At 38.8% G+C, this 144,179-nt stretch overlaps 5 protein-coding genes across 15 annotated transcripts in view; 3 read left to right on the top strand and 2 right to left on the bottom strand.

The window, feature by feature from the left end:
- The window catches only part of LOC121868897 (multidrug resistance-associated protein 5-like), a 115,268-nt gene extending 86,371 nt beyond the window's left edge, over positions 1–28,897 (top strand). For 3 of the 5 annotated variants that reach the window (XM_042369908.1, XM_042369909.1, XM_042369904.1), the window contains 26 exons: positions 196–381; positions 1,478–1,625; positions 2,216–2,371; positions 2,918–3,021; positions 3,498–3,645; positions 3,938–4,063; positions 6,529–6,659; positions 7,161–7,335; positions 7,772–8,007; positions 8,390–8,613; positions 10,764–10,941; positions 12,666–12,843; positions 14,253–14,279; positions 15,831–15,943; positions 16,369–16,473; positions 16,708–16,892; positions 17,232–17,359; positions 17,828–17,950; positions 18,268–18,427; positions 18,922–19,108; positions 19,656–19,745; positions 19,891–20,080; positions 21,899–22,058; positions 22,446–22,638; positions 23,289–23,453; positions 23,905–25,345. In XM_042369908.1, coding sequence (XP_042225842.1) covers positions 196–381; positions 1,478–1,625; positions 2,216–2,371; positions 2,918–3,021; positions 3,498–3,645; positions 3,938–4,063; positions 6,529–6,659; positions 7,161–7,335; positions 7,772–8,007; positions 8,390–8,613; positions 10,764–10,941; positions 12,666–12,843; positions 14,253–14,279; positions 15,831–15,943; positions 16,369–16,473; positions 16,708–16,892; positions 17,232–17,359; positions 17,828–17,950; positions 18,268–18,427; positions 18,922–19,108; positions 19,656–19,745; positions 19,891–20,080; positions 21,899–22,058; positions 22,446–22,638; positions 23,289–23,453; positions 23,905–24,018 — 3,930 coding nt within the window. In that variant the 3' untranslated portion in view covers positions 24,019–25,345. Of the gene's footprint in view, positions 1–195; positions 382–1,477; positions 1,626–2,215; positions 2,372–2,917; positions 3,022–3,497; positions 3,646–3,937; positions 4,064–6,528; positions 6,660–7,160; positions 7,336–7,771; positions 8,008–8,389; positions 8,614–10,763; positions 10,942–12,665; positions 12,844–14,252; positions 14,280–15,830; positions 15,944–16,368; positions 16,474–16,707; positions 16,893–17,231; positions 17,360–17,827; positions 17,951–18,267; positions 18,428–18,921; positions 19,109–19,655; positions 19,746–19,890; positions 20,081–21,898; positions 22,059–22,445; positions 22,639–23,288; positions 23,454–23,904; positions 25,346–27,095; positions 27,250–27,298; positions 27,523–27,846 lie in introns of those variants that run through there. The other 2 variants (XR_006089475.1, XM_042369905.1) reach the window with 2 other exon arrangements.
- A 15,111-nt stretch (positions 28,898–44,008) lies between these two features.
- On the bottom strand, positions 44,009–54,988 carry LOC121868896 (protein artichoke-like). The gene is made up of 8 exons (XM_042369903.1): positions 54,366–54,988; positions 53,215–53,340; positions 51,271–51,414; positions 50,427–50,621; positions 47,398–49,112; positions 46,648–46,843; positions 45,329–45,534; positions 44,009–44,853 (listed from the first exon to the last, which is right to left on the bottom strand). Exons 1-8 carry the CDS (start codon positions 54,798–54,800, stop codon positions 44,691–44,693), a joined length of 3,180 nt encoding a protein of 1,059 aa, XP_042225837.1. The 5' UTR covers positions 54,801–54,988; the 3' UTR covers positions 44,009–44,690.
- A 5,698-nt stretch (positions 54,989–60,686) lies between these two features.
- Positions 60,687–109,452, top strand: LOC121868894 (modifier of mdg4-like). 5 transcript variants are annotated; one of them, XM_042369895.1, is made up of 10 exons: positions 60,687–60,801; positions 62,501–62,771; positions 63,443–63,614; positions 65,196–65,357; positions 66,701–66,879; positions 101,006–101,179; positions 101,705–102,033; positions 103,758–103,916; positions 105,116–105,241; positions 108,749–109,452. In XM_042369895.1, the coding sequence occupies exons 2-10, from the start codon at positions 62,510–62,512 to the stop codon at positions 108,881–108,883; spliced, it is 1,698 nt and encodes a 565-aa protein (XP_042225829.1). In that variant the 5' UTR covers positions 60,687–60,801; positions 62,501–62,509; the 3' UTR covers positions 108,884–109,452. The 5 variants fall into 5 exon arrangements, with proteins under 5 accessions (XP_042225829.1, XP_042225832.1, XP_042225828.1 ...); XM_042369898.1 differs by having other exon boundaries at positions 60,723–60,826; XM_042369894.1 differs by lacking the exon at positions 60,687–60,801 and adding an exon at positions 60,971–61,055.
- LOC121868895 lies at positions 70,255–96,358 on the bottom strand. 3 transcript variants are annotated; one of them, XM_042369902.1, is made up of 3 exons: positions 95,689–96,358; positions 83,978–84,096; positions 70,255–73,314 (listed from the first exon to the last, which is right to left on the bottom strand). In XM_042369902.1, exon 3 carries the CDS (start codon positions 73,298–73,300, stop codon positions 72,257–72,259), a length of 1,044 nt encoding a protein of 347 aa, XP_042225836.1. In that variant the 5' UTR covers positions 73,301–73,314; positions 83,978–84,096; positions 95,689–96,358; the 3' UTR covers positions 70,255–72,256. The 3 variants fall into 3 exon arrangements, with proteins under 3 accessions (XP_042225836.1, XP_042225835.1, XP_042225834.1); XM_042369901.1 differs by lacking the exons at positions 83,978–84,096; positions 95,689–96,358 and adding exons at positions 78,087–78,449; positions 79,762–79,964; XM_042369900.1 differs by lacking the exons at positions 83,978–84,096; positions 95,689–96,358 and adding an exon at positions 78,087–79,964.
- A 4,407-nt stretch (positions 109,453–113,859) lies between the features above and the next one.
- Positions 113,860–130,283, top strand: LOC121868885 (protein wntless-like). Its single transcript, XM_042369882.1, has 12 exons — positions 113,860–113,927; positions 114,806–115,032; positions 115,871–116,034; positions 116,693–116,786; positions 117,013–117,317; positions 117,606–117,783; positions 120,240–120,367; positions 122,042–122,254; positions 123,858–123,983; positions 125,064–125,220; positions 125,511–125,617; positions 126,358–130,283. The coding sequence occupies exons 1-11, from the start codon at positions 113,860–113,862 to the stop codon at positions 125,597–125,599; spliced, it is 1,749 nt and encodes a 582-aa protein (XP_042225816.1). The 3' UTR covers positions 125,600–125,617; positions 126,358–130,283.
- Positions 130,284–144,179: the final 13,896 nt, after the last annotated feature.

Here is a 144,179-nt window from a genome sequence, read left to right as displayed (position 1 = left end):
CCTATTTATTGTATTTTTTTCTTCAACATTTACCTTTTTATTTTTTTGCGTGAAGCCGTAAGAAGTACTGTAATTCATATACGAGTACTGTACTGTACTGTACTTATTAAGATATTGTCATCTTTGTACTCTCTCTCTCTCTCTCTCGTTGTTCTTGATTTTAAATTTAATAAAATTACTGTTTCTTCTTATCAGCTTGAAGATGGGGCAGAAATTAATTCAGAGCGTCTTGAGCGATTATGGGAGGATGAGATCGGGATGGCAGAAAAGACCAAAAGAAAACCAGAGTTATGGCGAACTGTGTGGAGGTTCATGAAGACCCGAGTCATTGTCAGCATGGTCATTTCCATCATACAGAATGTTCTCCAGTTTCTAGGACCAGTAAGGCTTTTGTTTTATACCCATTAATGGTTTGTGGTTATATAAATCAACAGTCTCGCATATGTCTACAGTAATATCTCCGTTAGCTGGAATCCCTCAAACCCGGAACTCTCTGATAACCGGAATTGAAATTTTCTCGGAAAATCTTTCCCAAAGATGGATTTTTCCAGAAAATTCCGGCTTTGGGAACAATTTTCCGAGGGGCACATTTTCCGGAAAATTCTGAGAAAATTTTTCGGGTATCCGGAAATTTCCTAAAATGCTGAGAATGGGAGAGGTTTTTTCTGGGTTTAAGAGATGAAAATCAAGCTCCTTTTCCGGAAATTCCGAGAAAAAATTTCCGGTACCTGGAAGATTCCGGGGATGGGGATATTTTTCCGGGTTTGAGAGATTATGTAATGGGCAATTTCTGGAACTTCTGAGAACATTTTTCCGTTACCCGGAAAATTCCAGAAAATTCTAGGGATAAGGAATTTTTTCTGGCTTTGAGAGAGTTGTCTTATTACCCGGAAATCTCTCATTCCCGGAAGTGCTCTGCACCAATTGTTCTGGCTAACAGAAATATCACTATTTGGTATCTATTTGGAATATTTGGTGATGTTTAAATACAATATTTTACTGAGAGTTTTGCATCTGTACAGAACTGAGTAAATTGTTAATTATTGACGACTTTAACGCCGCTGATTTTTCAAAGAAAACAAATTTAAAAATGCCGTTATTTCACTGTGTTTTATCACTATAAAACATTGTCATAGTTATAGCAAATGTGCTAAAAAGTGTTTATTTAAAAGTTCAACCTAACCTAACCTAACCAAGCTGGCAAATATTGACAACTGTACCACAAACATCAAAACAAATAATACGTCAGTGGTATAGTCATCAAATGACCTAACCTAACCTCCTAACTGGAGGGGTGGGGGACCCTTTGGCATATATAAGTCATTTGCGAAGGAAGCGTCATAGAAGAAAAGTTTCTTATAATTGTCAAAAATATTGATTTCAACCAAAAAATTCTCATAATTCAATACCAGGTGACTTATACAATAAGACCTAAAACTGTCTTAACTGTTAATCTAATGCATGTTTTATTTTACAGTCGATAATGCTGAAGGTCGTGTTAGATTACATAAACGAGCCCATGGTGGATAATATGTATGCCTCGTTAATTGTCCTTGCTATTGGTGTCATCAACATTTGTAGAGGCTCAACGTTCAATGCCATGTTTGTCGTAGGAACACACACAGGTGGGTGCAGAGCCAGAAAACTACAGTATATTCTTACTCATAATTGTGTTTTTCCAAAGTTATAATTATCTACTGTTTGTATTTGTACTTTTATAACTATTTTTATAACTACAGTAATATACTTGAAGGGGAATGTATGAATTTTGTACCTAATGTATTTGACTTTTTTCTCAGGTCATGCTCATGAATATTAACTTTTTCACCATTGAGACGCCACATTTTAATATTTTATTTGACTAACACTAGACGATTTTATTCAGCTTAGAGGGGACCCTGTAAACAAGGAATTAAAGAGATAGTGATATATACAGAACTGTACTGTACTTAAACTACCTGCCTGAACTTAATAGATCCTCAAAAAGAATTGTAAATTACTAAGTATACAGTATAGACGGAACTGTTTGCTATGCCAATACAGTGTTAAAATTTTGATATGTATTTTGCCTTCCCTCTTTTGATTTTATTACCTAGTGCAGTCCTGTATTCCATCATTTTCGTCATCATCATCCTCATCACTATCATCATCATCACCATGTAACGACTAAGCTTGAGTGAGAATTTGGTCCTTGACGGTGAACTTTGCTTTCCAGCGACCAGAGTAACAGGCGCTGTACAAGCTATGATGTACAAGAAAGTTCTCAAATTAAAAACAGGAGGTGAACGACTCTCAGCGCAGATCATCAACTTCAGCAACAATGATATGGAGAGACTTTTTGAAGCCTGTATCTCTTGTGCTTTCATCACCGGTACATAATTTATTTTTAGTACAATTTGACAGATACCAGTAAATATTGATGTGTCTATTACTCATATCTACCTGATTCACTTATTGTGTGTTACATTTGCCAGCTAAGTAATTGACGTTATTGTATAGTCATTTATTCTCAAAAGATAAGATTCATAATGATTTAACAGGAATCATTTTGTGTTTGCATCATTAGTAGTTATAATTTCACAAGCTAAAGAGTACCAGGTATATTTATGGCTTTTGTCAATAGTGGTTCATTCTTTGAACTTCCATTTCATAATTTGTACACTACTTGTTCCATGGTACTTGTATACAGTATCACGTTTGACAGTAAATAGCCTTTAATATCTGTAGCTTTATGAATCAACAGTTATTTTTATCAAATTATTTTAATCTATTTTAATATTTTCAGAAGATTAGACTGCATGAAACTTTACTTTTATCAGTGTTATTTAAGGTTTATTCCAAATGAACTGGCCATGAATGCGTTGTAAACTGATTACTGTACATAATTGTTTTTTTTTAATTTCTGTTGTCATTTCAGCCATGCCTGTGATGTTCACCATGAGTGTCATCTACTGTGTGTACATCCTGGGTCCTTGGTCACTCTTAGGCCAGGGATGCTACATCCTCTTCTACCCAATTATGGTAAGTCAAGGTAAAGGTAAATGTTTTACTTTTATCCTCTTCATAAAAGTGATTAAAGTAACTGAAATACCAGGTATGTCAACAAAAATGTAATGCGCTAGTAGATATTTTGGGGATTTTATTGGGCAAGGCATGTGCAGTATGGACAAAAAGAATTCAGAATGGAGGGAGGTACAATATATGGGAGAGTAAAGGGTGTAGGTGCAGACATGGCATCGTCACATTGGAATGGTGGTGGAAAGTTTCCTAAAACAGTCAACTTTTTACAGCATTTGTGGTTGTTTAAGTGTTTTGAGTTATTTACAGTACATTGTTTGTATAAGGTGTGCCGACCTCATAATTACAAACTAAAAAATCAATATTGCACTGTATTGAGAAATCTACTGCAGAAACTTATTGCTTGTACGCACAGGTAAAGATCTGTTGTAGATTGATTTCATATTACACTAAAGTATTGAAGTAATTCTTGTCGACAGGGAGGCATCGCCAAAGCACAGAGTAGCGTCCGAGTGGAGACAGTGAAAGTTACTGACAAGCGGGTAACCCTCATGAGTGAAGTCCTCAATAGTATGCGACTCATTAAGATGTACTCCTGGGAAGATTCCTTCGCCCAAAAAATAGCAGGTTTGTTCCTTTTCCCTCAGTTTATGCTGGTATTCCTTGCTCTTGTAGACTTTGTTGATACTATTTTTGTCAAGTCACATTAGTTTACACATCTTCACTGAGTTGTCTCTGTTGTGTAGCAAAAAATAACATTACTTTACTGTACCTTTATTTTTTTCTTAATTTTCCCTTTACTCTCCTCAATTACCAGAATTATTTATTAACGAAAATTACTGGTATTCATTTCCCAGACGTATGAATTTACCAGCATTCTTTTACCAGCATTTGATTTACAGTACTTTATTTTCCTCAGCGATCAGAAAGGAGGAGCTTAAGAAACATCGTATTGGGGCGCTGCTTCAGGCTGTCAGTTCTACAGTGATCCCCAGCATCAGTATCCTAGCTGCCATTGTCACCTTCTTGGGATATACTCTCTCGGGTAAAGAACGAAAAACACACTTTAACCCCTTGTTTACGGGGTCCCCTTTGAACTGAATAAAATAACCTGGTATTAATCAAGGAGAATAAAGTATTAAAAGTGTCATCCCCATAGTGAAGGAGTTTGTGGAGATAATCAACTACAGTGGGGTATGCCATAACGAATCTAATTGGTTCTAGAACCTTGTTCGTTATAGCATTCGTTCGTTATAGGATTAATCTGTTCCAGGCCCCCAAATACAACCACTTAACACTGAAAAATATAATATAAAATTGTAAAAAAGTGCATAAATATGCATCTAAACCCCTGAAATAAGGAATATCATTAATACTTGTAATAAAAAAAACATTAATTAGTAAAAAAAAAAAAAAAAATTCGTTGTAGGAGTTTCGTTCGTAATAGCATTCTCAATTTTATAGGTAAAACCATTTGTTATAGGAATATTCGTAGTACAATCCATTCGTTATAGCATACCCCACTGTAACTCCCTTGTGTATGGTGTGTTTGAAGAATAGATGTGGGTTGTGTACAGATGACTTACATATGTTACCAAGAACAATTATGACAACTTAGTGTGTTATGCACTAAATTGATATGAAGTATTGTAATCTGTGTAGAGACTAAGGATCTACATTGTATTAGTTAGTGCGATGAAGAGATGTGTGTGTAGGGTGTTGTTATGTCTTGAGTTAACTGTATCTTGCACTAGATTTCCCAGCCATTTCCTCTCTTTCTTGAAGTTTCTTTTTTCATACTCTACATTAGAAAGTTTATTGATATTTAAAGTTCCATGAAGAAAGCGATCATATTTTTTTTTTTTTTTTTTTTTAAGGGCATTAGCCCACCCGGGCAGGGGTCATTTTTAATGACCCACATCAAAGCCTGGGGGGACGAAAATATAATAAAATAAAATAATAATAATAATAATAATAATAATAATAATAATAATAATGATGATGATGACGATACAGTGGTCCCTCGGTTAACGAGCGCCTCGGTTAACGAGATTTCGGTTAACGATTTACCTTCCATAAGATTCTTAACTTCGGTTAACGAGCAATCCCTCGATTAACGAGTTTTTTACAAGCCGACTTCAACATGTTTTCGCTTGCATTTGGCGGTCCACCAGCTGTAGTATTAGTCCGCCAATACAGTAATCGGTTTTAGGGCTTAAATTCCTTACTATTTTAGTAAATGTCAGGAAGTTTATACTATTCAATAATTTTAAAAGTTTAATATTAACTTTTTTAGCCATTTTAACAATTATTGAACATAATTGAAGGTAAATAAACTAGTTTCTGGCGTGGCATCCAGCCTGTTAACACACCAGACAGGCGTTAGTCTCTCTCTGTTTTCAGTGGAGGTAACATCTTGCTTGAGACTCTCTTCAACTAAAAGCTTTTTTTCTGTGTTTCCAAGCAAATTATTGGTCATTTTGAAATATATTTTACATATTGACAATATATAATGCAGTGCAGTGTTGATTTAAAGAAAATAATCTTGAAATACACCAAGAGAACTAAAATTTTATGGGTGAAATGGTGCCATGGGGTGACTTCTCTTCCACCCCAATGCCTTCTCTTCTTCCTTCTCCTCCACCCCCATTCTAATTCCCATCATCATCATCATCCAGGAGCCTTCTACATATACACCTCAAAGTAAGTGTACTTTTCTACCTTTTTTGTTGAATTTAGGCAATTTTCGGTGAGCTGGAACCAATTACCCAAAAACCCATTGAAACAATGGTTTCGGTTAACGAGTTTTTCGGTTAATGAGCAACCTGCTGGAACGGATTGTGCTCGTTAACCGAGGGACCACTGTAATGGTAATAATAATAATAATAATGATAATAATAAAAATATATTTAATAAATAGCAATTATTATAAAAGAAAATACTGTAATAATAATAATAATCATAATAATAATAATAATAATAATAATAATATATTAATAATAATAATAATAATAATAATAATAATAATAATGATAATGATATATTAATAAAATAATACCCCCTGTAATAATAAAGAGCCATGAATAAATACAAAAACAAGAAATTAAAATATCAATAGTGAGAAATGATATATGTATGTTGTGTTGTTAACAGTAAGAGTGACAATTGAGAACCTGCAATTGTGTGTAAATGAGGCAGAAAGTCAGATCAGCAACCTGGGACTTGGTCACAATTTTTGTGATGCCATATGGCAGCAGGGTCTACCGTTAGACAACACATTATGCTTCTAATATCTTCCTAGATGGTAGTACCTCCCTGTTTGATAGCTGCCTACTACCTTCTAGTACAGTACAGGGTATGTAGTTTTATAGTGAGCATAAAATAATCACAAACTTCAATAAAAAGATACAGTTCCGAATACAACTGAATTCTATTACTTGTTTAAAAAATAGAAACTACTTGTGACACATTATATTGAACTATTTTTTATTGTTTACATTACATTGACAGGTAACACACTGAAGTCTGCCGAGGCTTTCACCATATTTTCAGTCTTCAATGCCATGCAGTTCACGGTCGGCGTTCTTCCATTCACTGTGCGTTCAGTTGCAGAAGCTAAAATATCTCTGGATAGGATTCAGGTATGTGTTTGTTATTGACTTCTGCTGGTTCAAGAGACTTTAGATTTGTACCAATTAGTTCTTCTGATTTGTGCCCATTAGTTCTTTGATTTGTGCCTATTAGTTCTTTGACTTGTACCCATTAGTTCTTTGGGTTCCAACTTAGACTTGACTATCAACTTTTTTCTTCAACAAATACAAAGCACACACAGTATACATAATCAAATACTATAGGGTATTATATTATCTTTAAATAAAGGACATATAGTTATAACTTGTATTTCTGAAATTTTGAGTTCCAGTATTGGTGACATTCTCTCATAATGATGTAAGCTTCTACAGGTTGTAATAAACTACAGTACACATTATGTATAGGAAGAGGACTTTGCAGGTCAATGTCTACCAAGCCAATTGGGGCTGATGAGAATAAGAGTGTAATAATAATGTAGAATGGACAGTCCTTGTTTATAGCTAATAAAAACATTCAATTAAGATGAATAAAAATAATATGATTATCCACAGAAACTACTGGAGCTGCCGGAACATCAGAAGCGTGCAGGAGGTTTACTCAACAATAATTTGGCGCTGCAGATGAAAAATGCTACTTTTTCTTGGGAAATTTACAATATTGATTTCAAAGGACAAGGAAAATCTGGCGGAAGTCCATCTAAAGATATGAAGGAAAAAAAGAAGCCCGGTAAGGTTAACATATACAGTAACTACAGTATCATAAATGAATGAATAATCACAACTTAAATTTGCTTTGAAGTAAAGATATAGACCCTTAAATCAGAGACCCTTGTGGGATCAAGACTGAACCAGTTATTAGGATTTTCAGTTTTCTAGGTCCTGAGCCACCCATCTGTTACTCTTGGCTTATCAGTAGACTACTCAAGTTTTTCTTACACACACACACACACACACACACACACACACACACACACAATTACACATGCACGTGCGAATAACTAATTGTTTGTTTGAACTATCCATCAATATTAAGGGTTTAAGCTTGGGTTAGACTTATGGGTAGAAATATCAAGTCTTTTTATGTGAGCTCTACTTTAGAATAGGATTTCCGGGATTAATCTTTGATGTTTGGTGGCTTATAAATACAGTTTATTGTATTTCAGATGTGAAGAAGAATGGTGCAGTCAATGGAACAGGACTTCATACTAATGGCCTTGTCACCAGCGGCCATGTTAATGGTACTACAAACAGCCCAGCAAAGGAACGCAACACAGATCTGGTAAAGAGTGTGGAAACCCTCTTCAACATCAACCTCTCTGTTGAACGTGGCAAGCTTATTGGTGTCTGTGGCAGCATAGGTTCTGGGAAGAGTTCTCTTATATCTGCAATCTGTGGTGATGTAAGGTCTTTGTTTATTTACATATCTATTGCTTCATATCTTGACCTGCAATATAACAGTCTTAGAATAATGATTTTTATCAGTTAAAGTATACAGTATTTCTTTGTAGACTTCATTTAGTATGTTTTGTATTACTATCAGTTACTGAATTGTCATAATTATTACAGTAGTACTTAGAATAAATTTTATGCAGCCAATATAAAGTTGACAGAATGACACTTAACTTCCGCTTAAAATTGACTGTACTACAGTATTAAAATGAATAATATTGATACTGTACCCAATAGAAAATAAACTTAGGATGCAAAATAATGCAACGGAATATCAAGTCAGAAGCAAGAGTTTGTTTGATAATTAATAACATTTGATATTTATTAAACAGATGAAAACACAAGGTGGGAGTGTGCAAGTGAATGGACAGCTGGCCTTGGTGACCCAGCAGGCCTGGATCTACAACGACACTTTCCTTGAGAATATCCTGGTGGGCCAGATGTTTGATCCAGAGAAATACAAGAAGACCCTCTATGTTTGCTCTCTAGAATCTGATATAGAACTCCTGGCTAATGGAGAAATGACCGAGATTGGAGAGAGGGGCATTAATCTCAGGTGAGTTTGAAATAATATTAAATTTCTCCTTTAATCTGCAGTGTCTTTCATATCTACTATGGGACAATTTAAAGAAAAAACTATACACCCCCCTGTATCTTGTAAAGCATAAGTGATAGGCATTTATTATTATTATTATTATTATTATTATTATTATTAATATTATTATTATTATTATTATTATTATTATTATTATTATTACAGGTTGTACCTCTCTAGTCCGGCATTCTGTGGTCCGGAAACTCCCGTGGTCCGGAACGATTTTAGTTTGTCCAATAGGTAGATAGGCAGCTTTTTTCTTTTTTTTTTACTTATCTGAATTATTATTATTATTACAGGAGTATTAAATTTTTGCCCCTCAGGCCCCAATGTGGGTCAGTGACCTATGCCCGGGTGGGCTAATCCCCTTAAAAAAAAAAAAGCCGCGGGAAATTAAGGTTTGTTTACATCCGGCAGTTCGGCTGCTCTCTCTCTCTCTCTCTGCTTGTCTATACAGAGTACAACATTTAACCCTTCAATATATATGAGCAGTAAATAAGTGTTGCTTTCATATTCTTATGTAGAGTAATGACGATATATTTTCACATGTGCGCACTTACATACGAGCAGTCTCACTTTTTTTTTTACCATTAATGGTTAGCTACTTATATTGTTCCATTTATTAACATTAAATAACATTACAGGTACTTCAAGCAACCATATTCATTTTTTACATTAATTTTACTACAGCTAAACTCAGGGTCTTATTTTCTTCAGTTTTATATGTAGAACCAATCAGTCACTGGTTTCGTAAGCTTTAACATAAACAATGCCGGCAGCCGTCTCGTCTCCTCTAATATTCCACGTATTATTAATAAATTGTATTGTTAATTTTGCACACACGTACATTGATTCAATAAAAACAAATTCAGAAACATTAATTAAAATATATATGAACAGTAAATAAGTGTTGCTTTCATATTCTTATGTAAAGTAATGACGATATGTTTTCACGTGTGCGCATGCGCACTTACATATGCGATCTCTCTTTTTCTTTACCATTATCGTTAGCTACTTCTATTGTTCCATTTATTAACATTAAATAACATTACTTAAAACAACCATATTAATTTTACTACAGCTACAACCAAGGTCTTATTTTCTTCAGTTTTATATGTAGAACCAGTCAGTCACTGGTTTTGTAATCAACGAAAACAATGCTGTGTCATTTCCTTGTGTGTTTTAATATTCTACGTATTATTAATGAATTCTATTGCTCATTTTGCACACATAAACATTAATTCAATAAAAAAGACATTCAGTAATAAACAACAATGAATCTTTTGTACATAAGAAAAATGACGCTGTTTACACGATTATGCACGTCGTCTGCACGTTGGCGGGCCGTTCAAACCCGTCGAAATTCAAGTTTCCGCCGTCAAAATTTTTATTTATTTATTTTTTTGTGTGTTCCAAAAAAATACGTTAAGAATTAAAAACTCGCGAAATTTGAGAAGCTACTATACGACATTTAACCCTTCAATATGTCTTCAAAGAGACCATGACGCAGAGAAAGTGGTGCTAGTGCTTCCAGGCATAAGCACAAGTCACTATCTATCCAGGAAAAGGGTGAATTTCCATGGTCCGGCACCGGTCAGGTCCCGAGGTTGCCGGACTAGAGAGGTACAACCTGTATTACTGTTATTATTATTATTATTATTATTATTATTATTATTATTATTATTATTATTATTATTATTATTATTATTATTATTATTATTATTATTACTGTTATTATTATTATTATTATTATTTTCATTAGTATTATTATTATTATTATTATTATTATTATTATTATTATTATTATTATTATTATTATTATTATTATTATTATTATTATTATTATTATTTTCATTATTATTATTATTATTATTATTATTTTCATTATTTTCATTATTATTATTATTATTATTATTATTATTATTATTATTATTATTATTATTATTATTATTATTATTATTATTATTATTATTATTATTATTATTATTATTATTATTATTATTATTATTATAGGGACTACCATTAAAAATTTAATACTGTATTTGCTTCTGCTCTGCCTTATTGTTTCTTACTCTTTATTCAGAATTATATGGCATTTTCAATTGTTACAGCGGCGGCCAGAAACAGAGAGTTAATTTGGGCCGTGCAGTTTACAGTGACCGGGACATTTACTTGATGGATGATCCACTCAGTGCTGTGGACACAAAAGTTGCAAAGCACATCTTCAACTACTGCATAAAAGAAGCACTTGCTGATAAGACAATTATCTTTGTTACTCACGCTCCTCATGTAAGTACAGTACAGTAGTACCCCGCTTAACGCAGTCAATTGAACCCACAGGGTACCGTGTTAAGTGAAAACCTCGTTAGTGAACAACAGAACATTTGGGATTAATTCCAATAGAGACTGGCCCGACCCCCAAACTCCACTTTTTGACGACACACAACTATGTTGTAGTAAAAACATTATCTTAACTTTATGATGGTATGCACACACAATTAATAATTAAGAGAAATATCAATAATATTAGGTTTTTTAACACTTACATTAGTAGAAAAGATGGCTGGGCACACGGGGATGGGGGGTTGGTTCCGAGGCAGAGGGCAGATTATTGGCCCTCACCTGTATCACTTGTTTCAATTGTATCACTATCCACCACAGAGGCTTGCAGGGCCTCTTTGTCAAACCCCTCAAAGTCCATATAAGTCCATATCCTCACTATGATTATCACTATCACTGACTTGGGCCGGCTGTGGTGGGTGGCGGGTGAAGAACTCGGTAATGTTTTGATGACTGGGCGACCTTGTGCGCATCGTGCCCACGCCGCTTCCCGCGTATATGGGTAGATGAACCGCGTTAAGTGAAAGTTCGGTTCTGGCGAGGCACCGCGTATATGCGAAATCGCGTTAAGTGAAACCGCGTTAAGCGGGGTAGTACTGTATTCATGCTTGTTTGTTTGTTCATGAAATGTTTGTTCACATTTCTCAGTTTTGATGTTTAGTGTTCCAGCACAGTAATTAGCATTAATTAATAAGACTTGAAATAATTTAATATATATAGAATATTTAAGACATCAATTACGTTGTGCCCATAAGTTTTAAATCGCCATTATATCCCTTTCTCAGTGATATATGGTCTAAACACGTCAGTTTTTAGTTTCCAGAGAAAAGGCATTTTATCTATTACCCATCAGTTTGTGAGATCAAAAATATAGATTTTGTTCAAATTTATACAAAGGAGTTCTTTTACTTTTACATTTTGGTTAAGGATGTAATGTTTATGATTAATAGCTTATTAAAATGTTAGAAAAAGGGCTACAAGTACTTTAAACTTATTAAACCAAGATAATAGCATTAAAAAGTGTTTTATTTTTCTATTTTAACTAATGGTTTTTGCCAGCCCTGCAAGTGATATGATTTTATTACCTATTACTTATGGGAACTTTAATACAATACTGTATTTCCTCTTGAGTCTGTGAATGTACTGTATATTAATATCTCCGTTAACCGACGTCCCTCAAACCCGGAACTCTCCTGTAACCGGAATTTAAATTTTCTCGGAAAATCGTTCCTAAAGCTGGAATTTTCTGGAAAATTCCAGCTTTAGGAACGATTTTCTGAGGGGCACATTTTCCGGAAAATGCCTAGAAAATTTTCCCTATACCCAAAAAAATTCTGGGGATGGGGGAGTTTTTTTTCCGGGTTTGAGAGATGAAAATCAGGCGCATTTTCTGGAAATTTCGAGAAAAATTTTCCGTTACCCGGAAAATTCTGGGGCTGGAAGATATTTTTCTGGGTTTGAGAGATGATGTAATGGGCAATTTCTGGAACTTCCGAAAACATTTTCCTTTACCCGGAAAATTCCGAGGATGAAGGATATTTTTCCGGGTTCGAGAGAGTCGTCTCGTTATCCGGAAATCTCTCATTCTCGGAAGTGCTCAGCACCAATTTTTCCGGGTAATGGAGATTTTACTGTATCTTGTGCTCTTAAATATATTAAATTCTCTTTTTCAGTTCTTAGAGAAGTGTGATGAGATTATCCTTATGCAAGAAGGAAAGATTGCAGAACGTGGAACTCATGCTGAACTCATAGCTCGGAAGGGGGAATACTTTGATATGATTGGCTTTGACTCTACTCCTGATAGAGACAAAGCTGAGGAGAAGTTGGAAGCGAATGAAGAACAAGAATCTGGTGAGTGTGAAATTCGGTGAAAATTTTTCAGTATTACTTTTTCTTTTAACCTTTTCACCACTGATCGGCTCGTTAGCCACTTGGGCGGCCGGTCATGTCTCTGATACACACTGTTGACAAGTACCGGGCATGCACTGGCTCATGAATATATCAGAACCTGCTCCAGTGTTGGTCATGTCTGGCCTTGAAAGAGCTCTTACTTGGTGCATATATAATTTTATTTATATTTTTTCCATTTTATAATAATTTTCACTCATAATAAATCCTTCGATGGTATTTGAGGGAAAAGTAATTGAGTGAATGGGTAGATGGTAGTGTGGGATATTGTGGTTTTGTGTGATTAGAATTAAAGATGGGGGGGAGCTATGAATATGTGATGATGACTAGCAGGTGAGTGCCCAGCCTGCCACAGAAAATGGTCATTCAAGCATCCTCTGCTGTGATATCAATATACATTTTCTAATTAGTTTATCTGTTGAGAGGAATAAACTGACAGGAAACTCATAGTGTAAGGAACTGATCCCCAACCTTTTGTAAGCTCCAGGTAACATTTATCATTGTAAATGTAGCAGAGATCCCAAAACTTTTTCTTGATTATTGAAAAAATATGAATAATCATCCTAACTACAGTATTATAAATGTAAACAAATAATTTATACAAAAGCATCTATTGAACTGACAGAGTATGGTAGTATCATAAGGGATAACTAATCAATTCTATTGAAAGGCACAGACCATAACACAACATTTATAGGAACCGGGAAAAATTGATCTCCAGAGCCAGAGTAAGTCTACCCCAAGCAGCCTTGAAGCCCGAAGCTGTTTTCTCCTCACTGGACGAATTAGTTATGGAACAACAACCCCCCCAAAACATATATACAGGGGGTACGTATATATCTCGATAAAACCACACATGAAAAGGAAAACACTGGAGCACCTTAGCATCATTACGATCACTAATTACCCCGCAGGTTGGGGACCACTGGTATAAGGCTTTTAACGTACACTTACATCTCAGAGGCTTAAGTTTAACCCTTTGGTGTTAAATAGCTGTACTGTACAGAGTTTTTTCAACTGATGTATATATGCTTAAAGCTGATCATGTGGCATAGGGCTCCTAGATAGTGTACAAATTCTGTACTGTATAAGATGAAGTATAAGATGAAATAGGTTATACACATAAAAACTTTGACAGACTTGACGTACTAATACAGTAGTTACGAGTCCCATTGCTTGGTTCTGCTGATTTTAACATTAAATATTGTACAGTAATTTGTGTTTTGATGTATGTTAACTAATGTGCCTTAGCTTCTGAAACTCCACGAGTTTTGCATGATGAAAAATATCCTCATGCTCACCTCTAATAACGAGTGTTATAAACTAACTTTTTTAAATTTACTTTTTTTTAGATAAGAAAGCTGATAATGCCAAGAAAAGTAAGTGAAATGACATGGCTGATTGCTTTTAAGGTTGAGGAGCTTGAACTAACAGTATTAACAACACCTTTATCACTGAACACTTGTAGATAAAACAATAGATGCCAGAGAACTGTAATAGCTTATAGCTGCAATTAATGCCTTAGTTCGGCTGAAGGTGTTGCAATAAACAGAGTAAATATTTCACTTTTTATTTAGATGACCACTTCTTAAGAACTTGCTGCTATGCCTAACACTTTAGATAAAATTAATACAAATATGTCCACTAACATAATCTTCATGCATTTTTGAACAAGACTGCTTACTAACCTAGCAACTTCTCTCATTAGTCAGTGTTATCTGGACTTACAGGGGATCCCTGGGTTATGAATGGGTTCTGTTCATGAGGACGTTCTTAAGTTGGATTTGTATGTAAGTAGGAACACATGCTATATGCATACGGTACTTACAAAACCTAGTTTAAATTCTCACTATATTATAGCCTAAGTCCTTATATTCTTCTAAGATCACTTAATTTGAGACAAAAGAAAAAATAGAATGACAAAATACAGTAAATGAAAATAAAAGATAAGTCATCAGGTAAATAGAATACTATAAATTTCAAGTTTAACCCCATTTTTATTGGCGGGCGTTCGTAAGTCGGGGACCCCCTGTACTTTTAAATAAATTTAACTTCAGTGAAGGATACCTTAAAAAAAACAGTATCAAATACATTCAACCAATTTTGTACTGTATGTTGAACTTGGCACTAGCACACTGGAAAACTTGTTTGATTCTCGGCACCAAATCATAAGAAATCCAGTTAGCTTAGTGACTTTTGACGGTTCAAGATGTAACCACAAGTTCCTTATTTCATAGCTTATGTAATGTTGTTGACAAGATGAATTCAGACAGGGAGGGTGTGTAAGCAGTCCCTGCCTCATAATAAAACTAAGAAAATTAATTTGCCGTGTGGAAAGAAAATTGCAGACTTTTATCTGCCACCTCTATGCAACACTGCCAAATCTACCATTCCATACACCACCTCCCTCCCTCCTTGCCAATTATTTTTGTACACAAATATAAAAGTGAAAGAAATAAACAAGATAGAATGGTAATTTATTTTAATTTGTTTTTCAGTAAAAACTTTGATTGTTACTGCTTTATAGAGATCATTATATGAAAGAGGGATATTTAGTAAGTAAGCATGAGTTGAGAGAAGACTCAAACAAGGAGAAAGAATTAAAAGCCCTTTGCCTTCTATATTGAATGAGAAAAAAGGGAAGGTACATATTGCCTGAATGAAAAGTTACTGAATATTTGTTTAATTTCGTCTGTAACTCCACTACCTTAATTACTGGATCCATTTTTACAGGTTATTTCAGAAGTTAACTACAGTTCACATCAAACACATTTTATAGATATGTTCAATACGATTTCTTTCCACCACTTATCAGTTTACTAGTCATTTAGGCAGGTAGTCTGTCCAGTGTTTGGCTTTGTAAAGACTAATTAATTTGAATGTTTTATCATAATTAGGAAATGTAACTATTATCATCTCTTGCATCTCAGAAAAAAAAGACAATGACAACAAAGAGAACACAGTGGGAAATGGCAAACTGATCACAGAGGAGACCAGAGGAACGGGGACTGTCAGTAACAAAGTTTACCTGACTTTTATCAAGGTGAGAATATTTTTGTTTTGTATATAACTCGTCTGCTTTTGGCTCATATCATTATTGTAGAATAAGAAGTGGTGTCACACAGTATCTGTCCCTCTTCACCCACTTGTGTACGGAGATCTTCATGTGCTGAATAAACTCGTCTGGTGTTAGTCAAATAATATTTTAAAAGTGTCATCCTGTAGTGAAGAGGTTAAGGATCTATTCCTTACTAATTCATGCACTCAGATATTTTCTTGTTCCCCATTCCTTCCAAAAAAGTTAGAGAATTCATCAATCTTCTTCTATTTAGCTCTGACAAAATATCTAGCCACTAATGGTATCTGCTGTTGTCATTATCAGATGTCACCAGTAGTTCATGTAAAGTGTCAGATATTGAGTGCTGTATAGAGTGTACAGTGTTTCTTAATATGGTGTTTCTCCAACAGGTCAGTGGAGGATGGTGCATAACAAATATAATCATCTTTGCCATCATTGTCTTTACTTTAACGAGAATGTTCAATGCAGTCTGGCTACAATATTGGCTTGATCAGGTAAAGTTACCTGAGTAAGTTATGTCTAAATATTTATACTGTATATAGAGCAGTACTATAACAGGAACATGCAGAATGAGATGTGTTCATTTCCATAGAAAATATGTAAAAAAAATATATATATAGGAGAAAGATTAGTTAAAGATTGACAATATTTTTTAGTCTATTAAGTATTGTTGTAATGCAGTGAGAAGTGTTGAAGTACAGTTTATTAATCTTGATTTTCATCTGCAGGGTGACGGCCTGGAAGAAGAACGAAGGATGAACTTAACAGAATACAACATCACTTTATCAGATGAAGAGTTAAAGGGTGACATAACACAAAATCCAATGTTGTGGATGTACCAGTTAGTGTATGCCCTCAGTTTTGTGCTGCTCCTCATCACTGGTCTTATCAAAGGCATCGGAGTGACCTTCAGGTATGGAAAATGTTTCATGAAATTATATGGAAATTAATAACTACAGTGTTAAGTAAAATAGGAGTAAAGGGATTACATTCAGCACAGATTTATTTACTCTGCCTGAGTAAAACATATCTTAAAATATCCATCCCTTATTGTGTTCCCTGTAAGTGATGCACCCAATATTAAGTAAGCCACACCAGTAGATATGGTATCAAAACTAAATTGTAATATGTTTCAATTAATATCAACTTGAACTTCCTTCGATTAAACTAATAGTCTTGGGACATAGATGATTATATTATCCTACTAATGTTATTGTTTATGGAAAATCATAATTTTCTCTGTTTCTTTCAGAGTCTTGGCTGGTGCTTCAAAACTGCATCATGCCATGTTTACCAGCATCCTCCGGTCACCGATGAGTTTCTTTGACACAACCCCAACTGGACGGATACTGAACAGATTCTCCAGAGATCTTGATGAGCGTAAGTGTCCAGGAATATTTATATTCATATTCTTTGTTTTATCTTGACATAAAGTTATTAAGATAAAATGGAGAAACCTACAAAAAAGTTGAAAAAGTTGCAGTACAGAATTATGTATGAAGAGACTTGAACTCACAAACTACATGATGAATCCAACCAATAGGTTATCATTTTGTTATACCCCCTGTACTGAGTACGTGTAGTCTATTTTTTTTTCCTTCTCTCCCTGTAGGATTTTCTTTTTGAGTGAATCATTCTTTATCTACATGAATGTCTTGTGTGTTCCTTGACCTCAGAAATTCTTGTAAGTCCCCTCGATTATCAAACACTTGTACAACTCACACAGCACACTATGGATACCGGAAATTTAATCATGGAGCATATCTATCATGTGTGTTTTGTGATAAAAAATTTGAAATGTATTTATTTACCAAACTTGAAGTTGCTCCAACTTTTCCACGCCGACAGTTGATGTGCGTGTGCCATTCTTCCTGGAGTTCTTGTTGCAAGGTATTCTCTTTGTGGTGGGGCAGATTATCCTGGTGTGCTTCATCTACATTTGGTTTGTCATACCACTTCTGTTAGTTGCAGGTAAGTAAGGTGTTTCTCTCATTAGAATCATTATCCACAACCCATTAATATAACCTTCAGACACTGCTACACTTCTTCACACTATTGCACTATTAAGTACCATTTGGGCCTTTCCAACCATCATGCAGGTACTTTTAATTCTCCCTTAATACTATCGTTATGGACTTAAGATCATGTGCTCGGATTCTGGTATAATCCTTATAAAACATCATACAGTACAGTATATGAATTACTGTACCTCTTTGAATCATTCATCATTTTCTGTGATGCCATCTTTACTTGATTTTCCTAATTGTGAACATTTTGTTTTTGTACAGTTTTGTTCTTCATAGTTGACGTTTTCCTAAACGCTGGTATTCGTGAGATGAAACGTTTGGATAACACCTTGAAGTCACCCGTCACTCAGCACATAGGTTCATCTGTGTCTGGTCTTAATGTCATCCGGACCTTTGATAAGGAGAAGTTATTTATCAAAAGGTGAGTTAACCCCAATGTTGCAGCTTTCATTATGTACAAAGACATTTATAGCTGTTGGAGATTTACTGTCTGCATGTTGAGTCTCGGGGAAAAAAATAAAATCAAGACCATAGAAGTAGGCAGATAATCTTTGATAACCTCAGGGAGTACTGACCTGCCTTGACAGTTAAGAGAGTACAGTACAGTACATTACTTGGAAGTCCTACATGCAGTATATTGCCTAGTTCATTCTCTGTAAAAATGCCATTTAAAGAGATTAGATGATTCCATTGAATATTTATTAGTGAAATTAGTTTCTGGTTTTGCTGTTTTCATGGTGTATTTTTTATTTATTTTTTTTTTAAGGAATGAGTGCTTGCAGAAATTATAAGCTTATAATTAATTTTTTGGTAATTAGTGGAAAATTTAGGCTTTGTTAATAATGAATTGTACTTCGAATAAAGCACTAGAGTTACTGGACTTGAATATAATCTTTCTTTGCTTTACCTCTATAGGATGTACAACTATCTGGACAAGCACTCAGCCGCGCTGCTGATATTTCGCCTCTCAAATCGTTGGTTCACTTACCGAATGGATTTTATGGCCGTCTGTGTCACTCTTGCCGTCACCATCATCTGCGTCTTCACCAAAGGCCACGTCAGTACTGCTCTTGCAGGTCTCGCTTTGGCAACTGTTAACGGTGTAAGTAGAATATTTGTGCATTGTTTCACCCTAACATGGTTCAGGTATTGACCCTCACATCCAGGACCCTTAGGACCAAGATTGGACTTGTTTTGAGAACTTTCTGGGACCTACGCTCGAAGTCATCCACGTTACCCAAATGTCTATTAGGAATTAGCTTTGATTTAAAGATTGTCACTAATTTTAGCTCATTGGGTTACAAGCTAAGGTCAATTCTACATATCTGAATCACTATGTTCCTTGCATTATTTGGTCCTACTGGCATCTCTGGTTGTATTCCCTCATTCTCTGTCACATTTTTGGCATAAATTTGAGGATGGCCTCGGCTGGATCATTCTCTATGGGTTTTTGTCTGTCAGAGTTTGTTGCTGTAGGTGGTGTTTAATGTAAAAGAATGTACAGGTACAGTATATAGTTGTATTATCCATATAAAAACCCGAGAATTTAATTTCATAAAAGAGTAGTTCAGTTTCTAAACATAATTGACATTTGAATCTTTCTTTATGATAGAAATGTTTTATATTTTATTACAAATCATGTTTTTCAGGTGTGTGTGTTTGTTCCCTTCCTCATGAGGATGAAGTCCGAGTTTCAGTCTCGCATCACTTCAGTTGAGCGGATCATAGAATATGCCTATGTGAGTATCTCTATCGTCTGTTATGTGGAGGTTTTATATCTAACAAACCTTGATATAATGGACTACACACCCCATATAATCCATTAAATAGAGGTTTCACTGTACAAGTTTAATTTATACTTTTTATTTTTATTTTTTTTTTAAGGAGCTGCCCAGTGAAGCCCCTCAGGAAATCCCATCAACTGAGCCATCTCCTAGCTGGCCAGCCAAAGGTGTTATTGAAGTTAAAGACGTAAAGCTTCGTTACAGACCAGAACTGCCTCTGGTGCTTCACGGTATTAGTGCTTCGATCAAGGACGGGGAGAAGATTGGTATTATTGGACGAACTGGAGCAGGTTAGTGTCATTGTTATTCCTGTCTCCTTCACTGTCTATATTAGGTGGATAATGTACATAAGATTTCAATTATAAATTACTCATCAAATTCTTGGGTAAGTCCAGTATGAGTTTTTATTATGTGAAATATATAACAAATTCTGTGTTGTACGAGCCATATACGTACAGGTATCCGTCGCTTAGCGATCATATACTTAATGATATTTTGATTTAGTGATTTAAAATTTTTAACATCCTTTATTGTTTAACTGTTTTAACTTTCGGTTTAGCAATCTTCGATTTGCTGGGAAAAATTTGGTGAGGGAAGTCGGAAAAACTGGGGAATGTATGCTCAAAGTGCGCATCATTACAATACTGTACAATAAAATTATAAAATGTGAAGAGCATAGGTGGGAGGTGAAGGTATGTATAGAGGCAGTGACTGGCCAGCCGAACTCCCCCCCCCACCCCCCAGTGTGATGTCATGGCATACAGACAGCTAGGTGAGGAATAAATAAAAATAAATACATAGTAATAATAAATCAATAAAATAAAAAAAATAAAAAATATTCTACTACAGTCAACCCTCGCTTTATGCGGTCCCACATTCCGCGTTTCCACGTTTACGCGGTACCCTGCCAAAACAGGAATGCTCACATTCCGCGGTGCGTGTACCCCTTTACGCGGAGAGCGGCTGGCGAGCCGCACCATTTTTGGATCCAAACCTCCCGCCATCCGCCATGTTGTGTAAGCGGCGCGAGCATGGTGCGCACAAGGTCGCCCAATCATCAAAACATTACCGAGTTCTTCACCCGCCACCCACCACAGCCGGCCCAAGTCAGTGATAGTGATAATTATAGTGAGGATATGGACTTAGAGGGGTTTGACAAAGAGGCCCTGCAAGCCTCTGTGGTGGATAGTGATACAATTGATACAAGTGATACAGGTGAGGGCCAATAATCTGCCCTCTGCCTCGAACCAACCGCCCATCCCCGTGTGCCCAGCCATCTTTTCTACTAATGTAAGTGTTAAAAACCTAATATTATTGATATTTCTCTTAATTATTAATTGTGTGTGCATACCATCATAAAGTTAAGATAATATTTTTACTACAACATAGTTGTGTGTCGTCAAAAAGTGGAGTTTGGGGGTCGGTCCGGTCTCTATTTCAATTAATCCCATATGTTATGTTGTTCACTTTACGCGTTTCTCACTTTCCGCGGTACCCTGTGGGTTGAATTAACTGCGTAAAGTGAGGGTTGACTGTACATTGGCATTTGGCAATCATTTCACATGAGACAGAGAACAGCTGAGAGATCCCCACGCTGTTCCTCGTTCCCCCTCCTCCACTCTGTTGGCTAACTGCTGACCACATAAGAACTTTTTTTTCCTTTATTTTTTTGACCTTTATTTTGTTTGCACAGTCTGTATGAACAATTGTGTGTACATGTAAAAGAAAATTAGGAAAATTGCGTATATCTAACCAAAATTATGAGTTGAACATTAACATAGTTCACAACTCGGCCTCACCCGCACTGAGTGCTACTTGGTGGTGAGTCATTTCACTTAGCTATCTGTTTTTCAAGGACGCATCCCGATCACTAAACGACGGACAACTGTATTCGGAATCAACATGCTCAGGAGTATGTATACTGTACTCAGACATTGAAAAAAATCTAAATTTGGGCTAAAATGGCCAAAACAGTAAGCCTAATGGCTTAAGAATGCAGTACTTGAACAGTATAGTGTTTTCTAAGATTAAGGTATCGTTAACTGGCTATGTTCTGTACTGAATCACTCTCATCCACTATATCATTTGAGATGTTTTCTTTTACATAGGCAAGTCTTCCCTCATCTCTACACTACTACGCATGGCTGAGTTGGATTCTGGTAGCATCATTATTGACGGTGTTGACATCAGCACCATTGGTCTACATACGTTACGAAGCAGAATTTCCGTCATCCCTCAGGACCCAGTTCTCTTCCAGGGTTCAGTCAGGTGTGCTTTTGGAATTTTTATTTGCTGTATTATTCAAAATCTTGATCTTTAAGTAATAAATTCAAATTTTTTCTTCTATTATATGACTGCAGAGTGTGTGTGTGTTAGCCAACCAAGTAGCGGTACAAAATCAAGTTCTGTGTGGCAGACTTTGCTTTATTCAGAACAGTATTTTAGTTGTCACTCCTGGGTCAACTTAGCCTTAATTTATATTTATTTTTCCCTTGCATTTGTTTCCACTTACCATACAATTACCGGTAATATTAAAAAATAGTGCAGTTATAGACAGTAGAATGATACCTGATAATAGAGCAGTTATAGATTTTAAATGACGCCTAATAATGTGGTATAAGTTGTAGAAGGAAGTCTTTTGGGCATATTTTTCAGATACAATTTGGATCCCTTTGAAGAACAGTCAGATGATGACGTCTGGCAAGCACTGGAGCGTTCACATCTAAAAGGGGTTGTTCAGCGGCAGGAGCACGGCCTCATGTCCAAGGTAGAAGCTGCAGGGGAAAATTTCTCAGTGGGAGAACGACAACTCATTTGTCTCACAAGAGCATTGCTAAGGAATAGTAAGGTAAGGAAGTGAACCCCAAAAATTCTAAAATAATGGAAGCACTATACTGTATGGACATGAAATTAGGAAAAATTAAACCAGGAAAAATTTTAGATTCCTTAAGCTGGTTTGATTCAGTACAGTAGATTTATCCTGTTAACTTCCACTTCAAGATGCTCGTTACTTTAGAATATGTGCACTTAACTGCATACAGTGTTTAAAAGATCATTACAGTTACCTATTTCTTTATAAGATACAAATATATTGAAATAACAGAACATCCATCATCAATTCAGTATAAATAGAACTTTACTGATATGAAAATTCTGTGATGTCCTCACTGAGTAGCTTCATTAAGACAAGTCCTTTGCCTAGAAGGTCAGAAGTGCTTATTGGTGTCCTGCCTTAAAGCTTAAAGCCCAGCCAAGTATATGTAAGTGCTATTGTTTCCTTTCTAAATATATATGGTTTATGAACACTTTCACAACAGTGGTTGCAGTTTTGAGTCACATAACATACTCACTAATGAAAGCAGTGGAAGTACTTGGTATTGCGTGTCTTCAACCACTCTGCCATGACCTTGAAGAATTTATTTATTATTTAGAGACTGTTTTAGGATGAAGTACAGCTGTATTTAGCATTCTGTCTAATTATGTCAATATCATTTACAGATTCTTATATTAGATGAAGCAACAGCATCTGTTGATGTAGAAACAGATCACTTAATCCAAGCCACCATTAAAGAGGCTTTTGCCACTAGTACAGTTCTCACCATTGCTCACAGACTCAACACAGTGGCCAACTATGATAGAATAATGGTGCTTGATGCAGGGAAGGTAAGACACATTCCTCATTGTTATGCTGTGTGTGTGCGTGTGTGCGTGCGTGCGTGCGTGCGTGCGTGAAAAGAGACATTGATTTTCATCTGCCCTTTCCTCCTAAAGAATGTTTGTCTGTTGCTCTACACACACACACTCATATTTACATCCATACTTCTGTCCCACACAAGTTTGTCAGCAAGGTTAAGTGGAAAAACTATTCAGAATAGAGTACTGTAGTGAAGTTTTGTAGATTTATAAATTGTACAGTCATGTTTATTTGGTCTCCACAACCAAAAAACTTAGATGAAAGACATTTTTCCAATTTATTATTTTTGTTTACAAGTTATACTGCTAAATCACTCATCTTGTTATGGCTAGGGATGGTATGCTCCTTGATACCTGTAGTATATTGTACTGTTCGTGTATATTATGTATGCAGTGTAGTAACTTTGGGAATACATTTCAGGTGCGGGAGTTTGACACACCAGAGATGCTGATGACTACTGAGGGGTCAGTGTTCCAGGAGATGATGCAGGCCATGAATGTATACACAGTGGCACAGATGAATGCACTTACCTAGTACTTCTTTCCCCCAGTAAGGTACACTAAGTGATTTTAGTAGTTGGACATCTTACTGTGGTATCCAGTACAGCTCCAGCTCCAAATTTGTGAGCTGTATGGAAATTTTTTTTTATTTTTTTGTAAATATTTTGCTTTGTTTAGTAAGATTTTCTTCATTAACTGTTGAATTAATGATATAGTACATGTGACAAAATAGTACTTTATTCATAAGCAATATGGAAAAAATGAGTGATTATGTTGAGATGTAAGGAAGGAAAAATACACTGACAGTTTGGAAACTGAAGAAAGGAAGTTTGTGTTCTCATAGATGGCATTTTGTTCAGTTTTGCATCAGTAAACTTGTAGATAATATATTGTTTAATTGGGCACCAAAATTATATTTCTTCGATGTTCAATCATCTATCTGTATAGTTAGTTACTTTAGTATAAAAGATGTAATGTTATGGGGCCACTTGACCCATATTGATGGTTACAACTACAGTACCTACCTAAAGTGTTGCAACACTGTATATGTTAGTTCTTACTCTTTGGACAGGAGACTGATCTGAGAGTTTACCCAAATAATTTAGTCACATTAACATTTCAAGAAATGGCCATCTAATTAATAGTTATTTGTGGAGGAGTTTTGAATGTTGGTTACTGTACACCGGACACAGTTACAAGTAGTCATATATTTTTGTGTAAGTACAGTACGTGTATTATCATGTTTATGAGATCCTTATTTTTATTGGGATATTGTGATAGCATGCAATGCATCTTAATGTATACCTGTAAGTGTTTCTTTTGAAAATGTTCTGATGCAATGTTACTCACTGCAAATACTTAGTACGTGCCAAGCTTATCTGACTAATATGAGATAAAATAACAGAACAGTTTCTGGACATTGATATTGTTATGTATTTGGAAATGAATTTAAATGAAATTAAAGTTGAATAGTAACTTTTAAGATCCTTAAAATAAGAAATATGATTTTATAATCTTGAATTTCAAGGAGTTCTTTAATTTCATTCACCAAACTTAACTACAGTACGTAGTTAATATAAGAAAATGGAATTTACATTTAGAAATGTCTTTTGAAAACATATACTGTAATACATAATTTCCAAGTCTGGCAGAATTTATTTTGTAATTTATTTTTCTCAAATGTGAATCCTGAAATTTGAATATGCACTTACTGAGTATGCATTATTAATACAGTATTTGATGTTCATTCGTGTCCTGTTTACTTATACGACTTTGAGGTGTTGATCAGTGCCAGTCTATGGTGGGATGAGCTTTACTCTGATTATATATCTAAAAAGTAACAGAAACTTGGATAAACTTACTTTCTTAGAGGTTTGTGATCTTCTTCATAACCCAATTATACTGTGTTCTAGATGTTGAAATGAATGTAACATGTGAGAGAATTCTCACTTCTCTAATACCAAAGTTATATTTTGATGTAATTATGTCATTTACTTATTTATGGTAAGAGTAAATGTTCATTGAGGAATGAGACTTGTAAAGATGTTTCATGAGAGTAAATACTGATTGTGTCAGTGGTTGAACCTGTGTAAGAATGCCTGAAATATTTTTATGGCATGAATAATATATTTGGTTGGAGTAGGAATGAGTGAATGTCCAGTACTGTTAGATCATGGAAATACAATGGGAACACTTGCACTCATTGTACCATCTGTGTAAGTCTTGTCAGTGGAGTTAGAATACTATTTACCCTGAATAAGTTGACAATACTGACAAGAGGAAAGTAATAGGAATGAATAAAAAAAAGCAAAACTCTCCTATATATTACGAGCTGTAGAGGAAAAAAATCGTATATGAATAGTATGTATGGTATAAACACACACACACAAACACACACACACACACAACCACACACAACAGCCACCACAACTATAGGTGGCCAGAGTTGGGGGAGGGAAACTGATGGTCAATGTAGGATCTCCCTATATAGTACTGTACTGTACTGTACTGTACTGGGAAAAAAGTTGGAGGTAGAATGAAAAGAAGAAGAGTTGGAAGTGGTCTGGCCAAGAGTGCATAATAAACAACAAATATTTTTATCCTCATCCTAAGCAGCTACACTAGCCTAGCATTAGTACAGGAGAAAACCCAGAGTAACTTAGGACCTCTGCTACATTCTGAAGAGTCACACTGGACAAACCCCTGACACCCTTTTCACATCTGGTGAGAGTCAGTTGTACTACTGCTGCACCACTGACACTCAATTGTCCACAGTTGAAAGGGTTAGCCAGGATTACCCGAAGGTATGGTGTCCCAGTTGCCATCAGGTAAATTTAGATCAAGTTTTACAGTTGGATTCCCTCATCACCAATCCACTGGAAATTATAACATAAAACTTGAAAATATGAAGCCATTAGGAAGGAAACAGAAGAGAGTTTGTTCAGATACTATTAACACCTAAAGTATTTGACAAGTAATATAATCTTGATGATGTGGCAGTGGAAGGTTTCTTATAGGAGAGGGGGAGATGGTCTGGTGAGAGAAGAGTAGAGTATACTACAAGACATACAGTATAGGTGTAATGGAGTGGTATATCAAGGGCACACCAAAGGAATGACCTAAGACCTTGTGCAATAGAAGTAGACAATATTAATAAGCAGAAGAGGGAATGAGAAATGCATTTCATTACCTTTATTGTAATATGCAAAAATGAATTAATGAGAAAATATCTTTATTATCAATGTGAAAATCTATGATTCATTTCTACATTAAACTTCAGACGAGGATATGAGGGGATTTACTTCTGTTTAATTTGATAGATTTTTTTATTTTTTTTGCATGTAGTCTACTTCATATTAATAATAACGTAAGGCAACACTGGTAAATTCTGACCTGTGTATGGTCATGATATTTATACTTTGATCATCGAGAACTAGACCCAGCTTGGGGGGGTATTGCATGAAAATGATGATTGATGCTGATGTTTGTATATTAGCTTAAATATCAATATATTTTTGGTTAGATAAGTAATGCAATATATTGTATAGAAATATATATATTTTGTGGTCAGTGGATATGGATATTCAGATTCTCATTCCTTGTTTCTCACAGTGCCTTTCTGTACCAGGGAGTACGAGGAACACTATAGGACTGTACCATGGAGCATGAGGTACATTATAGGACTGTACCATGGAGCATGAGGTACACTATAGGGCTGTACCAGGGAGCATGAGGAACACTATAGGACTGTACCATGGAGCATGAGGTACACTAGGATATGAGGTACACTATAGGACTGTACCAGGGAGTATGAGGAACACTATAGGACTGTACCAGGGAGTATGAGGAACACTGTAGGACTGTACCATGGAGCATGAGGTACACTATAGGACTGTACCATGGAGCATGAGGCACACTATAGGGCTGTACCAGGGAACATGAGGAACACTATAGGACTGTACCATGGAGCATGAGGTACACTATAGGACTGTACCATGGAGCATGAGGTACACTATAGGACTGTACCAGGGAGTATGAGGTACACTATAGGACTGTACCAGGGAGTATGAGGAACACTATAGGACTGTACCATGGAGCATGAGGGACTGTACCATGGAGCATGAGGAGGTACACTATAGGACTGTACCATGGAGCATGAGGTACACTATAGGACTGTACCATGGAGCATGAGGTACACTATAGACTGTACTATGAGGGCTGTACCAGGGAGCATGAGGAACACTATAGGACTGTACCATGGAGCATGAGGTATAGGACTGTACCAAGGAGCATGAGGTACACTATAGGACTGTACCCATGAGGAGGACATAGGAGGAGGACACTATAGGACTGTACCTATGAGGTACACTATAGGACTGTACCAGGGAGTATGAGGTACACTATAGGACTGTACCAGGGAGTATGAGGAACACTATAGGACTGTACCATGGAACATGAGGTACACTATAGGACTGTACCATGGAGCATGAGGCACACTACAGGGCTGTACCAGGGAGCATGAGGTACACTATAGGACTGTACCAGGGAGCATGAGGTACACTATAGGACTGCACCAGGGAACATGAGGTACACTATAGGACTGTACCATGGAGCATGAGGTACACTATAGGACTGTACCAGGGAACATGAGGTACACTATAGGACTGTACCATGGAGCATGAGGTACACTATAGGACTGGACCAAGGAGCATGAGGTACACTATTGGGCTGTACCAGGGAGCATGAGGTACATAATCGGACTGTACCATGGAGCATGAGGTACACTATAGGACTGTACCAGGGAGCATGAGGTACACTATAGGGCTGTACCATGGAGCATGAGGTACACTATAGGGCTGCACCATGAAGCTGGAGGTACATAATAGGACTGTACCATGGAGCATGAGGTACACTATTACTTTTACTTTTATCCTCTTCGCCACTGATCGGCTTGGGCGATCGGTCACGTCTCTTTTCCTTTATATTCTTCACCAAAAGGTCGGCTCGCTAGCCGCCCGGGCGATCGGTCACGTCTCTGTCACGCACTGTTGGCAAATACTGGGCATGCACCGGCTCCTGAATGTACCTGAACCCGCTCCAGTGTTGGTCAAGTCTTCTCATGAAAGAGTTCACTATAGGACTGTACCAAGGAGCATGATGTACACTATAGGACTGTACCATGGAGCATGAGGTACACTTTAGGACTGTACCAGGGAGCATGAGGTACACAAGTATAGGTGACTCGACTGTCAGGCTACAAATATTGTGAACGTCTTTCTATTGAGGTATGAATATTTCCAAATACAGTGATATCCCCGCTAGCTGGAACAATTGGTGCAGAGCACTTCCGGGAATGAGAGATTTCCTGGTAACGAGACGACTCTCTCAAAGATGGAAAAATATCCTTCATCCCCGGAATTTTCTGGATAACGGGAATTTTTCTCAGAATTTCCAGAAAATGTGCCTGCTTTTCATCTCTCAAACCCGGAAAAAACTCCCCCATCCCTGGAATTTTTCGGGTATCGCGAAAATTTTCTCTGAATTTTCCGGAAAATTCTGGCTTTGGGAAACTTTTCCGAAAAAATTTAAATTCTGGCTATCGGAGAGTTCCAGGTTTGAGGGATTCCTGCTAATGGAGATATTACTGTACTGTAGTTAATAATTATTTAGTTGCTGTATCATATGTACTTCACATTTTATGTACAATAAACTGTACTGGGTTTCCTTTTTTACCCTCGAACATTTATTCTTTCCTGACCAGACTGTTTGTTGGTCAGGTGTTGTGGTCTTTACTGTGATCTAATTGTAAGTGTTGTGTTGACTGTTTCAAATTCATAAATATATAAGAGGTTTATTACAAATTACCTCCTGTGTCCAAGTGTAACCGTAGGAACTTATTTTGTGAGTTTATCAGTTCCTGGTTAATCTCATTTTTAATTTTAGATATTTGGCACAAGGCCTTTAGAAACCTACAACGATTCAAGTATCACCATTCCCACAACAGAGTACTGTACAGTCTTATGCAGCAGTTTTCTCTAGTCCTCTGTGGTTTTACCCATTCCAAGTGCTTGTTCTAAATGTTACTTGAAGTCTTACTTGGTATAACATGTCTTGTTCATAGTATTGTACCGTTACCATGACTTGGGTTTGTTCATGGTAGACTCACATTGATGTTTCAAGGGAATTTTACCTGAAAGTGTATTTAGGAAGGGAACTTTAGCCACATCAGCTCCAGATTTTTTTTTTATTATCATATTAGAGCATTTACAGGATGGCATTATGGATTATACTTGAATATTTGTTTTGTGTAAAAGAACATAAATCACATCAGGGTAACCAAACTTAAGATCATTGATATTTTCTGCATTATCAGTACGAGTTTCCTCCCTTGTCGTAAGATCCAGCAGTGTGAAATATTTATCTTCTTGAAAACTGTGAGCTATTTCAAAGACCTACTGCTACTACTGTATTTGTTTTGCACTTGGAAAGGGTCAATATATGTTTTGACATTACAGTACAGTACAGGTTGACAACCCTTTATTCGAAATTCCCAAAACCGAAAAGCTCTGAAAACCGAAATTATTTTTTGTGGAGCATTTTTTTTTTTTTTATTAGCTCACCCGGGCACAGGTCACTAACCCACATCGGGGCCTGGGGGGGGTGAAAATGTAATAGTAATAATAATTATAATAATAATGATAATACAGTACAGTAATAATAATAATTATTCATATTAAATAAAAATTTTAATAAAAAATACACAAAAATAAAATAAGAATGATAACAATAATAATAATAACAATAATACTGTAATAATAAAATAATAATAATAATAATAATAATAATAATAATAATAAAGAAATACAAGAATGAAAAAAAAGATCAAAAGTGAGAAACACGACCTAGACCTATGAATTATTATTATTATTATTATTATTATTATTATTATAATAATAATAATAATAATAATAATAATATTTTAGCCCCCAGGCCCCAATGTGGGTCAGTGACCTGTGCCCGGGTGGGCTGATCCCTGTATAAAAAAAAAAATAAAATAAAAATAAATAAATAAATAAATAAATTCTGAAAACCGAAAAATTCCAAAAATCGAAATGCATCTGGTCCCAAGGATTTCGGATAAGGGATTGTCAACCTGTACTTATATTTTTTAGAGATTACATTTGTACCTCAGTGTAAGAGTACCAGATAGGAGTGACTGTCTTCTGTCAGCAATGTTGACATCAGTTGTACTGTACTGTATCTAGTACTGGTTATGTAATTTTCTTGAATATTTCTCTATTTTCAGTTATGTAATACTTTAATACTGTATGTCAGGTAATTTTCTCTGTGTTAAGTTACAATCATACACAGGTCAATTAAGTGTTTTTGTTTAATGTAATATCCCTATAGCAACAGTGAAATATAATTTATTCTGTCCAATTTATGTTTGTTTTAATTTTTTGTATCTTGTTCGGTACTTAAGACATGATTGTACATAATTAGGATTATCCACGTTCTGTAACTCGTTGTAATATACACTGCAATACTAAATACAATACTGCATACTGTACAGTACTGTATGACATTAATTATGCTGTCTACATCTCTTGTATAATTATTGATGTAGAGGTATATATGATTTTTATATTGTACACCTTTCATTATAACTTGCTTTTTCCTTTGAGTTTCATGCATATTAAGTCAGGGAACCAGGTAGTTTCTGCTCCTCACTGCCATCATAATACAGGCACATAGAGTACAGTACTAACAGTGGAATATTATTGTAGATGGTGATAGCTATAAATATATACAGTACAATACAGTATATAACATGATGTTCTTTAGATTCTAGGTTCATTAACAAGTTTTTCTCCTTAAGAAATTATACAGGGTCTTTTTTTTTCGAGAACCCTAAATGATTACTATATTTTAGGATGTGCAATAAACAGGAACTTAATAATCAGTAGGAATAAAGCCTGATCACTGAGGAGAACCTTTATATTTTTCACAATGATCAAACTTTATTCCTACTACTATTTAGGTAACTGTTTATTGCACATCCTAAAATAAAGTAATCATTTAGGTTTCTCAAATAAAATGCTTTCCCTGTATGATATCCTGTAGATAAAGTAAATACTTGAGTAAGAGAAAATTATTACATCTACAGTACCTTCATAAAAGAGTGCCTCACTGCCCTCGAGTTAATAATCTCCGGTAACTCAGGATTATCTGTACTGTAGTCTGTTAGAATGTTGTGGAGTTTGTTGTATCAAGTATGCGTATATGAATATTTTTAAATTTCAACAGTATATTTTTGGGGGAAACACTCTTAATCAGGAGAAACACTATCTACAGGAGACAAAAACATAATTCCATAAAAGATGTGTTCGTGTATTTGGCTATTATTATTTCTTTGCACCGCTGGGGTTAAATTTTTTAGTTTTTGTCATTTTGTTCAGTAAATCAAGCTCCAGACATATTATTAAGTGTTGAGTGAGCCGAGTGTCATTAGTTTACATACGACTTAACACACATCTGTTTCTCATGAAGGACAGAGAAAATTAGTACTGTATCTGTCACATTACCCAACCAGAGAATACTTTATATGGAGGTTCAGGGGCATCTTGTAGAAAGAACATTAATAGAATATATTAATTAAGACAGAACTCTTACATAATAAGAAACTTCCAATGTATTGTTGGAATATTTTCTTACGGATACAAATTGTGAGGAACATGTTTGGATTTTGTTGAGCGAGTTACTTTGTCAAATGAATATCAGTGGATTTGTGTGACCTCAGTAGCTGTAACCGAGGTTTATGTTTAGCCATGTGCATGTTCTTACAGACCAACACAGAAAAGTCATTACCTGGTTTTTTTTAATTGGATAAAATGAAACTTGCTGTCATGCAAGTGGTACTAATAATTGCTCTTAAGTCATTAATATGGACTTGTCAAAAAGTTCTCAGTAACCGAGTGAGTCAATCAATCAATTATGATTGGTACGATATTCATACAGTTGTCTGACATGGCTAATAACAGGACACAGCCCACATATGCACAGCTTTTCTTATTGAAACTGTTTATGCTGAAGATTCTGTTTGACAAAGTTTCCAGAATTCCTACCTCCAACATGTCTTAGAATATTCAGGTAGAATTATATATCATGAAAGTGTGACAACTATGCACTGTTGTTTATGTAGCTTTAATACTCTGTTTCCCGTGGAACAGGAGGACAACCCATGGTATTGTTCCAAACATGTCATTTAACTAAGTGTATCTGAATCCTCCTTAATCTCTTTCCATAACTGGACCTACCATCTCACATTTGATCATATATTTACTACAAGTGTATCTTACAAACTCAGTCACTATATCACTCCTTTATCTCATCTATGTGCTGTAGATATGAATTATGAAGACTTCACTCTAGACTCACCATCTTTACTTACCATTGACTCTTGCACCCACTTGTGATCTCAAACATGTTATATACTGTACCTTCCCTGTACAGTACTTGCCCTTCATCACCGTAGTGAAGTCATTGGAAGCTTACAAGTTACGTCATTTGTGTTAGTGGGTGTCCATACACTATTGCTTGCCCTGAGAGTAACTTTTATACAATAACTATGCAGAGATTTTAATGAAACTTCACATGAATATGCATCATCAAGGTCACAGCCAGAGGTCAAAAAGGGAGCAAAAAAAACATATTTATTAGTTATTCATTCAAAGATATTTTTTCTATATGTGTATGACATCACTTACCAAATTGGGTTCTTCATTAAGCCCTTTACTGTATCTCACTCACTGCTCCAAATCCCTCATTGATGGGATGAAACAAACCTTTCTGATAACATGGTTATTCAGTTGCCCAGACAGTCACTCCTTCTGTACTGACTAGTCCACGGTACCCATTAAGGACTTACATTACATACCGATAGTAAATCATTTCCAACAAAATGATTTTTCACTTATAACTGTTTTTAGTACTGTGTAATATTTATTATATTTTGATAATTCTGAAAACTTAACACAAGTACACAGTGAGCTAGAGTCCCATAAGTGGGTCTTATTATATGTAGGATTGTTCTTTTTACATTTACTTTTATCCTCTTCGCCACTGATCGGCTCGTTAGCCGCTTGGGAGATCGGTCACGTCTCTGATTACTTTTCCTTTTCATTTATCTTCTTCACCAAAAGACCGGCTCGCTAGCCGCCCGGGCGATCGGTCACCTCTCTGTCACGCACTGTTGGCAAATACTGGGCATGCACCAGCTCCTGAATGTACCTGAACCCGCTCCAGTGTTAGTCAAGTCTTGTCTTGAAAGAGCTTGCACTCGGTGCCGTCACAACACACTCTGGTAGATTGTTCCAAGAGTTTACAACTCTCACTCCGAAAAAGTTTGCCCTCACAGTTTTCTGGACTTGCGGCTTCTTCAATCTTGAGCTGTGACCACTTGTGGGGCGAGCGTCTGCCAGCTCCAAGTAAGGACACTCGACTGAGTAGTGCCCCCTGAGATGCTTATACACCTCTAGGTCCCCCCTTGCCCGTCTGTAGTATAAGCTAGGCAAGTTCAGGCGCTCCAATCTCTCAGGGTAGCTGAGGTGCCGAAATGCAGGCACCAGTCCGGTGACCCTCCTTTGAACATTTTCAACCAACTGACAGTCCCGAGCATATCTCGGGGACGGTGATTATTTTTTCCGGTGACGAACTACATTTTTCTTTGGTTATTTATTCTTAAGCTCCACATTATTGTACAAAGATTGCTGTAGTCCCTGTCATTTTGTTTAAATTTCCACTCCTCATTGGCAATACTCTACCTGTACTTGTATTTTACAGTACAGTACAGTATTTGGTGAGATGTTCATCATTGTTTTCATAACTTCTAGATCTGCTCAACATATCTTTAACTTGAGCTGCCAAGATAAAAATAAGGAAAATAAAAAAAATATGGGGAAAAAGTAATCTTTAATAATATGAAGAGTGAAAATATATGCTGGATTACAAGAATGTGTTGCCTATGAAAAAGATGTGAGGCAAACAACACAAATTTTGTTTATAGAAGGTCCTAATAGTGTGTGGCTGAGGACAACAGCTTGTAGTAGATTACCAAGTGCTGCAATTTGTGAATACTGTACAATCTTCTCTCCTTCCCCATCCCCCCCTCCCTCCCCCCCAAAAAATGAATAATGGGTAAGCAAGAATTCATAATAGATTATGTCAGCATAAGTTACTCAATGCTTGTTAGTTTGTATAGTAGTAAAGTATTTTGGCCAATGGTGTTATACCATATGTTCAACTCTTAATCTGCTTTTCTGATTTTACTCGATGCCATAATAGATGGTGAGTGGCTCTACAATGTATATTCAAGGCTCTGTAGTTGAACAGGATATCTTGACCTGCCCATTATTTGCTCAGCATTCTTTAGAAAGGTCAACACGTTTGGAAACGAGACTAACTGCTCAGGTGAGCTGTTCCATACGTCCACAATGCATTTATGATGATTTGAATTTATAGCCAAAACTAAGGCTACGGCCTCACTGAGAGCGGGCGGCGCGGAAGACTTTGCAGCATTGTAACCCATAGACGTGGCCGCATTGGCAGCAGGCGCAAACTGGCAGCAGCGCATGCCCACTCCCGCCCACTCTCACCTGCCCACTCTCAGTGCAGCCACAGCCTAAGAATATCACTGTAGCAATAATCATTTGCTTGGCAAGAGTTCACCCGTGGTGCCTAAGGATTAGTATTTGTACGGCTGGGTGACACGGTTGAAGAAATCTCTGTAGGAGAAAGGACAAACCTTAAAATCATGGAACAGTAATGCTTTAGTGGACAATGGAGGCCAGTCAGTATCCAATGACATAAGTATGTACAGTATATCAGAAGAAGTCTAGTGTGTGTATTGTACTGAATTTATTTATTAAATGTGGGATTTCTGTGTTGTATCATAGATGTTTACAGACTTTTAGTAATTGTTGATGGTATACAGTGGTGTTAACCATTGATTTTTCATGATATTCATAATGAGTGTGTGAAAAATTATTGCCCTGGGATGATAAGGTGCAATTATGATTCTATGTGTTAATAGCCTGGAAAAGTTCTTAACATTGTGGACCCCTGTTATTATGTGCAGAGACACATGCAGTATGGCATAGGTTGACAAGCTAACTTAAGACAAGGAATGACTTCATGTGCTCATAATTTTTGTTTTTAAGAAAATTACTTTGTGTTTAATTTTATGGAATTGTTAATCTCATATACTGAAAAATAATTAATTATTGGTACATCAGCAAGTAAGAGGCATTGACTGGTGTACAGTGACAATTAAGTTTTTAAAACAGTAAATTATGCAATTATAAAGATTTTTTAATCACTAACACAATACAGTACTGTACTTATTATCAACCATTCATGTAATTGGGAATGATTTTTACAGTACTTTTACTTTACTTTTATCCTCTTCACCACTGATCGGCTCGTTAGCCGCTTGGGCGATCGGTCACGTCTCTAATTACTTTTCCTTTTCATTTATCCTCTTCACCAAAAGATCGGTACAGTATACTATTTTATTGTGTTAAGATGCCATATTACTCCAAGGATCTTATTTAATCAGCCAACCATAACTGTCATTTGTGAGAATATTCAAGACTTGTCTACATACCATACTGCATATGACAACAAGGGAGCTCTCCATATGCATTTGTTTATGAGTGCACGGATCACCATAGTGTACAATATAGTACACAGAGCGGGAAAGTTAAGTGTCTTGTCAAGATCAGTTTTGTAAATGTTTCCTGAGAATATTATCCTCTTACAGAAGTTGGTGATGGTGTTTAATAATTCTCTCTGTCATAGAGTCAATACATTTATTTCAGTCAATGTAGTTCATCCAGTATAAATTTGATTTTTTGTGGCAGATGTATGACTACAATTGTCAGAATCGATGCTAATCAAACTAATAGCTCAGAATTAATTCCTGTACTTAAATTATTCTTTTCATATTTTTTCCTCTGATTGGCAATATTAAGTGAAAATTATTTTTTTTTAATACAGTACAGTATACTGTATACACTACAGTACAGTTAAATATCAGAGATCAATTTTCTTTTCTGGGCTGCATGTGTGTTTCTATAGTTCTTACATTGAAGACAGTCACCAGACTTTGAGCAGTTGTAGTAATAAAACATCAGCCCAAAATTATTGAAAATTATATTACCGTATTGTAGACACACAAATATTCACAGCTAAAATAAATACATAATGAAAAAATTAATCTATCCACAATACAGCATTATGGTATAGTACTGGTGTCATTTGTTTATGCTTTTGTTTCCAATATTAACTTGTTTCATGCAACAGCTTCTTCAAGGGAGGATTAGTCTTACTGTGCTCATAGGAAGATACCCTGTACAGTACATATATCTCACTAATAAGTTACCGTATTATGATCCTTAACGTTACATTGTTCCTGATCAGTTGGAGGCCTCATACCCAGCACTGTACTCCTTTAGGTGAAACAAACTTTAGCATTATACAAGTACCTGTACAAAGTACTGGTATATGCATTTGTCAATAATTATATTTAAGCTAAAGAAATTTCAAAGTACATATTATTTTTGTAAGGGTAACAAATTAAAGCTGTTATTGATAATTGTTGCTGGTCATTGTAGTGCAAAACAAATGGATGTTGCTCCTCTGCCACAATGTAATATTAAACTATATTTAAGACCACTCTGAATTTGATAGTAGGATAAATGCAGGGTGAGATTATTTTGTTCCAAGGTTCTTTCATTACCCAAAAAATTTTTGTTAAAGACTATTACATATACCCTGTAATTACTTTCGTGCCACACTAAAGCCACAATCACTGGTGGACACAGGGCGTAGGTGAGAACGTCCTGGTCCCCTTCATGGACATGATATTTATACTGTATTTAGATTTTGAAATTCATTACAGTATAGTCTGCATTTACGCGGTCAATTGAACCCGTGGAGGTCCGCGTAAAACGAGAAATGCGTAAACGAAATAACAGAACATATGGGATTAATTGAAATAGAGACTGGGCTGACTCTCAAACTCCACTTTTTCTGACACTATACGTACCTTGTAGTAAATATCATAATTTTATGATGGTATTGCTACACACATAATATCTAAATAAAAAACTACAAATTTAAAGGTGTTTAACACTTACGTTAGTAGAAGCGATGGGTCGGCACACGTGGATGGCGGCTGGTTCCGAGGCAGAGGGCAGATTAGTTGCCGTCCGCTAACTCGCTTTCACTACTCGCAGAGGTTTGCAGGGCCTCCCAGACAAACCCCTCAAAGTCCATATCCTCACTGTCACTATCACTGACTTGGGCTGGCTGTGGTTGTGGTGGGTTGCGGGCGAAGAAGTCCTTAATACCACGTTGACGACTAGCATTGATGTTGTCGAGATAGATCTGGATATACGGCTCCATAACTTCTGACAGATGGTTATTAGACACTTCATACCGATACTTGTCTGGGTCGTTGTCAAGGATGAGCTTAATTTTCTCCCCCAACTCGATGATTTCCTTCACATAATCATGGCTTGGTCCAGGTAATTCAAGGTTTTTCTGGGGTGGTGGGAGTCCAGCGGAAGCCATTGTGAGGGGAATAGCGGGCACAAGAGAGAACTGTATACGCGGACTGAGAACAATGAGACTGGCCCAGCTAGGTTAGCGACTTCTGGTGGCAGGGCACGTCATGTTACATTAAACCAATCACAGCTCGCGGCGGAGGGAATGCGTGGGTGGTAAGGATGCGTACCCCAATCACAGTCCGATACGTAATGACGTCAGCGATAACGTAAGAGCGACCTAATGCGCACCCCTCACCGCTTCCCGCGTATTGGCAAGAATGGACCGCGTGAGTAAAAAATGGCGTTGCGCCTGGACCTTTCCAACCGCTCACCGCGTAAATGATGACATTTACCGCGTAATTAAAACATTTCATTCTGGCAAGGCACTGCGTAAATGACCAAACGCGTAAACAAAAACCGCGTAAATCCAGACTATACTGTATAAAAACTTAATACTGTGTAAGTACTATGCTAACTTAAGAGTAGGAGTTTTAAAATACTTTTCAGCCATTTGTTATTGATGACCACTGCTAGCTGGATCTGCCAGTTGTTGAGTGCCCACTCTCTGCCAATTGATGAATGTCTCCCCATTGCAAATTGATGACTACCCCCACTGCAAATTTATGAATATCTCAACTCATAAATTGATTGTGTCCCTAATTCATAAACTGATGAGTGTGCCCCTCCTCCCCCTCCTACATAGTGATGAGTGCCATCCCTCTCCTGCAAATTGGTGAATGCTGCCCCCCCCCCCCTCATTGAGAAATCGTGGTCCTGTCAATATAGCAATATTTATGTACTATATATACTGTAGTGTGTGTGTGCCCTTGGCCACAAGAAGCAAATTATTTCTTCCCAATACTCAGTAGTTAAAAGTTATCAGTGAACAGTTATCTGAGAGTATTTACAGTGTCAGTGCCTGTAATTCATTTGTGGTTGTCTTAACTGGTGTGACTCCTCTCAGGGGTAATTATAAAGCAAACCACACTATTTGAAAATGTTACTTTAGATGAATATAATGCTTTTAATAGAAATATCAGATGATAAAATCTTGAAAAAAAATATTTGTGGTGTGATGTTGCTTCCTTGTTTTGTGTCCACATCCAGAAAAACTTACATTTTCATGAGATGGTGTATTCATTTACCCTTCCTTGCTGGTTTGTGTAGGATATCAGGGTAAACAGCGTGGAGACATCATTTTTCATTAAGTATTCATCATAAACACAGGGAAAAGCATGAAACATGCCACATTCTCTGAGCGGGTCAACTGTGCATTAGTGGTTGCTGGCCATAATCAAGGTCAGATACTCACAGCACCCATCTTGACTTGTGATTTGATTGATTTACTCTGTACTGTACTGTACATGCTTTCCCCATGATAGTTTTCAATTAATATGAAGGTTCTACTTTATAAGAATTCCACTATGTACAGTAATCTCCTCATAGGATCATATATAGAATAACATACAAATTAAAAGATTTATGAAATGTGGTACCTGTCAATAAATATATAAATAAGAATTATCCTTCATTATTAACCTCTGAAACTTTTTTTTTTTATGCGGGGAATAGCTCACTCGGGCACAGGTCATCGGCCCACAATGGAGGGGGGGGGGCAAAAATAGGAGTAAAAATAAATTTAAAATAGAAGAGAAAAAGACTATACAGTACAGTACAGTATTAATATACACCAAAAAGATGCCGGAAAACCAGGGTAAGTAATTTTTGACTCATTCCCGTGACTCAGTGTTACCAATGGAAGCGAACTTTTGTCCCTAACTGTACAGTAGCTAATACGACTATCTGTGCAGGTGGGGGTCAATATGCTCCAAAATTTTACGTGTGACTAGTGACAGCCCTCGTATACCAAAACTTATCGTCCATGGTCTCGTATTGTTTCCCACAAAGTATGCACAGATAGTTGTTTTAGCTACTGTACATTAATTTGAATTTGTCATTTTTGTTCTATACTAAAAGTTTGTTTAGGTGCTCCAGTAGTATTACCAAATCTTCATCAGAAGTGATTATACGCCTTATTTTTTGGTGGTTTTAAAAATTTTATTTCGTTGTTCAGGCAGCATGACCATATTGATGAACGTTCCTGGGAACATAGTGGGCGGTGTGTTGAGCCACAGGGTGGGACCATGGAGATTAGTGCTTCTCTCTCCATTTCTCTTTCTCGCCTTTGCCAGCATGACCACCCCCTCTTGGGAGTTCACCCAGAAGTCTGGCTGGGCCAAGGTCATTCTCTTCACCTGCTGGGTCATACAGGTGAGTCAGCAACAAAGTCTTATAGGCATCATGTGTGAATCATTCCACTGTGTGAGATTGTGAGATGGAGTACCATCGTACAGTACGATATGTTTTCCTTTGTGTGGAGGCGGGAGTTTGTCTGTGGCAGCGCCGGGTTGCCAGTCACTGTCTGACGCTGCAAGAGTAAAGTCTGCAAAGAACCTGGTCTATTATTCAAACCTCTCACACACTGTTAGGAATTTTTTGTTGTCTGAATATTGTTATATGTCTACTTCATCACTGAGAGTACTTTGCTGTATTGTATTGGTTTAGGTTGAATTGTTTTTCTTTTTCTTATCACAAAATATTGTGTCCATGAAATAGTTTAAACCAATAATAGCACATTGATTTAAGTTGACCTAAAAACATAGCTCATGACAAAATTTCACATTGAATAGATTACAGGGTCATACCACAGGGTTTGTAGGACAAGAGAGGTTCCCTCCAAGGATTATCAGTTATGGGTGTCTCGGTCAGATACTGTGCTCTATCTGTCCCGTGACTTCTGGGATTCATTTTATGCTTGGTCATCATCATCACTCACTCCTATTTGGTTTTCAGAAATATTGTGTCTTAAGACTTTATCAGTTTTATGTAAACACTTCATATTTTTCCTCAGTGGAATGTAAACCACCAAAACCATATAAATTTTGCAATCTTTCACTTTACATACATATACTGTACAAGTATACTGTAGTTATTAATTTACTTAATTATCCTCTTGGCCAATCCTCAACTTATTAGCCAGTCTGTTACTCACTGTTGGCAAGTACTGGGCATGTACAGTACCTGCTCTAGAATGTACTGTACCTGGTACCTGTACGTGTGCTAGTGTTGGTAAAGTCTGCTCTTAAATGAACTCACATTTGGTGCTTTCGCAATGTGCAGAAAGGCTGAAAAGGAGTTTCAGAGGTGGATTGTGTGGTAAAGCCAACCCAATGACTTTCTATCATTTCACAAATACGAAATTAAAAATGGTTGTGGACGTATTGGATCTGAGGCCTGATGATGGTAGTTACGCAGATTCAGATCAGAACAAGTGGAGGTATTAAACAAATTCTTTTCTTCAGTATTCACAAGAGAGGATGCAAACAATCTTCCTGCATTAGAGGAAAGACGGTTTGACACAGCGCTGACCCACATTATGTTCTCAGAAGAGGGTATAAGAAATAAATTGTCAAAACTTAAAGGTTCATAAGAGTCCGGGCCCTGACATGGCGACCCCATTTACACAATTTACATGTAAGGTCTTAGACTAATTAAGTAACAGACATAAAAGAAACTTAACACAGTGTATATTGTCGTTTGCTAAAAGAAACGGGCACTGTGACCCCCCAAGCAAAAGGCCTGAGGATTCATCAAGTGTCTCAATAATAATCTGCCACTGTCTGCCAGAGAATATGTGAAGGGGAACATTAACTGTTTTGGGGCATGAGACTACTTATATTTTGGGACCCTTTTCTATAGATTTTTATGAACAATACTGTACATGCACTTTACATAGTACGGTATATTTACACAATTTACACCTTCTATTGCTAGGAATTTTATGACATTCTAATGCTCGATTATGACTACAGTATATCTGTAATCTTGTAGTAATTTAGTTTTTCAATCTGAAACAATTAATTTTTACATAAGTCAAATTAAGTAAAACAAATATAGTACCTAAGCATTTGATTTCATTTAAAAAAATACTGCCCTGCCATATTGTTTTAGCGCTGATTTATAAAGCTAATTGTCTGCTTTGCTTGTGGATATGTACATACAGTTTATCTGTCAATCTCTGTGTAGCTTTGTAATGACTGTGGTGATGACACCTGCATTGCACATGTGCCCATGTCAAGTGGCTGACAGGGATGTCCGAGGAACATTGGGCATCTCTGGGGTTCCTGATGTGTTATGTGTTGGCCCATTACCTGACCTGGTACACACTCACCTGGGTATTGCCAAATTATCATGTCTGCCAATGTTTTACACATTTTAGATCAGCAGGTGTTGGATTAAGCTTATTTCATAGTTCTGTTATAATGGGCACAGTAGGTGTGTTAAGTTTTAGTGTGAGCTCCCTCTTGCTGCACCAGGTCCCAAGAAAGGTAATGTCTTTTGGGCAATTTCTCTTACCAGTTTGGGTACCTTCTTCCTTCAAAATAGAGATGATGTTACTTATTTAAGTTGGTTTCCTTTGGCAGCACTGGTGCCCTATATAATAGCATACTCTGCTGACATAGGACCAGCATCTTGGCTAGACCAGACAGGTCCATTGGAACTAGTTTTGCCATGGCTGGATCTTCAGTGTTAGGACTATATGGGACCTTCTGGGGGTACATAGTGGACTGTGGCATGTATCTATTGCTTGTCCTCTTGTTAGTACCCAACACACAAGGCTGTACACTTGCTGAGATAGAAAAATATTGGGAGAGAAAATGTGGAAGCAATATCAAACTTGAGGAATAACTCTTACTCTCAGTACTGTAATGCAGCTAGTACAGTACGTACAGTATATTGATTTCACATAGTTCTGGTTGTTTAAACTTGAAAATAAACCTTTTTTTATGAAAATTTATTAATCTATAAAAGTTCACAAAATTGTCATAAAAAACAGATTCAAAATATAAGATAGCTAATATATATAAATATATCTTCTTTTAGAACATATGGTAATATATCACAGAACACAGTGACTTAGTCTTACTGAGGCATTATGAATACAGTACAGTATGTATCTAGCTAAGTATAAAAATATAACTGCAAAAAATTACATTTTTGTGTTATTTCCATGATTATAATATTGTTGATACACTTTACTGTAAATGATGTGAAAACTTTTCTTCTCATGATAGACATAAGTATCTCCTAATATTAACTGTTAGCCATAATTAAAATATGTTATTTCACAAAAATTAGTGATATTTTCATATTTTGAAGAACACAAAGGGGTCCTGCACTCTTTAGGGACAGTATTGTACTGTGTCCTATCCCACTTGAAGGTCAGTTCCAGTCCCACAGTGTTCCCATGTTATTATTAGAACTTTCCACAAAATTTTATATTGAAATTGTTGCATAAATCCACCTAATACAGTACATCTTTTGAGTGGGCAAGGAGGGACCTAGTTGAGGTGTATAAGCATCTCAGGGGGCACTACTCAGTCTAGTGTCCTTACTTGGAGCTGGCGGACGCTCGCCCCACAAGGGGTCACAGCTCAAGATTGAAGAAGCCACAAGTCCAGAAAACTGTGAGGGCAAACTTTTTCGGAGTGAGGATTGTAAACTCTTGGAACAATCTACCAGAGAGTGTTGTGACGGCACCGAGTGTGAGCTCTTTCAAGACAAGACTTGACCAACACTGGAGCGGGTTCAGGTACATTCAGGAGCCGGTGCATGCCCAGAATTTGCCAACAGTGCGTAACAGAGACGTGACAGATCGCCCAGGCAGCTAGAGAGCTGATACCCAGAAAAAACGTGTCATGTTTGGTAGTGAGGGTCACACTGGAACACCCTTCTCACATATGTCCCGGTACAGGACTCCATCCCAGGACATAGTAGCGAGTGATTCACACATTACTTACACCCCAATATGTATATGCGTATACAGTTTAAAATATTATTTCAACAATTCTACTACTGTATGACAAATTTATAAAGGTATTCGAGAATTACAACATACGTAAAAAGAATAAACTAAAATGACAGTATTGTACATGTAACCTAAAACATCTTTTCTCTGAAACTCAAGTTTCATAAAAAAGTTAAAAGATTAGATACTGTAATGTGGTTTAATAACTATTTATATGGTTGTACTTCAGGACAATTCCATTATGGCAATCTATAACACTTGGGTGTTTCACTACTATTAAACTTAAAACTACAGATGTTGCTCAGGAATGTTGTTTTCTTTAAGAATTATCTGTCAAGTGGTAGATCAACTTACTAATGGGTCAAGTTGCAAAAGAAGTGAAAGTCTATCAAAGTTGAGGGCCAGCCATCATACTCATAGGGCATATAATCCTTATTTTTAAAGTGGTAATCATCATAGGGTGTATAGTTCTCATACTGAATGGTTCTTTACCACACTTACATGGTACAGTAGTTCCTATACTTGAGGTTTCATTACACTCAGAATTATTCATCAGAGTCCAAGAGAGAGATAGTCACCATCTTCAGAGGATAATCATCATACTCATGTGCTCAAGGTGTCATAAAAAGAGGTTTGAATCATCTCTAAGTCATAATTAAGACATCAAGTTCTCAAACACGAGTAATATACACAATTTACAATAATTAGAACTACATGTTTTTAAAAGTGTCACCTAAACCCCAACAACACAATGAGGCTGGTGAAAAGGAGAACTAGGATCGGCTTAGGAGTCAGCGTGGATGTGTGATTGACATTGAACCTATGGCACTGTGAGGGTTGGAGGGCGCGTGTCTGGTTGGTTGAGTCTACGGCGCTCACACAGACACGGTACCTGCAGGAAGTTACCATTAGTTGGATAAATTTTTTGGGTGGTTATCTCAATCTATTTGGTGGCTGATATATAAAATCAGTTAACAGTTATAACAGTTAATATAGAGATGGTCAGACCACTTACCAGCAGTTAGTGTTCATATACTTCCAGTTAATAAAAGGCACCTATACTGTACATGTATCTAGCTAGCAGATACTGTAGTAGTGTACATAAATTCAACAGCTTTGTGTAACACTAAAATAAGATAAAATTTTCAATGATGAATTACCATTACGTACCACTAATTACAGTCTCCATTAGATACAAGTAAATTAGATTTAACCTAACCTAACTGGGGGTTATAACCTGAGGAAGCTTGAGCTGGTTGATTTATGTTCCTGATGTTGGCAAGTGCAAGTTTGTCCAGTGGAATTTTATCAAAGCAACCTCTTCCCATAATCCTGGTAGTGGATGTAGGAGTAACTTGACTACTTACTTGCCCCGTGGGACATCTGGGAAGAATCCTCGGCGTAATGTGTAGGAGAATGGATGTTGAGTTACCTCCTCGCCAGAGGTGATATTGAATACCATGACCTTGAAACCTCCCACATCCTCCCTTGTCGTCACATACCATAACACGTCCAGCTTGTGCAACTCATCCGGGTTCTCCCCAAAGAAGCGGAACCTAACATCCGGGTTAACCTATTGGGTAGCCAAAGGGGTTATCAATTTCATCAACATGGGTCAAGATTTATTTGGTGATACTCATAAGGGTAAGAGGTAACTGCTATAACAGGTGGTGAAGTGGTCCGAGGTGTGGAGTTTATCTTTCATTGGGGCAGTTTAATACTAAAAGTAACATAGTGGACAGAATATGAGTACAGTACTGTATGGTGGAAATATTGCAATGGGTCACTACTGTGTGTCGAGAAATAAGGTGAATAGAATCTGCAATGAATTATATGTGGGAAAGATTCTTAACATACTGTACGATTCTTAGCATAAGATTCCTAACATAAGATTCTTTGCAAGGATTCTTAACAAAAACAACATCGCTCAAGTAGACAATAAACAAAGTCTTTTTTTTATATTATTTTATTTTATGGACTGATTATTGCTTGAATATCATGAAACAATGGTAAAAGTGGAGCTGTGACCAACTGAATTACTACAACGTTGGTAAACCTGCCAATAATGGGGTGATTTTACAGGATAATGCTTTTTCTAGAACAGTGCTGCTAATTGGGAGTTCCTGACTGATGGAATACCAGATAAGAGAACGTCAACCTGTATATACAGACAACTGTTTAATGTGGAGTTGAATTACTTGCTTTACTCATGAAAATTCCTAATTGAAAATTTGTATACACTTACTTTCTGAACTCAGAAGCTTGCAAACCAGTCAGGTACAGAACTATTATTTGTGTTAATGGGTGGGAAGGGTAGGGGTTGGAAGTACTAGGGTGGTATTTGGGGGTAGGGGAGAGGTGTCTGTTTGTTTTGATATACAGTAGTTGGAGCCAATCATCATTTGTTGTGATGACTTTACCGCCCTTTGGCAGTACAGTATATAAAAAATACTGGTCTGGTATACAAGTCGCCACCAGTCTTGCATTTGGATTACATAACTAAATATTAGGTTACTCCTTCAAAATGATAGATTGAAAACTAGCAGAGCTTCAAGTTCCTCAATAGAAAGTGAGAAGAAGAAAAAGTGGAAGTTCAGTGCTGGAAAAAACATGGTCACCATACAAAACATACAGTATAGTAATTTAGAATAAATCCAGCAATGAATATTGTATTGGTTACACTGACCTGATACAAATCCTGACCACGGCGTTCATCATTGCAACGGAGTTCCTCCTCGAAGATGGCAGAGAGAGGGCGGCCAACCAAGTGAAGTGGGGAATGGCATACTATGTCCCTCCACGGCTCTGATCTCAACCATGTGTCCAACCATGAACGTATACGACGCATCGAACAGTCGCATAATATAGGGTTGTTGGTGTACCTGCAACACAAGTTGATATATGTACTGTACTGGTAACACATACAATTGTTAACACACTTCCTTGTTACAACCCTTGCAGAACAGAGTGGACTAAAATTAAGAGGTTTAGTGTACCAGGTGGTGATTCTGCTATTACCTCTGATATAATTAGATAATGTACCTGGTAATGCTACAGTTGCCTTCAATGGACAGACAGTGACCAGGGAATAGTGATACTGATAGTTCTGACAGAAAAGTAATGTAGTGTGCAGTGACAAGTGATGGTTCCGATAGGTAGTGTATCTAACAGTAATTCTCTTGATGGTTGTATGACATACAGACAAGAAGTGTACTTGGCAGTGGTTCCTTTGACAGGTCTGACACACAGAGGTTGTACAGTATATCTGCAATTGTTTACATGGCTGGCTCTAATACATACATGTGTAGTGTATGGTGCCCAACAGTACTTACAATGGCTCTGGTACACATACAAGTATTGTACTAGTAACTAGATAATACAGTGCTGGTACTGTACTTCCATCTGATATAATAATAAGTACAGTAGTGTGCAGTACCTGACAGTGGTGCCATTGGTGACTCTGGGAACAAACTCCTCGTAGTAATGATGGAGGTTGTTGTCAGACAGGTCGAGGTAGGTGAGGTTCTCGTTGGACATGAGGATGTGGGCGGGGACGGAGATGAGGCTGTTGTTCTGGAGGTGGACCTCCCGTAGGGACCTGCCCCGCCCAAACACACTGTTGCCCAAGGCCTCTAGGTCATTGGAAGAGAGATCCAGAACCTCCAGTTTTGTGAGGTTGCCAATAACGTTGGGTCGTATTTCATTGAGGAAATTGTGAGAGACATTGATGTGTTTAACTTTCTGTAAACCTATGAGTAGGTTTTTGTGAAGAACCGGCATATTGTTGTAACTCATGTCAACCGTCTGCACGTTGTAAGGGATCCACTTGTGGTAAGGGAACATCTTCTTGGACACGGTGCCAAAGAGGTTGTGTGATACGTTGATGTGCCGCACTGACAGAAGGTCATCCATTAACCCATTAGTGTTATTATCAATTTTTTTTAGAAAATTATGAGACAGATCAATGGACTGCATTGACACACAGCCTCTGAAAGCTTCATTAGGAATATGGTGAAGGGCATTGTGTGAAAGGTTGAGGGAGAGCAGCTGTAAAAGTCCTTCAAAAGATTGTTTGCTGATGTTGGTCATTCCATTGTAGGCAAGATTAAGTCTAAACACGACAGGGAGACGACCAAATGCTCCCCTCGTGAGGTTAGTGATTTTATTGTAGTCAAGATTTAAATACTGTAATGTGTGCATTTCACTAAATGCTTGCCATGGAGGTTCTGTTATGGAATTATTATTTAGACTCAGAGTGCGGAGAGAGTTAAGGTTCTGGAAGGTCCCCCCTCCCATAGAGTCACCGAGATTATTGTGGTCCAAGTCCAGATAAAGAAGAGCATTCATCAGAGGCCACGTGTGGCCAGCCCGGATGCTGGATATGTTATTGTGCTGAAAATGGAGGTAGTTGAGGGCCTGAGGGATGAGGAAGATGCTGTTGATGGCATTGTTATTCAGCCATAACTCCCGCAGAGACACCAAGCTAGCAAACATACCTCTAGAGATCATGGTAATCTCGTTGTACGACATGTCAACCCTCAGAAGAGTTGGAAGGGAACCAAAGATGCTGCCTTTAAGTATTTTCAGCTTGTTGTGGCTGAGGTTCATGCGTCTGATGGAGTAGAGGCCAGAGAACACACTTCTGTCAATAGTGGTGATCTGGTTGTGACTTGCATCAATTGTGTGCAGTGCATAGAGCTCTGGGAAGGTCCTCCTGGGAATTATTTCAATTCGATTGTATGATACATTTAGGATTTTAATCCCAGAGAACTTCAAAGTAATATGGGAAAGATCAGATATATTGTTATATTCCAACTTTAGTTCAGTCATGTAACTTGACAGTCCTGAGAAAGCATCCTCTTGCATCAAGGAAATGTTGTTGTAAGAGAGATCAAGCACGGTGATGTTGTTAGTGTTGACGAAAGATTCGTCCTCAAACGTTGTGATCTGGTTGTGGCTGATGTTGATTGACACCAAGTGGAGATCAACAAAAGCATTTTTTTTTATCGTTGTTATTTGATTTTCTGCTAAATCAATTATTTCACAATGTTGGAGATCTTCAAACACCTTGGTGTCCACACTGTTGAGCTTGTTGCGTGATAGGTCAATGGTTCCTATACGTGATGCGCCATTAAAGGCACTGCGACCCACCTGAAGGTGCAAGAAACAGTCAAACTCAACTAATGTATTTATAAAATTAATTGTGGATCTTTAAAAAAAAATTATATTTAATTTTTTCTTACAAACACATGCATTAGCCCCTGTCTTATCGGCAGAAGTATTTATATAAATGGGTTAATTACATTAGATTTATATACTCTATCACCCCCTCCCCCTATAACTTTCCACTAGCTATGAGGTAGCATGTTCAGAGCACATGATAAGGTGTGCCCACGGGAAGTCGCGTCACTTGGTGCTGGGTTAAGCATTAAGTAGCCGGCTCTCTGGCCACCTATTGCGGGCAGTAGTTTGATAACCCTGACTAGAGGAAGACGTTATTGAGAGCCATCGTGGATGGTTCCATCTTCCCTTGAGGGAGGACGTCGGATATATTTCGTTCTTCACTCGATGGGCCCCTACTCACCTCACTCAACTATCTCATCAACAGGATGTACTTAGCAGAGGTATTTAACATGGTCTCCACCCTAATTTAACAATCATAGCTGCAGTGGTTAAATTACAGTGATAATCCTTTTTGAAGGTGTACATAGAAACCTTTTATAATAAATACAAACAAAGGAACATATTGGATTTCACTGCAGAAGATTCAATGACCTTTTACATGTTCTATTAAATAATTGTAGAATCAATGATTAAAGGGACAATTCACACACACTGTCAATTAAATACAAATATACTGTATACACAAATACATCAAGCAAAATGAAACTGTGCATTTTTGTGTCCTTTTTACTACAGTACCTGCATTGTACTGATAAAACATTTTTGATTTGGTAATTAATTATTTTTGTTATTCTTTTTCTACTATTAAGTTTGAAAAACAAAATATTCACAATGTCCAACATGACACTACCGTATCAAGAAATTTATTTTCAAATAAATGATGATATTGTGAAGCGCCTCAAATGATATTACTCGTCAAATGTACAGATAGGCATAAATGGACAGCTGCCCCACTAAATGGTCACAACCTCAAGTTAAGGAAGCTATCAATACTGAAAACTATCAGAACAACTTTCTTTTAAGTTTGATGTGTAAACTCTTGCAATAACCTGCCAGAGAATGTTGTGACAGCATCAAGTGTTAGCTTCATCAAGTCCAGATTTGACCAACACTGATTCTTGTTGGCATTTAAAGTTTAAATTTTCACACACCAAGGACTTGCTGACAAAACTTAACCTTCCCAGACATGGGTCAGGGATATGTGTCAGGGGTATGGATCAGGAACTTGGGTCAGGTATTGTGTGAAGGATGTGACCACGGGTGGGGGACTATTTAACTTACAGTGTCGATGAGGTTGTCACTGAGGTACAGGCGGCGAAGGAACCTCAGAGACCTAAAGGTGTGAGCCTCAACCCTTTTGATGAGGTTGTGGGAGATGCTGAGCCACCCCAGTACAGAGTTTCGGGCAAAGGTGTTCCTGCCGAAGTCTTTGATTTGGTTGTGAGACATGTTGCACCACGTCATCTGATTAAGATCCTGTGGGAACAAATTCATGTTAACTACTATTTAAATTCCTTCTGCAGAATACCTTATTTTGACATTATATTCTATGTAATGTTTATCTTATACAGTATATTAACATTAACAGTTTGGTATAATGGTTTAATGTTTTTCTCAAAATGTGTTCTATTGCATATCATATACTGTGTGGTAGTTTAACATTGTATGGTACAGTCTCGTTCAAAATTCTTCGAGCACTGCTGGAGACAGCTGGCAACTCAAGGCCGTTTGTTTACTATAGTACGTAGTATAATATAATACGAAACAACAAAGCCCAACCATTAAATTAAGTAATGGGGAACTAAGTATCCAATCACTGATCACTTTTACATTTATTCATAATTTTTACTACATACTATAGTAAACAAACGGCCTTGAGTTTCCAGCTGTCTCCAGCAGTGTTCAAAGAATCTTGAACGAGACTGTACATTATTTTAACATCAGCCTATACAAATGTTCTGTCTTCTCATGGTTCAACATAATATTCTAATAGTACCTTATAAAACTTCATACACAATGTTCTAAATAGTGCCATGTTCTCTCCACCCCAAACACTTAACAGTGCCACTCCCTTCCCCAACACTTACCAATTCTAGTACCACCCTTCCTCATGTCCATCACTAACCTGAAAGTACTTGGAATCTAGCTTGGAAAACTTATTGTAGGACAAGTCGAGGGCTCTCACGTTCCTCTTGTTTTTGAAGACACCGTTGGGGATGTTGGTCAGCTTATTGTAGCTTAGGTCTATTTTCTTCATTTTCGGTAAACCCTGTTGGAACCATCAAGTTTATTAACAAATATTAATAAAAGTATAGCTTTAGATGTAACCACTGAGTACCACACCCCCACCCACCTTGCATGCATTCCCTTACTTTTACTGTAACTATTACATAAAATATTGTAATGTAACTTAATACAATTACTCAATAGCACACTACAGTAATTTTATTTAGTCTTATTAATTATCCTGTATCATGTTATTTACTGTACTAAAGTTAGTTGATTGTTTCAAATATAACTTTGAAAGACAAACTGTAGTGTCGGTGATTATGTTATTCAGGCACTAGAAACTAAAACATGTATACTTGTAGGGGTATCGATATATTTATGTCGTCTAGCACTCAGGATGGAAGGAAACTCTAATGTGGTTTTCTTGTATAATATATAAGTTATATGAAGACAGTCTGGTGTTGGAGATGCCGTGTGGTGGGGAGCTGCTCAGTAGAAGACGTTCGGTGAGTAGCGTGTTGAAGGAGGTAGATGTGCAGGAGCTTCGTTAGAGAAGATGTTGCCTGTTGCTGGCCTCCTGGTTGAATAAATGTTAACAGCTAGGAGCTTGCTGGTGGAGGTGTTGCTTGTTCAGGAAAATGGGCAGAATGAGAGTTGGTTGGTGAGGAAGCTCAGAGAAGGACATGCTCGCTGGCGGGAGCGAGGACCGCCAGGCAGGCGAGGAGATGCGAGGGCTGCCAGGCAGCAGCGGAGGAGGAGGTGTTGCTTGTTCAGGAAGAATGGTCAGAATGAATCTCAATGGACAGACAGAGCTTATATACCCAGCAGCAGCCGCTATGAGTCATGTTGGGAAAACCCAGAAAGTCGCCGGTGACTGGTTCCGTTGCTAAGATACGGTAACATCTGGTTGGTTGCTAGGGAAGGCGGCACATTGGAATGCGATAAGCAGGTTGTAGGGGAGACGTCCACTACATACTCTTTAGGTTATCTTTCACTCATCATATTTAATCCTTACTTTCTTCAGTGATTATATAAAACCTTCAAAAGAATAGACACAATTTCTTTCCATATCTCTTAGACAGTTACATTATGTGGATGTATTTTTGTCATGTCATGTATGGGGTCCCCTCTGCCGCTATCACCACTGCTGTCAAACCACCACTACTGCTACCACCACTGTTGTTACCCTTACTACTCCCACCACCACTGCTGTCAAACCACCACTACTGCTACCACCACTGTTGTTACCCTTACTACTCCCACCACCACTGCTGTCAAACCACCACTACTGCTACCACCACTGTTGTTACCCTTACTACTCCCACCACCACTGCTGTCAAACCGCCACTACTGCTACCACCACTGTTGTTACTACTACTACCACCTGCTACTCCCACCACCACTGCTACCGCCACCACTGTTGTTACCCCTACTACTACTCCCACCACCACCACTGTCATCCACCACTACTGCTACCACCACTGTTGTTACCCTTACTACTCCCACCACCACTGCTGTCAAACCACCACTACTGCTACCACCACTGTTGTTACCCTTACTACTCCCACCACCACTGCTGTCAAACCACCACTACTGCTACCACCACTGTTGTTACCCTTACTACTCCCACCACCACTATTGTCACCACTACTACAGCTACCACCACTGTTGTTACCCCTACTACTGCCACCACCACAACTAATGTCACCATTACTACTACCACCACCACTAGTATGACTACTTTTACTGCTGCCACCACTATTGTTACCACTATTATTGTCATCACCACCACTACTACTACTACTACCATCAACCACCACAATCATTCATCTTATCTTACCTGGAAGGCTTTTTGGTTGATATTCTTGATGCCACAGTTGGTGAGGTGAACGACCTCCAGTTTACTTAAGGGTGTGAGCACTGATCCCCTCACTCGCGTCAGGTTGGCCCCATTTATCTCCAACACCTGTAAGAGACAGACATCAACACCTGTAAGAGAGACAGACATCAACACCTGTAAGAGAGACAGACATCAACACCTGTAAGAGAGACAGACATCAACACCTGTAAGAGAGACAGACATCAACACGTGTAAGAGAGACAGACATCAACACCTGTAAGAGAGGCAGACAAGTATGAAATACTAATACTGTAATGTGATCATATATCCAACATCAGCCACACGTTATAAAAAAGCCCAGAGATGGAAATTAAAGTGTTGTTTATCTGTTAAGACTTATATAAGTAAATAATGGAGTGGATTTGTATTTCTATGTTTATTCAGCAAGTGTCACAAAAAGTTGAGGGGTAGCGCTGCATCCCCCCTCTACTTTAAATCCCTCTTTGAATCTACCTTAACTCTAGTTGATTATACTGTATTTTAAATCTCCAACTGAATCTACCTTAAATCCCCACTGAAACTACCTTAACTTCCCCGTTGAATCTACCTTAAATCTATCGTTGATTCTACCCAAAATCTACCGTTGAATCTAACTTAAATCCCCGTTGAATAAACCTTGAGTCACCGTTGAATCTATCTAAAATCCCCATTGAATTTACCTTAAATCCTAAGCTGAATTTCACGCAAATATTTGTTATTCTTACTAGATATGGACTGAGGCATGAGAAAAAAGGAAACCACTGAAGATATCACTATTATTATTACTATTATTTTACCATTATTATCATTAACATAGTGTATTAGTTTTGATCATTGTCATAATTTGGGTTTTTATATTATTCCCAAGTCAGTCGTCGGCGAGCCATGGAAGGAAGAGGGTATAGCGCGAGGGTGCCCTGAATCGTATTACCATGCTATATCATGCCCTAATTCCGAGAAAGAAACAAAAAACATTTCCCCAATACAAGCAAAAATTATGGCGGAATAGTGATGTGGTGTTGCCGAAATCGTAGACGGACTTCGGAGTAAAGAGTAACAGGGACGTTACTTGTTAGTATTGACGAAAACAGGTGTTCAGTTCCACAACCTACCTTCAGGTTCTTCAGAGGACGGAGGGCTGCTTCAGGGAGATCCTGGAGGGGCGCGCGGATAAAATGTAGACCTGTAAGGATGTCCGCCACAGGCTCGAACACGTCACCGTTCACCTCGGAGACTGGTGTGTCCTCCAGCACCACCTTGTGCAGTAGGAGAGACCTGAACACATCACCGTACAGCTTCTTGAAGTTACACTTGTACAAGTGGAGTTCTTCGATGGGGAGTCTCACGTTGGCGAGGCCTACAGCTACGGAGGCAAGGTTAGTGTTTTCACACCGAAGGAAGATACCATTTTCACCTCCTCTAGTACAGAAACACGGGAAGAAGTATTTGGCACTCGTGGGACATTTAAATTTAGTTTCTTCTTCGGCTGTGACGACATAGAAGAGCCCGATCACCACCAACAAAGTCCAAGTCACCGACCTTGACATATTGCTGCACTTCTAAGTATTCCCTGAACAACTCACCAAAGAAATAACATTTTAACTTTGTGTTGCACTTGAGTACTTTGTAAGTATATAAGAAATATGATTACTATAGTCAGGTAATACACCCGTGAGATAAATGTACCCTTAAGACTGACGCTATACCGAACTTGTGTACGCCCTTAGATCAACTGCGCGGAGCTGCGGACTTGGAGTTGGGGTGGCCTGGGGTGCAGGTGAAAGTGAAGAAGAAGATGCCATGTTGCCTATTAACAGCTAAGACAATTTCCATTATATTTTTACTATATTGCTTTCACTTCTCGGGTGCTTCTTGCTTCACATAAAAATAATTAAGTGCTGTCAGTATGTTATATTTTCGTGAGTGATCAAGAAAGCATATTTAAATGATCAGTATTATCCGGAGAAATCAGATTTGCTGACATTTTAAGAATCTTTGGGATACCAATTGTCAGTAATGTACACCTAGTTTCTCTTCGCTCTAATCTTCACGAGAAATGCAGTAATCTATTGACCTAAATAACTAAGTATTCTCTTTACGTACAATACAGTACTCCCAGCAACAGTGTCCCCCACGAAAGACTTAATAAGAAAAGTGGAGGCTCATGGTATTAATGGACAGGACAGGACAGGGCAGGAAACAGCGAGTGAGCATTAACGGCACTTAAATCCGATTGGGGAAACGTCACTAGTGAAGTTCCCCAAGGTTCAGCACTTGGACCATTATTATTTATTATATACATAAGCGACATAGATATCGGCGTAGACAGCAACATAAGTAAATTTGCTGATGACACTAAAATAGGGCGTGTCATTAAATCTGGCGAGGACTCAGCAAAACTACAGAAAGCTCTAAACAAATCTTTCGAATGGTCTGAAAAATGGCAGATGAAATTCAATGTTGACAAATGTATAGTACTCAGTATAGGAGATGTAAACAGGGAAACCAGATACCAGATGAACAACGATGTTATTGAGAAATCCGACTGCGAGAAAGATTTAGGAGTAATGATAAGTAGGAATCTTAAGCCAAGTAAACAATGTGTATTTACTCGAAATAAGCCTAATAAAGTACTTGGGTTCATACAAAGGAGTGTTAGTTGCAAGACTAGCGAGGTCATCCTAAAACTATATCTTGCGCTGGTGAGACCTCATTTGGATTACGCAGTTCAATTCTGGTCACCGTATTACAGAATGGATATAGAATCCTTGGAAAGAATTCAGAGGAGAATGACATGGCTAATCCCGGGCATTAGGAACCTTGAGAACAGAGACAGGTTAAAGCATCTCAATTTGCACTCCCTCGAGAGACGTAGAGTGAGGGGCGATATGATATAGGTGTATAAATGGAAGTCAGGGCTGAGCAAAGGGGACATTACAAAGGTACTCAAACTATCCAACCAGGAGCGAACTCGTAATAATGGTTTTAAATTAGACAAATTTAGATTTAGGCGCGAAATAGGTAAACATTGGTTTGGAAATAGAGAAGTAGACGAGTGGAACAAGTTACCAAATATCATCATTAACTCGAATACGCTGGATAGCTTCAAACATAGGTTGGATGGATATATGAGCAATAGGGGTTGGGTGTAAATGGGACTGCCCAGTATGGGCCAATAGACCCGCTGCAGTTTCCTCCATTCTTATGTTCTTATTATGGAAATATTCTAATGAACAAAAGTAAAAGACAAACAAACAAAGCATTACATCAAATGTGCAATGAACAGTTATTACAAGGAGAAGCTTGAGGCGTCTTGTTTGAATCATCTACTGGAACAGAAGTTAGGGGAGAAACATCCGTATGTCTCCAGTGGGCTCTCTTGATTCAAGAACACACACACATACAAAAAGAATACTGTAACCTTATATATACAGTATACTCATAATATATCCTGCATTTTTCATATGTAAACTTCTTTGACGTAGTCAATGAATAATATATTCAGGAGTGCAGTGAATATTTATGTATGCTTATATATAACATTACCTACTTGAAAGGTTATCGGAGCTCACGTTGGTAACTTCAACACGGCCGTGCCTAGTTAGTGATCCACAGACTCACAAATGGCGGCGATTACAGTATTACTAATGAAGCCGTATTTCACTTATAACGTTATGCAATGGTAATAAGTGTACTAACAAATATATTGTTGTGTGCATTAGTTTATTAGTGTATGGTGATTAATTTCCATCGACTCATTTTGGTTCAAGTTTACACCAGCCGAGGCGCCTCCATGATCCAGCTATTCCCCAACATTATCAGCCTAAACTTGTTTATATGTATCCCGCATCACAGATACCAGCAGGTAACTGTGGCTCAAGGACATATTAAGACTTCACCCAGCATCCTGTTTTTCCCCTCCCCACCTCCACCCGAGTCCCGTGCCCCACCCGTCCCTACCCCCAACTTCCCAGCCCACCCACTCCTTCCCCCAACTCCTCGGCCCACACTTCCCTCCTCCCCAACCCCTAGCCTATGTTCCTTCACGTCCTCCTGGGTTTCTCCACATCCTATCTCTCTCTCTCTCTCTCTCTCGCTTATTATGGGTTTAGTTCCTCCTCTGTTCAGATACACAAAGGCCACAGTTTGTTTGTATGTCAAAAGTGGTAACGACAGATTACCTGAAGAATTTCCACCCCAGCTTATTTCACCTAAAGATTAACCATCCTAATACAATGATGTAACAGAAACAAGTTAATGATGAGTTGATGAAATAACTGAGATATAATCTAATGGTATATAGAGGTCATATAGTTAATGATACATAAACCAGATAAGAGACAGAAACCAGGCAATGATACACAGAGAATTAAATGTTTAAGAACAGTTAATCAAGGGCTCAAAATTTCTGGCACGGATACAAAGAAATCTGGTTATAGTTCAACGTATAATGATGTTTGACCTTTGATAATATATATATATATATATATATATATATATATATATATATATATATATATATATATATATATATATATATATATATATATATATATATATATATATATATATATATATATATATATATATATATATATATATATATATATATATATATATAGGCCTATATAAAACGATTACACGGAATAATTATCTATCTGCTGTGACTTATCGTGTTGTCAGTCAGTAAGTGACCTTCAAGAGTGGTCGACCTCGGTTTTTGTACTTAAGCGACTCATTAAATAGCTTCGGTTCCTGACTGTACACCGGATAAACTGTTTCGCAATACCGAGAACCGTAACTTTATTTATCCTATATTCTACTTTCCGAGATAGTTCACCTCGGTTCTGTGCTTCGTATACCTTATTCAGTATACCGTGCCTCAACTACTGCACAGTGTTTGTTCCCTGTTAATTTGTTATTTCACCACTTATCAGCCGTTCTTTTGTTACTTTGTTACGATATTTTGTGTCCAGAGTTATTACAAGAGGAAACAGGAAATACCCGGAGGAAATCTACGATGTTTGGTCGTGAGGGTCACTGGCTAACATCCTTCTCAACTGTGTTTCGAGCCAGGACTTGATCCCATGACACGGGTCCAAGGTCGAAAGATATAAGAGGTCAGCTCATTTTTAAAAGGAAAGAGTCCAGCCACGCGCATGACTTCACCAGACGGTGACTTGCTCTGGTCAAAATCAAGGTCGCACATGTAATCCATTGTTTGGTGGGTCATTGCTCTGACCAGGTCACCCCCCCCCCTAATATTTGCATTTGTAATACTTGGCTCCTTCCTCCTCGTCCACTATCTTCCGGATCTTCATCCTCTCGTGTAAAATTAATCTTTACAAATAGGCTAACATTCTACCTCCATTGAGTACTGTTATTTTATATACATAATTAATGCGTATACATAAATTTTCTGTTTTCAGGCAAATAAAATGTGAGTGTGCGTGATTACAGTGCTTTATATGCCTAAAAATGGATATAATGCAGAATTACATCACTTGTGAAATAGGTCTTGAACCTAACACAACCAAACCAAATCTTAACTTATCCTGGTCTAATCTAAAATAAATCTAACTTAATATATTGTGACCAAACCTATCTTATCCTAATCCAATCTAACCAAACTTAATCTAATCTAACCTAACCTAATCAAACATAATCTAACCTAATCTTACCTACCTTACCTAACATATCCTGATCTAACATAACCTAATCAATATATACTAGGGTTTCTAATAATCCTAAAATCCATATATTCTCATAATTTTTTGCTAATAAATTGCAACGTAAAATTCATTTTGCCAAAATTTAATACAGTTTCATGTTGTAGAACTATTGTTATTGAAATTCCTATAGCTAAGGTTAATTTCTTTAATATAAGTCTATCCTGAATTAACTAAACGATAATTATTCTATGCATAGTTAATAATAATAATAATAATATTTATTATTATTATTATAATAACTATTATTGGCACTAACCGAATCTCGACAATTTTGTCTTATCAATCAATAGTTCACACAATTCTAAGACACATTTCTTTTACTTGTATCCTCTTCACCACTTATGGCTCTTGGTTGACGTGTTCCTCGCAATGACGTTGACTGTATTATTATTATTATTATTGTTATTGTTTTTATTGGCATTTAATTAAAGTGATACACGGTTTGTCTCTTTAATACTACGGTAACACCTTTAACTCATTCAGTCATTTACTTCTCACATTTAAACTCATTCATGAAATTGTTTATTACGTCCATTTTCTATGTTAGAATAAAAGAAAGCGAAACTCTTTTAAGGGTAACTTCTTTACCTTTTTATTACTTTTGTGTACTCTAATTTATTTTAATTTCGCCACTGATGGGCTTGTTAGCAGCTTAGGAGGTAGTTCACGTCTCTGTTAGCCACTTTTAGCACTGTGGGCATGCAATGGCTCTCTTTCATGCATTGTTGGCACTGTGGGCATCAGGACATGTACTGGCACTCTGTTACCCACTCTTGGTAACTTCATTCGTCCACTATGCTAATCTTCAGGTGATACAACATACGAAAACAAAATGTCAACTTTGTTTGAAAGAAAGAGAATGAATACATTAGAACACTAAACGTAAAATTAGTTAGCGTACTAAGTGATTTTCCTTATCTTATATCGAGAGCCATGAGATTCCTTATCATTATGTCAATTTAACGTCGTTTATAAGATATAGCGTTTATAGAATATCAGTGATCAATGACAACCGATGGCACTTATTTAGCTAACTTCAGAAGAAATAAATAATCTATCTATGTTAATAATTACTCTCGAATCTTTTCTGGTCATATATTGTAACAAGTATCCCCAGGTAATTGGCTCATTATAGTCCTCAAGGTGTGACCATCACCATGTGTGGCTGAAGGTGTGACCATCACCATGTGTGGCTCAAGGTGTGACCATCACCATGTGTGGCTGAAGGTGTGACCATCACCATGTGTGGCTGAAGGTGTGACCATCACCATGTGTGGCTGAAGGTGTGACCATCACCATGTGTGGCTAAGGTGTGACCATCACCATGTGTGGCTCAAGGTGTGACCATCACCATGTGTGGCTGAAGGTGTGACCATCACCATGTGTGGCTGAAGGTGTGACCATCACCAGGTGTGACCATCACCATGTGTGGCTGAAGGTGTGACCATCACCATGTGTGGCTCAAGGTGTGACCATCACCATGTGTGGCTAAGGTGTGACCATCACCATGTGTGGCTCAAGGTGTGACCATCACCATGTGTGGCTAAGGTGTCACACTCTGCCGATAACCCGTCTGCCATAAACATTTTCTGAGAATACAACGAGTACAGTAAAATAATTCTTTGAGCTTACTTAAAATATAATTTTTATTTTATATGATTTTTTATGGTGTATTAAATTTGTATATTATATTGAGAATAGTCATAAACGAAAAGATAGAAGTGTTTTAGAAAGCCAAGTACTTATCATCAGTTGTAATCATCTGTGACGCTTGTTTACATTTGAGGAGTTTAACGTGATATACCTGGTGAAGAAGGTGAGTGAGTGAGGTACAGTGTGTGGTGAGTAAGGTTATAGTGCCTTGTGCTGTGGGTCAGTACAACAGCACAAGACTTAGTTTATAAATGTTTCGAGCAAGACCATGAAGCTGTTATGTACGCCATATTAACTTGACGGCCTCGAACCACCCAACTTTTTCACCAATAAAATGAATATCAATCAAATTTATCGCTTGAAAACAAAGTCTATGGTAACAATAACGTTTTGAAGATGTTGCATTTATATCATAAGGTAACTCTTGGGGGTAATATTGCATGGTAAAATAGATATGGTAAGGGTGAATCTTTTCGAAAAATGGTTCATGGGTAAAGTCTCACTAACATGATGCTTGAAGATTCGATCCTTTTGAATATTATTGAGTTGTGAACACGCACACATGTGGGAAATATGAGGTAGGTATTCACTTTAGCTATTCAGTCTTAAATCATCTACTCGCCAATTATAAATATGTCATGGAAATATGGAGAAAAAAATAGTTAAAAGGCTTAGTTGGTGGAGGAGAACAACAGGAGGGAACTTAGTTAAATCAAGTGGAATATTCTCTTATTATGTGCATTGGATGTTAACTGATCCTGTATGTGTTGACTTATGGTTTATTTCTTAATGTGTACAGTGTGAACCACTCGAACCTTACCCCCAAAAAGTAGATTCAGGTAGTTAGCTTAGGTTAAGTGGTCCATAGGTTATAATCTTAACTTCGGTTAAGTGGTCCATATGTTATAGCTTAGGTTAAGTGGTCATATAGACGGAAAAGTAGTTTATGGGTATAATTCAGCATTTTTTTTGTTATTAAGAATAGTAGCCTGGATCAACCAGCCATCTAAAGAAGCTGTAGAAAAAAATAAGCATTTCTGGACTCATAAATAAAACAAATTTGATGTTTCATACACAGTGTTATTGAGAAAAGTAATAACAACAATAATAATGCTAAAATTGTAGTAACATTAATAATAATAATAATATTAAAAACATAATAATAAAATCAATAATAATAATAATAATAATAATACGCTGGATCCAGGTATGTCACCCATATTGACGGACTATGTGGTTAATGGTACGGCAGAGAATCACGCATGCACAAAATGCAGGGCTGTTAGGTTAGGTTAGCATTAGGCTGCCGTACCAATAGACATTGACATTTCGCATTTGGTCATTGTACCTATGTCTTGCCCGTAAATAATATCCCACAAAAGAAAGACGATACTTTTTAATAATAATAGGTAGGATTTGCATTTTTCCTAATAAAGTAATAGTACAATTATGTATTAAATTGACAATACTGTACAATTGAACCAACAAAACTTAGCTACCTAACTTAGGATGGAAGTTATTTATTATTATTATTATTATTATTATTATTATTATTATTATTATTATTAATCAAGGTTACTATTACAGTATATTTTTGTAGGCAAGTGACAGAGAGACAAAGTTTGTTAGGTTGTCGGCATGTATTGCGTTGTCCATTAGTCACACTCAGCATGGCATCAAAGTGTATGGTGGGTGTCTACTTTCTTTAATGTACCTGAAGAAGAGTGTGCTTGTATGATCAATATCATTACTGTAGTTTATTTTTGGAGAATCAGTTTGACATAATTCATTCAATAATGATTCACCTGTACCATAGATTTAGTAAAGTACTGTAATTGATTAAGTTTTGTGCATTTTTACAGGCACTTACAATGCAAAAGAAGCGATCTGCAGTGTGGAGGCATTTTGAGGAGGAAGGGGACAATAAGGTGTCCTGCAGGACATGTCACAAGCAGCTGACTAAACATGGGAACACTTCAATGATGCTCCGACACCTTCGGGGGAAGCATCCAGAGCTGATGCATTGTCTCCTTGGTGCTGAGGGGGCCTCTGTGGCAGATGGGGTCCCATGGCAGATGGAGGAGCAGCAAGTAGAGGAAGTGGTGGAGTCTGTTCCTCCACTAGATAGCTCAGGTAACTACCACCATATATGTACAGCTCTTAGTCATGCTGTACTCTTGGTCTTTGTTTAGGTTTGACTAAAGTTTATTAAATTTTTCACCAACTTTTATCTCACCGAGTGTAAACGTTCACCAGTTTGATGATGCATTACATCCTTCATCATAGTTCATTTGTGACCAAATATTGATGACTGTCCTGGGTTATTATTTTTGGGATCATGGGAAGATGAGAGGGTGCAGCTGTGGCTCCTAAAACACTCTGCCTTAGTTAAGAACACAACCTATCATGCCCTTGATCATGGACCTTGTGACTCAGTGACAAATATATTTCCCTGTTATGAATGGGTCTGAAATTGTCTTTTCAGAAAATATTGTACAACATCCAAACTGAGGCATGTATGACAGATCTTTAAAGTGAAACACTATCAGGGTAATGGTAACACTTGTACTTTCAGTCATAAAACAGGTATAAATACTGTAATAATCTAGTGCACATGAAACGATTTTTTCCGTAAAAATTGTTTTTTTTTACCACCATTTTCTTGTAACAGTGAAGCAGGCTAATGGACATCATCTGTATCGATCTGTAATGCTTCCAATCTTTGATTGAATTAAATTTCATATTGTTATTACTGTTTGTGGAAACATTGACTTTTGTTTGATGTGACATTGTTCTGCCTTCAGTAAAGAAGAAAAGATCAACAGTGTGGAAGCATTTCCAGGAGGAAGGCACTGACAAAGTGAGCTGCAGAATATGCAACGAGAAATTGGCCAAGCATGGGAACACTTCGTCAATGCTGCGTCATCTCCGTGGCAAACATCCCCAGCTCAAGTTGGGAGAGCTTCAGGGAGACAGGTAATAAGCATCAATATCTGTTAATGTTGCAAATATAGTAGAAGCTTGTAAGCTTGCAGGGCTAGGTTCCTGTTTACTACTGCACACTTAATTTACATGGACCTCTTGGGGAAAATGGGGTTTGGTTCTCATAGTCCTTATAAACTACACTTATCAATGCACAGTATGTGGTGCAAAACTTTTTGAGGAACACTTACTTACATAATATCAAGGTAGACAATACTGTAATAGAAGATAATAAAATATTAATACTGTATGTAAATAAAGAATATCACGGTTGGATGTCGTAAGTCGTGGCACATCACGGTTGGATGTTTTTAGTGGCTGGTTTCATAATTATGTCCATCTTACAAAGAAAGGTTTATTGGTGGCAACTTAAGTTAGCAGTTACTTTCCAGACATATTCAGACTGTGTGGTCTTGGAGAGCTTAAGGTTTATTCCTAAACGGTGTGAGGCAGGTGTCTATAGGGCTCCTGTTGGGGGTTACATACCACACATAATGCCTCCTGCCTCCATTTTCTAGCTGGCTGTAGTGTACATGAATCACCCAATGTTTGTATCAAGTTGTAAATCAAGGATAAATTCTGAAATCTACTTAACTAAGCAAGTAGTAATATCACTGTTAGCCAGAATCCCTCAAACGGAATTGAAATTTTCTCGGAAAATCGTTCCCAAAGCCATAATTTTCCGGAAAATACCGTTTGGGAATGATTTTCCGAGGGGTTCATTTTCCGAAAAATTCATTTTTTTTTACGATACCCAGAAAATTCTAAGAAAATTTTCTCGATACCTGGAAATTCTGGAAAATTCCAGGGATAAGGGATTTTTTTTCCAGCTTTGAGAGAGTTGTCTTGTCACCCGGAAATCTCTCATTCCCGTAAGTGCTCTGCACCAATTGTTCCAGCTAACGGAGATTTCACCAGGAAACTCAGATTACTTCTGTCCTTCCTTTTGAGGTGTTTACCCTATCTGTCTGGTCCTATAACTGAGGTCATGGAGTGCATGTGTTTTAGTGTGTTTGCGAAGACTCCCATCCCTTTTCCTTGGGCCTCTTTCACTTGAGATTTTTTTGTCGTGTGACTGAGATATCAATGGAATTCAACAGACGTGTGTGTGAAAGGACCATTGAACTCCATTAATTTCAAATTTGCAAAAAAAAACTTGAATGAGAAGAGTCCTGAGTGGGATTTGCCATACCAAACATCAGCATTTGAGAAATTCAATATGGTTGGGAAGGATAAACTCCTTTTCAATTTATTTTTTAAAATTTAGTCGTAGTCAATAATTTGGGTATGGCCCTGTCGCTTCACCCCTGGGACTTGTTTTTCTTTCCATGTGTTTGTTACCTGATCCAACCTAACCTAATCTAATCTAACTTACCTGATCTTTGCTCATTTATAAAATTAAATTTCAGGATCAATCTTGGTGTTAAAACTCTTCTTTTTTCTTAAGAGTTGGACTAGTGAGTGATTGCAAATTTAGTTTTCAGTTTATAATACAATACAGTACGTCATAATAACCTGTGGAATAATTATAATTACATGTTTCCGTGCACAGAATTCAATCTTTATTTCTTTCAGTGCCAGGAAGATGAATCGTTTACATCTGAGGGCAACCAACACTGAAACACGATTCTTGGCCGTGTGTGAGCGCTTGTTGCGTCATAATCAACTGACTGACTGTACTCTCATGGCTGATGGTCAGTTCATTCAAGCTCATCGACTGGTCTTGGCTACATGCAGGTATGGTGCTGATAATTTCAGAAACTACTTGTATATTGTACATAGATAATTTATGTGAAGATTTATGATAAGTTTATGGTGAGTCACCTTTCACTTGGCAGCTTGAGTACTATAATGCACACACTAAGCTGTCAATCTAGACCCTGGAGATCTGACAGTAGTTGTTGAGGTTTAGTTATGTGATGATGAACCTTCCCTGGTGCAACTATAAACCTGAAAGGAGTTATCAGAGGAAAAGGTCTTTACCTCATGGACAGTAGAGGAAGGAAATCTGCTGAACATGAGGTAATTCACACCTAACTCTTCTTTTAGGTCAGCCATAATGATTTGTAGAAAATATGTAGGTTTTTTCACAGTGAGATAGTTATTTGAGACTCCTTTTCTGAGGGATTCTTCATTGGGTTTGGGTGAGTGTCTCACAACCCAGCTTTTATGACGAAGGTTCCCAGTTCTGGGTTTAGTAAGAGGTCAACTTACCTGGACAGAATGGTAATATTCGTAGTTTAAGTCAAAATTAAAAAAATCACACTTATTGCAATATTATAAGAGGTGGGCCTTGTTACATTAGATTCCTTGATAAAGGACTCATTAAATTTGACCTTTACATTTTTTCTGTAATGTCATGTTCCTCCAAAGAATGATGGCAAATTTGATGATTTTTTTACAAAAATTATTCAGTTGCCAAAAAACATGTTTACATATAACAGAAGTTAAATCTTGTCTAGGAATTAACTGTAGTTACTGACACCAAAAATGTGCATTCATTAAAATTATCATACCTCAGAAACTTCTGGATAAAAATTCGTCAAATTTGGTACGAAGACTGTTCAGGACCTTCATCAATTGATAAACTAATAAAATAGTAAACGAACGGATAAATTAAATCATGAGGCTGGGGTTTCCCATTCCAGTGGCGATGGTGTGGCTGGAGTGAGTTATGACAACCCTGATTGCTTAGTTATATTTGTAGATTTATGAACATTAATACTGTACACATAACTGATCATTCTTGCATTGTCTATTAATTTATCCCTTCAAAGGTTAAGCCGGTAGAGTATACAATGGTAAGAGGAAATTGTTGTTTAGTGACAGGAGAGATTACAGGTCCCTTGTCTTATTCTCTTAGCCTTGCAATGGGACTTCATGTTTCATTCTTTCATTTATGTCTGCATTTTATCTTGAAAAGGAATTTGTTTTGTCCTTTTGGAAATATTTGGGATTTTTTTATAATCTTCCATTTTTAAGTAGAATATTATTAGAAAAGCAGGTTGTATTATATTCTTTGGAGGACTGTATGGTTCTTATATTTTGACTAATGTTATGTCATTTTTGTTATCCCACAGTGAAGCTTTTGAGGAGATGTTCAAGACTGTGACACAAGCCAACCCAGTAGTTGTTCTTCGGGATATTTCCATACAAGAACTCCGTGGTCTGATCAACTACATGTACAAGGGGGAGACGCTCGTAAAATCCAATGATCTTCCTGGACTCCTTAAAGCAGCAACTCAACTAAAGATTAAAGGTAAATTAAGTTTTGAAGAACTCCACAATGTTTGATGGGATCACAGTCTATGATCACAAGGTTCCACTGTTGGCTGATTATGTGTTGGAAAGCTGCCACCAGGTAATCACAACCAACCCACACGAGCGTGGAAGATGGCCGTATAAAGTTGATGGTGATGAGCCACTTCACTATGGGGATGCCACTTTTATATTTTATTTGGTGTTAGTTAAGAAAAAGAAACTTCAATTGATGTGAATGTTACCACTAAATTAAGAGAAATCACTTACCCTTGCCTAAATTACCTCCATATGCATGTTTCCACTCTAACTATTTTCTCAGTCATAGCAGACAGTCCTCAAGAGCTGCTGGTCTCTCTTCAACTGATTGCATATATTAGTACAGTCAGTCTTTGCTATACAAAAGGGATGTGTTCCCTGGGAGTTGTGCGTAAAGTGATAAAGGTTTTCTCTTAGACTTAATGTTATACTGTACCTGGAGTATGTGTTCCTGGGGGCTGATATACTGTACAGACATGAGACACAACCAAAGTGAACCAAACTAAATACAATACAGTACAGTGACACCTTCATTTAATGGACTTCTATTGAATAGAGGTTTCAATGAAGATTAATACAGTATATCACCAAATGTATAATTGGAACAATACAGTATAGGAAGTCTCTTGGTTGTGAACGGATTGTAATCCTTCATCTTGTTTGTAAATGGTATGTCGTTCATTTGGACTCGGAACTCAAAATTGTTTTACTTACAATATTATAAATGGTTGTTAGGTTCCCAAGCCTATTTAACCTGCACTTAAGCACAAATATTGTACATCTATGATAGTAATTCGGGTTCAGTGTGTAATATCCAGCTGTGAGGAAAACTGGAAAAAACAAGTAGTTTTTCCACTGTGTGTTGTGTTGCACGATGGGCCAAGCCAAACTTGTGTGAACTCTTAAGTGGCCAGACACAGGGGACCAACACCCATGCTCTGCGATGTCTCCAAAATTATTTCATTAAAGGGATTCTTGGTCTTCAGCTTTAGCCCTTGTTAAACACTTCCTGGATGAGAAGGTAGTGTAGTGAAGGAATGTTGTGTGGTGTTGGAGAGTTTGTAAGGTTAGTGTACTGTTGGGTGAAGGAAAGAGAAATTAAGGGATGAAAACATATTTATTACATTGCTGCTATTGACAGCTCACAGAATGAATCCAGTGTTCAAAACATTATAGAAATACAATATAATTTACAATCATAACATCCTATCACTTTAAAGTTAACAGTTCACATTATAGTTTTTTAACACAACTTGCTAATACATATATCAAGGTTATAGAAATTTTGTTTGTTTACATCATTTCATCAATATTATATACAGTGTCTAATAATATATTATATTATACAGTATCTAATACACTGGAACATTACTGTAGTTCATTTACAATAAGACATCAGCCAATGTAACTACTGCACCAAGTATTTACAATATGGGTTCTTGGCTGTGTGATTACAGTACTGCATGTCCAGTACTGTATTATGCTGCTGCCAGGTTCTGTATAGTGGCTTATACTGTAGTGATATCTGCCCATGTATACTTGGGAAATGTTGTTTCACTTCAATAACTTGGAAAAGGGTTTTGTAGGTAAAAAATAAATTAAATGTGGCTTTATATCATTGATTTCGAGGCTGACTTCAGTGATGAGTTTTGTGTGTGAATATTAGCCACAGTACAGTACTGTACAGTAGCTAAAACAACTATCTGTGCATACCTTGTGAGGAACAGTATGAGACCATGGACGATATGTTTTGTTGGTATATGAGGGCTGTCACTAGTCACACGTAAGATTTTGGAGCATATCGATCCCCACCTGCACAGATAGTTAATAGCTACTGTACATCAGGGAGTGTAACAGGGGGGCATCATTGTTGTCTCATTCTTCCTCTGGTTAATGAGACAGGGGAATCACAAAGGATTACAGTATATGAAATTTCATTTGGCATCTTATCACCACTAGGTCTTAGGCACCATTTATCGAAGCATTGAAGGAAGACGTAACAGAGGTCATATCCCAAATACTGTACGTGTTAATAAGAAGCTGTTGTCATATCTTAATGTAAATATTCAGTATTCATAAGTACAGTACACAGTTCTGGAGACTGGAGGCAGTGATGCAGTTATATAAAGATATTTCCCCATAAATTAAGAAGTTGATAAGTTAAAATCAAACTCTAGTTTTGTCATTGATTCTATGTGTGAAATTCACACTCCATTCTTATCATTGACACTTGTGTGGAGTTGAGACTCCAGGCTTGCCATTGATACTTTCTTAACTTAGATTATGTATGTAAAATGAAATGAGACAAATGATGATGAAAGGAAAAAACTTGTACCATGAAATGTAATGGAATCTTAACAGAATTAACATTATGTTGTAGCTGATAAGTGTTTGAGGCAGATGAGTTATATTAACAGTTGTGAGTATCATCAAGAGAGGCAGCTTTACTAGAGCTTCAAACAACTCTACCTCAGACTAATTTTACAACCAGTATACGTGTATAAATTTCACAACACAACATACAGTTTCCTTACAGTAGACATATGTATGGAATAGAGTGATTCACAAAAGCTAGTCTCAAGTTACCCGGTACTTGTTATACAACTTTATAATATTTTCTACTAAGATATATTGAGCAAAATTTTTTATTTGTCTTATTTAAGATGTTGTTAGTCTCTGTGAATATTGAATTTTTTCTTCAAGTTTTAATTGTTTTTCTGGTTCTACTGTAGATGCCAGAACAGACAGTAGTTATCAGATAAATTTTTGCCCAAACTGAGAGAACATGACAGAGGCACACAGATGGCTGTCATTTTTTTATATACAGGTTGACAACCTTTTATCCGAAATTCCAAAAACCGAAAAGCTCTGAAAACCGAAAGTTTTTTTTTGTGGAGCAATTTTTTTTTTTTTTTTTTTGGTATTAGCCCACCCGGGCACAGGTCACTGACCCACATCGGGGCCTGGGGGTGAAAATGTAATAGTAATAATAATTATAATAATAATGATAATACAGTAATAATAATAATTATTCGTAGTAAATAAAATTTTTAATAAAAAATACACAAAAATAAAATAAAAATAACAATAATAATAATAACAATAATACTGTAATAATAAAATAATAATAATAATAATAATAATAATAATAATAATAAATGAAATACAAGAATGAAAAAAAAGATCAAAAGTGCGAAACACGACCTAGACTTATGAATTATTATTGTTATTATTATTATTATTGATATTATTATAATTATTATTATTATTATTATATTTTGGCCCCCAGGCCCCAATGTGGGTCAGTGACCTGTGCCCGGGTGGGCTGATCCCAGTAAAAAAATAAAAAAATAAAAAAAAATAAAAAAAACTAACCATTCTGAAAACCGAAATGCATCTGGTCCCAAGGATTGCGGATAAGGGATTGTCAACCTGTAATTAGATTCTGAGTTGCATTAGACAGTAGTAGACCAAGACTTCTCCCGAGGAGATTCTTTTAAATTATTATACATATGATATGAGAAGGATTTGAACCAAGTATTAAATTTTAGACAGTATAGAAATGATTTAGTTGTTGCAGTGATGAACCTACGTACTGGATCAAAGCTGCGAGTGATCTCTGACACTACCTGTACATTACAGTCTCAATACATACCCGGTAACAATAAAACATTAACATATACATTATGGAGATCTGAGATACTCTGTGACTTAAATTATACAATAGTTATTACCACCATCACAATTTGCTTGTCAAAAATAAGTACTATCTATTAAAATATATTATAATTATTTAACATACCCCTGTATATACATGGTAGCAAGGCATCATTATATTGTGTTATGATCTATCCAGGGGTGGGTACCACAACTCTGCTTTAATAATTTACACTTTGCATTTAGTCTTTTTATATGGAGAACCTAATAGCTAAGAAAGCGGGTTACCTTCACTAAAGGTTGGGTTTGGTATTTGACTTTGAATATTATCTTTGAAGCAAGAGACCTTAATTGCCAGTACTGCACTGTACTGTACAGTGTGATGTATACTTAAGAAGAAATTGCAAAATATGTTAAAGTTGGGGACCCAAATTTTATAATACTGTTTTGGGATGTATATTTTTGCTTTGAGGACAACACTTTTAATACTGTACAGTACTGTATGTCTTCAAGGGATGGATCTAGATTTAAAATTTTTTGAATCATTCCAACTTAAAAATGTGTCACTTGTGAAAATCCCCAAATGCATCAATATCTGGCAGTACTGTACTATCACTGACACTGTACGTAAAATTAATATTACTGTACGGTGCTGCATTAATTCCAGCCACACCGAGTGACCCGGAGTATTACATGGTTGAAATATACTGAATAAATAGCCTGAAAATTTGATTGTGTATTAGTAAAGGGTGAAGCTAGAGTATGACATTTTCATTTTACATTACAGTACAATATAATGGGAGAGCAAAAAAGTGGATATGTCTATATTTAAATCATTCAAGATTAGCTGTTAAGCATGTGCGCCCTGACCAGTCCATTCTATATGAGGTAAAACATCGAGATAAAACAAATGCTGTCTTGTGTAGTATTTAAGGTTTCCACAGCCCCTTGACCAATGGAATGTCATCCACTCCATGGTGAACACAGTAACATACACACACATTTTGTTACATTATCTTTTCAACTTTTTATAACTTTATTACTTATCTCTTCAAATAATATTAATGAGGCAAAATAAAACTAACAAATGAGAGAGTTAGATAAACGTCACTATAGTTTTAGTAATATTTTTCATGGTATGATTTTTTATTTATAGAAAACCTTAATAAGAAAGGACCCTGAAGCATTATTTGTAAGAACTCCTGGTGCATTGCTAGACCAACACTCTACAGTGTTTTCTGAAATTAATAATAATTTTATTGCTTTAATATTATCATCAGTATTGAATGTTATCAAGAGCTACTTGTGGTGTGCAGCAAAAAATTTAGATTAGTACAAAGAAAGATGGAATATGATCATAATTCTGTAGTACTAGTTTATTGTGTAACAAACACCAGTGTATAACAGCTTACAGTATAACAAAGGTGTCAAGGCACAGTGATGCATTGACTTGGATCAGTTTGTTCAACAGTGTACAGTTTAATACTCATATTAGAGACCTTGTGATACTATCTTGGCATCTCGAGTAATACTGTGTTGTATCAGGTGACTTGCTACATGGTTGGGAAACTCAGGAAATATGAGCACTGCTTACCTTGTTGAAGCCTTTGTTTAGGCTTCATCGCTGTGCAGTTTGCTGACTTGGTAGTTTGTAGAGTCAAACAGGGTTGGTTGAGAAAGCATCAAATAACAAAAATGGATCCAACAATGCCATTATCCACCAAAAAGCTAATAACGTCAACCAGTGCTTGAAGGCCTTCGTCTGTGTGCAGTTGACGATCGAAGAACCAAGTGCCAGAGAAGACGAACTTGTGGATTATAGTCATGAAAGCGTGTAAGAAATTTTCACCCAAGTCTCGCATGACATCAAAATAGCCGATTTCCTCCACCCTAGATGTGACGTCTTGACGGAGGAGAACCTTGTTGAAAGCATTGCAGTAGTCGTCACAGAGCTCCATGTAACGGTCACGAAGAGTATCTGCTCCAAGAAGAGTGAGCCAGACCCAGGCAGCATCTCTCAGTGGTGGACTCTCCAACTCTGGTCCTCCTCTGAGTCTTATGGCCACTATGTCCTCCTCCTCATCCTGTGGTTTGATCCAAATGTCTCCAACACACACAGGACCCACACTGGGTATTTTACAAGTCTGCATTGCTGATGCAAACCGCAAAAACTGCGTTAGTGTTGGAAGGTCAGACTGCAGAGCTTCCAGGCGTCTAACAGTTCTCTCATTGCTACCAGAACTTTGTAAGGTGTCCACCATTATTGACAAATTTGACTCCACAATTTCTAATTGAGATATTTGTGCAGTCCATTTATCCTTGACACAGACTCTTTCCACAGGGTTGTCACTGCTTGTGTCAATTTTTTCCTTAGTGCTACTCTCCCCAGTACCTGTTGTGGTTGAGGCTGTTGACAGAATTTCACTCTCTGTATTTCTCATTTGAGTTGCTGAAGCTGACTGGGAGTTTTTATTCAATTTTTCTTGCTCTATGCATGTGTTGGCATGTAAGGTGGCAAGGGTACGGGTGACTGTGAGTGCATGTTCAGTAGTCAAGTTGACGTGAGGATAGGGTGTAAGGCCTCGGGAAGTGAGTCCAGTAGAATTGGCTTTGATGACAGTCACCACACCACCTCTGTACAGCAGTGCATGGGTGGGAGGTCCTCCTTCACCTACATCTGGGCCCTCAAAGCACTCTGCTCCACACAGCATATCCAGGCCAATCATGCCAACTAAATTGCCTGCAAAAATAAGTACAATGTATTTCTGTTTGGAAACTAAAATTCAGTTAAAGACAGTTCATGTTGATGGTATGATGGACATACAATAATTAAGAAAGTGTTCCAGATGTTAAGCTTTTTTACTTCCTTTGAGCAAGAATTACAAGTTGGTGTAGCTGAAGTATTTCAGTGTGCAGTACTCTTATTAAATGAGTAAATGTGGTATTGTGTGATGGACATATACTATATGGAATTCAATTATTGTAAAAGTCAAATAAGGCTTTCACCAGGTTTAAATTTAGTTGATTTTTTAGTTAGTATACTTTACTAATTACAACTTTAGATTTGACAAAAAGAAAACTAAAGAACGATTTAAATGCTGGGAATAAAGACACTGACTGTGATTTTGATTTCATGTTTGCAGGGCCTTACTAAACATTATTGTCAACCTCTATACAGTACACCTTTAACTTTTAGACTGTTCCCATGATGGTAAGTAATACATGTAGTACAGTACACTGGTAGTGTGGTAGTGAGGGAAACATGACTAAGAGATGGAGCTTTATTCCTGATGTTTCATCAAGACTTATTCAAAGGAATGATTACTGTACACAATGTGGGTTACTGTTTCATCATCAAAATACCAGAATTTTAATAATAATTTCGATTTCTCTTGCCACAATTTGTTTATATATGCTTGAAATGTTGGATAGGCATACAGTACTGTTAGCCAACCCTGTGGACACATATAATTTACATGTTTGTAATGCGCTATCGATTCTATGGTTCATCCCATTACAATAAATAGTGTTTATCATATTGGTTTGGTACATGGAGGTAAAGTATCAGTCATGCTGCATTGATATAAGGAGATAAAGTGAGAGGGATGGTTCATAGGGGAAGAGAGTGAATGAGAGGGATGGTGTAAAGATTGAAAAGAGATTGGGTGAGAGGGAAAAGTTTGTAGATGAAAAGAATGAAGAGCTAGTGGATGAGAGGACAGGAAGAGTTTGTTTGGAAGTGCAGATAGTGAAGAGAGTGGATGATATTGAAGAGAAATGGATGAAGAGAGAGTGTGGATGAGATGAATGGGTCCATATTTAGTGTAGAGGAGGCTAAGGAAAATGGATAATAGAAACAGGACAATACAAGATGGAAGATAAAGGTGAGAGAATAAGAGAGATTGGGTAAAGGAGGAGAAGGAGACAAGTGATGGTTGCGGCTGCGGTTTAATGGATGATAGTTCACCACAATAGCAAGATATGTCGTAAGGGATGATGGTTGTGAAATGTAAGGCAGTCTGGGTACTGTTGCTAGGCTCCTGGGCAAGTTTGGTATTGTTGCTAGGCTCATGAGCCAGTTTGGTATTGTTGCTAGGCTCATGGGCCAGTTTGGTATTGTTGCTAGGCTCCTGAGACAGTCTGGGGACTGTTATTATGCTTGAAAGACAGTCTGGCAGTACAGTAATAATAGACTGCTGTTACAGTCTGATAATGATGTTAGACTGCTGTTATAACCTTGTAGTTTTGCTGGACTGTTGATTGTCACTGTGTGTGTGTCGCCTCCCTGATCAGGACAACCCTAGGCGCCAAGTTGGTTTATGTGGGAGCCTCCACATTGTCTGGCGCAGGGATGGTGGGAATTGAGGATTAATGATAGAGGGTGCTGCTGCTGACCCCCCTTTCACACACACAAACCTTTGTTTCACCTTTCCCTTCTGACACACACACACCCCTGCCCCCCTTCCTCTACCCTCTGACACCACACACCCACCCACGCCTGCCCCCGTCTTCTACCTCCTGACATATCCCCCGGCCCCCTTCCTCTACCCCTGGCACACACACCCTTGCTATCTACAGTAGATGAAGCCTCTTGTCTCAGCTTGACTGTCCACCACTCCCTGCGCTACATAGTTCTTGGTGATTTACGTAAGTTGATTTGATGTTCGGTATTTAATATGAGATGATTAATTAATACCCGGGGACAAGAATTGAGGCGAGATGATTTTGTATTTTGGTACAACTTGTTTCTTGTATTTACGAAGAGTATGGTGGTCAGAAGATTGGATTTATGACATTGTAATTATTGTATCAGAAATAGTATGTGCAAATGAGACATGGACCATTAGTTAAGGAGAGGAAGAGAAGATCTGGAAGGTTTTAAAGAGAAGATCTGGAAGGTTTTAAAGAGAAGATATGGAAGGTTTTAAAGAGAAGATATGGAAGGTTTTAAAGAGAAGATCTGGAAGGTTTTAAAGAGAAGATCTGGAATGTTTAAAAAGAGATCTGGAATGTTTTAAAGAGAAGATCTGGAAGGTTTTAAAGAGAAGATCTGGAAGGTTTTAAAGAGAAGATCTGGAAGGTTTTAAAGAGAAGATCTGCAATGTTTAAAAAGAGAAGATCTGGAATGTTTAAAAAGAGAAGATCTGGAAGGTTTTAAAGAGAAGATCTGGAAGGTTTTAAAGAGAAGATCTGGAAGGTTTTAAAGAGAAGATCTGGAAGGTTTTAAAGAGAAGATCTGCAATGTTTAAAAAGAGAAGATCTGGAAGGTTTTAAAGAGAAGATCTGGAATGTTTTAAAGAGAAGATTTGGAAGGTTTTAAAGTGCTATTGAGAAGAATATTGGGACCAGTGGAGGAGGAGACAATATGGTAGTTTGCAATTTACAATATCTGGTTCCGTGTGTGTGTGTGTGTGTGTGGACGGACTGTACAGTAAGACTCACACAAGAACCCCATTTCCAGCTTCAAAGATTAAGGTCACAATGTAAAGTTCAAGACTCACATGGAGGTGGGGGGAGGGGAGGGGAGGGGGACTTTACCTATCTGTTCCTGGTGTGTTGTAATGATCAAGATATATTATATAATAACACCTGTATGTTGAATGTTTGTACGTCATCACCAGGTGAGTAAGATGCAGTAAAGGTTAGTCACAAAGATGAAAGGTAAAATGATGTGGTTTTTATTATTTATTTATTATTTTTATTATTATTATTATTATTTTCTTCATTAACTTGGCTGGAGGATTGTGTTGTTTGTCCGTCTGTCTGTCTATCTGTGTCTCTTTTGGTGGAATGGTATAGAGACAGGTGGAACGATACTAGAAACGGATGGACCAATGAAGGTGATGGACCACACACACACTAATATGGCGTAGATATCGATGTGGGGTTGTGATAGATGGTGGGAGTTGTGGGAACGGTTGCCGGGAACGAACAGGTTGTAGTTGGCAGCTGGGCGCGGCCAAGGTCACGTGGGCGACCCAAACAAACACACACACACACACTACCACCATATCCTCACTACCAAGCAAACAATCCATACATGCTGTAGTCATCCCTCACTTGTTTACATACAGTTGCATCCTGACCAAATATTTTATAGAATTAGAAGAGAAAATGAGACTCCTGGGCCATAATATACTCGTTTATTAGGACTATACGGAGGAATAACTCGGGGGGGGGGGGTAAATACTTAAGGGTATATGAGGATGACATCTTGAGTGTCACACACACACACACACTTTATATCGATACTGTTTTGATTTGTAAGTGTTCGGTACTGGCTGTATCATGTTTTTATCGGTGACTGTAACTGGGGGTGTATCCTGTTAAATACCAGGAAGTGTCTGGGATGATGATAATTGTTTGGTGTTGTCGGGAGAGAGAGAGGCAGTGTTGCCATGTCTTGTAAGGCGGTAAACACTTGGCCACCTCTTATAATATCCGAGCAGGATAGGACTCGGAGCAACGGATTCAAGTTGGATAAGTTTAGGTTTAGGAGGGAGATAGGAAGAAACTGGTTCACAAATAGGGTGGTGGACGAGTGGAACAAGCTTAGCAACTTTGTAGTAAGTGCGGGAACTCTGGAAAGTTTCAAAAGGAGGCTAGATAGATTCATGGATGATAGAGAGTGGTAGTAACTCTCGACAGGAGCTGCCATGCACAGGCCAACCGGCCTATTGCAGACTCCTTATTTTCTTATGTTATAATTTGTTAACCCACTTGATCATTTAACTTTATTGATATGTATAGTTAGTTAAATCTTTCCCTAGTAAAAATATAAGCTAATCCATTAACAAAAGCCTATATAAACTGCCTCATTAAACTAAATTACGACGGGCCCCTCAAACTCACCTGCTGACAAGGATGGACAAGCACGGGGCAGACACAGAAATAATTCCTATGGTGATAGGATTCTAAGCGATACTATACAGTCTTTGATCCTTGTGTCTCAGGTTAAACAAAATCCTACGTGTAAAAGGAAGACAATATGTTTTCTATGATTCTTGGGGGAACTGGTGACGGTGAAGTGACACTCACAACGGGAGTCCTCTCACACGCCCCCTACACCAGGAGGACAGGCCCGAGGATTAACATGATTTAAATAAGAAACATTAAACTTCTGTGTTTTATTATCTATTATGATCGGTTCCTCACGACACAGCTATAGGCAGCATCCCTGTGTTAAGTTTATTAATGTGTCCCACGGGTGTATCCAGGGACACATGCTTTCGGGTTGTCTCTCTGCCCGTACGTTGCAGTCCAGGTGCAACATGCAGATTCATCCTGAAGGTCTTGTGTACAGGGGGGGGGGGTTGCTGACGTTGAAACATATTTTAATTTTGCTGCTAACCTGTTGACCCTTGTACTGTATGTCACTTTACTGAACAAAACCCGAAGTTATTATGTTCATTTTCTGTGAGAACGTTACTTTAACATGAAATTATTGTGTTGCTGAACTAGGCGACGGGGGAAGAAGGTAGCGTGATACATAGACCGCCTCGGGATACTTACCTTCCAGGTACTGCTGGAACAGGTCCATAAGATCGTCTCTTGACCACGCCATTGTAAGGCAGGTGGCGGGGCAGTGGGAGGAAGGAGAGGAGTGTCTGGTTGTAGAGACAGGTGGTGAGTCAAGCCTGGGCAGGTTTATTAAGAGGACCGCGGCTTTCACGAGAGAGGGGGAGCTGTCGTCACCAGCCACCACCACTGACCACCCGTCGCCTATAGGCTTATCTTAGACTTCACCTAAGACGTAATAGTTTACTCTTAGTCCTTGTGGTTCCTCTGTTTCAATAAGTCTTAAGAATATTTCCCCGTAAGTTTTGTGTGGGGTCTTGATAACTATCTATACATGAAATGTTTAACTTGTACCTGCTAAAGGAGATTTCGTCATGTTAAAGAACACAAAATGTCTCGCGGTAATTAAAGACTTGATGCTGTACACTGTGGTGCTTCTGGCGAGTTATAACCGCTAATTACTCGCTGTTAAATGTGTGTGGTGGTGGTAATTGTTTGGTAGGACCGGGCAGGGCAGTTAGGTGACATGTTAGTTAGTTAAATATATTTTGGTGGCGTGAGGTGTGCTGGGTCCAGGATATTACTCGAGGTGTTCACTGGTTGTCATTGTCAGTCCATGTTCACCTATGCTAATTGGGGAAAGTTCCTCCCTATGTGTCGAGGCTGGTTTAGATCTGTCAAAACATTGGATAGAAGCACCGAACTCTTTGACAGCCTGGCCAGTATAAACAAACACGGCGCGCCACCTGCTCGGCGTCCATTTGTTATTGCTTTGTGAGTGCTGGGTGCCCAGGTTCACTTTACATATCACCCGCTAACAAACAGTCCATGATGTGTCCACCATCACTTCCACTGTGAGGCCCGGGGAGAACCAGTCACTGCTTAATGAACTGTGAGGTGGAGGACACGTCCTGTTAGCCTATATACTGTACTAGCTGGCTCAATTAGCTTCCCTGAATCGTTGTGGGTCATTCCTTCACTTCCCTGCCTTTATATGTCATGCACGTAGGGTGGTGATGGCCATCCCGTGTTTTGTAGGTTTAATGTCTTGTTTAATGTAGCGGGATTTGTGTAGCTGTAGTCCAAGCCCTTTGATTACACAGGAGAAAGAGCAGCATCTTGTAGTGCATTGGGTTTTACCGTCTGAAAATATCTAGTGTGTGTGTGTGTGTGAAGGTGCTAAACATGTCCGTCAGATTGGAAACAAGTTGTCAAGCATTAACAAGTAAGATTAATAACATATAATAACTTATACTGTTATTAACTTGCATTACACTAATAATTGATGTTCAGGTCGTGTGGTTTTATCTCTCTTTAGTTATGCAAAACAAAAAACAAACAACAAAATAAATTAATTAATTGTACTTTTTTTCCGTCCAGATACAGTGACATTTCCTGTGTAAATTCACCATCACCACCACCACCGAGTACACGACTAACACATTTCTTTTGCTTTCTTCATCAACACCACTATATACACACACAGTTTCGTTATTGTTGTATTTATGACATTTTTTTGGTCGGGAGAATACGGAGTTTTTTCCTCTGATAATATGAAAAAAAAACACGACACTTTTTTTTCCTTCACTACTAAAAATGTTTTTTTCTTCCCCGTTCGAAAATAAACACAATATTATCACTATTAAAGATGGATAACAAAATGTAATACGCGGCGTAGGCAGGTGTGCGTCGAGTGTGGCGTAGGGAGGTTTGAGTCGAATGTGGCGTAGGGAGGTGTGCGTCGAGTGTGGCGTAGGTGTACGTCGAGTGTGGCGTAGGAGGTGTGCGTCGAACGAGGTATACAAGGCCACTAGACCGCCAGACTGGTTGTTGAGCCGCGTTCACTCTTCCCCGAGTGCCTGCGAGGGAGGAGGGAGTGTAGGGAAGGGGGGTAGGGAGGCGACTGGGTGTAGGGAAGGGAGGGAGGCGACTAAGTGTAGGGAAGGGGGAGGGAGGGAGGCGACTGAGTGTAGGGGAAGGGGGAGGGAGGCAACTGAGTGTAGGGAAGGGGGAGGGAGGCGACTGAGTGTAGGGAAGGGGGAGGGAGGCGACTGAGTGTAGGGAAGGGGGGGAGGGAGGAGACTTGAGGGTACTGCGGAAGGTATAGGAGAGGAGAGAGGGAAGGTGACTAAGGGTATAAGGGAGGAAAGGGAGGAATAGGTATTGTGAAGAGGAGAAAGGAGGGGGGGCGGCACTGGAGGCTGTAAAAACCCGGGTATCCAGTTCTTGGTACGCATCTCTTGAAGGTGTGCCCAGGAACACGTACACACGTTGAGGCTGGAGGCGTGCTGATGGTTGCATACCGATCAAAACACCGCAGGACGATCCAGGGAATGTCACCTTCAACACGACCCAAGGATCCATCAACACAGGGCTGGCTGAGCTCTTGATTCCTGATCCGTGACACACACACACACACACACACAAGGTTGTCTAGCCATTTCAATCATTCGTACTCTAGCGATCTCACATGACTTTCAGTAAGTTCAAGTGTGTGCGAACTAAATTTAACATCATTATTCATCAACACCAACCACATAATGTTGTAGAAGAGCACAGTGAATTATATTATTGTGGATGCAGCTCAGAATCGTTTATATTTAGTGTCTCTGTCGATAGTGAAAATATCGCGTTGTGATGTGCTATTTGGCAACTGTTCTGTGGGTGATGGGTAAAAATATATAATGTCAGTGTTTGTTAAGTTCTGGTAAATGGTGGGCGTTTGTACCGGGGATTCCCAGCTGTGAAATTACTGAAGGAAGTGTGTGTGTGTGTGTGTGTGTGTGTGTGTGTGTGTGTGTGTGTGTGTGTGTGTCAGCTGTCGTTGAAACACCCAGTAATAGAACACAGTACTGTCACTGCCAACACACACACACACACACACACACAAATATCTGAAGAATTTATACCAGACTAAAACAAAAATAAACAGAGGACCAAGCGATATTATTGGAACAAGTGAAGAAAACAGGAAGGCTGGAGGAGTTTTTCAGAGTTAAATTAAGACCTGAAGCAGACACCCCCCCCACTCCCTCAATCCTTCCTTTTGAGAGACGCATATTACGCAGACTTACTCGAGATATACGAGGCGTATCTTATTTACTACAATTAGGAAACGTTACTCTATCGATGAAACGTGGATACTATTATGATCAAAAAGACTAATTTGTCGTATCTCTCTCTCTCTCTGCCTCTCTCTGCATCATGGTAGGGCGTATTGTATGCATGTAAGTAGGAAGTATCGGGAGGATGGTGGTGTGTGTACAGGATGCCTACACGGATGTCTCCTTCACCTAGACAATGACAGGAAAGTGTGCGATTTCCAGCTTGTTTCACCCTAACACTACCTGGTGGAATTAGGGGGGGGATTAGGGTGGTTAATCGTTATATGAGGGGATTAGGGTGATTAATCTGAAGGTGAAATTGACTAGGGTGGAGATTCTGCAGGTGATCTAATTGAAGTACCACTGTATACTTTGTTTGTTGACCTTGCTCTACGTATGTCACTGTTTTTTTTTTTATGATGTCAGCGATGATTAGTTTGTTAGTATTATTTTATTTTTCAATGCTTTTATTATAGACGGTTGAGAACATGTGGGTTCATGTTGTAAATGGTGAAGTGTTTGCGTCAGAGGCAGTGTAACGCTGTCCGTGTACTGGCGTAGTCACCCCTGAAGCCTTGACATTGTGCCGTTTTTTCTTATTCATTAGTAACACCCGTTTTCTTCCAACCACTAACGGGACGTAGAATTCTCGAGTTAGATAGATAATCAGTAAAACACATCATACAAGTTCAACCACCATACACCCTCACAATGCATGTACTGTACAGTATATAGACAACGGTTAACATAAGTGTATTAAACAAGGGGCAACTCAAGGAAACCCGGTAAAAGCTTATTATCATTGAAGCTCTTAAATAATACGACTGTATACAAGTGAAAGATAAATTGTATACCCAAGACCCGGCGCTTACAGGTGGATATTTGTCTTGGGGAAATTCTCAAAGATATGAATTTTAATGGAATCTTTACAGTGCAGTAATAATAATAAACAACTTGGAACATCACAGATTAAGTAGTGTGAAGATTATAGTTTAAATGGCCTACCTGAAGCCACAAAGCATAGGAAAGTCACGATAGGTTGGGTTCTGTGGTGACTCGTCAATGAATTTCACACCAATTTTCTTGCCTGTCCTGCGCTGTTTTTATACTTTATGTATTGAAGGAGTTTAATAATTTGCCTCACCAACCATATTTATAACGGTAGACGTAATTGATGAAGCTACAGCAAGAGAAGGGTGATTTTTAGTACTGTTTTTGTATATTTATTGAGATGTGATAAGTCCTTCCAAACGTACGAACAGACCCAACGTAAATAAGCTTTGAGTGGCTTTCTTGGGCTATCATTGATATCATTGTTTAAATTGACTTACTGTTTGCCATTGTATTATTTGCACTGTCTATGTACTTGTTGAACCAGTGAGAAGTTCTATGAATATTTACAGTATATATATTTTATCCATCACCCTATCAAGTGGCCAATGTATTTAGACTATTTACAAGTAACAATGAAGATATCAAAATTGGAACTGTGTTATGTGTGTTTATCAGAGAAAATGTTAACGCCGGTCTGTGGAAGGAAGGGGGAACTATTCCAATTTTATTTAGTCGACACTGGCTGAGGCGTACACTGATAGTTGTATGTTTATTGGATAAATTGGGGGTATTAATCTTCAGGTGGTCCCAGAATAACGTGGAAAATGTGGCCACTTTACGGGGTAGTATAAGGTACGGTGTATACTCTCGTTCTTGTGAGACGTGGCAAGGATTAAGTCATTCGAAGTCGCCGTCACAAGGCCACGAGTTGATCTTGTCACTCATGGGAGGATCTGGGGATAAGAGCGAGTTATCTGATTGTTGCAAAAGTATTAGTGGCATTGTGTGGTGACGAGGAGGCTGGTGACTGGCGGTGCGGGGCAAGGGACGGCGGGGCGGGGCAGGGGAGGGGGACGGGGACAGCCTCGGGGTGTGGTATTCCATTACCTACATCACAATAGACGGGTCTTGATGAAAGTGGTTCTCTCTCTCTCCTCTTTTATCTCTCTCTCTCTCTCTCTCTCTCTCTGACTGTACACATGATAATAATGTGTATGTGTACGTACCCTTGTTCCCTCATATGTGTGTCAGTAGGTTTATATGTATGTGTGTGAGTGTGAGGAGGACGATGAAGCCAGAAAAGGGTTGTGTCACCTGTGGGTCTTGACATTAGTATGAGCCCTCCACCACTACCCTTCTCTGCCCTTCCACGTGTTCTTTCCCTCTTTCCCCCTCCCTCCCTCCCTCCCTCCCTCACCATGATGTAAGGTAACACAGTTAACAATCACACACAGGAAGGAGAGCTCACTGCGTACAATCACCAAAGGTCATCATCATCTTATCCTCGCGTGTGTGATCGAGGTTTATAATGGGCCATTATAATTTGTATATTGTACTGTGATCTCTCTCTCTCCCTCCCCACCTACGCACATACACAATCTCTTCACCCCCACGTTCACCTCAGGAAAGAATTTGTCTCTCCCTACACACCAAAGTGAACTGTATCATACATACCCCTAGAGATAATTTATTCCCCCAACTTACAATTCAGTGAGGGTGTAACATTTCCCCTGTGTTACCACCGACAAGAGCATGTCACAGGTCGCTATTGTTACCTGCACGACGTAGTTACTGAAACCAATCGTAAAGAATCACTAACATTCACTTACTTGACGCTGCTTATCGTGTTCACGTTCTAACACCCTTCAGGAACGTCACTTGATGAAAGAAAAAAATAAATGGATAAATCAGTGTGTTGTTCTGGATCAGTCTTCATTGTGTACTTACCTTGAAAATCAGGTGAGTTATCCCCGCCCTGAGGTACTCTGTATACTGTACGCCAAAAAACTTTCCTTCCTCCTCCGCGTAAACTGGTGTTAACGATCAGTCTTGGGTGGATGACGTATCTGAAATGAGTAAAAAAAAAACTGCTTTAAGTCCTGTTGGAATATTGTAGTTGTATTGTTTGGGTCTTTGGTTGACCTAATGACTGACTGACTTTCATGGTTGATTGGTGCACTAAAAGAACAACAGTGTCTCAGTGAATGGTGTTAGACAAGGGCCAAAACGTGAACAAACTTTGGACGATAAGCTGTCCAACTCAGCCCCCCTTCCCACAGTACACGTGTATGTCATGGGGTTACTCCTTCACTACTGTGCCCTAACGATGAGGGACGTATCCTCTGTTGCAATAGTAGATGAGCACAAACTGACAGGGCAACTTGATCCATAATGATGAAGGCTTCATTATGATTACACGTCCGTTTCTATCTACGGTCACGTACACGATGAATGAATGTCCGTATTGAGGAGGGTGTGTGACGTGTGTGTATAGTATAAAGGAATTAATATCGAGTCAATAACGATCGTAAGGACAAATGGAGTCGATACAGGACCTCTCCCTAGTACTGTTGCCACCCACTGTGCACCCCAGCAGTATAGACTAAAGCATGGAGTGGCTGTGGGGGTAAACTGCACCATTCTCATCACGAAAGGGCGGCCATACAACCTAACCTATATTCCTTGGATCTTATCACCTTCCACCGTCCCCTCTCCCTCCTTCTACCCCCCCAGTGGCGCTATATTTACTTGACCTTGGCAGAGTAACGAGAAGCCAAGATGCTACCATGGCTGAGTACCGGACGCTGCCTTATACCCCCGTGTCGCTGGTGTAGTGATTATCGATACTGTACTGTATGTCCTTTATACCCATAGAGAGAGAGAGAGAGAGGGGGGAGGAGGGAGAGATAGGTGGAGTTAGAAGGAAGTGAAGGATAAGAGGGAGAATTATTTACTCAAGAGAGGATGAATAATACAAATAGACGCGTCGTAGTAAAGATGCGCAACAAACTAGCACATAATGATACAGCGGGTATGACGATCAAGACACTTTATTAGATAATTCAGTGTAATGATGAGAAAAGCGGCCTTAAGTATTGAGAGATAAAGAGAACACCAATCTGTCTCTGAGAGAAATGGGTGTTATCATTGTTATCTGTCATAACCAAGGTGAGGGGGGAGATTTCCCGTGCGAGTTACCTCATTGACCAGGTTAATTAATCTCATTCATTATCAGGTTGTTACTACACCTCTGGACTCGAGTGCTTCTGGAAATACAAACATGTGATTGTTTTTGTTTTTATTTATGTGGGGATTTCAGTGTGTTCTTGGTATAGGTAAGGTGGGAAAGGGGGAGGGGGGTCTTGGGGGGGTGTGAGGGGAGAGAAGACCTTGGAGGGTGAGGAGGAGATCTTTGGGGTGAGGGGGAAGGGTAACACAATCCAGAGTGTCTTAAGGTTAACTTGTAAAATAGGAGTATTGAAGTTATGGTCTTGTGTGTAGGGGGGGGGGGTTGTATCTAGGCAAGTGGGGGGAGGGAGGAATGATACATGAAGATGATGATGTAATAAGAGTCAGTTGTAACCAGTCACCAAGCCGCTCTCTAGATGGTATGAGAGAAGGCGCCGTCAAGTGAAAGCTGGTGCGTGGTGACCCTAGAGTTTAATTACGGTGCTGTGATGGTAGTTGTTATGTCACTCTATTTCTTTCTCTCTCTCTTACCTAACCTAAGCCAACTTAATCTAACCAGAAAGAATAAATCAAAGCTAATGTGATTTTTGTATTTACTTTTAGATGAGTCAAGCCAACACTTGTGCAAGCTGTGTGAGATAAGTGTGTGTGTGTGTGTGTGTGTGTGTGTGGAAGGCGTTGATGTGTTGTGGTAGGGGACAGGTACCGCGTTGTGGCAGGTATGGCGTGTGTGGTGGTAATCTCAACACGCCACAGTAATCCAGCTCTACTAACAGGTATAGGATGGCGGTGGTGCCAGCAGTGTGTGTATACCTGGAATGTCTCTACCTTCACCTGGTGGCGGGAACTGGATCTATACAGGCTACAATTAGTTGAGAGAACCAGTGACTCATAACTTCCCTATCTCCCCTCCCCCCTCTCTCCCCTACTTAACTCCCACCTGGGGGTCTACTAACCGCTCTCTCTCTCCCTAACTACCTCCCTATCTCCCCCTCCCCCCCCTGTGCAGCTGGTGGAGTCTCTCTAGTAGGTGGTGCAGTTCGTTCACGCCGGCGGCTTCCTTTCCTGCACGTGTTGACTGATGCAAATGGCTGGTCATGTGTCCTTGTGGGTACATGTGTTAATGATTTGAACACACACACAACAACAAACACACTCCTCCATCCACCCACCTGGTCCTTCACTCAGGAGACAGAAAATTGTTGCGTAACTTGCCGGTGAAGTTCATTATTATCTTATCCGTCCGTCCATGGTTATCATCTTTACCGCCTCCCCCTTCCTCCTCCTCCCCGTGCTTCCCCTCCACGTTCGTCATACTGAGTGATAATCATGTTTCTTCTCTTATTCTTCCCTCTTCCTCCTCCTTTGTCACCTACTTATGATCTTCTTTCAATCGTGTGTGTGTGTGTGTGTGTGTGTGTGTGTGTGTGTGTGTGTGTGTGTGTGTGTGTGTGTGTGTGTTGCTGAGTGAATCATGATGTTCAGACATGCAAAACACCTTGGTCACTGTCACAATTTTTCCTCCTTGTGCAATATTGTATACGTGGTGAGATGTAGTCATCCTGTCCTCCTCCTCCTCCTCCTCCTCCTCCTCCTCCTCCTCCTCCTCCTCCTCCTCCTCCCCTCCTCCTCCTCCTCCTCCTCCTCCTCCTCCTCCTCCTCTTCCATCAGGGTCAGCTAATAAAACCACGTAACCTCAGATGTGGTAATGAGTGGTTCCCGGGGTCACAGGTGTACTTCGTGGCCTCAGGTGTATGTGTGAGAGAATCATCACTACTTGGCCTCACGCTGAGTCATATACTGTAGGTGTACCGTGTAAAGGAGAATATTGAAGCCAGGAATAACCTTCACGCTTCTGTGACTGTCTGCTCCGACGACTGTCAGCCCCACTAGTGTAAGCTCTCCACGCACACTATACTGCGTGGTTGAGAGGTGATAATGGTATTTTGCCGGTTTATATCCGTGTGTGTGTGTGTGTGTGTGTGTGTGTTTCCGAGTAATTTGTCAATGTGTCTACCATAACGTTTGTGTGTTTTGCCTTCACCTTTGTTATTGTTGTTATTATTGTTATTGTTCTTGGTGTTATTATTATTATTATTATTATTATTATTATTATTATTATTATTATTATTATTATTATTATTATTAAAGCACAAGAGAAGAGTGTACTGATGCGGAATATATCAAATTAATTATCAAATGTTATTGTTAATGTAGGAATACAACGATGGTGAGAGTTGAAGGTTCTTGTAGACAGACACTTGCACTTGTAGGACGGGACTCACTTAGATTTGTACAGATAAAAGAGTTTCTTAAGAGTAATAATTGGTAGAAGCAGCAGCAGAAGCCCCCCCTCCCTCCTGGAGCCTTGGACGGGGATGAGAGGGCACTGTTGCAATGTTTCCTTGTTGTGCAATTGTTCGTGAGGCTTATGAGACAATGTTAGTTCTCCTACTCTTCCTCCTACTCCTTCCTTCTTTTCCTCCTCTTCCATCTTCTCTTCTACCTTCTCCTGTTCTTCTTCTTTTGTCCTCCATCTCCTCCTGCTCTGTCTCTTCCTCCTCCATTTCCTCATCTACCTTCTCAATTTATTCTTCTACCTTCTTCTCTTCCTCACCTCTAGATAAAACACGCTAAATATATACAGTCCTGGGTGGTGTTAGTGTCGTTACTTAGCATTAGCGGTGGCTGGCTGGCTGGGTGGGGAAGGTCACTCGGAAGTTGGTAGTGGTGGGTGCGGTTCTCCTCCACTTCCTGCTGGAGATGACCTTGTTGAGGGGGGGGGGGCATCGTTCCCAGCCTTTTACCCTCCTCCCGGGGATTATCCCGTCGCCTCTCCTGATACTTTCCCCCCTGCTATGTCTATTCCCCCTGACGCTCTACCCCCCTGACACTCTGCTCCCCTGACACTCTACCCCCCTGACACACTCGCAACCAACATAAGTATGGCATTGTCCCTGTGTCATAACAAGGGGCGTCAACAATATGTGTGTGTGTGTGTGTGTTGTACTTAGGCAAGTTATCTCAGGTGATATTATGATGTGTCTCTAAGATGTTGTTAAGGCTATAGAAGGTGATGTATCTGCTCTCTCTCTCTCTCTCTCTCTCTCTCTCTCTCTCTCTCTCTCTCTCTCTCACAGGATGAAGTAGTACTGTACTTGTCCTCGTGTTGACCATCTCATAGGCCTCATCACACTCCCTCTAGTGCGTCTCAAACTCTTTCAAGATTAACACTACAGACTTAAACTCCCCCATAGGCTCATTCTTCAACCCAGGTGCTTAGTCTGTAGGTGGTGGTGGGTGGGTAAGTTGTGGTTGTGTTTTATAGAGATTTTTGTTATGTGTATCTAACTGTGTGTGTGTGTGTGTGATTTTTCTTTTCTTCTGTGTATGTTTTTGTCTGTGTGTATGTAGTGTCATCCTGAGAGAGAGAGAGAGAGAGAGAGAGAGAGAGAGAGAGAGAGAGAGAGAGAGAGAGTACTGTATATATAAGTGAGTGGTGGTGTCCCGTTCTGTGGCTGTAAGTAGGTCAAGTTCATCCCCTCCCCCACACACACATATGATAGCGAACCCGGCCAGCTGTAACGCGTCCAACAACACGCTCTTCCCCCATTCACTTGTGTTGATGTCCAGCTCCTCTTGCAGGGGGTGGGGGTAAGGGAGGGGTCGGGGGGGTAAGGGAAGGGTGGGGGGGTGGGGGTATGTATATGTTGCCGCCACAGCGTTTGTAAGATTGGCAGCTTTTATTGTACGTGTTTATTTTGTTTGTAATTTAATAGTTTTGTTCTGGTTGATGAGTTCCCTTCTCGCTCCACACCAAGACAACTCCTTCCCCCTACTCCACACCAAGACAACTCCTGACCCTCCTACTCCACACCAAGACAACTCCTTCCCCCTGCTCCACACCTTGACACCTGCCCTTCCCTCTGTTTGGCCGGACCCCTGGACAAGTGGTGCCCTTCCACTCTACCTTGACAATTATATACCGCACTCCGTTAATCAACCCCACCCCACCGAGTGTACTGTCACCTGATTCCTCCCTCCCTCTCTCTCCATTCACCCTCCTCTCTCTCTCCCCCCTCCTTTCCCTTACCCCCCCTTCCTCTCTCCTTCCCTCTTCTCTCCATTACCCTGGCCCACATTTTTATTCATCATCATTGTGTGTGTGCGTCCCTAACCACATGACCCTGCAAGATATACCCGCATTACGTCTTGTAGGTGAGGATAACGTTGATATATACATAGCGTGGCGTCTGGCCCTGTGTGGTGCTGTTATCAAGGCCTTTGTTTACACGTGTGTGGTGGACTTATTTAATGGCTAGAGTGAAGGTTTGTGGCTCATGTTAGTTGTGCCTAGATATTTGAGAAGGAGGTTAGGTTAGTTGAGGCTAATTTGGTTTAATTTAGGTTACGTTAAGTTAGTTTAGTTGAGGTTATGTTAGGTTAGTTTAGGCAGAGTTAGGTTAAGTTAGGATATTCTAGGATAAGTTAGGTTAGATGAGGTTAACGTTAGATTAGATTAGGTTAGCGTATGTTAGCGTTAAGGTGGGTTAAACTGGGGTAGCTAATCTTCAGGTTAATCCTAATACTATTATACTTTACGAGTCACTATTACGTAACAGTAGTGATGGTGGTGATGGTAGCGATGGTGGTGATGGTGGTGATGGTAGCGATGGTGGTGATGGTGGTGATGGTAGTGATGGTGGTGATGGTGGTGATGGTAGTGATGGTGGTGATGGTAGCGATGGTGGTGATGGTGGTGATGGTAGTGATGGTGGTGATGGTAGCGATGGTGGTGTTGTGTGGGGTGAGGTTACGTCTCCTTGGCTGTTTGTATACAAGTTTTCCCAGTGTAGAGAGAGTTTCCTACTGCAGTTACCTCTTCATGTTGAGTGATTCTGTGTTGTGTCTTAAAGTAACCTTATTTGTGTGGTGGTACTGTGTGATAGGTGAATCACTGGTGCAGGTGGAGGTAGATTACTGAGGGAAGGTAAGTTCAGGTAAAAGGAGTGACAGGTGGACATAAAGGTCAGCTGTTTATGACCTTTCCTCGTGTCAACAAGTTTAAGGCCAAGTACTGGGAGTGACAGATGACCCTGCAATTCTCTCTCACCCCTTGACATACACCTGTGAATCAATACTGGCCCACACACCTGTTTTATGTTCAAGGGGGCTCGGTAGAGGCTGTGGTGTTGGTTATAGTGGTGACAATAATGGCACATCCTACACGTCACCAGTCATCCCTCTCTCTCTCTCCCTTATTCCACCATTTCTCACTCTCTCCCACCCTCCGTTTCACACTCTCCCTCCTTCACCCTTCTCCCTCCCTCCCTTACCAACACTGCAGTACAAACTCGCCTCAAAAACTAGTACACACAATAATCAACCCAACATAAAACATTAAGATATAAAACCCCCAAACCCCAGAATATCAACTATGTGCGCTAAAGGTTCTCTCTTCTACGCTACTTCCTCGTTGGGTTCTTCCTCGTCTAACTCAGGGTCATCACGCTGCCGCCACTACTGTACTACCGCTACTACGATGATGGGGAATGTTAAATACCCGTCCATGATAACTTTGTATATTAAGAGCCTTCAGTGTGTGTGTGTGTGTGTGTCCATAATCACCACAAAGTTAGTTAGATAGAGCCCTGTTTGTCTTCTGTTGTTGATGTGATGTTATTTAGCAGAATGTCGAGGTAGACGATACAAGGAGAGTTAGTGAACAAGACAAGAAGCGTCCGTTGTTTTGATCTTAGGTAGATTTGTGGTGGTAATTGTGATGATTGAAGGTGGTGGTGGTAATAGTGGTTGTTAAGAATAGTGGTAATAGTGTACATGAATAAGTGTGTGTGTGTTTTAGGTGGCAGCAGGCACACAAGTGAGACAGTGACCCCACCTTGCACCTGCAGGGGAGTACTTTAGGCTCGTGGCCCACATATTGGCTCGAGTCAGTGCCCCTTACCTAGGATACATATTGTGCCAGAGTCTCGCGGAGCTTTATGTTCTGGTGATGTGTATCTCTCTCTTACCTAACCTAACCTCACTTAACCTAATGGGAGATAGGCGGACTGGGATAAGACTTGGTGTTGGTTATGCCACTTTACGCAGATAAATTTAGAAGCAGTGCATGAGGTGAACCACTTCTGCTGAACCTGGTGGGTGGTGTGGGTGTGGGGAGGGTGTGGCTCTATCCGCCCAGGTGTTAATACGGAAGCTGTGAGGCGGACACTCACACACACACACCAGAGGAAGACTTACTTATCTGTTTGTTGTGTTCTGATTGTGTGTGTGTGTGTGTGTGTGTGTGCGTGTGTGTGTGTGTGTGTGTGTGTGTGTGTGTGTGTGCGTGTGCGTGTGTGTGTGTGTGTGTGTGTGTGTGTGTGTGTTTTTTCTTGTCTTTTTCTGCCTGTCTGTCTGTCTGTGTATCAGTTTGTGTGTAGAAAAAAACATTGTCTGTCTATTATAAAGTCAGTGGATGTTAAATATTATACAAAAAGTTTAATCAAAGGCGAAGGTCGGAGAGAGAGAGTGTAACAGCAACGCGGTAAAAGACAGCGGAGTTTGTGGTCCTCAACGTTAAGTAGAGGCAAAACGGTTAATTGATGTTACGTTAATTTTGAGGTTAATGTTAAAAGTTATAATGGTAGAGTATTATTTTATGCCGCGTCCCCTTAGTGTGTGGGTAAAAGATGAGGTGGTGCTAAAAATAAGGAGTGTGGTCAACACCTGGTGTGTTATGTCAGTAAGGTGAGTCGGCCTACGTCACGTGTTGGGTTACAGGTAGTCTCGTTAGTGGGTATTGCCTGTGTGTGTGTGAGGGGGGAGAGGATAAGGCTTCTGTCCTAGCCATGATGTGTGTGTGTTACGTGTTGTTATTACTACTCTCCCCACCTGGACCTGTAACCCTTGGACCTGTCACCACACCCGCAAAACATCGTCGGAGTCAGTAACCCAGCTGTTGCCACGCCACCTGATGTTATACAATCAGCTGTGAACATCCTCCTCTGGTTCTCATAAACCAACAAGCAGACTAGACCGCCTCACACACCCTGGCCAGTTAACACCCGTATCATTGTGTCGATTGAGAGACATAACGTTGTGTGTTGGCTGGCTGGCTAGGAGTGATGTGTGTATGTGCCTGTGTCTTCAGTCTCGTGACCAGCTAGCCAGGAGGGAGAGTGAGGTAGGGGCAGGTGCAGCGGTAAGAACATAAGAATGGAGGAAACTGCAGCGGGCCTATTGGCCCATACTGGGCAGTCCCGTTTACACCCAACCCCTATTGCTCATATGAGCATCCAACCTGTGTTTGAAGCAATTCAGCGTGTTCGAGTTAATGATGATAATTGGTAACTTGTTCCATTCATCCACTACTCTGTTTCCAAACCAGTGTTTACCTATCTCCCGCCTAAATCTAAATTTGTCTAATTTAAAACCATTGTTACGAGTTCGCTCCTGGTTGGATAATTTGAGTACCTTTGTAATGTCCCCTTTGTTTAGCCCTGCCTTCCACTTATACACCTCTATCAGGTCGCCAAGGTACCCGAGCACGGGACACACCACGTCTGGCACCAGGTCCCTGTCACGCTCTACCTATACTACCTCGAATATGTTAACACCACAGCGTTACCTGACGTCACACCTACAAATAGCCGCAGTATTCAGCCCTTCACCTTCACATTCCCTGAGTAAGCGTTACATCTACGGAGTTCTGTACAGGGCATCAGCCTCGGCAGGTTTAGTCAACACAAATATACTTTAACCTCTATTACATGTACTGTACACCTGTCGTCAGAATGTTATTATTTTAGGGGCTTCTTTCCCTTCTCACCAGGTGTTGAGTCATTATTTATAGTGTCAGGTGTAAGCAGGTGTTCGTCTCACACGGTCTCCTCTTGTTAACATATGGGGAGGACAGGCCCACACGGTGTAACTTACCTAATCTACTCTTGTGAATAATACCGAGTCGTGTGTGTGGGGATGGGAAAGGAGTCGGTGTGGGTAATAATGGTATGTAATAAGAACATAAGAAAATAAGGAGTCTGCAATAGGCCGGTTGGTCTGTGCATGGCAGCTCCTGTCGAGAGTTACTACCACTCTCTATCATCCATGAATCTATCTAGCCTCCTTTTGAAACTTTCCAGAGTTCCCGCACTTACTACAAAGTTGCTAAGCTTGTTCCACTCGTCACCACCCTATTTGTGAACCAGTTTCTTCCTATCTCCCTCCTAAACCTAAACTTATCCAACTTGAATCCGTTGCTCCGAGTCCTATCCTGCTCGGATATTATAAGAACTTTATCTATATCCCCTTTATTGATTCCTTTCACCCACTTAAATACTTCTATCATATCTCCCCGCACTCTTCGTCTTTCTAGGGAATGCAAGTTAAGTTTCTTTAACCTATCCTGATATGGAAGGTTTCTAAGTCCCGGAATCATTTTTGTCATTCTTCGCTGCACCGACTCTAGTGAATTTATATCCATTCTATAATATCGGCACCAGAACTGAACCGCATAATCGAGGTGCGGCCTAACTAGCGCAAGATATAGTTGCAATAAGACCTCTGCACTCTTGTTACTTACACTTCTAGATATAAAACCTAATACTCTGTTTGCCTTATTTCGAACATTAACGCACTGTTTTCTAGGCCGTAGGTCCGGGCTTACAAGTACCCCTAGGTCTCTTTCACAAGTCCCTTCTCTCCCCTCCCCCACCTTTCTACCGACCTCTACGACAGCGAGTCTAGGCAGGATATTTCTCCCTGGCACAACACAACACACGAGGCGGGGAATTGGGGTATCGACCTAGATAACTCTTTGGGTGGCACTAACGAAGGTCATTTTTTCCCCAGTAGTTTGGCCGCCAACGTCATTCCTTCCTTGATGGTATTGAAGGTTGATGGTGGAAAAATTGACTTATAGGTATTTTGTTTTTTGTACTTGATTCATTCGTTGTTATAATCTGTTGTTGTGGTTGTTGGTATATTGAAAGTTATTCTATCGTAGCTGTTGATATTAGACTATTTTCTCTAAGGCGCGTTTATAAGCTGCTAGACTGTGTGTGTGTTGTTGTTGTTGACTGATGTGTCTGAGTGTGTCAGTGCAGTAGCTGTGAGATGACGATTGGTCCTCTTGTGTTGGGTGTCGCCACGGTTATGAGGAAGTAGATCTGTCTATCAAGGTTACGTCTTCTGACCCTTCACAAGATTTCGTGTACAGTATAATGGTCCTAAGGTCACATACCCTCCCCCCTCCCCATTAGTGTCTTATGTAACTCTCCCTCCCTCCACCCACCCTATAGATACATCAGTTATATCTAGTCCAGTTTATCCTTGACGTAAAACAAATCACGACTGAGATACAAATGACGTCATTAATACCGACAGCACCTGATTAAACTCTTCCGTAATCCTTTTAGTGTATTGTGTTCAGTAACGGGGTTAAGGGGTGATGGTGGCACGCGTCAAGGTCACCCGGCATGTTTTGTTGTGAAACCCCGATAACTGGGCCCATCGTGCTGGTCTAGTCCCCTTTACCACTTGGCCACACCCAAACAAGTTTCATTCATAGATCTTTTATATACACTTATAACTATGTTGTTGGAGGAGAGTAAATACAAGTGTACTAAGTGGACAGTTTGACTATAAGAGAGCTGTTATAAGTTATGGATCCCAGCGTGGTGTAGTGTAGGTAGGCTACTGTGTTGAGGAAGACATTGTTTATGGTGTACTGGAGGTCACACACTTCTTCATTACCTAAGACAGTGTTCGAGATGGTTAAGATTTACTACTACTGTTAAAACCCTCCCCTCCCCTGGCCTGGCCTGGCCTGTGTCCTGTACTGGACTGATCTTACAACTAACTCGGTGACGAATCTTGCTTGAGTGACACATCTTGCTTACAATTAACTGTATATTAAGAGTGTGGTGTTGTGTAATGTTAAAAGTCTACTAGTTTTTTGGGTCAGTCATCTTTGTTACACATTTCTTCATATTAAATAGGAAATAACGCCAAATGGGGATTATTTTATTAGTATGTTGACAGTTAAACATTATGTGTGTGCGTTTATTGTGTGACACCGCTTGAACACTGGAGGAATTAAGCAGCTACCAGACCCGATACTCGATACAGTAAAGTGGCAGCCATTATCCCGTAGTAGTTGACAGTATACTTTCACCCTTCTGTACTGCCAGTGGTTCATTGCAGCTTTGAGAAGGAAGACAGATACTTTATTATTCAGTGACGGTATATGTCAGTTTGTTGTTATTATGTCATGTTTTGGTTTGTCGTCGTCTTACATCAATACTTGTGATGGACATAATCACCTGGGGGACGCCTCATGACCCAGGTAGAACATGTAGCACCTATTGAAAATATACGTTATCTTTGCTTGAGGACAGGCCACACCACTTGCAGGTTAGCAGGTGTCATCACCACCACAGTACAGAACACATCATCCTGTAACTTACCTTAGGTGTAGTGAGTCTTGTGGGTGTAGGCAGGTGTCAACTTGGTTCTTCAGTAATACGCGTCACCGTCAGTGCACTTTAAGTTTCACTCCGTATAATGTCTTCTCTCGTATGCAGTTATATGTGTATTTGATGTCCCTTAAATGTACATTAATTGTCCTTCGTCAACCCTTTCAATTTGGTTCACAAGTCTTAATGAACGTAAGTGTTTTTCTATCAAGTGACCTCCAACGCCGATATAATCTTTTAATGATAAATGTTACGTAGAATTATTTAGTACTGCGTGTTGAGTATCTCGTGCAGATAAGAAGAGTTAATGGTCGAGTAAGGGTTGACGAAGCTGCTCCAGTGCGTGTGTGCTCAGGTTCGGGTGTGGGTCGCCAATGCGCAACGTTGGCTGCCGAGGTAAACACCCCTCCCTCTCTGACTCAGGGGGAGGGGCGTCTTGGGCAGTTGCCACTTATCCTTTAATCTGTTGGCGTAGAGGAGCTGTAATTATTATTTCTATTTATTTTAATTAACTTGGTTCAATATAATGGGTGGAGATGCTGCTTCTATGTATCCAGGGCTTAGTATTCATCTATATATATATTTGTGATTTGGGTTGAGTTAGTGAACAGTGTTCGAGGAAAGACAAGATAAACCTTTTAACAAACAACGCAAGCGGGACTCCTAAGCCGGGTCACGGTAACTACACACACACACACACACACGTTATCGCTGAGTAATTCCCCCCCCCCCTGCTTTTTCCTTTTTAATACACCTTATTGTTGGGGGAAAGAAGCCGGTGCCTCGTCCACACCATTGCACCTGACGACTTTGTCTTACATGGGTCAAGCGTTAGTTTTGATACAGATGATAACCAGAGAGTAGGTGGATAGTGCCGGATAACACCGGATAATACCGGATAATACTTAAGTCTGTCGTGTTTCATAGATTCAGGCTCGCCCCAGGCCCCAGTGTGACCCTACCACCCACCGTAGATTTACTCCGGGCGGGTACCACAGTTTCATTCTGTATTAACACTGGACAATGAAGGTCATAATGAAATAAAGAAGAACAGACCAACGGATATTAATCTGATAAATGGTGGTGAAAATGTAGTTACATAAAGGGCGGTGTTGGGAGAGAACAGGACAGCTTGTGGTGCGAGTGTCTGAGAGGCACGTGGTTGTGGAGGCGTCAGAGAGGGGCAGTGTCACTCAGCTCACCTCAGGTTGTCAGTATGTTAATCACTCGCCAGGATGATGATGTTATTTATATATTTTACACGATGGTTTCAGCATTCATTACCAAGATATTTGTCTTTCTGTCTGTATAACACATTCGGTAGGCTAATAAAGCGAGCGGCCTGGATCAGTGATGTGTATTGGTGTAGGACAAGTTGGTGTGTTGTGTATCAGTAGTTAAGACAAGTGACGGCATAGTGGTGTCACTTGTGGATGTGCATCGTGTTGTAGGGAAGGTATACAGGCAACGCCATACTGTAAATTAGAATAAACTGTGGCACTATGGAGTCGTGTATAAGTCCTGGGTGAACACAGGATCAGAGCCTACCGTCATCAGTCTCCACACCAGGACCTTCACTCTCCTCCTCACTAGTATGACACACACTGTGGCCTCCTGTGCTGCCAGTGTTTAGAAGAAAGTGAAGGAACTAATACATCTGCCTATTTATGGGAGGTACAGATCCTTGTCCAGTTGTATGTGTTCCTGGCCAGACCATTTATGTGCTGGGATGTGTAAATTAACTTCTTTATACCCTAAGTATAGATAACACAAGAACTGTACTATTACTGTAATGTTGATCTTCACCTTAATGTTGTCACTGAGGTAGATGGTATCATCTACAGTAGTACCTGAGGCTAACCTTTAAGATCCCGGACCCTGACGGTGCAAAGTGGATCCAGGCCGGCGTGGAGGGGAACCCCCACGAGTGTTGTCATTCACCTTGCTGTCTGTCTTCTTTCCTCCTCCCGCCGCCGCTGTCACCATCCTCAGCAGGTTCAGCCGCTCGCACAGTTTCTCCTTGAATGGAGAATTGATCTGAAGAAGGGTTTATTGTTTCTGTATTATGGAGAGTTGACTGAACCACTTGTGATGAAGGCTTCTCGTGTTCCTCTGCTCCACTAGATGATGTATTCAATCTCTGTTGTATAATAGTTAACCTTTCATCTTTAAATCTATTTTTATTGTATTATGTTGTATTTTTGCTTCTTGTTAACTTTAGTCCTGGACCATGTGGTTTTTGTTTGGATAACTTTATTTATTTATTTATTTATAATGTAAGAGTAAACATTGAATGTTAATAGTGTGTAGACTGATATATTCGCCTTAAATTTACTGCAAGAGTGAAAGTCAAGAGGCCAGTCATGTGTGTGTGTGTGTGTGTGTGTTTGTGTGTGTGTGATAAGAATAGGAAAATTGTGTAGTGTACCACTTGGCGATCACATGGTGTACTCTTGCCAGCCAACTGCGGCCAAGATGTCTGATGACGCATTGCTGACGTCATATGGGAATTAATGCCTGACGCTGCTATCGAAAACGTGTATTTGTTGTGTCTGGAATTTAGCGGATTATGACAATATGGTCGTGGCATTATCTCAGATGGTTGATGATGTTTCTTCGTCCTGGCATTGTGACATAGTTGTTGAAGGGTTGAGCAACTCTATGAATCTATGGCGTGTCACTGTGTACCACTGTCGACATGTTTACTGAGAATCATTTAGTAATGCTCTTATTTATAGGAATATTAAATGTTTCCTAAAGCTGCAACAGTTATATAACCTACAAGTGGTATTACATTATGAGTGTCTACTAACATACCCTTGTGAAGCTGATATTTACTATTTCTGTTATATTGATATTATTATTTTTTTGTAGGTTAAAACTGGGAACTCGGCAGCGTGGCAAATTAAGACCAGTTCCCGGTAGTGGGCCGCAAGAGTGGTGGTGGTGCGTCTTGGGATATCTGGGGAAACTTTTTGAGAGAGAGAGAAGGGGGGGGGGTTGTGAGATATATATCACAGACCCTCCTCCTCCATCTTGTAACCTTCACTGTCAAAATAGGAAGTTGGTGGAGAAGCTGACCTCAGATAATCCCTTAATAGTGGGTGGGTGGGTGGGTGGGTCTGAGGGCGCTGCCGGGTGGGTGGGTCTGAGGGCGCTGCCGGGTGGGTGTGGCTTGTTACATTACCTTTGTCGTTGTCAGGGAGTAATAACATCATGTTGGTCGCACGTTAGGTCTCGTGTATCTGGATACAGTTAATACATGATAGCCTTTACAGTATTGTCATTAATGATGTGTGTAAATGTATTAATGTCTTAGTACTTAGTTCATATGTGGTGAATTGTGTTGTGTTGGGTGAGATATGTAGTGTGGTGAGGTGTGCACTAGAGTAGAGGGGTGGTGCACACTAGAGGTGTGGTGTACACAAGAGGGGTGGTGCACACTAGAGGTGTGGGTGGTGTACACTAGAGGGGTAGTAAGGCGGCAGGTGGAGAACAATGACCAGGGTCGGGAAGCCTTTAACCTACCCTAATTGTTACTAGGGGGACTCTACTGCCAACGAGAGTCTTCCTGGCTCTATCTGCCCACCTGGCCCCATACTCCTGCCCCTCCCTCTCACATGCCCAGCCTCTCTCAGCTGTGACACTCCTGCCCTTCACACCTGCCCAGCCTCTCTCAGCTGTGACACTCCTGCCCTTCACACCTGCCCATCCTCTCTCAGCTGTGACACTCCTGCCCTCCACAGCTGCCCAGCCTCTCTCAGCTGTGACACTCCTGCCCTTCACAGCTGCCCAGCCTCTCTCAGCTGTGACACTCTTGCCCTTCACAACTGCCCATCCTCTCTCAGCTGTGACACTCCTGCCCTTCACAGCTGCCCAGCCTCTCTCAGCTGTGATAACCAGATGTGACTTTCGATAAAGTATAATTTTAATCTCCGTACGTGTCAGTTGTGTTGTGATTCAGACTATCCACATCATGTTAATTAATATTTTTCTACGGTTTTGAATTTGATATTGACCATATTTTTTTTTCTCATATTAATCCCCTTACAAATGTGACTCCTGTTTTTACCAAATAAGGATAACTATGGAAGCCACGTCACATTACAGTCATCATTTACATAGAAACCCACCAGCCTCAGACAGTCCAAGCGTAATGTATTGCTTGTTGAATTTATCATAAAACTATCACTATCACTCCTGTAGATATACCATTATTGACTAGAGACCAAGACTAAGCTGAAGCAAAGGCTCTTCCTGGAAATTAGGACCTAACAGCTTTGTTGACTAGACAGAGAGTTTTATATCTCATAATTTTTAATTGTTGATGTAATAGTGTAATTACTAACCTTGTTTCACACTTAAGGACCTTAGTTGTTGAAGTGCAGTAATAACATTATAGCAACAACAAAAATGTGGGCTATTCTTGTTCAAATAAGCTAGGGTGGAGATTCTTCAGGTGATCCAACCAATGCACTGCACACACTTACTCTAAAATATACCCAAAGTTTGTGTATAATATCAATCAGGGAAATTCATTGTGATACAGTGAGGTCACGGGATAGCTGAAGCCGTCTTATTATACAGTATGTAGAAACACATGTGTTTGTTAACTCTGAATATATTTACAAGTTAATACAATACCAACACCTGTGGTCATCAGTTTGTGGCTTCTTGACAAAGGAAGATGTACACAAATGAATGAGTTCTTTAAACTTCTCAACAATTTCATCTTTGCATCACTTATGACTGTTTATCACAGCTCCCTTGTGGCATTCACTGTGGCTCTATGTAATGTCTCCTTTTCACACAGCAGACACAGATGCTGCTCATCCATAATAGTTGCTGTGAACAGTTTAAGAATCTGTCAGCAATCAGCATCACTTCATCCTAACATAAGAACATTGTTTATATTACATCTATGGTATTCAAGGCCTCTCAGTAACATCTCACATACAATACAGTATATGAAGTTATCAGGTGACCGGGAACAAATTTTAATAGGTATTTATCAAAAACTTCAGTTTTATATTTACAGTACGTGAGTGTTTAATACATTGTTCTCATCTAAATGACCTTTAGTTTTGATTATATTAGTTGACCTCTTAAGCTGTGACGTCATTTCAGAGACAGCAACAAAACTCTCGTAAAATACTGTGGCTTTTAGTACTGTATGTTCCTCCATAAGTTCATAGGAAGGTGGGCAACAACTTCCATCTCTCAGAGTGTAAGAGAGAGTGTAACCACCAGTCTACTGTACAGTTTATACATCTCACAGTGTCATTAACTATACACTCCTCTTGGACAGGTCTGAGTCAGGTGGGGCTGGCTGACTCATGGTTGGAAGATCCGCGAGCCTCGGGGGGCATCCAGCAACAGATGGGCCCAACCAAGGCTGATATGACCTTTTATGAGGATGATCAAGACATGGATGATTTGGATGATGATGAGGCTGACCATCATGTTGGACACTGTGTTCAAGGTAGGAGTCTTCTCACTTTTATTCAACCATAGGGTACTGTATAGGTGTATATTGTATAATAAACTTTCACAGCTTTGGGCAAATGTAGGGGAAGGCCCAACTTAAAAGGTAAATATTCTGAAAAGAAAGAGAGAGACAGAATGTTTGTATGTTTCTTATTACATTTTCTATACCCAGTACATACAGTATATGAGAGAGAGAGAGAGAGAGAGAAAGAGAGATTAGACTTTATTTATTATTTGGCTAATCATCAAGACCGATTACAAGGTTCTAAAAAAAAAAAGGTAGAATGTTTCATCATGAAAGTAAGAGGCCTAATGTAATACCATATTGTATACAGTAATCATAAAATCTCTATACAGTGCCACTTCCCATTTTGGTTTAGTTTACCTCTTAGAGATTCTTAGATTTATCTGGGGGAAGTATGTAGCTAGTTTTGTAATTGGGAAAGATACATTTTGTTGTTGAAGGTGTTGGCAGGTGAGTACAGTTCATGTACAGTAATGAAGGTGTCGTTCTTTTAAGGTCAAAGGAAGAAGTCTGGATCTGCTTTGGATTTGATGGCCATGTGTGAGGAAGTGGAGCTGGAAGAAGCACGTGCAGGTGGACTTAGCATGTCTGGGGATGACAGTAGACCCATGAAGAGGGTGCAGATTAAACTTGAACATGGAACTGGTGTCACAGATTCACAAGTCCAGACCTCCGTTGAAATTCCTACTTCTATGAACAGTCACCTTCACCAACAACAAGCTCATCAGTCTACTGCCGAGTTCCTGACAACCCAGGAGGAGGTGGTTATCCATCAGGAGCCCATTGAGATGCACGAAGACCATAGATCTCACGGAACAAGAACGGTCAGTATAAACCATGATGAGGATCCATTAGCACAGGCTATAAAAGTGACTCAAGCTAGTGAAGACATAGGGGATCAAAATATGTCCGGCATCCTGACAACCTCGGGAACTCTGGTGAGAATGGGGACTAGTCAGCATGCTTCCACATCTGTTCAAAACACAATAGTAAGTCAAGTAGTCATATGGGATTATTTCAGGGTTAACACTGAAGGTCCCCCCCAAAATCTGAGTTTTAAAGGATTTTTCTGAAGTACAGTAGTACTGTGTCTGTACAGTACGTATTGATGAAGCAGTTTAATTAGTCTCAAGAATTGTTATCCCGGGAACTTATATTTGATCCTCTTTGTCTCTCTGGCTGTGACTGTGTGTAGATGATTGAAGGTGGGGGAGAATGTTGGTGGTGAGGAAGACTGATCAGCCTAGCCATGATCACCAGGTTTACAAGAACACTTTACATCAGGCCACATATGCACCTACATACATCAACCTGCATGATGATGTTTTGCACCATGTAACTGTAGTTCATCATGATTATCCCTGGTACAGGGGGCCCCCAAGTTCACGGATGACACCCTGGATGTACCGAAGAATGTCTGTGGGTAGTTTTAAAGTTGCTGGCATTTTCGTGGCTGGGACAGGGAGCCATTCGTTCTAGAGACAGTAATTTCCTTTACCTGTATTGTAAATATATGTGTGTGTGTGTGTGTAGACACACACACACACACACACACACAAAACACAAACAAATAAATAATAATGGGAAAATACTCACAAATAATCAGAAACGAATTTATTACAAATGTGACAGTGTACCCTCAAGTCCGTGTTTTATTAATAAAGTAATAAAGCACGGACTTGAGGGTAGACTCACATTTTTAATAAATTTTTTTCTGATTATTTGTGAGAGTATTGTCCCATTATTATTTATTTGTTTGTGTTTTGTGTGTGTGTGTGTGTGTCTACACACACACACACACACACATATATACAATACAGGTAAAAGAAATAATTGCCCTAATAGCAAACACAAAGGGAATATACATTTCCTTGTACACAAGTAAAAATGTACATCCCCCAGGTCCTCACATGTTTTTCGCGGATTTGGGGGACCCCCTGTATTACATTGTTCTAACACCTGAAGACTACTCTGTTATTTTATTTAAGTTAAGTTATTGCTAAATGCATGAAGCACAGGTAATGTGATGAAAGTAAGCTAGCTGCGCCACCACATTACCTAAAAGTTGAGGCTACATGACCACTATCATCACCACCAACCTCTGTCTTCAAAGATTATATGAGCAGAAAGTACTAGTTTGTAGTGTTGTTAGGTTAGCTCAAAGACATCATCATCATCTTCATTTTACGGCAGTTTCCTTAACCCAGATTTACAAATGCACCTCAGTTTGTTTACCTTGGCATATTGGTACTGTATTTTGTGTTGTGTGTTCCAGGTTGGTTTAATACTCTACCTGTGTGTTGAACAGCACTGTAATGTAGGTTTAAGTTACTGACATGTAGATTATAATTATTCAGGAAATATATCATTGAATCTTTGCCTGATCTTTATGGTTTGTCTCCAGAGCTGACTGTCAGATGTATGAAGTGATGCAAATAGTTAAATAATATCAACACATACTATTGTATACATTATGCGTGAAAGGTAATTTGTAGAATTTTTTGTAACCATTTTTTAATTTGAACTTTAATGAAAATGTTTCCAACAGGAGGATGGTGGCTTGATCCTTCTTGGGCTGGCTGGAGGAGAGTCCCAAGGTCGTGTTTATACCGCAGGATCATCTCAGTCAGTGGCCACTACTGCCTCAGAATCCTTACGACCAACCGCTCCAAAACGCCTTCGAAAATATTCAAAGCAAGATCTTATTGTAAGTTCATAGTCTACTCTTGTAAATCTTTTGCTCTTTACAGATAATACTCTTTCACATCTCTTGTTTGTATTAGAGACACTACTGCACTGGCAGACAGTAGGTTGCCTCCTCTAAGAACCTGTTTTAAATATCATAGTCATACTGTATACATGACACTCCAGCTCTGTAAGAAAATGAAGAGTGGGGGTGTAGTGCCAAGATTAGGTAGCAAGCATTACAGAATAGTAATATTCCATTTCAGCTGATCTTCCCAATGAGTTTGGTGGTCTCACAATACATCAATTGCAGTCACAATTATTGTAAATTTTGGAGCTGCTGTACCTTACTGATTTCATTTCTATGTTTTATATAAATAATGGTTTGTTTGATTGTATAAATCAATAATATACTTTTTATTGTGTGTAAACACTGTCAATAGGATTAAATAGATGCAAGTAGCATATGCTTACAACTTAACCCTCTCGTGGTCTTTCAACGCAAATTGCGTCGCAAAGCACTCCCATGCTGACGTAATCCCTCCTGCTCAGCTGCATCTCTCACTGAGAGCACCCCTCATGTAAACAGAAATGCGGGAACAGTGGACCAGCTCTATCAACCACTTAAGTTCCTCCCTCTAGCCTTGTAGACCGGCAGATGCATCTCTAAGGGTGCAGTTTGGGTCTGGGTTGCTCTACCCAATGTTTTTTAAAATGGAAAACCATTCCCGTTACCGACGTAACTTGCGTCAAATGACTGTGAGGAGGTGAGATTTCTGACCATGGCTAGGAGTACCAGAGGGTTAATGCAATTTATTCTGTTAAAATATATTTTCTGCTTTCCTGGCATCATTTGTGTATTTTCTGTTATACTAAAGCTTTATTTACAGCTTACTGTGTTAAAAATATTCTATTGGAACATATTTTTTATTTTTCTGAAACCATTTGTTTCATCTCTGCTACTTTAAAGCCATATATATTTTGACCTCTGGGCCCATTAGCCTCACTTGTTGGGGAATTGATCCTAGGCCTTATTTAATGCCTTGCTCATTTACTGTGAAATACATTTTTATTTCTTATATGTCATGCACTTAGAATTGTGCAGAATGTTTTTTTTATTTACAATATAATATAAAAAATTGGGCCTGATAGCCCCAATTTGCAGTAGTGACCACATTGTTTTTACACAATACATGGGACGTATACAGTATTACTTTGCAGACTGCACTGAATTTGATCCGAGATGGGCACCTTGGAATTAAGCCAGCTGCCCGAGCCTTCAACATTCCCGTGGCTACACTTTACACTGCTACCAAAAGGCATGATATCTCCAGCCCCATGCAGCAGGTAACAGAGAAAACTCCAAATGAGGCAATCAAGAAACATTCTGGGTGAATAGAGGTGAGAGTAGACCTGTAGGCAAAGTGTGGCAGAATATCTCAGTGAAGCTGGACACAATAGGGATAATACAATATTTTATACAGGGAGAAATCTCCTAAAATGTTTAGCAATAAAATATTATTATGGATTAATTTTTCATTATAACATTCATGGTTCTATCGATACATGATTAATATATGCTCAGAATTACTGATGAAATATTGAACTATTTTAGCGTCCTTCACTATGATCTTTATGTAGACCATTTTCGGCATGTACAGTATTTTATATCACTTACTTTAAAGCTGCTTCATCTTTCCTTAAGGTAATACTATTAAATATAGAATATACTTTATATTTACTCAATGAAAAGTTTCAGTATAGATCTTACTACTGTATCTTACAATGTGACAGTCATTGTGCATCTCAGTACAGTACAGGTATAATAAATAAAGTTAGTACGGTAATTTTTCTTCATGGTAAAGATTATCATCAGGCCACTTGTGAAATCACTATTGAGAATTTACCTTGACAGAGTCTAAATTTTAGAGGGGACAATCAGGGTTCTTTACATGAAGCAGGTACACCATCCATTCAGAGTAAGTTATGCAAGAATGTGAAATTACACAAATACTGTACTGTACTGTATATACCATTACCCTGTATCTTGGTTACCTGTACTGTACTCTATGCATCAACCATGGCTACCATGACTCGTGGGCTGTCTGCTCTTTCATATCACCCAGTACATTCCTACACCACCACAACTTAGCTAACTCATTTTTTAACTTGCAAAAGTTAATATATTTCTGCAACAATAATAATGTCAATGACTGGCCATTTTTTTTTAGAAAATTATTGAGAATATTCACCAGCTGGTCACATGATCACTGCAGCCGTTAGACATGTTTTGACTTGGTTACTCTCAAGACATTTTTGATGGACAACACTGCATTTTTAAAACCTTTTTTCTAATGATGGAATGACTGTTAAAGTGAGAAAATTAAATATGTCTTAACTGTTTCATTTCTAAGAGAAGCATTGAATATTTTCTGTAGATGGCAGCACAAATGGGCATGTCATCTACTACCAGATATTTCAAATTACTGTACAGTATTAATATTTAATATTTTATTAACTCCTGTGAATTTTTGTAGATGCCAATATGAAATATGCAAATAATCAAAAATTACTGTACAGTACTCGATTGACTTGCTGGCTTTTTAAAGCATCACCGAACCAGGAATGGAGTTTGCTTCATAAACCCTAATTTGGCTGGACTCTTGGCAGCTTACAGCATTTACGCTCAACTCAATGGACATTATATCAGTCTCAAGAACACATATATCCCCTTGAACTTGACAATACAATTTGTGTCGGAGTGTTCTGGCTGGTGATCTCGCATGTCACTTCACTTCTCTGAGGCTCGTTTTTTTTTTTAGTTCTCAAAGCAAACTTGCCTTATACTGTACTGTACGCATTTTTTTTTTTTTATCCTCTTCACCACTGATCGGCTGGTTAGTTGCTGGGGGGTCAGTCACGTCTCTGTTACACACCGTTGGCAAGTACTGGGCATGTATGGTACTTTCTCCTACCTGTACCAGTGTTGGTCAAGTCTGGTCGTGAATGAGCTCACACTCAGTGCTGTCACAATGCTTTCTCACAGATTGTTGCAAGACTTTACAATTTTCACTCCAAAAAAGTTTGCCCTGACAATTTTACAAACTTGTGGCTTCTTCAACCTTGAGCTGTGACCCCTAGTGGCATGGGCGTTTGCGAGCTCCAGGTATGAACACTCAACTGAGTAATGCCCTCTGAGATGTTTAGAAACTTCATTTGAGTCACTCCTTGCCCGCCTATAGTATAAGCTAGGCAATTGCAGGCGTTCAAATCTCTCAGGGTAACTGAGGTTCCGTAGTGCAGGCACCAGTCTGCTAGCCCTCCTTTGGACATTTTCAATCAACTGACAGTCTCTAGCATATCTCGGGGACCTGACAGGATGGCAGAAGTCCAAACGGGGAAGCACCTCACTCTTGAAGAGCATTATGAGAGAGACATCATCTAGATAGCTGAACGATGGCAAGTAGCCATAAAGGAAAACGATTCCACAAAAAGTTTGAAGTAGGTTTTTCTGAAATGTTCAAATGAAAGAAGTTTGGTACTATGATGCACATAATATTATTATTATTACAGTACAGTACTATAATCAAAATTAGTACAGTAGGGGCAATAGTTGATATTTGTTATAGTTGTTAGTATTAATAGCAGTATTTGTAGTTATTAGTAGTACTAGTACAGGCTGACCTCGCAATTTTGTGCTAATTGGTATCCCACTGTGGCCGAATTTCTGAAAGGCACGAATTTGTGGAATAAGCATTAAAAGTGTAGGAAAATTTGCTATTAATTTTCTAAAAAGCTAAATTTTTATTGTTTCCACTTACATTCCAATTCTACATTTATTAAACAGTTCTTTAACACTTATTCCCCTCTATATAAACGATGTAATTCAGAGTTAAACAATTTAGTGAGCACAAGGTTAGCCAAATTTGAATAATAATAAAATTGTATACACCTAAAATAAAAAAATATATAAAATGCTGTGATTAACAATAAAATTAATACCTAACATATCATGAAATACAAGAACACACATATTATGTACAAAAAATAGCTTCTTCCACACTCAAACCATCCTGTGGGCATCATAACTCAGTTCAGCCAGGCAGTCAACCAGCTGACTCACAGAGGTGTGGCTGCTGCCTCGTTGCGGGGAGGGAGAGCAACCCAGTTGCAGCCCACCTCTTCCACACACATACACACCCATGCTCTTCATTTTTCTCATTTTATAGTTTTATATTATATTTTCTTTATTTGTAAGCCAGATCATTTATACTGCATAGTAGAGTGGAATAAATGTTAAAGAAATCCATTTTTCCAAAATTTCATGCATTTTCATGAGCATTTAAATTTAAAAAAAATCTCAATTGAGCTCAGACAAGCGTAATATACAGTTACAGGTATTGGGAAACGCTCTGGAAAATGTGCGGATTTGCGGAAAAATTAACTTCTGAGATGTGAATTTGCAAGATCAGCCTGTAGTAATAGTACAGGTACTGTAGTGGTACTTGTAGTTAGCAGTAGTAATAGTACAGTACTTTAGAAGTGCAGTACTATTTGTAGGTTGTAACAGTAGTAGAACTTTGTGAGGGATAATTTATTGATATCATGTAAACAGAAGATGGGTTTGAATTTAAAGTGAGTTTTTTTAATTTAGTTCATACAGGTTAGTGTTTTTGTCTTGGTAATAAAATAATGAAGTTTCAACTGCATAATTTAAATGTTCTCTCAGTGTTATACATGTTGGCAGTTGTATAATTGTAACCTGAAGTTGTACTTTATGCAACTTGAGGATTTATTGCAGGTATTTTAAATGTGTTATGGGTAAGAGAATTAAATCAATTGTCTCTTCTTCAGGGAGCTAACAAGGAAGCTTGGAGGAGTAAAGGCTCTCTCCTTGTTAGCACTGATGGTACACATTTCCAGTGTCTGTCAACACGCTCACCCTCGCTGCCTGAGTCAACAGAAGCTGACAATATACCTCACTCGTAACGTGACACAAGCCAGTAGTCATCACCCACATTGCTAGTCAACAGCTTCACATCATCTTTATACAAACAAGATGTGAGAATCAGTAGTCTTATTTACTCTTATATATATATTTGTTACATTACTGTATTCCTTTTTTATGACTGTGAATTGATAATGAATTCAAAAGACATTTGTTTATAATATCAGAATAGAAATACAGTATATTTAGTTGTACAGTAATAAGAATATGCAACACATTATTCAGATAACAAGAGATGGAATGTCCTCCCCATTCTCTCTCACTTTCCTTCCTTCTTGTGGTGAGTCTTTAGTGGTGTAATAGTGTTGTGAGAAGACAGGGGGAGTGTGGTTGGGAAAACATTTTGATCTGTGTTCTGATGTCATGAAGTACTGTGAGGGGTTCAAGTGTAAGGTTTAACAGGTTCAGGTGTGGATGAATTTGAATTTTTCTGATATATATATACAGTGGTCCCTCGGTTAACTAGAACAATCCGTTCTAGAAGGTTGCTCGTTAACCGAAAAACTCGTTAACCGAAACCATTGTTTCAATGGGTTTTTGGGTAATTGGTTCCAGCTCACCGAAAATTGCCTAAATTCAACAAAAAAGGTAGAAAAGTATACTTTGAGGTGTGTATGTAGAAGGCTCCTGGATGATAATGATGATGATGATGGTGATGGGAATTAGAATGGGGGTGGAGGAGAAGGGAGAAGAGAAGGCATTGGGGTGGAAGAAAAGTCATCCCATGGCACCATTTCACCCATAAAATTTTAGTTCTCTTGATGTAATTCAAGATTATTTTCTTTAAATCAACACTGCACTGCATTATATATTGTCAACATGTAAAATAAATTTCAAAATGACCAATAATTTTCTTGCAATCAAAGAAAAAAAAAGTTTAGTTGAAGAGTCTCAAGCAAGATGTTACCTCCACTGAAAAGACAGAGAGAGTGGCGCCTGTTTGGTGTGTTGCCAGGCTGGATGGCGTGCATAAAACTAGTTTCTTTACCTTCAATTATGTTCAATAATTGTTAAAATGACTAAAAAATTTAATATTAAACTTTTAAAATTATTGAATAGTATAAACTTCTTGATATTTACTAAAATGGTAAGGAATATAAGCCCTTGAACCGATTACTGTATTGGCGGACTAATACTACAGCTGGTGGACCGCCAAATGCAAACGAAAACATGTTGAGGTCGGCTCGTAAGAAACTCGTTAATCGGGGGATTGCTCGTTAACCGAAGTTAAAAATCTTATGGAAGGCAAGTCGTTAACCGAGGGACCACTGTATATATATATATATATATATATATATACTGTATATATACTGTATATATATATATATATATATATATATATATATATATATATATATATATATATATATATATATATATATATTCAAGACATCTTCAGAGATGTCTTGAATATATATATATATATATATATATATATATACTGTATTCTCAATATTCACAATGCTGTTAATACAATATTATATTTTAAATTCAAGTGGAACTTTGTTTGGATGAAAAACATCATAAAAAAAAACAATTGTTTCAAAGCAAAGAAAATTTTAGTTGATGTAATAACTTAATGATTGATATTTATAACATACTTTGTTATTTTACAAAAGGTCTTTGTAATACAGGTAGTGCTAAAAAAATCTGATGGCAGCTAAACATCAGATAAACAGGTCTAGACATCTGCTGAATTATGCTAGACTTAACTTGAACCAAACTAGATGTTGTATTTTAATAATTATATAAGTTATTTGTTAACATCGTAGGCTTATCTTTGAGTGTAAGAATTCTTCTGCACATTATTTTGTATACACATATATACTGTATCTACTGTATGATATATCCATGCAACATGAGAAACCTTTGACATTTATTTTTTGAAATAATAAATATACTGTATATAGTATCTCTTACTAATTAATGACTACGAATTGACACTGTGCAGGTGGTAGGGTGTGTCAAACATGAAATGATTACTTGGACTTCACCAGTTAGAATTTTTGAGACCACATTAATAAACTTAATGATTGAAGATGTTTTTAAAATTTTTGCCTTTTATATATACTGTATACTGTATATAGTATAGCATGTCTGACCTACTACTACTACAGAAAGCCTTCATCACTGTGAGTTGATTGGAGGAACTGAGTCACAGAGTTTGGATACATAATGGTTTGCAGCTATTACAGTACAGTGCCCTCATATGTCTATGAAAAATAATTACACAGATATTATATTAACATACAGTGAAACCCCCATATAACGCACTTCTATCTCTATACAATCTATTAGATGGGAGTCTCATATCTAATGGACCTTCGATATAACAGACCTTCACATTAGAGGTTCACGGCGCCATAAGCTCGTTGAACAGGCTTTGTGTGAAATATAACAGAGTCTAGGACTGCTTTTAGTATCCTGGTGGTCCAGAGGTTAGCGTTCCCCGGTCACAGTCATGGGTTCGAATCCTGGCGGGGTGAGGTGTTGATTGTATGTAGAAGTCCACGTGCTTTATTGGGTCACCTTACCCTGTGACCTGACTACCGACCGTTGCCGTGCTATTTAAAGATTAGTAGGGTCATTACCTAATACCTGACCATTGTGGACCTGGTCTCACCCTCCTCTGTATATATACACCTTGTTTTGTACTTCTCTTTAGTCTGTACTCACCCCTGAAGATGTGAATTACACGAAAGCGCTTGCGAACTTCGTGTTTTCTTCTTTCCTTGTGGATATCAGCATATACCTAGATCACGCGCACCTACAGTGATTTACTTGCATATAAAGTGACCCCTCGGTTAACGAACTCAATCCGTTCCAGAAGGTCGTTCGTTAACAGAAAAGTTCGTTAACCGAAACCATTGTTTCAATGGGTTTTTTGAGTAATTGGTTTCAGCTCACCGAAAATTTCCTAAATTCAACAAAAATGGTAGAAAAGTTCACTTACTTTGAGGTGTGTATGTAGAAGGCTCCTGGATGATGGGAATTAGAATGGGGGTGGAGGAGAAGGAAGAAGAAAAGGCATTGGGGTGGAAGAGAAGTCACCCCATGGCACCATTTCATCCATAAAATTTTAGTTCTCTTGGTGTATTTCAAGATTATTTTCTTTAAATCAACACTGCACTGCATTATATATTGTCAATATGTAAAATATATTTCAAAATGACCAATAATTTGCTTGGAAACACAGAAAAAAAGCGTTTAGTTGAAGAGAGTCTCAAGCAAGATGTTACCTCCACTGAAAACAGAGAGAGACTAACGCCTGTCTGGTGTGTTAACAGGCTGGATGGCACGCCAGAAACTAGTTTCTTTACCTTCAATTATGTTCAATAATTGTTAAAATGACTAAAAAAGTTAATATTAAACTTTTAAAATTATTGAATAGTATAAACTTCTTGATATTTACTAAAATAGTAAGGAATTTAAGCCCTAGAACCGATTGATGTATTGGCAGACTGATACTAAAGCTGGTTGCCCGGTCAGTGCAAGCGAAAACATGTTGAGCTCGGTTCGTAAGAAATTCGTTAACCGAATTTTTGTTCGTTAACCGAATTGAAGATCCTTATGGAAGGCAGTTCGTTACGTTGTGTTCGTTAAACGAGGGGTCACTGTATATATATATATATATATATATATATATATATATATATATATATATATATATATATATATATATATATATATATATATATATATATATATATATATATATATATATATATGTGTGTATATTATCCCTTGCCCCCCTTCTGCGGACGCCCATGAGGGCAGAATTGTAACTTTCGTTACGGGGAACTTCTGGTCTGCCTATACGCGGACCAGAAGTTACCTAGTGGGCGGTAACTCTTGGTATGCTGTGACGTCATCAACTGCGCATGTGCAGTTATCGTTTCGGCTACTTCTGGTCCGTTGCACCGGAAGAAGTACCAGAGAGGAGCCCAGAATTATATACTGATGTAGTGGATACCTCCCCTACAAACGCTGTTTGCCGCTGAGTAGCCGACCCCGCGAATTCCCCAGTGTATGCCTCGTGGTCTAGGTCAACCAGCGCCGCCTTACATGACGGAGGTCAACTATTAAGCCACGCCTACCTCCGCTACATAAGACCTGACCTCGTGGTGACCTATCTTTCTATTCTACCCACACCAACCAGCAAGCAATACCTCCTCCTCCGCCGCTGCCTGGCGGCCCTCGCTCCCGCCGGCGAGCATGGTGACCCACAAGCTGTCCTCCTCTGAGCACCCTCACCAACCAGCTCTCTCTACTCAACGCTTGTAACCATGCTGCCTTCCCAGCACCAACCTGCATTGTACATCCAATACAATATGTATACAGAGAGCACATTGTGAGTTTCCTTTCTCCATCCCATCCTGAGTGTGAACCAAACATCACGTACCCCACACTGTATACTAACTGATTTGTTTCCAAAGACCTGGAGCTGGAAAATCAATCTGTTTTTATGCATGTCTATATTTTGTTGATTTAAGACCATATTAAACGTTTACATCATCCAATTTATAAACTGAAACTCCCAAATCTATTAGCCTGAAATTTGTAAATTGCAATAAAGTTATTCAAAACCACATAGTGTGAAATATTTACTTGAAGTGCAATGTTTGTGTGACGGAATAACATACTTATGCAATGAGATGCAACAATTTTAAAGCCTGCATTGATTTTTCAATTTCACTGCACTTTCCTACAAGATTTACATAATTTTGTTTGTAATCATAGATAAAGCTAAAATGAATGGTAAATATAGCCTACAACTAGGTATGGATTATCACTTGAATTGGGTGTAAGTAATCTTGGGTACGACTTATCTTGTGAGTTAGGTACGAGTTATCTTGGGTACGAGTTGACTTTTTGGGGTACGATTTATCTTGGGTACGAGATGACCCTAACCCTAGGGTTAAGGGCCGTACTAACGCCGGTTGAGGAAGTGGTGTAGATGATTGGAGGCAACGAGAACGACTGCATGAAGATGGTGTTGCAACAAACCAGAATGTGGGCCAAGAAGTGAGTTGCCAAATTTTACCCAAGAAGCGTGTGATCCGCTATGTACGGGTCTGACTAATTACCCAAATGTACCCAAATGTAGACGCAATGAAGTCAAATAATGGTCCTACATGAATAAATCGGACTGCCAAGCACTTCTCGACTATTATTTGGTGTCACAAAGTAAAAAAAAAATGGAAAACGTAATTTAATTTGAGTTAATAGATCGCTTGCATGTACCGAGGGAAAGAGTAATTACCCAAATGTAGCCGCAATGAAGTCAAATAATGGTCGTACGTGAATAAATCAGGCTGTGAATCACTTCTCGACTAGTATTTGGTGTCACACAGTCACAAAAAATTGGTAAACTTAATTTAATCTGAGTTAATAGAACAAGTGCATGTACCTAACCTAACCTAACCTAGCACAACTCAGATTAAATAAGTTTACCAATTTTTTGTGACTTTATGACACCAAATAATAATCGAGAAGTGATTCACAGCCTGATTTATTCACGTATGACCATTATTTGACTTCATTGCGGCTACATTTGGGTAATTAGTGGGACCGTCTATGTACAGTAGTTGCTGCCTCACAGTTGATGCTGCAGAGGACATTCGTTAATCTTAAATCAGTGTTGGCATAGGGGATGGTAATATGTTGCAGCCATTGACTTTAATTACACAAAAATCTGGATACTACCTAATATGTAACACTTAAAGAATAATAACAATCATTCCTGAATCATCAACTCATAATCGCTGCGTCTAATGATCGCTGGTAAATTATCCTTAGGAAAATTATCATATAAATATATGAATAAACTTTGTTGACATGTACTATTATTCTTTTATATAAGTGATTATAATATATTTTATATAATTATATTTCTTTATAAGATGCTTAAATGTAGGTAATGGGAAGAGGGTAGCTGGCACTGGTTCGCTGTGTTCAGTGTTCCTCAAGTGTAAACAAACAGTTGTGGCACTGAAGGAGTTGACCCTTTACCTCAAGCAAGATATGCCAGATAATGCCACCAAGAGGACCAGTACAGTTGCCTTCATAAGTTTGTGGACCTTCGCCACCGTAATAGTTGCTGGAGTCATGTTTATTGGTGGAGAGATTGGTTAGTGTGGAGAGTTATGCCAGGCGTCTCGTTCCTACTATTAAACATTTATCAAGCCTAGTTCAACACACACACACCTGTAGAACACAAGATAAAATGATAGTAATCTGGAGTCGCTAAATGTATTAGTTTTCATATATAATGAATATATATTGTAATTCTCCCGCTAGGAAAGTCGTGAGACAAGTTGGAATGAAGGAAAAAATGACAATAGCTAAATTAGGAGTAAAGTGGCACACAATATATCACATATTAAGGGGAAAGGGGCCAAGTTAACCTAATCTAACCTTATGCTAACCAAACTTAACTTAACCTATCCTAGCTTAACCTGGCCCCATCCACCAGTACAGACATCCCTCAGCTTAGTAGCTCAGGATTCTTTTCCAGAAAACTATTCATAAATCACAGGATAATATTCCGTTATACCCTGGCAAAAATGTTAAGATCATAAGTAATTTTTTCAGGTAACGTAACATCCTTACCTAACCTAATAAATCTAACCGAAGTTTGATTTGATTGGGTTAGTTTAGGTTTAGTTAGGGTAGATTGTATTTGGTTAGGTTAGTTGAAAAACTTCTTTCACTGTTAGAAAAATTATGCCGGGCTTTAATGGAAAAGTACCATCAAGGGATCTATCATATATGGAAGGCTTCTGTCTCTGATAAACTATTCATAAATTGATCCTTTGTATATCAATGGTTGCCTGTACTGTACTAACACTGGATAATGAAAATCACAACAAATTAACAAAGAACAGACTTTCAAAATTAGATTATTTCTTAATTAAAAATCTTTCTCCCAATTACCAGCCTTAAATGATATTATATTTTCTCCACAGCACCTACTCCTTGGACACAGATCACAGTGCGAGGCACTAAGTGTGTCGAGTCACCAGTTAATGGCTGGTACTTCTCAGAAGGAAAACACAGCTGCCTTAATGATTTTGACTCTACCGGCATCAAGACGACCAGTCATGCTGATAATATTTACTACACGTTTCAGGTAACATTTTAGGTTAAATCTTGGATAAAAACCTTAAAATTATGAGATAAATGTGTTGTGATTTCATTGATTGCATATATATATATATATATATATATATATATATATATATATATATATATATATATATATATATATATATATATATATATATATATATATATATATATATATATATATATATATATATATATATATATATATATATATATATATATATATATATATATATATATATATATATATATATATATATATTATTTTTATTTATTTTTTGTATCTTGGTATCATTGTCTAACCCACACAGGTTCACTCAAGAGACTAAACTTGAGATTATATCTGCTAAGAGTGTGAGTGTTAAGTGGACACAACACCCACCTTAAGGGTCACTAGTCTGTGTCCCCAGTTCACCCCAATATGAATGGATATCTGACTCAAGAGGTTGGAGAAGTGAAAGTGGTCAAGTGCAGTTCTGACTACATTGGCTAATTTTTATACTGCACTGTATTGTAGATCCTGAAGGCTTAGTACTGTATTCAGTGTGCTGTATTTACACTACCCTTATTGGACTGCCACGTCTACAAGACCCACTTTCACTTTTCTTTATTCTGATGATTTTTTCTTAAGCTCTATAATGATATTAACCTTCAATCCACAGGTTCCTCAGGTAAAGGGCAGTTCAGTATCAGGCTTCTCCCGATGGCAGTGGAGACTGTACGGTGTGCTGCGTCTACGACTGCTGCTAAATGATGGTAGGTACTGAGGTATATCAACCTGTAGATTTGGAACTATCTTGTTAGGTAGTAATTTTATATAAGTTGTCATTACTAAGGTGAAGAACAAAAAATTAATATATATACTATATATAAACTACACCCATGATGTGGTTCATGGACATACTTAATGTAAACAATTGAATGTTTTCTTAAGCATGTACTTGATGTTGGTTATTATGACAATCAAAATTTCTTATTGCAGGTCACTTATCGAGGCACAGTAATAGCTTGGTCCTTAAGTCTCGCCTTGGGTACATAAGTGACGACGACCCTTATAACCCAACGCTGATTGACACAAACTACCAAAAACGGAAACTATATTGTAGTTTTATAGAGAAACACAAGTTTGATGGAGAGACATACAACTGTTCTCCTCAGGTGGTGTTCGTCCTGTACTCGCTATACCACGACCGCTACCTCATCAACATGATGATTCCTCACCACAGAGACGACACCAACGAATGGATTAATCGAAATTTTGGTCGTGTTAAGGATGCGTATATATCAGTGAGTTGCTTGGTGGCTTCTTTCAGTAAGAATGAACTAATGGGCAATAAATATAAGACGACTTGGGATTTAAAGGTCAGAAATACATTTCAAGTTATGTTGTCAAAACAAATGCTTAATGCAAGTGATATTGCTGCCAGAATATTAACATTGTGAAATGCCTAACTGAAGAGAAATTAGGAAATAAATGAGAGATTACAGTAATTGTGTCAGCCATAGTTGATCATTATATAGTATGATGATTGTTATTGCCAGAAGAATCTAATATTCATTATTCTCTTTCAACAGTTTTTCAGTCAGGCCGGCTGGTACACAGTGATGCTGGTGTCGCTACAGACAATCTTCTTGCCTATCTTGGCCGTTGTCTTGTGGAGGTTCCGGAAATGTGTGAGTGACCTTGAGCGACCTCCCACCCACCTTGAGTGTGTCTTGGCACTTTTGGCTGTTGCTATCACTATCATGAACTGTAAGTCTGTGTCTCTTTTATACAGTATATACAATATTTATGCATTGTTCAGTCACAGTGTAGCATTTCCTCTGAACTCATTGGTGTTTATATGTCCTCCCCAAATCTTTTACTGAGTTTACCCAGCTGTTAATGAGTACAGAACCTGACTTTACACTTGGAATATATGATAGATGGTTGAGTATAGTGTTGGCCATATTGTCTCCTTATGTATGAAAGGGTTACTATTCAGTGTACTGTGTGTGCACTGACTCTAATAACCTGCCGACCTGTGGCACCCACTTTCTGATGCCCTTTAGGAGGAAACAGGAGGTATGATTCAGTGCTGATAATGGCTCCCATTAATTTTCAGCAGTTTGCTCACTGATGCACAGTAGCCTTGCAATGTGAGTTTTATTGCTGCTAATTGATTTAGCAAAGTATCCTAGTTACAGTTATTAAAGTACAGTAATCACATTGTTGATTATAAGTTTTAGGAAAGAATTTGTATCAGTTTGACTTGAACAGGTAGTGTTTGACCTGGAGGCCACACTACCATTATTCACAATTGATGGTGAACTTATTGTGAGAAGGAGTCTATTCTACATATGCTTCTCTCACAACCTAGTTTAATCTAAAAAAAATCTTTTTCCTAGAGATTATTTATTTGTGAGTTAATTTTTGTTTAGTAATTAGCTTGCATTGCCTGGCTATGCAGGTACAGGTGTCCCTTGATGCATTGTTGAAAAACTGATCATAACTTTAAATCTTTATTAAATTGACACAGACTTTCCCTTTGCCTTTCACACTATAATGGGAGGTGCTCTGCTGTGCTGTGCTTTGCCTTCATATGAAAAAAATCTTCCCCAATACTGTACTGTACATATCAAAAAGACACTGAAGATATATTCAAGGATTTTTCCTGTGGTAAACAATAATTTTATTCTGAATTATTATATAATGGTACTGTAATTAAGTTCATACAACAGTATACAGTACAGTAGTCAATATTAAAATATACTTCAGATAAACTGGGGTGGTCATTGCTCTAGGTGATGGTGCAGCAGTGTGTTGAAAGATGAGGTTAGTAATAGGTACATGAAAAATTACATAATTCTAGTATATTTTTACCACTGCAGTACCAGTACTTCAGATTAATATTACTGTAACTTGCCTTTGAGTTTGGTACTGTAGAGGGTCACAAGGATTGGAGTTTTCTACACCAGCACTTGACCAGAACTGTTGTGTGAACCTGTTTGACCTACCCTGGGATTGAACGCTGGCCAGTAGAGCAGCACACTGATGCTTTAATCACTACATTACCTGTCTTTTAGAACCAACCAAGTATGTTTGAAGAGATGATGCTTCCTCACCACAAACAGCTCTGTCTTTTAATCCCTTGGGTGCGAGGGGTCTCTCTGTGCTGAAGAAAATTGTCTGCCTTTTGCCAATTAAAGCATTAAAAGTGACATCCAGTAGTGAATGGGTTAAAAAGAGGTAAGAAAGAAGCACAGCACACACACACACCATCACCTGCTTCAGCCACCTCAATATTTATAACTTTGTTTCTTATTGTTAAAGCAGTCCTTGATTGTAATGCCAAATACACACGACAAGATGAGATTAGAATAAGATAAGTCTGTTCACAGTACTAATGTATCTCTGAGTTAGAGAGTATTTTAGTTGTCTCTACCTTATGTGGCTACTCACTCACTGATTTATCTGCTCCTAAAAGGCCTCACTCTCATCAACAGCATATAAAACTAAGTCCCCCCCCTCTCCCCACACACACACACACACACACACACACACACACACACACACACACACACACACACATACATACATTTACACTGGTTGTAAAAGCTTCATATATCCAACCTAACCAGTTACTTAATTGTGAGTTTTCCACACATGAAGTGAGAGGAAATGCTTGGTATCTTCTCTCCTTGAAGGTTCATAGTTACAAATCATGGACAAAAAACTAATACCATCTCCTTAAACTCATGATCTAATATAGCATTGAACGTGAAATTTTGGTTTATGACCGAGGCTCCATAAAATGACTCACCTCTCACCCTCCTCCCGTAAGTGCTTCCCCGGCGTCAGCTGAAGGTGAGCTGGCTGGTGTACATCATTTGTAACTAAGGTGGGATTGAACGGATCACTCATGCTGTTTGTGAAATCTGAATCATTAACTCCCAGAACTGTACTTTCTTTCTTACACTTTCTTAGAGCCTGTGATGCTGGCAGCAGATGGTTAAGGATTATTGCCCCTGCTGCCATGGGGTCAGGGCCTCCCTGGGTCCTGAGACCAAACCCTTCATCTGGTATATTTATGAATTTATGAGTCATTGTATGTAAGATCAGTTATAAACCAGGATCAATCACACACACACACAAATTTAAAAGTATATATACTGTATATATGAACTATTGTAAGTGTAGAGTTCTCAGATGTTTTTATGGCATTGCAGGTCCCTTGGAGTTTGTAGCGCTCATTGTCAACTATCCATGGCTGATAGTAGTGAATGATATTCGACATAACTTTTTCTATGCTTCGTTCATGACTTTCTTCCTGTACCTTACTGATAAACATCTTAAGGTAAGAAAGTTACGGACACATAGAAGTGCATGACAAGTATTGAGAGGGAGCCATGTACTGTATGTGCCTGGTGATACAAGCATGGTCTTGTATACTATGTATACTATATATGAGAGCAGTAACTACACACACACACACACACACACTGTGTGTGTTTTTGTGCGTTATAGTTTGTGTGTGTGCACAAAGTATTGTGCTAGGTAGGGTGTATGTTTCTGCATCAACATGCATGCATAAATGCATACCTGAGAACAGATGCCCCTCCAAATGTGTCAGCATGCATCTACACATCAGCATGTGTGTAAACACACACATACACAAACACACACACATGTATGCTGTAACAAGTGTATAAAAAATGGATCGCTTTTAATTTCTTGTAATATTTAAAGAAACTGTTTATGAGGCAGCAAAAATTATTCAGTTGAATTTGGGTTGTGTACATGTCTTATAACATTACAGTACTCTTAACACAATTAAATTATTTAAATATAGTGTACCTGTACAGCATTTCTTTCCCACCTCAAACAAAGCTGCCATAAACTTACATATAACTCCACCATTCCTCTCACTCCTGCCCTGCCTTCCTCAACCACCCAATTCTAACTGTGTCACTGAATATATTAATAAGTATTTGACTGTAGTACTGTACAGGGCTTGGTTTTGTTATCTTAAGTTGGTATTATACATTGAAGACGTGTCAGCCATAGTAAGTGATATTATAAAATTTCACTGATGATCAGTCCCTTTCATGAATGTGTCTGCCAAGTGAGGTCTGACAATGTGCGAAGTTAGGTCTTACAGTGGGGTGCAAATTTCATGATTTGATTTTACAAGCTAACAAGTGACTCATAACTTGTATGCCGTGAACTTTGGAAACGAGAAGCCAAAGTATCAGGTAATCTACTCCAAATAAAGTTATGGACTTATTTGTTTTTTAACCCTTTCATTATGGGGATGCCACTTTTAGTTTTTAATATGACTACTGCCAGATGATTTTATCCAGCTGAGAGGGGAACCCATACACAAGGGATTAACCACATACTGTATGCTGTGTTATGAATCATTGCTCACTTTTATATTTCTACTACACTCTTCTCATTTCTCTTGTATACTATAGTGACACTATTGACAATTTTCATTGTCCAGCAGCCAAATGGCAATACTGTACTACAGTATTTTTTTTATTTGTTGGTATTATTCGTATTGATTATTCATGTTTATTGGTATACTGTATATTATTTTATCTCAATTCTCTTATGAATTAGTATCTGGTGGGAATTCAGTTTCAGAGATGGTAACACTGTTCACAACCAAGATGGGTTAGTGTTGTCTTGCTACAAATTATGTCTTGGGTTATACTTAGTATTTCTCAAAAGCTAGGGATGAATTATAAGTTGACTTAACAATGGGAAAAAGGGAATAGTTCTAATCCTTTGTTATTCTGTATTATTGTGATGTGGGTTGGGTCTGGCGACTGCTGCATCACTCCATAGGAATAACAATGGTCCATAAGATACGCAAGATATGTTAAATAATTCATTCGGGCACGTCATTACTCAGGTGTGCAGTACTTGGGGTGTTTACTCTATTACCTGTACAGCTCTGTACTGTGCTATGATTCTTTTTTCTTATAATTGTTTTATTATTATGATTTACATTTTCTCTTTCCAGCCTGGTGTATCATGTCCACATGCAAAAGAAGCCATAAACATGAGCATCAGGATTGGCAATCTGGCAATCTTGATCGTGGACATAATAGAACACATCGTCATCATTCTGCATCCATTGGCTGTAACTTTTGAGAGTATGCACTTCAGCATGTCTATGCTCTTTTTCTCTATGCTGGGTTGCTACCTCACCTGCATCACTGTCAGGACCTGCTCGGTGAGGAGCTGTTTTCTTTTCCCTTGCTTTCTTATATGCAAACTGGAAGAAATCTTAACAGAAAGGTTTCTACACTGTACAGTACAGTACTGCACCATATTTGACCTACAGTACTGTACTGTACTTCACCGCTGGAAAGATAGGCTAGGATTACTGTACAGTGGTGTGCTTTTATTACCAGTAATTTTGATTGTTAATTTACCTGTAAGTGAAGACAGCATCTTAACACAATAACACTCTTTGTCTTTATTTCTGTATTTAAATAAAAATTAATGTTTTATAATGGTTGGTGTACTGTACAGTATTCTGTATTTTAAATTTACTTATACCATCCTCTCATTACCCTTTCCCTTTGATGGTGGCTTCATAGACTATATACCCTTTGAGGATTATGCTCATGGAGAATGCTGTGGTTATGGAAGCTGTGGGGATAAAAGTTATCATACTCTATTTAACCCCTTATGTATGGGGTCCCCTCTGAGCTGAATAAATTTGTCTTGTGTTAACCAAATAAAATATTAAAAGCATTGTCCCTATAATGAAGGGGTTAATAATCTCTGGGAAAAACTCTGATGTGTTCCGAGTACAGTACTAAATTTCTGCTGTCAGCCATCTAGATTTATGAATAGAAACCTTAAATATGGTATCCTGTTTTAGTAAAGCTTTTGAACTTCTTGATTATATGCCTGATATGTGAACAATATTTCAAAACGATCTTAAGCAGAGCAACGATGACATGTAACAGTGGTGTAGTGGGAATCAGTCTAGTTGTTGTCTATATAGTGTTAGAAGGTAAGTATATGTTGACTTTAATATGTATGACTGACTAATTCCGTTCATCTTCACATGATTATCAGATCAAGAGTGTTGATCTTCCCTTGACTATATCAGGAGTTATGTTAGATCTTCACATGACTCAGGAGTCATGTTAGAGACTTGAATTCCCATTAATATCCCATTTCATCTATTCCTATTGTCTCTACTCTCAAAATGGCTACTATTCCCATCTGGTCTACTCCTATTTGGTTAAGGTTAGGTTACTTTAGGTTTGGCTAGGTTACTTTAGATTTGGTAAAATACCTTTGAGAGATCATAACTGATAGTAGACATATGATGAATATGTGACATTTTCAGGGTAGACATAATGGGAATAGATGAAATGGCAACTCATGTATAGACAAAATGGGAAATTGGCAGTAGCCCAAATAGGAGTAAACAAAGTGATCATAAACCAAATTCCCACCCACCTCCTCTGAAGGAAGCCCCAAATTGGCAGGAAATCTATGGTTGAATTATTTTGTCCCATGTGATCAAGTGAACGAGAAGTGTGTTGACTGCAGCCTGATTAGTCCTACAGGCACTAATATAATCAATGAAATCATTTGAATTTGACATGATGAGATGGCTGCCCACCTCTTACTGCTTTAGGTCATCATAATTCATTATATTCATGTCCTTCCTGTGTTTGTGAGGCAGTGGTATATGTTGTACATCTTTTACTTATCTTCTCCAGCAAAAAATGGGATTTTATACCTGTATCCACTGTTTTCTCAAGATAAACTGTCATTACATGTACGGTATTCCCTTTCTTGTTACATCACAGGCTTTGACTGCCATCATAAAGAAAGGTCTTGTACATGAGGAGGAAACAAGATGTCAGGAAATGGTAGTCCTTATCATCACCTGGATCTGCTTCTTTATGACTGCTGCAGATTTTATCATCAAACGTGTAAGTATCTGTGACACATTCTGACACTACAGACGATAAATATATCAAAATGCCATATATTGTTTGCTAGCAGTATTTCTTGTTTTATCCATAGTAAATACTGTATTGTTATTCTATGCACATTCAGAAGAAAATAGATTAATCTTGTGAACAATGTGTAGTGTGGGTCATGTTGGTGGTTACCTTGTGGCATAGGTGTACTGCATTGATCATTTAGGAAATCATTGGACCCAATGTACAGTACTGTACTGTTGTTCAGTATTCCTGCAGGTTTGTTTGTAAGGTTTCACGATTATGTTAGAATGAGGGTGAACGTATAGTCTTCATTACTGATACCATAAACCATAGTGAAAATGTATCAGTCAAATAGACAGCTATATTTTCAATATAATTAATGGCATGAGGTAGACTGTACTGTACATGCTTATGGATTAGAAGGTGAGGAAGGAAGACATTCACCACCTCCTACCTGCCTTCCTATTACACTACCTGTAGAGACAAAATCATACCGCCTGTTTGATTACTAATATTTCAATAAATAAAGTTAAGTCCTTAAATGAAGCTGAGTAATGGTGGATAGGTAGAGTGAATATGAAGTGTCATCAGATACTGTATGTGCAGACATACCACAGTGATCTGGTAGGAGTGTCTGCAGGTGCCGCTGCTCTATAATAGTATAACTTATGCAGGATGTACACAGATAAATTGCTGCCAGTAGCTACAGGTACTTTGTGAGAAAAATTTTAATTAGTCCCCTGCTAGATTTTTATCCATTAGCCGAAACAATTGGTGCATAGTATTTCCGGAAATGAGAGATTTCCGGGTAACGAGACGACTCTCTCAAAGCTGGAAAAACTCCCACATCCCTGGAATTTTCCGTGTACAGGTACTGGAAAAATTTTCTCAAAATTTTCAAGATAACGTACTACTCAGAAAATTAAAATTTTGACAATCGGATAGTTCTAGTTATGAGGGATTCCAGCTACGTAACGGAGATATTTCTGTACTGTACTGTACTTTATTACTGTACTATAGTTTACTTGTATACTGTACTGTAATGCATATATTTTTTATCAACAGCTACATGATGGCATGTGGATGTGGGACTACCGTTTAGGGGAGTTGGAAATCAAAAACACAGGAGGATATCAGCTAGGTGTTTACTGCATGTGGAATGTCTTCACCTGTGTTTTATTAGTAGTCTACACACCTCTCAGAAAACCACCACAACCACAAGGTCAGTCAATGTATCTGAATACTTTCTCAACAATAATGTGTTCTTGCTGTGTCTTCTGTCACATTTTCCTTACTCTAGTTGTACAAGTGTAATTTAACAATTACATCTTGAATGGCAGTTTTAAGTTTATAAACATGGTTGAGCAAAGTGAGGCAACTCCTTAGTACAGTATTAATCCCCAGAAACTGTTGTTAGATTTTCTATGATCAGTACTTCGTAGTGGCTGCACTCTAGCTGCCTAGTGACCATACTAAATGTGTAACTAATGTATAATTTTCTTATCTTTTCAGGCAGCTTGGAAATGGCTCGAGTTGTGGGCGTGCCTCTGCAAACCCGACAGTCTCCCTCCTTTGTAGACTTGAGAGTCACTACATTATGAAGTCCCACTCTAGTATAGGTAAGCTGAAATAGAAAATTTTCTACCGAGTTTCTCTATACAGGTATATCATTCTCTCAGCAACAGCAACTGTTCCTTAAAGGCAGAGTACAAATGAATGTTACACACATGACTGAGCTGTTGGTCCAGACTATTGGCTGGGCCTAGGGAAGGAATCATCAGACACGTTGACTTGGGGCTGTATTTTGCTCACACTTGGTTTGGAAGAAGTTAGGGCCCCAAGGTCCACTGAGTGACACTGTCATGTAAAGGATAGTTCCAAGACCTTGATCCTGGTTCTTGTCCTCATAGGTTCAAATTAATGAATTATTCCTTCCTCACATTGTGTCATAGTCATTTACTTTTTATGCTTGCACAAAGAACTTAATAAATGACTATTGTGGTAATGGATAAATTCAGCATTAGCCTCCTGTCCTTAGGGTTGCCATTTCATGCCTGGGGCACTCCCAGTCCACTGAGCTGTGAGTGGGTGTCAGACATTATAATTACTATGATGGTCAAGCTCTGGCAGAGGAGGTTGTAAATATGATGGCTCCAGGTGAGACTTAAGAGAATAAACAATTATCAGATGATGGGTAATCTCTGCTTACCTCATCTTCCCTTTGACATAGTCTTGATTATCATCATCTCAGTTGTTAGTGCTGTTTAATTCCAGTTAACATTACCTGTGTTGATAATGTGTCTTACAGGTATTTGGCTCTAACATTATAATTAATATCGTAAACGATTTATCCCAACAGGATCATCATAGCTATCGTGCCCTTCTATAGTAATTCACAAGTGGATTTGTGACCATTTTGATACAAGTTAATGGTTCATTAATGTTGTTGAGCCACTGTTCCTCCACATCAATGCCAGAATGACAAGAGTTTGCAAGAGGAGCATAACGTAAAGACTTGTGGCAGCTTGTTTACTATTAATATGCATATCAGATGAGAGATCACTTGGTTCTTTCTGATATGGTGAAGCTGTTTGTTGGGTCAGGAGTTAAATCATCCCTAAGGTATGTGCTAGTGTCCTCATAGTTTAAACCAAAGAGTATATTTTGGACAATCTAAACACACTCTTCAAGTTTCACGTCCCATCGGTGAATTGTTTCTTTATCGTATATTATAACTGCCGTCAGACTTTATTTTTTGCTTAATTATGAAAGTTTTATCCAGTTACTTAAGTTTCTAATATTTATCAACTTCTAATGATTTTAACTGTATTCTGTAGGATATAATTTATACTGATATGTTTAACAGTATTATCCATACAGTATTGTTGTTACACCCGAGCCCCATCTTAACTCCTCATTAACTTAAAAGAAAGAAACATAATTACGCGGCAGCTCTTGTGTTACCATGAGGTACACCCTCTCCAAAAAGTATCTTTACCGAGAGGTCCGATGAATTTTCAAAATGAACACCGCGACTTCTGTTGTCTCGGTAGGGTTGTCAGAATTCTTCGTCCATTGTGTCCTATTGTCTCGCACAAAATAGTGAAGATACTTTTTGGAGAGAGTACAGGTATACAGTATTATATAAAGTAATTACTGTAGTTAGTATCATAAACGACAACATCACCAACCTTTCATCTTCTCTCCAGTATTAACTTCTTTACATGTCCAAATATTTCCAGCCACTGAATACAGTGGCTAGTTTGTCATACAGTATTAGGATTTGCATAACATATTTTGGAGATGTTAGTTTGTTACTGGTGTTCTACAAGGTGTGATGGTATTTTTTACTCAAGCCACATTTGATGAAGCCCAGTTGATTATGTAGGTACAGTATATAATGTAGATGATATTTATACAGAGCTTTAGTTTTTCATCCAATGCCTCCACCTGGTTATTGCTCACTCTGGGGGTTGTCATATGAAACTTAAGATGAATCAGTGTTGTGTGTCCTCGGTGATTACTCCGATTGAAAATTATATCATTGACGATGGTTTGTAACACAAGTACCGCGTACAAAGAGTCCCAGTCTGGAGCTACGACAGCTAGATGGGTTCTGTATCTCGGCAGTCACGTTTTCCATGCATATTAGATCAAACTCAGGTCATCAATTTTATACTTATACTGTATTTTGTCATTGTCTGCCACTGAGTATTGAGAGGAGATGCAGATCACAGGACTTATTCTTTTATTTTTTGCTTCCTGGGGCATGATGTAGGAATCCAATGACTGCTTTTGCTGCCAGCCCCACCACTGCCAAGAACTGGCATGTATTCTCGCTCCTTGGAGTACTGTAGAAAAGTTGTTAAAATGCCTTGGCAGTGTTAATAACTATAGATAGTGCAGATAGCTGTACTATTGTATCTGCTGTATTTTGGATGAGTCCAAATTTTATGTGGTGCTGAACCTTTTTTTAAGTATAGTAGTGAACCTTTTTTAACTGTAGTAGTCCATAACTCACCTGTAATTAAGAGAATCACAGCTCTACCTAGGCAGCACATTTAATTTTAGTTGATGATAATTTTGCTCTGGAGTTCTTCAGTGAAGGTCCTCGTCGGGCACTGGTATTAAGAGGTAGCGGGACAAAGTGGTGATCTCACTAGCTAGGGCTTAATATACGTTGATCCACTTGTTTCCATATCTCTGCCTGTTATCACATCTTAGGTAACTGTAGTTTCAGGATGTTTAAACTTGTTAGAATCATTCATTGGGTCATTAGGCCAACATTTTCCTTGTAATTACTAGTACTGTACTTTACTTCTTTTTTCTGTAGTACTGTATGCTTTTCATGTTAAAACTGTTACCTGTTGATATTCTTCATATTATATTAGAGGATTTCACCTGTCTTACCAAAGCTTTGTCTTAGTGTAAAAAAAATGGTCAAGTTATATTTCAATTAAGTTATTTTGTCTGTGTTTGGCAAGAGTTGTTGCTCTGCCTCCAGGATGACACTAAACCTTAGTGAGAAGGAAGTGAGTGTTCTGATGGTGGTGTACAGAAGCTTCACTGTCTGTACACAATGATCTTTTGTGCTGTGTTACTGTACTTAAAGAACATTGTATAGTGCTGACCAATTCACTCTTTCTTGTCTATAACTAACCCTCTGATATTATGTAAAGATGTTACAACTTGTTGATGACTCTTGGCTTTAGTACAACTTGTTTCTTCTGAAACTCATACGAGGTACAGGTATGGATATTGTAGATCAGGGATTGATCGTATCGTTGTTGATGGTTTTTGTGTACAGTATACAGGTAGTGTATCAATTATCTGTTTCTTTCAACTCCAGCCATTCTAACCCTTTTGATGTCATAAGAGATTTGAAGGGAGATCCACAAGAGGTTTATATTGTCAACCCAACATGTAAATGTTAATATTTTTATTTAGTTTTCACTTCATATGACTATGAAGTTTATATACAGTATTTCACACACGAATTTCATGAAAAAATAGACATTATTGCAAAATGAATTGACTTTCTTATGGTATTTTCAATCATTGATCAGTTCAGAGACATCATCATCATCATCAATAATGTTTTACAGCTATTTTCCACACTTGTTTGGGTTAGCTGTTCATAACTTAGAACTTAATTTACATTGAAAGGGAATCCCAAATTGACAAGTTGTGAAAGCAATTGTGATTGTTTTCCATAAGAAATGTCCTTAATTAGGTCATTAGTGTCATCCATTATGTTATTAAGGAAGAATTTCTTCATCCTTGGGATCAGTCTCCCATTACTGTATAGCTTTTTTGTTAATAATTATTCCACTTGTATTGTTTTTTTAGTTAACAGTTTATGATCACATGTTTTTAATAACAAAATCATATATATATATATTTCAGTCTGGGAACTGTATCCTCTAACCATACGCATATTTCCCATACTTTATATAATATATTCTATTATGTACAGTAGGGGACAAAAGTTCGCTCCTGTGCTGAAACTGAGTCAAGGGAATGAGTCTTCGTACTTACTCTACTGTCGTATGGTGCGGTTGTGCTGTTTTATCTAATTTGGGGTTGATACTGCTTCATTTAGGGAAGGAGCAAACTTTGACCTCAACTGTATATGTACAGTATACTCTAGGCTTAATACCGTATGGTATATTGTATTGCCAAAATTCTTAAAATTCTCAATTCTGGTTTGTTTCTTGTGTGAAGTTTAAGAGATACTGTGCTGACTACACTACACTACACTACCTGTACAGTATTATGCCTGTCTGGCTCTGTAGTGGAAAGCTTCTGTTTAAAGAAGTCTTGCTTTTTTTGAATTTTGCATAGTTTATCTCTCAGTACTCATATATTTTTGCCTCAACATGAAACGATGAGGCTATATTATGAGAGTGTCCAGATGTCTGTCAGTTTAGTCATTAGTCTGTCTCTAGAAATATATATTGTTATGATAATTCCAAACCTTTATATTAGATTTTGTTGAAACTCTGTAGGATTGTTCTCCTTAATAAAATCTCAGATGGGATTACATTTAAGTGACATTGTGTGACCTTTCTGGGGTTTCAGGATAGTAGTGAGAAGATATCATATTTTACATTGTGGTTTGTTGGTCGTGTTGAGACATAAACCAATATGTTTTAGTACTTGTTAAAGATAGGGAAGCTTAATACCTTTCAATGGTTGTTAACACCCTTTGATTAGTGGCATCGATGTTGTTGTTGTTGTTGTTGTTGTAGTACTGAGGTGAAATAAAAGTCCCAGCGTAGGTAATCCAGAAATGTTTACTTATATTCCCTAAAAATATCTTTTACTATTGTTGTTTATATTCTCAGTTGTTCCTCTCTCTCTCTCTCTCTCTCATCATTTTGTATCGATATTCTTATGTATTTAACGGCTTTACGTCATCATCATTATGCATGTCTTATTCTCTCCTGATAACTATTATTGACCAAGCAAATCCAGGTATATAGTGAAACCTCCTTATAATGGACTTTCCTTTCCATATACTGAAGTCCATTAAGTAGAGGTTCTACTGTACTGAACATATTTTATAATGGTGAGACTTGTAGTAAGCACTGCACCCATACGCCTCTGATGGTTGTCTCAGGTACAGTACCAGTGGTTCAACCAGGTTAGAGACAAGTCCACAGCTCACCTGCCCAAGCCTATTATGGTATTACCATTGAGGAAGACCATAATAAAATACAATTCCCTGCTGTCTGCCAGACCATTAAGACCTTCCTGTGGTAATTGTTTTCACAGCTAATGCAATCAGATTGGATAACACTTGTACTGCATAAATAATCTTGTAGGTTGGACCAGGGCAACAGTAATGACTTTGTAGGCCCAAGGTAGAGTCAGAATCAAAAGTATGCCAAAAATTCCAAGCTAGCATTATGTTTCCATTCTTAACAAAAATGATGCTCATTCCACCTACAGTTGACTTGGAGTCCAGTCACAACAAGACAATGTCTCCACACAATGATGGAAGGATGGAACATCATCAATGTTATGTGACGAGAAACATGATGCTGGCTGGGGATTTTTGGCAAACTTTTGATTTATGACTGTACATATTTATTATAGATCCCATATAAGAGACATCATTTTTGGGGAGGACAAAGGGGAACTTGCTTCAAGAATCAAACAATATTAAAATGGTCAGCAGAAAGTTGATAAAGAACAGTAGATAAAAGAATGTATTCATATTCATACTGACACAAAAATACATAGATACAATTGTGGAGAAAATTTAAATATACGCAAGACATCCTTTTACACTTGTTGTTAGCAAGCATGTCAATGATGTTTTCACAATTCATAGATAAAAGAAAAGTCATATTTACTGGAAGGAAGTGACACCACAACGACCAACACTGCCACCACAACTACCAACACTGCCACCACCACTACCAACAATATCACCACCACCAATACCATCCCATCACTACCGTAATTACCAACACCACCACCATGATTACCAACACCACCACCACCAACTTCATTATCAACAGCAACAACACCAACAACACCACCATCATTATTACCAGCACTACCACAATTACCACCACCCCTATCACCACAATCATCATCATCACCACACAACCGACCGCTTGGGTGGGAACATTGATTTCTTGTGATGTCTGATACCTGGTTGAGGGGCAAGTTGGCCTCGGACGGTCTTAAAGCAGCACAGCTGGCCCATGCACGCCCCCCTCACTCTCTTTACTCCCAGTGAAGAAGAGAGAGAGAGGAAGGGGGAGGAGAAAGAGAAAGTAAAGTGGTCTCTAAGATCATATATTTCATCTCACCTAAATTAACCTAACATGACCTAAACTAGACTAACCCTAACCGAAACTAAACTAAACTTAACCTAACCTAACCTCACCTCTTTCTAAACCTGGTTGTGTTAATGTCAATATTTTTTTACATCTCTAATTTTGAATTGTTTTCATCTTCCACACCACCTCTTATGATTTGTTTGTATGCCTTTGCTGTTTACTCTCCCTCTTTCTCTTTGTTCGTTTATCACCCTTCCTGCTGCTACTCCTTATTTGTACTTCATTCTTCTACTTACCCTTCCTCTTGTTCCTTTTTTTCCTTCCCCCTCCCCCTGTACCTTCTTTTTCTTCCTCCTCCTTTCCCTTCATCCTTTTATTTTTCTCCTGTTCCCTTTCTCTCCTCTTCCTTCTTTCCTTCCCTCCCTCTACCTTCTTTCCTTCCTTTTTCCTCCTTCCTCCTTCCTCTTCCTCTTCCCCTTCCCTCCTCCCTCCCATTCCATGCTCCTTCCCCTTTCACTCCCTACCCCACCTCCTCCTCGCCGTGATGTGGGACAAATTAGGTCACGTTCCAGTTTATTGACGTAAACACAACGGGTTCATTTCCTTGACTGGTCGACTCGTGATCAGCTGAACCAGCCTTTGTTGACATCCCGTCCTGTCTCCACCATCATCACCCTCTCTTTTACCCACTGGTTTATTGTCTATTCTCTTTGTCTTCACGTCTCTCAGGTCTCCTACATCATCATCTCAATTTATCCTGTTATTCTGTTTTTATTCTTTTTTTCTTTGTCTTATTTTACATATTACTGTCACTTTCAATTTATCTTCTTGTTGCTTCTTTCCCCCTCCATCATCATCGTTTCTCCCAATTCCATATTCTAGCGTTATTCTCTTTACTTTATTTTTTTTTTAAACGAGCGAATTATAATTAATTTTATTTTTACTCTCTCTCCCTCTTCATTTCATATCAATTCATTTGTTGATCTCAGTTGTGAGTGCGCAAGTGTGTGTGTGTAGACGTGCATGGTAACAGTTCATTGTTAATATTTAACTCTGTTAAGAGTGACCTTCTGGTGTTGCCAAAGGTATATTTGGAATCATTATTGTGTTTTCTTTCTTTCTATTCACGTATATTCTTTATGCTTACTCATACATCTCTCTCTGTACCTTACTTCTTACTCTACGATAGTCTGTACTGCATGACGTTTCTCATCTATCTCTACTCTTGACACACAAGTTGATATCTGTGTTGGAGAAACTTCAATATCTCGCCAGTCATCCAAGATTCAGTCAGAGCTATTATCCTTATCGTTTTTTAATGGTGCTACGTCATTAATAACCCCAGTAAAAGTAATTCTGAAGTCTTTCCCAAGCCTCGTTTTTCCTCCAAGCCGTTTCTGTCTGCTAGGCTAGGATGGGTTTAGTTCTGGAAAGTTATTTAAGCGCATACACCACCTCCCCTTGTTCCTTTTAAGGTGTTGTAAGTTGGAACAGACAAGTAAACATTCAGACAGATGGGCAAACACAGAGAGATAGGCAGGCGTCTAGCCTAAAGACAGACTAAGAAATATACGCAGTCAGAAAATAGCGTACTGACAGACAACATACAGGCAATACAAAGACAACAGCATACAGACGGACACACAACATGGAGACATAAACAAGAGAACTGCCTGGAGGTATGACTCGGGTGTGTGCTGGACAAATATTGTTGCATTTGGAACAGCTTGTGTTATGTGGCAGGCTGGAGCATACGTGATGTAGGGTAGGGGCTCTGAGGGTGTTCCTCCTGCTGTCACACACACACACACTACCTCACCACCACCACATTGCACCTCACCACCACTCCACACACAATCAACATACCGCCATCACATCACCACACACTATACGTATACCCTGTATGTAATAAAATACCAATCATAAATCTGGCAAAAAAAAAATTTAAACTGAAATTAATAAACCTTTTAAACCCCAAATCTCTCGATATTGACAAAAGATGGAACTTCTTAAAAAATCCCTAAATTCACGTATGACATTGTCGCTCTGAAGAGTTTAAATGGGATTTGTCTTATCAAACACTCCAACTGTTAATTAATATGGATGCATATACGTACGAGATCCCGTGATAGCAATAACAAAAAGATTATATTGGATAAACAGACCAAGACCTGAAGCACAACAACGTAATAATTGTATTGGGCAGGAATATAATGCTTTGTTTGTTCGTATGAGAGAATCCAATCACTGCAGAGAATGGAATTATACTTGTTCAATAGCAATAGTATGCATGAACATGCAGGTATCTACGTACCAAAATATAATCTTTTCCCTGTAAACACCTGCACCATTAAACACGTTGATTCATTAAGCTCAGGTGCTATCGAACAGTGACGTCATCAAGTGAACATCCAGCACAGTTTTACAACCTTTTGGAGACCAGAAATGCGTATTGTTGATAAATGCTTCAAGATGTCAATTGTTAACATATTGAATACATAATACAATACCGTAGGCGTGATGAATCTCCCAAGCATTATATAAACGGTATCAAGTGACAAACTTAGGCAGAACCATTTAGGGGTTTGCAACAATACGTCATGATTTGTGCGTCAATCGTCTTGAGTCTCCTGTCTTAGCCTATATTGTTTGTGTAAATACTGTGATAATGGTGAAAAACAGGGTATTTTGGTGTGTATAGATATTTCTTATAATCAGGTGACTATAACTGAAAGTTGAACTTGGAATTGTATCAATAAACTTATTTATTAACTAGGTGGTAGGTAGTAGGCAGCTATCAAACAGGGAGGTACTACCGCCTGGGAAGATATCGGAAGCATAATGTGTTGTCTAATGGTAGACCCTGCTGCCATATGGCATCACGTAAATTGTGACCAAGTCCCAGGTTGCTGATCTGACTTTCTGCCTCATTTACACACAATTGCAGGGTCTCAATCGTTTCTCTTACTATTGACAATACAACAAACATACTGTATATCGTTTCCCACTCTTGATTTATTTATTTATTTTTTTATTTATGGTTATTATTTTTTATTATATTTTTATTCGTTTTTTTATTATTATTATTATTATTATAATTTCGCCCCGCAGGCCGTGATGTGGGTCAGTGACCTGTGCCCGGGTCGGTTAATCCCCGAAAAAAATATATAGATATATGGGTGCAACGGTGTCTTAAAACAGACGTAATTAAGGTGAAGAAGGCTGTGATATGTGAAAAACAGTTTAGTCGGAAACAAAAAGTTGAACTGTAAAATATGAATTATTAGGTTGTGATCCGGCCAAACATTACCGGGATCTGAATCAACTGCCATACTTGATATATATATATACAAAGATTTTTTTATCGGTTACCAGCGACTCGAGGATTTCTCACGCTGAAACACACACTGATGAAAGGAGTCTTTTCAACAATAAAGGTCGGTGTGATTTAGAACTATATTAGATAATTTATATTTCAAAAAGTTCAAGTTTGGGCGTCAATCTTAGGTAAATGTTTACAAGTGAGCCTCGCGTGTTTTGGCGAGCAACAGCTCTAGTAAAGCCAGGATTTACTTTATTATATCACCTGTAACACCTCTGCTGGGCTTTACTTATCGACTTGGTTGGGTTCATTTACTTTGGTCTGACTCATATGTACCAGAGATGTCACCTGATAATATGTTGTGAATTAGTTTTGTTTATTGAATTGTATTTATGATGTTTTGGTCTGTCGGTGTTGAGGAATGTTATTATTATTATTATTATTATTATTATTATTATTATTATTATTATTATTATTATTAAACAAAACATTCATCAAAGTACCACACACTAAATAGTATTAATATTACATTGATTATTTGTATTGATGCTTTCAGCGGGATATATATTTACTGTGTAACCCTTTTAAGTTATTTTGTAGTTAGGTTAGTTTAGCATTAGGTTAGTTTAGATTAGGTTAGGCTAGTTTACGTTAGCTTAGGTTAATCTTAAGATGATCAATAATGTAGAAAAAGGCTTTTAAGATTATATCGAAACCTTACCTTACTTTGATGGAGGGGAGGTGGAGGGTGGAAGTGTTGAGTTAATTATGGCAAGTTACACATGTTGGCAGTTGAGTTTGTGTGTGTGTGTGGTGAGGGAGGTGGGGTTGTCATGGCAATAGAGGGCCTCCCGACAGGTCAATAGAGGTTGCCGACCTGTCTCACACACCTGTCCGCATACACCTGTCTCACACACCTGTCCTCACACACCTGCCCTCACACCTGTCCTTACACCTGTCCTCATACACCTGTCCTTATGCAACTGTCTCACACACCTGTCCTCATACAACTGTCCTCACACACCTGTCCTCATACAACTGTCCTCACACACCTCTCATACACCCGTCACACACCTCTCATACACCTGTCTCATATGCCTGTCCTCATACACCTGTCCTCACACACCTGTCCTCATACACCTGTCCCCACATACCTGCCCTCACACACCTGTCCTCATACACCTGTCATCACACACCTGTCCTCATATACCTGTCCTCACACGTCTCACATCTGTCCTCATGCAGTTGTTCTCACACACCTGTCCACATACCTGTCCTTACACCTGTCCTTATGCAACTGTCTCACACACCTGTCCTCATACACCTGTCACACACCTCTCCTCACACACCTCTCCTCATACACCTGTCCTCATACACCTGTCTCATACACCCGCCTCGTACACCTGCTTTTCACACACACACACACACACAGTTTATAACATGTCTTTCCTGGAACTAGACTCTAGATAGGTGGTCACCATGGCAACGCTGTTACCTTAGTTACCTGTTCACCGCCACAGGTCCACCCTTGGTTCACAGGTCACCACAGGTCCACCCTTGGTTCATAGGTCACCACAGGTCCACCCTTGGTTCATAGGTCACCACAGGTCCACCCTTGGTTTACAGGTACAGGTCACCACAGGTCACCACAGGCCAATCTTTGGTTTACAGGTCACCACAGGTCCACCCTTGGTTCACAGGTCACCACAGGCCCGTCTTTGGTTTACAGGTCACCACAGGTCCACCCTTGGTTCACAGGTCACCACAGGCCAATCTTTGGTTTACAGGTCACCACAGGCCCACCCTTGGTTCACAGGTCACCTCAGGTCTAAATTGGTTTACAGGTCACCACAGGTCCACCCTGGGTTCACTGTTGGCGATTTTTCAGGTGCATTCAGATTAGCGATGTAAGAGTTAAGTAATAATAATAATAATAATAACAACAACATTGCTATACGAGGAATAACTATAAAAGGACAAACTCATTACAAGGAGCGTCATTACACAGGTGAATAACAAGTGCGTTTTTTTGGGGGGGGTGACAGACTGGAAGCGCTTCCCAGACACAACAGAGAGGCCGCCAGCGCAATACTTTACTGGCGGCGGCCGGTGGTGGGTGTCGGCGGTGGCGGTGGGGACTTTTGTGGGACTTTCCCTTAGAAAACTTTCCTGGTGTTACGGAAATGCTTGGCCATCTGTGTCTCGGGGCGTCCAACTGTCTGTCTGTCGTTAATACCTGCGGGGATGTTTCTTGTCTGTCGAGGTGTGGGGGGGTGTGTAGGTGTGTGTGTGTGTGTGTGCATCGAAGCATATTTAAACTAAACGTCTAAAGTAAATGAATATTGCGCCCTAAATGTATCGGTCACCTGTCCCCTCGCTCTTGCCTTCTTTGGATACGAAACATTATGACACTGTTTTAATTACACCTTCATGCCGTGGGTTGTTGTGTTGGGAGGTTGAGTCTTGTGTTCCCTGGTGCCAAGGTCGTCCTCAACCTCACCACCTAGACTGCCAAGATCGTCCTCAACCACCTTCACCATCGAGGTCAACAACGGCACACTCACCCTCCAATTTTTTCCTGGCGAAAATAAATATCCCGAGCATGTCCTTGGTGTTATCTCCAGTTATGTTTTCCTCGTGTCGTCGCCTCTTGGAGGTTAATTGGACAGGTATGATGTTTTTTTTCTTACCTGTTGGGTTTTCCTAAGAGGCTGTTTTGGGAGTCTGTCCTAAAACCAATGACACCTCAGGCCAGGGTAAAAATGAACCCCATCAGTCTTAGTCCTCGTCTTAGTCTTACTTTCAGTCTTATTCTTACTTATACTCTTTGGTCGCGTCATCAGTATGTGAGGTAGAAGATATAGAGAAAAAGAGAGGAGTTAAAATTGAGTTATAAGAGGAGCCGAGAGAGTGGGTGTAGGTAAGTGTTGTGATTGTTCCTTTATCCGTTCAGAAATATTATTATAGTTTTAAATATGACTACAGGTACATATACTGATACAGATATATAAGTATTGGTAGAATATTATAATGAAGACCCGAAGATTATAATGATTCAAATATAAAGAATATTCAAACATTATCTTGATGACGTCACTTTGTTTACTTTGTCTTGATGCGTCACTTTGTTTATCTTGATGACGTCACTGTTTATATCTATTAGCATTTGGGTACAAATTAACTGTGGTGGGTTAGTTAAATCTTCACCCTGATCCCGCCTCATACTTTCTCCTCAACGCCCACCTGAACCCACACAAGTCTCCGGAACATGACCTGCATGTTTCACTCTACCAAAGCGGTATATAGTCACCCTTTGTTCCCAGAAGAGACACACGCCATAACACCTCTCTTAGTGACACACACAGACACACATATACATACATACACTTAGAACAGCTGTGTTTATCCTGTACAGTCGTGAGTGAGGACAATATGTACCAAACTCCAGCATTGTGTTAACATACTCGGTTCACTAGGGGATACAGTTACACTTTTTTGGTTTAATCTTTTACAGGATGGTTTACGTAATGTTTCCTTTTGTGTTTATTGTCAGACATACATCCGTGTTTATCCCCAAAGCGTGAGGGGATACGGTGACTTTTTTTTTTACTTTTTTCTCATATAGTTAGTATTTTAGTTTATTGTGTTATTTACAGAAACAAGAGTACATGTGTAGGTCCCAGTACAGGTAAAGGTCCAGTACAGGTACAGGTCCAGCACAGGTACAGGTCCAACACAGGTATAGGTCCAACACAGGTACAGGTCCAGCATAGGTACAGGCCCAACACAGGTATAGGTCCAACACAGGTACAGGTCCAGCATAGGTACAGGCCCAACACAGGTATAGGTCCAACACAGGTACAGGTCCAGCATAGGTACAGGCCCAACACGGGTATAGGTCCAACACAGGTACACAGGTACAGGTCAACACAGGTATAGTTCCACACAGGTACAGGCCCAATACAGGGTCAACACGGGTATAGGTCCAACACAGGCACAGGTCCAACACAGGTACAGATCCAGTACAGGTACAGGTCAACATGGGTATAGGTTCAACATGGGTATAGGTCCAACACAGGTACATGGGTATAGGTCCAACACAGGTACAGTGTCAACACAGGTACCACAGGTCCAAAATGCACAGGTATAGGTCCAACACAGGTACAGGTCCAACACAGGTACAGGTCCAACACAGGTACAGGTCCAGCATAGGTACAGGTCCAACATGGGTATAGGTCCAACACAGGTACAGGTCCAACACGGGTATAGGTCCAACACAGGTACAAGTCCAGCACAGGTACAAAGGTTACCAAATGATTACAGCGGACAATGGCAACATATATTCACCATACTGTACATTAACACATTACACACCTGTAACATCTGTAGTGGTTGATGCTGAGCCCGGGAGACACTCAGATCGATTTACATGGTAGTGAGACACGATGGAGCAGAGTTCTCTTTTCCTCGTCTCTTCTCTTTTACTCACACTTCCCACACACACACACACCTTTACGTCCAGCACAGGTAGTTATAGGGACGACTCTGACACATGTGGAGCTCTATCCGGCAGCCAACCATTAGTTGTGCTTCCCTCCTCTCAACATTCCCTACACTCCTACACCACCAGTCGTCTCTATTAACTCAGTACTGATATTCATCTCCCGTCTCTTCCTTTGCATGTTATTGCTAAAACTTTCTCTAAATGAATAAAAACTCGATGAAAAATATTTTTTATTTTTCTAAGCGTTAAAAGGTGTTTTAAATGTGACCGTCCAACTTGCCTCGAGTGTACAGTAGGTCGTGACGTCAGCGAGGAGAGGCGCCACAGTAATAACCAAGACGGGAACTATCAACACAATATAATAGTTAGAGGTTGCCAATTCGTCGTTTTTCCTTAATATGTTTATATGAAATATTATTTAATTTGTGTCTATATATACGTTCATTTAACATTAGTAATTAGTGTTATTTTAAGGAATTTAAAATAATTTACACAAAAACATGCGAACTCGAGGTTAAATTATGTAAATAATTAAAAAAAGTCTTCAACCATCTTCCTCCATTGAGATGATGTCACCAGACTCACGCGTTATGCAAGAATTTTTTTAACTGGACTAAATCTAAAAAAAAAAAGTGGTTCTATACTTCATCTGAGGGTAACACAACCATATTACAGTTCATCTGAGGGGCATAATATATTTCTTGTGAGGGGAACAACTATAATATATTTCTTGTGAGGGGAACAACTATAATATATTTCTTGTGAGGGGAACAACTATAATATATTTCTTGTGAGGGGAACAACTATAATATATTTCTTGTGAGTGGAACACAACCACAACCAGAATAATAATTAAGCTAAAAACGAAAAACATATATTAAATCTGGTCACATTAGCCTGTACGGTAAAGCTATTGGGAAAACCACGAGACTAAGTTACTCTAAACAGGAAAAAAAGAGAACAGACGAAACCCAAACGTGTGTAAACAAAATGAGACTAAGTGGCCATCAGCTGATAACCAAATAAACACCAGTACAGGAAGAGACGGAAGGGGCGGATGGGAGGAACGTCACACTTATTACTTTCCAACTCTGAATTACTGGGTTTCATTCCGTTTCTGTCTCCCCCTCTCTCTCCTCTCACCCTGTGTCTGTCTTTCACTCAATCTCTCTCTACTTCAATCGTATCAGATAACAAGTACAATGTCAGGCAGAACCAAGGCTTGTGCACTTGGACAAATAAAACTTTCTCTCGGTAAACAGACACTGTAACATTAGTATATTTCAGAAACTCCGTCCCTCACACTCACAGTCAAGTGGTCCGCCTACAAACATGCAGTAATCTGACTCTTCTCATACAGCCTGTGTTTCACTCTCCCACAACAGTTTCCATAGAGCTGACGAGAGGATAATGTCACAGCCGATGTTCCTGTACAGTCACCTACTACTAAAGTCTCTTCGTCTTTCTCCCCTGAACTACGAACCCCCTGAGATTCATAAATCTGAAGCATTTATGAATAGAATAATGTATCAGTTTACTGCTTCGGGTTCACGAGTCTGAATCTCTTAAGGTTCGTTGTTCAGTTAGGTATCTAGTATATCCCAAAACTCGAGATGAATCGCTTTGGGTTTTTGTTTTGGTCCTAAGATTCCCATGATTCACCTTCAACACAACACCCGCAGGTGAGGAACTTACTCATCATTGCACCAACTACACTGTTCAGTAAACTAGATCCATAACCCGTGTACTGGTGCGTGTTGTTATATCCTGACCGTCACCATCACCTGCTCACCACAACACCAGCACCACATTTAGGAGATTTAGTTTAAACAAAAAATATTATTGTTTGGTCTGGGGTTGTTGTAGTTGCTGACGTCTTCCATCAACAACACAACAGAGGCGTCTTGGTTTAGTACAGGGATGGAAGTTCTTGTTTTTAACCCCAACAAGTGTGTTATCAAGGTAGAGGAAATCCCTTCTCTGTCGTCATTATACTACTATGGAGAGTTTTAGTAACATGTATACTACACTTGGCTGCTGGGACTGGTATAGTAAAGGAAAGCGGCCGAGTTGTGTGAATAAACTAACTAAACTTAATAACACGGTGATGACTCCCAGTTGTAATCGAATTTAGGCCTTGTGCATTACCATCAGCTAAACCAATTACTGCTGATTTGGGGAAGGAGTTAATTAATTATGCGTGTGATTATGTGGCTTCCGCCTTCTTCTGTAGTCGGGGAAGGAGGCTATGAGGTTGGGGTGGTTCTGCTATCTGACCTGTTCTATGGTTCACTGATTGTTCTCTCGTACGCTACAGGAGTGTTGTAATCTCTTGTGTGATCTGGTTTTATAAAATGATTGAAAGGTCTTGATTCTGACTCCTTGCTACGGTTATTTATTGGTCAGTGTAATGAGCCAATGATGTATGACTTTATCTTCGTCTCATCCCTCACAGTGACCTTAAAGGGGCGTGGCTTACTGTTCCGTTTCTTGTGTTACTTTAGTTGTTTTATTATGACGAGTGTTGTGTCCAGGTCGTCTTGTCATGTTCTGTGTTTCACTGGTCTCTGCCTCACCCACCACACACTCGGGGACTCCAGCCTCACCCACCACACACTCGGGGACTCCAGCCTCACCCACCACACTCTCGGGGACTCCAGCCTCACCCACCACACACTCGGGGACTCCAGCCTCACCCACCACACACTCGGGGACTCCAGCCTCACCCACCACACACACTCGGGGACTCCAGCCTCACCCACCACACTCTCGGGGACTCCAGCCTCACCCACCACACACTCGGGGACTCCAGCCTCACCACACTCACTCACTCACCACCACACACTCAGACTCCAGCACCACCACACCGGGGACTCCAGCTCTCAGACCCACCCACCACACCTGGGACTCAGCCTCACCACCACACACTGGGACTCCAGCCTCACCCACCACACTCTCGGGGACTCCAGCCTCACCCACCACACGCTCGGGGACTCCAGCCTCACCCACCACACTCTCGGGGACTCCAGCCTCACCCACCACACTCTCGGGGACTCCAGCCTCACCCACCACACTCTCGGGGACTCCACACACGATTATATTGATCTTGAGCTCAGAGTCACCTTGAAGACTCTCCATCATCCTCTCGCCAGTATTAACCTTAACTTCAAACACCTCCAGAGGGACACCTGTCTGTTACCTAACACCTTTCCTCCCCGCCTTCCTCAACTCCCTACATCAAGGGTCTCTGTCACTTTACCTTACTTCTCCCACACACACTTGATATATGTTTCTTTCCTATTTTTATTTATATTTTATGTTTTACTGTATCATCACCTTTCGTTCTCTCACCCACATGACACAGACACATGCGAGAAGAATTAGTTAATACACAGTTTAAACGAACAAAGGGAAATAAATCGGTGGAGTTAGTGGCATGTTTCTTCACCATCAGCTTAGCCATAACATGAGTCCCAAGTTTTTCACGTGAACAAGATCGATCACTATAGGAGCTTTTTATATCCACTGCTGACCTACTTGTGGTGTGGCAGCCTCCTCTCATCCTCACTTTTCCACCTCCCCAGCCCCTCTAGAGCCGCTCTGGGGATAACGAGGTCTGGGGTTATTGGGCAGGGGTGTCGGGGGTCTAGTGGTATTGGGAGTCCGGGGTAATTTTGGGTCATACACAGATAAAAGAATAAAATGAAAATGTCTGAGTTAGTTTATGTCAGTGAAGAGAGGGGGGGGGCTGAGGGGGCATCAAGTCCTACACCATCAACACAACACATCAATGGTAGCTTCAGTGGTTCTGGTAACTATAGGGGGGGAGGAGAGAAAGGGGGGAAGGAGAAGAAAGGGGGGAGGGAGAGAGGAGAGGGAGGTGTTGAGGTTGCCGCCATGATCTGTACTTCTCTTAGTTCTATAGTGGTTCCTGGTAATTATAACAGGAAGGAGAGAGAAGGGAGGAAGAGAGGTGAGGTAGGGCTGAGGTGGGCGCCATGATTTATAGTCCTGTCTCCTATTTATTATTTTTTTTTACCTACACGAACAAAATACTGTGTTAGTAAATCGTCTGTCCTCGCGTGCTGGTGTTGGGGCGTGATACTATCAGACGGTGAGCCACGGATCCATAAGAACGCTCGCTGACTTTATCTTTGACTTCACCCACACGACGAACGGCCTGCCAGAGTCGTGACGTCATAATACTTTACATTTAATCGGTAAACACACACACACACAAGGTGATTTTAAATGATTTTCTCACTTAAAAAATATATATATTACACAAAATTAACAAAACTACAGCGAAAACCAAGATGCGGTAATAGCAAAAATCCCAAATAGCTTTTTTTAAGCAACACAAGTTCAATTTGAGTTCCTTTTGTGGCTGTACAGACATCAAAACCTTTCCAGCAGCTTCACGAAACCAATTCCTTCCAAATTTTCTGAAGTTGCTGGCAGTGGTGACACAAACCTTAATTTTTTGGCATAGAGAACAAACTCAAAGAAGCTTAGATGAGCGAAGAAGCCGGCCATGGGCTGTTTCCCTCTTACTCCTA

The sequence above is a fragment of the Homarus americanus genome, unplaced genomic scaffold (assembly GCF_018991925.1).
Source record: "Homarus americanus isolate GMGI-L3 unplaced genomic scaffold, GMGI_Hamer_2.0 scaffold38801, whole genome shotgun sequence".
Classification (NCBI taxonomy): Eukaryota; Metazoa; Arthropoda; class Malacostraca; order Decapoda; family Nephropidae; genus Homarus; species Homarus americanus.
This window is presented reverse-complemented; position numbering and strand designations above follow the sequence as displayed.

Coding starts and splice junctions, on each gene's coding strand:
- LOC121868896 (XM_042369903.1), bottom strand. CDS start 54,800: ATGTCAAGGTCGGTGACTTGGACTTTGTTGGTGGTGATCGGGCTCTTC. Junction 53,341..54,365: donor GTCCTCTGAAGAACCTGAAG/GTAGGTTGTGGA, acceptor TGTCTCTTACAG/GTGTTGGAGATAAATGGGGC. Junction 44,854..45,328: donor CCAGATGTCCCACGGGGCAA/GTAAGTAGTCAA, acceptor AACTTCCTGCAG/GTACCGTGTCTGTGTGAGCG.
- LOC121868894 (XM_042369894.1), top strand. CDS start 61,035: ATGTTGCATTTATATCATAAG. Junction 65,358..66,700: donor CTGGTCTTGGCTACATGCAG/GTATGGTGCTGA, acceptor GTTATCCCACAG/TGAAGCTTTTGAGGAGATGT. Junction 66,880..101,005: donor AACTCAACTAAAGATTAAAG/GTAAATTAAGTT, acceptor CCTCTTGGACAG/GTCTGAGTCAGGTGGGGCTG.
- LOC121868895 (XM_042369900.1), bottom strand. CDS start 78,138: ATGGCGTGGTCAAGAGACGATCTTATGGACCTGTTCCAGCAGTACCTG. Junction 73,315..78,086: donor GTTCCAGCAGTACCTGGAAG/GTAAGTATCCCG, acceptor TTATTTTTGCAG/GCAATTTAGTTGGCATGATT.
- LOC121868885 (XM_042369882.1), top strand. CDS start 113,860: ATGATTGGAGGCAACGAGAACGACTGCATGAAGATGGTGTTGCAACAA. Junction 116,035..116,692: donor ATATTTACTACACGTTTCAG/GTAACATTTTAG, acceptor TTCAATCCACAG/GTTCCTCAGGTAAAGGGCAG. Junction 125,221..125,510: donor AAAACCACCACAACCACAAG/GTCAGTCAATGT, acceptor TTATCTTTTCAG/GCAGCTTGGAAATGGCTCGA.